This window comes from Mercurialis annua, linkage group LG3, assembly GCF_937616625.2.
Source record: "Mercurialis annua linkage group LG3, ddMerAnnu1.2, whole genome shotgun sequence".
In the NCBI taxonomy this organism is placed as follows: Eukaryota; Viridiplantae; Streptophyta; class Magnoliopsida; order Malpighiales; family Euphorbiaceae; genus Mercurialis; species Mercurialis annua.
The window spans coordinates 66392805-66532525 of record NC_065572.1 but is presented as its reverse complement, the minus strand read 5'-3'; the positions used below and the strand labels follow the sequence as shown (position 1 = coordinate 66532525).

The 139721-nt window shown below is 33.7% G+C and overlaps 18 protein-coding genes across 31 annotated transcripts in view; 6 read left to right on the top strand and 12 right to left on the bottom strand.

Annotated features, from left to right (window-relative positions):
* LOC126672102 (ABC transporter A family member 7-like) overlaps positions 1-7166 on the top strand; it is a 7911-nt gene extending 745 nt beyond the window's left edge. The window contains exons 2-18 of one of the 2 annotated variants that reach the window (XM_050366020.2): positions 225-606; positions 788-858; positions 959-1100; positions 1386-1505; positions 1598-1722; positions 2265-2423; positions 2970-3132; positions 3209-3334; positions 3434-3517; positions 3933-4210; positions 4644-4844; positions 5296-5405; positions 5507-5591; positions 6037-6165; positions 6249-6354; positions 6435-6523; positions 6694-7166. In XM_050366020.2, coding sequence (XP_050221977.1) covers positions 225-606; positions 788-858; positions 959-1100; positions 1386-1505; positions 1598-1722; positions 2265-2423; positions 2970-3132; positions 3209-3334; positions 3434-3517; positions 3933-4210; positions 4644-4844; positions 5296-5405; positions 5507-5591; positions 6037-6165; positions 6249-6354; positions 6435-6523; positions 6694-6993 — 2670 coding nt within the window. In that variant the 3' untranslated portion in view covers positions 6994-7166. Of the gene's footprint in view, positions 1-224; positions 607-787; positions 859-958; positions 1101-1385; positions 1506-1597; positions 1723-2264; positions 2424-2969; positions 3133-3208; positions 3335-3433; positions 3518-3848; positions 4211-4643; positions 4845-5295; positions 5406-5506; positions 5592-6036; positions 6166-6248; positions 6355-6434; positions 6524-6693 lie in introns of both variants that reach the window. The other variant, XM_050366019.1, reaches the window with a different exon arrangement.
* Positions 7167-7235: 69 nt separating this feature from the next.
* LOC126672103 (uncharacterized) lies at positions 7236-9977 on the top strand. The gene is made up of 5 exons (XM_050366021.2): positions 7236-7645; positions 8330-8379; positions 8500-8626; positions 8717-8815; positions 9190-9977. Exons 1-5 carry the CDS (start codon positions 7465-7467, stop codon positions 9807-9809), a joined length of 1077 nt encoding a protein of 358 aa, XP_050221978.1. The 5' UTR covers positions 7236-7464; the 3' UTR covers positions 9810-9977.
* Positions 9978-10847: 870 nt separating this feature from the next.
* Positions 10848-11667, bottom strand: LOC126674451 (uncharacterized). Its single transcript, XM_050368894.2, has one exon. The coding sequence runs from the start codon at positions 11552-11554 to the stop codon at positions 10919-10921; it is 636 nt and encodes a 211-aa protein (XP_050224851.1). The 5' UTR covers positions 11555-11667; the 3' UTR covers positions 10848-10918.
* Positions 11668-13005: 1338 nt separating this feature from the next.
* On the bottom strand, positions 13006-16039 carry LOC126674987 (vacuolar protein sorting-associated protein 29). The gene is made up of 4 exons (XM_050369552.2): positions 15924-16039; positions 15631-15805; positions 14778-14915; positions 13006-13615 (listed from the first exon to the last, which is right to left on the bottom strand). Exons 2-4 carry the CDS (start codon positions 15760-15762, stop codon positions 13307-13309), a joined length of 579 nt encoding a protein of 192 aa, XP_050225509.1. The 5' UTR covers positions 15763-15805; positions 15924-16039; the 3' UTR covers positions 13006-13306.
* A 1586-nt stretch (positions 16040-17625) lies between these two features.
* On the top strand, positions 17626-20236 carry LOC126672028 (putative F-box/LRR-repeat protein At5g02930). Of its 2 annotated transcripts, none has more exons than XM_050365915.2 (3): positions 17626-18606; positions 19363-19523; positions 20010-20236. In XM_050365915.2, exons 1-3 carry the CDS (start codon positions 17677-17679, stop codon positions 20119-20121), a joined length of 1203 nt encoding a protein of 400 aa, XP_050221872.1. In that variant the 5' UTR covers positions 17626-17676; the 3' UTR covers positions 20122-20236. The 2 variants fall into 2 exon arrangements, with proteins under 2 accessions (XP_050221872.1, XP_050221873.1); XM_050365916.2 differs by having other exon boundaries at positions 17627-18606; positions 19363-19532.
* A 211-nt stretch (positions 20237-20447) lies between these two features.
* LOC126672027 (probable serine/threonine-protein kinase PBL3) lies at positions 20448-23330 on the bottom strand. The gene is made up of 6 exons (XM_050365913.2): positions 23055-23330; positions 22493-22824; positions 22276-22411; positions 22029-22165; positions 21637-21760; positions 20448-21318 (listed from the first exon to the last, which is right to left on the bottom strand). Exons 1-6 carry the CDS (start codon positions 23134-23136, stop codon positions 20756-20758), a joined length of 1374 nt encoding a protein of 457 aa, XP_050221870.1. The 5' UTR covers positions 23137-23330; the 3' UTR covers positions 20448-20755.
* Positions 23331-27715: 4385 nt separating this feature from the next.
* Positions 27716-32110, bottom strand: LOC126672026 (F-box/kelch-repeat protein At1g74510-like). 3 transcript variants are annotated; one of them, XR_007639218.2, is made up of 4 exons: positions 31935-32110; positions 29483-31143; positions 28704-28893; positions 27716-28210 (listed from the first exon to the last, which is right to left on the bottom strand). XR_007639218.2 is itself a non-coding variant. In XM_050365912.2 (2 exons), exon 2 carries the CDS (start codon positions 31137-31139, stop codon positions 29559-29561), a length of 1581 nt encoding a protein of 526 aa, XP_050221869.1. In that variant the 5' UTR covers positions 31140-31143; positions 31935-32110; the 3' UTR covers positions 29251-29558. The 3 variants fall into 3 exon arrangements, 1 of the variants encoding a protein (XP_050221869.1); XR_007639219.2 differs by having other exon boundaries at positions 28704-28885; XM_050365912.2 differs by lacking the exons at positions 27716-28210; positions 28704-28893 and having other exon boundaries at positions 29251-31143.
* Positions 32111-73866: 41756 nt separating this feature from the next.
* Positions 73867-75317, top strand: LOC126674260 (transcription factor PRE3). Its single transcript, XM_050368682.2, has 2 exons — positions 73867-74318; positions 74933-75317. Exons 1-2 carry the CDS (start codon positions 74190-74192, stop codon positions 75080-75082), a joined length of 279 nt encoding a protein of 92 aa, XP_050224639.1. The 5' UTR covers positions 73867-74189; the 3' UTR covers positions 75083-75317.
* Positions 75318-84400: 9083 nt separating this feature from the next.
* On the bottom strand, positions 84401-85594 carry LOC126671933 (uncharacterized). Its single transcript, XM_050365765.2, has 2 exons — positions 85088-85594; positions 84401-85007 (listed from the first exon to the last, which is right to left on the bottom strand). The coding sequence occupies exons 1-2, from the start codon at positions 85592-85594 to the stop codon at positions 84513-84515; spliced, it is 1002 nt and encodes a 333-aa protein (XP_050221722.1). The 3' UTR covers positions 84401-84512.
* Positions 85595-90431: 4837 nt separating this feature from the next.
* LOC126671932 (RINT1-like protein MAG2) lies at positions 90432-96792 on the top strand. Of its 6 annotated transcripts, none has more exons than XR_007639183.2 (6): positions 90433-90916; positions 91000-91095; positions 91384-91487; positions 91565-93517; positions 94096-94155; positions 96436-96792. XR_007639183.2 is itself a non-coding variant. In XM_050365764.2 (4 exons), the coding sequence occupies exons 1-4, from the start codon at positions 90613-90615 to the stop codon at positions 93443-93445; spliced, it is 2382 nt and encodes a 793-aa protein (XP_050221721.1). In that variant the 5' UTR covers positions 90432-90612; the 3' UTR covers positions 93446-93651. The 6 variants fall into 6 exon arrangements, 2 of the variants coding, with proteins under 2 accessions (XP_050221721.1, XP_050221719.1); XR_007639184.2 differs by having other exon boundaries at positions 94079-94155; XR_007639186.2 differs by lacking the exon at positions 96436-96792 and adding an exon at positions 94562-95117.
* Positions 96793-98553: 1761 nt separating this feature from the next.
* LOC126671228 (pectinesterase 3) lies at positions 98554-99541 on the bottom strand. Its single transcript, XM_050364978.2, has one exon. It carries the CDS (start codon positions 99376-99378, stop codon positions 98683-98685), a length of 696 nt encoding a protein of 231 aa, XP_050220935.1. The 5' UTR covers positions 99379-99541; the 3' UTR covers positions 98554-98682.
* Positions 99542-100290: 749 nt separating this feature from the next.
* LOC126673936 (40S ribosomal protein S9-2) lies at positions 100291-102123 on the bottom strand. The gene is made up of 3 exons (XM_050368265.2): positions 101976-102123; positions 101360-101741; positions 100291-100674 (listed from the first exon to the last, which is right to left on the bottom strand). Exons 1-3 carry the CDS (start codon positions 102001-102003, stop codon positions 100491-100493), a joined length of 594 nt encoding a protein of 197 aa, XP_050224222.1. The 5' UTR covers positions 102004-102123; the 3' UTR covers positions 100291-100490.
* A 2887-nt stretch (positions 102124-105010) lies between these two features.
* LOC126671008 (microtubule-associated protein RP/EB family member 1B) lies at positions 105011-109209 on the top strand. 2 transcript variants are annotated; one of them, XM_050364699.2, is made up of 7 exons: positions 105011-105415; positions 107235-107303; positions 107394-107480; positions 108113-108219; positions 108345-108481; positions 108583-108773; positions 108896-109209. In XM_050364699.2, exons 1-7 carry the CDS (start codon positions 105308-105310, stop codon positions 109034-109036), a joined length of 840 nt encoding a protein of 279 aa, XP_050220656.1. In that variant the 5' UTR covers positions 105011-105307; the 3' UTR covers positions 109037-109209. The 2 variants fall into 2 exon arrangements, with proteins under 2 accessions (XP_050220656.1, XP_050220655.1); XM_050364698.2 differs by having other exon boundaries at positions 105012-105415; positions 108577-108773.
* Positions 109210-110058: 849 nt separating this feature from the next.
* Positions 110059-114087, bottom strand: LOC126674532 (disease resistance protein TAO1-like). Of its 2 annotated transcripts, none has more exons than XM_050368992.2 (5): positions 113795-114087; positions 112567-113697; positions 112199-112477; positions 110976-112112; positions 110059-110878 (listed from the first exon to the last, which is right to left on the bottom strand). In XM_050368992.2, the coding sequence occupies exons 2-5, from the start codon at positions 112687-112689 to the stop codon at positions 110744-110746; spliced, it is 1674 nt and encodes a 557-aa protein (XP_050224949.1). In that variant the 5' UTR covers positions 112690-113697; positions 113795-114087; the 3' UTR covers positions 110059-110743. The 2 variants fall into 2 exon arrangements, with proteins under 2 accessions (XP_050224949.1, XP_050224950.1); XM_050368993.2 differs by having other exon boundaries at positions 112567-113616.
* A 971-nt stretch (positions 114088-115058) lies between these two features.
* Positions 115059-122984, bottom strand: LOC126674097 (PH, RCC1 and FYVE domains-containing protein 1). 2 transcript variants are annotated; one of them, XM_050368473.2, is made up of 10 exons: positions 122735-122984; positions 122345-122436; positions 122059-122145; positions 121251-121340; positions 120708-120788; positions 119779-119949; positions 117586-119694; positions 117223-117369; positions 116383-116654; positions 115059-115648 (listed from the first exon to the last, which is right to left on the bottom strand). In XM_050368473.2, exons 2-10 carry the CDS (start codon positions 122381-122383, stop codon positions 115636-115638), a joined length of 3009 nt encoding a protein of 1002 aa, XP_050224430.1. In that variant the 5' UTR covers positions 122384-122436; positions 122735-122984; the 3' UTR covers positions 115059-115635. The 2 variants fall into 2 exon arrangements, with proteins under 2 accessions (XP_050224430.1, XP_050224431.1); XM_050368474.1 differs by lacking the exons at positions 122059-122145; positions 122345-122436; positions 122735-122984 and having other exon boundaries at positions 121027-121334.
* A 1363-nt stretch (positions 122985-124347) lies between these two features.
* Positions 124348-126474, bottom strand: LOC126674139 (HVA22-like protein a). Its single transcript, XM_050368529.2, has 5 exons — positions 126287-126474; positions 125997-126023; positions 125699-125821; positions 125071-125317; positions 124348-124742 (listed from the first exon to the last, which is right to left on the bottom strand). Exons 1-5 carry the CDS (start codon positions 126346-126348, stop codon positions 124680-124682), a joined length of 522 nt encoding a protein of 173 aa, XP_050224486.1. The 5' UTR covers positions 126349-126474; the 3' UTR covers positions 124348-124679.
* A 476-nt stretch (positions 126475-126950) lies between these two features.
* LOC126674138 (transcription factor bHLH47) lies at positions 126951-129498 on the bottom strand. The gene is made up of 4 exons (XM_050368528.2): positions 129097-129498; positions 128600-128712; positions 128321-128448; positions 126951-127428 (listed from the first exon to the last, which is right to left on the bottom strand). Exons 1-4 carry the CDS (start codon positions 129162-129164, stop codon positions 127069-127071), a joined length of 669 nt encoding a protein of 222 aa, XP_050224485.1. The 5' UTR covers positions 129165-129498; the 3' UTR covers positions 126951-127068.
* Positions 129499-131938: 2440 nt separating this feature from the next.
* Positions 131939-136132, bottom strand: LOC126675225 (uncharacterized). Of its 2 annotated transcripts, XM_050369832.2 has the most exons (10): positions 135816-136127; positions 135589-135740; positions 135433-135497; positions 134156-134196; positions 133945-134033; positions 133743-133856; positions 133359-133436; positions 132788-132853; positions 132369-132440; positions 131939-132289 (listed from the first exon to the last, which is right to left on the bottom strand). In XM_050369832.2, exons 1-10 carry the CDS (start codon positions 135958-135960, stop codon positions 132182-132184), a joined length of 930 nt encoding a protein of 309 aa, XP_050225789.1. In that variant the 5' UTR covers positions 135961-136127; the 3' UTR covers positions 131939-132181. The 2 variants fall into 2 exon arrangements, with proteins under 2 accessions (XP_050225789.1, XP_050225790.1); XM_050369833.2 differs by lacking the exon at positions 133359-133436 and having other exon boundaries at positions 135816-136132.
* Between the last annotated feature and the right edge of the window lie 3589 nt (positions 136133-139721).

Below are 139721 nucleotides of genomic sequence, written 5' to 3'. Positions count from 1 at the left end.
CGATTTACAATGCAGAATTCTCTTTTTAATTTTATAGGCTATAGCGGTTTTTTGTATTGTCTTTGAATGGGATGTGGCTTATGTCTCCTTACCTCTAGGTTATTTTGTCTACACCATGTAAAATCAATTAGTTAATTTTGATGTGCTTAAAGTTTGATTTATCCTAAATTTCGTTGAAATGAAGATGATGATCGACATGACTTTATCTTTTATCTGTTTTTCAGAAACGAAATGTCAAGGCGAATTGCCGGCTCATATTCTTTCCGTTTATCTTCTGCATCATACTAGCCCTTACTCAAGAGTTGCTTGACAAAGAATTGAACAAGGCTAGTAATAAGTGTGGTTGTGTTGATATTGATACGGATGGGGATGGAAGATTGGAGAAAGTTTGTGGTTTGCAATACTCGACACTTGATCAAGTAGCCACTTGTGCTATTCCGAGCCCTCCGCAGTGGCCTCCTCTGTTACAAGTTCCAGCTCCTGAATACCGTGCAGTCAGATCCGATGTTTTTCCATCTGCAGACTTGCCAAATGATTCATGCAGGCGTACAGGGTCATGCCCTGCAATTATACTCGTCACTGGGAATAATCAATCACTTGGAGAAGGTATCTCTCTTGCTCTGTATGTTTGTTGTATGTCTTTGTGGTTGCATGTTTCCCAATTCATGTGTTTATCTCCATCTCCATTTGTACGTGTTTTATTTTCAATTCATGTTTTGCTCACCTATTGGGAGATTGCAAAGGAATAGTTTAATAACTTCAGTCTGTATATTTGTTGTCTATGCAGCTTTGGCTGTGAATATGTTTCCAAGCTCCTTTAATCTAAATTCTTCCAGTGCTATGGACAATGTAGTGCTGGTGAGTTTTCCCTTTCCTTTGCATTTTCTTCCATTATTTATCAGTTTGGAATCTTCCACAACTAGGTTTTCTACTAACGTGACTTTTCAAATGGTTTCAGGGTTCAGATTCAGAACCAGAAAATAATAATTTTCTTGATTCAGCTTTCCTTGAGAATTCTCCTATTTATAATGTTCAGCGTCAATGCACACCAAACTCCACGTTCTCTGTTTCTGTGCAGTCAGTCATTGAATTTCAAAAAGGTATAAACTAATCACACAACTAATTACAATTCCTGTGATATTTATAGTTTATAATCAGCTTATGCTGTTTGATGTAAATTGTGCCATATCGACTCATGCCACAAGACACAACAAATCCTTTTTACCTTTGTCTTCTATGCTTACATACTTCACTTTTCCAGAAACCCAAAAATATGACCTGTTTCTGGATCAACAAATTTGCATGTGCTGCATATTGGATTTGTGTGTATAAGATCGTTTTATGTAATATTTCCCTTGGCTGTTTTATTTCTTTCTTAAATATAGAGGTAGCATGCGTTCAAGGTGTAAACTTGTGGCGCAATAGTTCTTCTGAGGTGAATGAAGAACTATACAAAGGATATCGTAGAGGGAACTCAGAAGAGAAGATCAATGAGATACTTGCAGGTTTCCTTTTTGTCTCCAGTTATAGTTTTTGTTTTGTCAAATAATATAGTGATATTCAATTTTTGTAGTCCTAACAAAGCCATTTTCTGCAGCCTATGATTTGTTAAACTCGGACAGGATAAAATTTAATGTGAGTGTATGGTATAATTCAACCTACAAGGAAAATGATTTTGGTGGCATATTCAACATTATACGGGTTCCAAGAGCAGTGAATTTGGTATGCTTTATGAACTTGTATACATAGGAATTGGTCATCTAGGTCTCATTTCTTTGGCCTTTTGTTTATTCTTGAGAGCTACAGTACTTGGGAATTCTTGTATGTTCAAAATTCTGGCACCCTTACTTGGATTAACATTTCTTTTCAACTGCCATTTGTTTAACTAGTCCAAGGAACATAATTATCAGCTTTTTGGGATAGAACATCCCAACGTTCTATATGGGAACATCTTTTTAGCATGGCTGCTTTACTACTAGTTATGAGTTATGACTTATGAAGCTCACAACATTCTGGTTCAGGTTCCACAACACCCCCGTCCCTCAACATCTAAAAAATAATAGAAAAATGAAGGCTGCTATTATGGCTATAACATGTAAAACAATTTCAATTCTCATATAATTTATTTGTCTGCTTTGCAGGTATTGGACTATTCTAGTTAATGATTTTAAATTTTATTCATCCTTTCCTTCTTTGTTTTAGCTTATATGCTTTTTAGCAAAATTAATGACAAACTCACTCACATATTTACTCCTTGCTCACAGGTGTCAAATGCCTATCTACAGTTTTTCCAAGGGACTGGTACAAAAATGTTATTTGAGTTTGTCAAAGAAATGCCTAAAGCTGCCAGCAAGATTAATGTGGATCTTGCATCTCTTCTTGGAACTCTCTTTTTCACATGGGTTGTTCTACAACTGTTCCCTGTAAGCATGTGAACCATTGTTAATTAAAATTTAGTGCAAATTTTGTTGGAAATGACCACTATCTTGGTCAATTGTAATTTCTGTGAAAGTTGTATACTGAGTTTCAACTATGTGTTCATAACATGTCTTTCGCCACTGAATTAAAACAACTCAACTTCCTTTTTTGGTAGTCATTTAAATATAATCTCGAGTTCACTTTAACTGAAACCTGAAAAGCAACATCTCAAGTTTGAATTATTGCATGACAAGTCACAAACCTTATTAAGTTAGAGTCATTCAACATTAGGACACTTCTTTTTGGTAATCGTGCAAAATTTATTTATTAATTCCCTGTGCACTCAAGTTGCCTTGTAGATTGTAACAAAGACTTCACAGAAAGTAAATTTAATTTGGAGTTGCTTTTCATAAATCATCTAAAGATTAGTGGTTTTTCATAATTCCTAGCTTCTTGATCCTGCCCTGAATGCTAATTTACACCAACCTTGCTATGTAATATGATCATATTTTTGAAGTTATTTAACCTTTAATATTTTATAATTCTTGTAGGTGGTGCTGACATCATTGGTATATGAGAAACAGCAAAAGCTGAGAATCATGATGAAAATGCATGGACTTGGCGATGGACCTTACTGGATTATTTCTTATGCATATTTTCTTTCCATATCTTTGATGTACATGCTGGTTTTTGTGATTTTTGGCTCACTACTAGGTAATATTTTGATCAGTTCTTCTACTGCTTTATTCTTTTGCCTCTGCATCAAATTACTCAACCAGTTTACTTGCAGGGTTGAAATTCTTCACGCTGAATGACTACTCTATACAATTTGTCTTTTATTTCCTATACATAAACCTGCAAATTTCTGTCGCCTTTCTTGTTGCTGCTTTGTTTTCAAATGTCAAGACTGCTACAGGTACATTATTAGCTTTTCAATATTTCTCATTCAGTACTGTTTTTTAAAAGTTAGCCAGTATTCTTATTTTTCCTATGGTTGAAACTTTGATGACGACAGTTGTGTCATACATATGTATATTTGGAACTGGGCTCTTGGGCGGATTTCTTTTCGAAAATTTTGTTGAAGATTCATCATTCCCAAGTAAGACATTTCGCAATGTATAGTTTAACTGGTAAACCAGTATTTCTGAAATCAATATGCTGTCTTAGTTCTTTTTCCATATTTAGAACTTAGAAGCATGGAATAGGAGTATAAGTATTGATTTTGTCTGGCTACCCCACTGCTGTGGAACTTGTGTAATTATCATTCTATTGAATTTAGGAAATTTGTAGCAGCTTCCCTTTATGCAATCTGCTATGACTGGTTCACAGCGCCTATTATTCAAAAGTTGTTGGCTTAGTGCGTCCATTTACATGTTTGTATATAAGCTGCCATAATTACTGATATATGAGAACTGTACTGTTTTTGGTAGGAGGCTGGATAGTTGTATTGGAGTTGTATCCTGGTTTCTCTCTATATCGCGGGTTATATGAGTTCTCAGAGTATGCTTTCTCAGGGAATGCAATGGGGAAAGATGGGATGCGGTGGGGAGATCTGAGTGATAGCAAAAATGGAATGAAAGAGGTCATCATTATCATGTTTCTTGAGTGGTTACTGGGAATTTTTGTTGCATATTATGTAGATCAGGTTTCATCATCTGGAAGTGGAAAAAGTCCTCTATTTTTCTTGCAAAGCTTTCGGAAGAAACACACAACATCCTTTAGAAGGCCAAGTTTGAAAAGGCAGGGATCTAAAGTTTTGGCTGATATAGATAAACCTGACGTCATTCAGGAGGTAACTATTTTATTAGTCTTACTTTCATAACGAGTTTTACCGGTGATAAAATGTTTCAGTTAATATACTTGCAACGGTAGTGCATGCCATTATAATTTTTGTAATTGTACAGTAGGTTGAATAAGAAAATTCACAGTAGCCTGGCTATAAAGATCAACTCTCCGGTTATTGTTCCATCTCTGTTTTACTTGGCAGTATTGGAGGCTCATCTTCTTTCCAGTTCTTTTTGTGGCAGCCTGTTAATTATCTATAGAACAATACACTTTTGGTGTTTATGCTCTTAGCATTTATAAGCTAGATGGATTTTTTCTTTCATCAAATTTAGTTTTGACATTTTTTTAAGAAATTTATTATTAACTGTGAATATCAGTATGAACAAATGCTAACCTTTTGTATTTTAAAGTTTTTAAGTTTTGAAAATTCAATAATGCAGAGGGAGAGGGTTGAACAGCTACTGCTTGAGCCCAGCACAACTCATGCTATAGTCTGTGACAACCTAAGAAAGGTGTACCCAGGAAGGGATGGAAACCCTGAGAAACTAGCAGTAAGAGGATTGTCTCTTGCTTTGCCTCCAGGAGAGTGCTTTGGTATGCTTGGTCCTAATGGTGCAGGGAAGACCTCTTTTATCAGTATGGTAAGTGTAAAGTTTTCTGGTTGTCTAATATGCCTAATTGTAGAGATTGAGGAGAAAGATGAGGAAGGTCAGAGTGTAATATGATTAGAATCTTTTCCTGCGGTTATTTACTTTTGCCAAAAAAAATTTCCTGGAGCTGTCAAATTCTGGAAGGATGATAGCTATCTAAGTTTGTCTTCCTGAATTGCTGATTCTATTAAAAGAGGATTAATGGAGAATTATCATCTGTTCCATTAGTTTCACATAAAGTGGATGCTGTGAACTCCTCGAAATGGTGCAATAATAATTTGCTTTTCCTTTTCTACTTCATAGTTGCTAGTGCAACCCACGTTTATCATGACAAGTTCTCTGTGATGCAGATATAGTGTCAGGCTTGATAATTTTCTTTCAAAACAAAATTTATATTGAGTAGGTTGGTTCTCTAACATTTACTACTTTATTCTGCTGATAGATGATTGGCCTCACAAAGCCAACCTCTGGAGCAGCATATGTTCAGGGTTTGGACATAGGGACTCATATGAATTGGATATATACTAGTATGGGTGTATGCCCTCAACACGAGTAAGATCAATTTTGTGTTTTCCTTCCAAAATGTATCATCTCCAACAACAGAGTTAGAAAATTTCTAATGTTAATTGCTGGTTTTCATGGGCAAACATCAGCCTGCTATGGGAGACTTTAACAGGAAGGGAGCACTTACTATTTTATGGAAGACTTAAGAACTTAAAAGGCACTGCCTTGACTCAAGTATGCTGTCTTCATCTTTTCTCTAGATTTAGCGGTGATTTTCTTTTCTAGGAAATTGCTTGCTGTATCTGTATCTGGACTGTTGCATGCTTACAGTCCCTGTGGTTTTCTGTTATATGAAAAGAGTAAAATTTCCTGTGTTACATTATGATACTAGTACAACATTTAACAAGAATATTGAAGTGGTGAGATTGGAATTTCAAGTCAATGTGGAGAAGGAGAGAGAACACAAGGCCATAACAATTAGCTTGAGGGTAACATGTATAAAAAATCTGGTGTTACGTGAACTTATATATATCATATTAATGTAGTGCATAGTGGTGGCTCATATTTGTGCTGAAGTGGAAGTGGGCATTCTGGTAAAGAAGCAGTGACATTGATATACAGTTCTCTGGTCCTGCCTAATTGTAGTTTCACTTTTTTGTTTACCTTTGTGCTACCGTAGGCTGTGGAAGAATCTCTCAGGAGTGTCAACCTGTTTAATGGTGGGGTTGCAGATAAACATGCTGGGAAATATAGCGGAGGTATGAAGAGGAGGCTTAGTGTTGCAATATCTTTGATTGGGGATCCCAAGGTAAGTCTTTTCCTGAAAGTACTCGACTTCATGAACTTTCAAATATGAAAAAATTAATAAATTAATCATTCGAAACTCGGAAGGTTGTTTATATGGACGAACCCAGTACTGGACTAGATCCTGCTTCAAGAAGCAATTTGTGGAACGTAGTGAAGCGTGCAAAACAAGACCGTGCAATCATTCTCACAAGTACTCTCTCTCCCCCCTCTCTTACACACATTCTGTATTATGGACTAATGTCAATCACATGCTTTGTTTCATGTTATCAGCACATTCAATGGAAGAAGCAGATGCCTTGTGTGATCGATTAGGAGTTTTTGTTGATGGCAGCTTGCAGTGCATAGGAAATCCAAAGGAGGTAACTTATGTCAAAATTATGTCTGTACCCTAAGCTTTTGCATGATTGATTTTTTTTTTATGGTATTTATTGAAAAGGCGAACTAAAATTCCTTTCCAAGCTCCAATTGAATGTTCATTATTTTTGAATTTGCTGTTGTTTACAATTTTCTGCTTGTGTTACATTTGCAGCTGAAGGCTAGATATGGAGGCTCTTACGTGTTCACAATGACAACATCTTCGGATTACGAGCAAGAGGTGGTAAACATGGTGCAAAAACTCTCCCCTAATGCTGAAAGGATATATCACACTTCAGGAACCCAGAAATTTGAAATGCCAAAACACGAGGTCAAAATTGCAGATGTATTCCATGCAGTTGAGACGGCAAAAAGCAGATTCTCAGTTTTCGCTTGGGGTCTATCCGATACCACCTTGGAAGATGTTTTCATTAAGGTGGCCAATACCGCCCAGCCATTTTCACTACTTACATGAATCTTGGTAACAGCAATCTTGGAATCCAGCTTTTTATCTTGAGGTAGGCATGCAGTTGACCATTTTCGCCTAGTAGCAGCTGCATTAATTACTGTAAATTCCGATTTGTATGTATCCATAAACTTTAATGTATATATTTAATGTAATAATTTAAATTTTGATTGGTCTGCTCATCTAATTCATGTCAAAAAAATTTACTAACGTTTTACTTTAAGTCATTATTAATATTGTTGAATGTAGTGCTGGTGGTTTTTTTTAGTTTGGATTAACTTTGTAAGATATTAATCTTTTTGTTTAGGACTGACATATAGATAAGTCCAATCGGCAAATCTTAACTGATATTCCTGATATCTACCTTTTTTTATCTTTTACTTTCCCTTTTTTGTCTCCATCCTTATCTTGAACAGGATGATCTGTCTCTTATTATTTATATAAAGCATAGTTCAGAGTCTTTGATCAAAGAAGGTGACAATGGCCAGTAAGATCTCTTATATTAGTTGTGCTCTTTTAGTGGCTCTGTTTGTTGCTAATTACAGTGGCTGTCAAGCAGCAAAAGAGGTTGGAATTTATGAATTGAAGGAGGGTGATTTCTCGATCAAATTCACTAACTTTGGTGCTTCTATGATTTCTCTTATTTATCCCGACAAACATGGTACGCTTCTTACTCTTGATTATTCTTCAGCTCTATGTTACTTTTTTATTACTTCTATGCTGGATAATGTTGATTTTTTAATTTCCTCTCTTCATTTCTACTAATATTTTTATTACTATTGCATACCCACTGTGATCAAAATGACTAATTTTACACTTTTGTGTTGTTGGTTGGTATGATATGTTGAGATTGATACTTAATATGTGAGATTTATTTAAGCAAAGGGTCAACGCGACCTCAAACTTGTGTTCCCGATCAAATAAGCTAATTTTACCTTTTTAAGATCCAAAACTTGTATTTTCAGTATCAAATAAGTTCATTTTAACTTTTGGGTCAATTATATACAAGACTCTCAGCTTAGGTCAAGTAAACTCAAAATTATACACTTCAAAACATGTACTTATTTGATCCCGAAGCGCGAATTTGGGAGCCTAGTTGACCCAAAAGTTAAAATGGACTTATTTGATCCCGAAAATACAAGTGTTATGTCTAATCGACCCAAAAAATTAAAATGGACTTATTTATCCTGAGACACAAGTTTGAGGGCCGCGTTGACCCTTTGTTCGTATTTATTTAGGTTTGAATTGCCTTTATCACTAGATTAATTTTTGTAGAGTTATAGATCAAATCTGATGCTAATTACTTTCTAACTCTTTTCAATGTTTCTTGTTTGTTTTATTTCAGGGAAGTTAGCTGATATTGTTCTTGGGTTTGACTCGGTTGATACTTATCAGGTGTGTCTCCATGTGGATGCAATAACACTCACTCGCCCCAATAAATTTATATATTTCAACTGCCATATTCTTTGATTATTTTATACGCCTAAATCGTTTTAAATTTGTTATCTATTGTAGAACGATACAACCTACTTTGGGAATATTGTTGGACGTGTTGCCAACAGAATTGGGAAAGCTCAATTCACTTTAGATGGAAAACTTTACAAATTGGTCCCTAATGATCATAAAGTCAACATTTTACATGGTAATTCATTCTATTTATTGTTAAAAAATTATCTATAACTGTTTTTTCCTCAGATAAATTAATCTGTTAATTTTCTTGTTGTTGTCACAGGTGGTCCTAAGGGCTTTAGTGAAGTTGTATGGACTGTCTACAGTTACAAAAAAGATAGCCATGTCACTTTCACTTATGACAGTTTTGATGGCGAGCAAGGTACCTATAATTTGCTAAAATGAATTTTGCTATATTGGTTCTGATATCATTTATGAAGAAAATACTTAAAATTTAATAAAATCATAAACTATGGAAACACGATTTTTTAATATTTACAATTCGAAATACGAACTTTTTTTTTGCAATTGATGTGGAATGTCGGAATCTAAAAATGAAAGGCGTGGTAACATGAATTTTGATGTCCGCGCCAACATTAATTGATTAGATTGTCAATTGGTGTAAAAATATGACGTTCGTGTTTCCAATTATAAAATTAAAAATTCAAGTTGTCGTTCATGATTTTACTTGCATTTAACCCTAAAGAAAACGACAATGAATGAATGTCTAAGTTAATTGAAATGAATTCCGTACAGGTTTTCCTGGTGATCTTTCAGTATCAGTTACATACTTCATAATTGGCACTAACAAATTAAGTGTGAAAATGATAGCCAAACCCAAAAACAAACCTACCCCAGTAAACTTAGCACTCCACACTTACTGGAACCTTGCTGGGCACGATAGTGGCACCATCTTCAACCACACAATCCAAATCTTTGGTTCAAAAATCACACCAGTCGATGAAAACCTCATCCCAACCGGCGAAATTAAAGATATCAAAGGCACGCCCTACGATTTCCTGAATCCACGCACGATAGGAAGCAGGTTCAAAGAGTTACCTGATGGATATGACATCAACTATGTTGTAGAGGATTTAAACCCGGGGCGCTTGAAGAAAGCTGCCGTTGTCGAAGAAAGTGTATCCGGAAGGAAACTGGAGCTGTGGACTAATAAACCTGGAGTGCAGTTTTATACAAGTAATATGATGGATAATGTTGAAGGTGGTAAACATGGTGCTGTTTATCAGAGATATGGTGGTCTTGCTTTGGAAACTCAAGGTTTTCCTGATTCTGTTAATCATCCTAATTTTCCTTCTCAGATTGTTAGGCCAGGGGAGATTTATGAGCATATTATGGTTTATAGGTTCACTTCTTAATACTGAGGTTTCTTCATGTTTCAGAAAATTTTGGACTTATGACCAAAATGGTTATTCCCATAACTCCTTTCTATCTATTTAGACTAAAATCGAGTAGAGTACTTTCTTTTAGTTTACTTTGTAATTTTGTTAGGAAAAGGATTAATTTTTACTGATCAGTTGGTCCAAGTAATATTGCCATTATAATGCCTTTTTATACGTTCAACTAACGAAAGGGTTACACAATAAGAAATAGTTTCATTTTTTCAGCGAAACATCGGAGCTCAGAAATCAAAACAGGCATCAGAGTAGCTCAATTAGGTTGATATTTTCTTAGCATTTTCATCACACTTTTGTTTGAAAGAATAAATTGAAACAAAATGTTCTAAGTTTGACAAAGAACTAACCGAAAGCGAACCCACTTGTAATATTGAATTATTCTATGTTTCGCAAGTCAGCAACTGAAATACCTTCCCTATAAATGTGAGAGTCCCTGAACTGCATTCCCTTATTAATAATAGTTCATTCATACTTTCAGCATAAAGATGAATTAAATTTCAAATTCAAAAATTCTATAAATTCTCATAAAATGAAAATACTAATCAAACTACTTTCCGGTTAATTTGTCGATTTTACTGTTGAACTTTATTGGGGAATTCTTACCATACTAGCTGATACCAACTGATATAATAAATAATACATTAATACCAGCTGATAAAATAAGCATATAAGCAATACATTAGCTGATACTAACTGATTTAACAAGCAATAGATAATGATGTGAACTAATAATGAATTGCACCAAACTGATAAATATATATGCACCAAACTGAACAATACATATGCACCCACCGCATTAAAGCAGGTACCAATATAATAAACAAATTAATGGTGCCTGAGAATTTCTATTTTTCTATTACAGCAAGTAATCGAACCTTAAACAAAGAGTTTCTTGAATTTCATTACACTAAATTGATTGTTCTATACATGTATTAATCATAAATTGATTGTTTTTAATTATAACTAGCTGATTGCAAATAGGTAATGCAAATTCCAGAGTTGAGTCTTAAACATAATTCTAAAAAATTTAAAAACATTTTTCTATAATTAGAAGATCTAACCAGACTCGATCAAATAGGAGGAACTTGAGATCTACAAAGTGGGCAACAATTACTATTCTCTAACCAATTTGATATGCAATTCTGATGATAAATATGCTTACAAGGCATGCACGTAGCTTCACTTCCAATCGGAAAATCCTCGAAGCAAATCACACATAATTTCGTCAATTTCTTTTCAATCTTAACCTTCTCCAATGCTTCAATCGCGGACTTGCTTGCACCAACAAACATCAATCTCTGCGAATTAAAAGACTCCGAAAAAGCATCATAATCTTCATCATATAAAGTACAAAGCCCCACATTTATTTGAGTTAACTTGTGGTTCAAGTCTTGACATTCTTTGGCACTCTCGTTAATTTTTTGCAATAACGAGGCATGAAAATAGAAGGGTATTTTCATCTCATTAAAAAAATATACGATCGTAGACCAAGAACTTGAGTTATTCAAAACATAATCTCTTGTCAAAATAAAAATTTTCCAGATTGAATCATCATCGTTTGGTGTGGTTTGGGAATGTATTTGGATGAAGACTTGCGGTTCATCTGGTAAAAAAGATGGGTCTACGTCTCGGTCAGCATCTTCGACGAGCCATGCCTCGCATTCGTAATTCATGATTATCTGGTTGTAAAGAAGATTCATCGCCATGATGATCTCAAAGTTGGCTAGAATATTAAGGGTTTAGATCGATTGAGAGAATTTGGTTTTAGTTTCAGTTTTTTTTTTGTGTTGTGTAAGCTAACTTATGGCGTGGGTTTAGGGTTGTTATATTTATATATGTATGTTAGTTAGGAATTTATGACCCTATTTCAATTTGGATTTGTATTTTACAATAACTCTTTTTCTAGAGTTACTTTGTGTCAAAATTAATAAGAAAAATAAAGAGCAAAAATCATCAACTTCCGCGTGTTTTTACTATTTATCATAATTTTTTAATTTTGATATATTTAACATGAACTTTCAATTTTTTTGCAATTAAGACCATGAGGCCATTTTGGATGTAAAACAATATCGTTTGGGTGTAAAACGACACCATTTTTCAAAGGAAATACAATCGTGGTCTTAATTATAAAAAATTTAAAAGTTCATGTTAAATATGAAAAAATTAAAAAATTATGTTATATACCAAAAACACGCGAAAGTTGGTAATTTTTGGTGCATATCTGCCTTTAATTTTTTAATAATTATTTCTAGTGACAAATTGTAAAATTTGTCGCTAAGATGTTGCAAATTAGCAATGAACACTACAATCCGTCGCTAAGTAGCGACAGACACTACAATCCGTCCCTTTTTCCAGTTAAAAAAATTGGCGTTTAATGTGCGAAATCCGTCGGTAATTGTTTAACCACTAATCTGCCGTAATTGTTGGCGTCAACTTCACGCTTTCCTTGCTAACGGATTATGTCGCTAGTCCATCAGTAATTTAGCAAAGGATTTATCCGTCGTCAATCTGTCGGTAATGCTTCATTTAGCGACGAAGTTTCCATCCGTTGCTAAATTATGTCGCTAAAATGCTGTTTCTAGTAGTTTCTGATATACTCATCGGTTGCAAAATTATTTATTTAAAAGTTGAGATTGAGGTTTGGTCAGATATTGTTGACGAGGAAGACGGCGATGGCGATCTTGAAGATTTTGAAAATTACAGTCTTGATGATGATTATGATTCAGGATAAATCCTTTGATGATGATTATGATTCAGGATTAAATGTAAAGCCAACTACAGAGTCGTCTATCAAGGCTCTAGAGAAAGTGGAAGTTGGTAGCAGCAGCAATGTGTACTTATTACCCAACGAAATATATAATGTACTTATTTATGACTCAAGATCTAATCTACGTACTTTGTTTTGTTTTATGAATTTTATAGTTTAAATTCTGCTATATTTACCTCAATTAATACAGCTCTTAAACTGCAAATGCAACATATATTGACTGCAAATGCAACAGTTACATTAATTTTGTGATGGCAATTAAAAAAAATAACGGCTAGCAACTGAAAAAAGATAGTGCCATATTATGTAATAGTGTGAGCAGAAGTGGTTTCGGACTTTCAGCCCGGAATCTCAATGAACGAAATAGAAAGTCGCATTTTACAAAACAACTCAGTCAAAACCGTATCTCTCCCGTTAAATTCAATGTAATACATTCATCATATAGACAGCAAATGCTTTAACAACTAAGAGACGAGAAAAGAAGAACACTGTATCATCTTTTATGTATCAGCCTGACCAAATTCTTTGAGAATCAAGAAAAAGAAATGCTAGAAACTACTAATCCTATGGCTAATTTTTCTAATCACAAGTTAAGAAAAAGTTCCATTGGTGCAACACACACTTCGAGTTACACAGATTACAAACTGATTATATCAAGGATATCCAAACAAGCAGCGAATCTGCTCAATTTTTAGTGAGTAGAAGAATGAGTTGCGGTACTTGTCTTCTTAAAATCGATCTTGTCGACTTTAACCTCTCCATCAATGAGCTCATACACATACACCACAACACGTAAGCCATCGATATCCATAAGGACAAAGCTAGGATTCACATCATAGGTGATGCTACTGTAGGCACCAGTTGCGGATCCTGGGTTTATAACAACTCCTCCCTCATGTTTGTAAGCTGTGAACTGATGACTATGACCTGTCACAAGGATGTCTACATCCAATTGCCTCTGGAGCATTGCTAGCGAGTCCAAGTCTCCCCATGGAATGACCTTTAGAGTATATTAAGCCAAATAAAAAATGATCAGTAATCAATACAAAACTCTGTTGCATGGAAATGGAAAGTGCTTCTGGAAAGAGATATGAAACACTTGATAAGTTTTTGTTCAACATGTATACAAAGTAACGCACTCAGAAAAAATAGCATATCATTGACAATAATCGTATTATTATTGTTTTCCTTCATATAGGAAGTGAACTGTTTATTTCTTTGTCTGTAAATTGGGGAAGAAAAACGATGTAAACACCAAACCAGTAAAAGAACTACACAAGCCAGGGTCATGGAGGCAGCAGACTCTCTTATCCCTTTTCTTAATATGTCCCCATGGAAGAGTAATTAATTAAGGCAATGGAGATAGCAAAGTTCCAGTACTGCATTGGCTAACCAGAGCAGAAGATGCATAGCCCCTTCAAAAAGGTGAGCCGTTAACCATGGAAATCTATGAAGGGGGAGAGCTCATGAGGCATCACAGACCATACAGTAGAAAAACAAATTCATTTCAATCAAAATATGCATGTATTGGTCCACAAATTCAGGCATTAATAATCCAAAGAAGTTGAAACATGGAACCTCTAGTTTCATCTGAACCCTCAAGTGGCTTCTCTAACATGGTTAATTGTAGAAGTTTCATTTAACAATAAAATATATAAATCAACAAGAAACAGTAACTATGGTTCAAATGTAGGATCAATAGCCATGGACTAGTGAACAAATAGATAGTGGCAACTCAGTAAATGATAGTATGCCTGCAATCAATCTGTGTAGAAGGGAAAAAAATAAACACGGAAAAGGACAGGATAAATGCAAGAGAACCTCTTTCAAAACAAATGAATTTACAGATTTTACAGAAGGGAAATTGCTAGATGGGGGAAGTCCCGTCTGAAAAAGAAAAGAAGGTGATTAAATAGTAGTTTTTTTCTAGAAGACCAAAGATACAAACTAGAATGAAGAATCGGCCTAACATCATAGGTATCCCAAAGTCCAGGCTCACCGAATGGTGAAATGTAGGAAGATTTGTCACGATAATAGAGACAAAGGAAGCATAATGAACTTGACTAAATGTTAGAGATGACGATGAAGCAAGATGTAGAGTAAAATAAACTAAGTGTAAAAGATGAAAGACGGAGCGAGAAAAAGAACGAAAAGAATCAGACCTGATGGCCATGGCATAGTCCCAACTTGAATTGACCAATAGTAAGTGTTTTAGTTTCTGGATATCGTGTATCCTCATCATATTCACCTCGAACAATATGCAAATCAGGACAAAGGGTCTTCAAGTAGTCATGAACTTCCTGGATGCATTAGAAGATTCTGAGTCAGCAATACAGTAAGTATCAACACAGAAGTCCTTATTCAACATCTATTATGAATCTAAATTGTCACAAATGATAGTTACTACATTCAAATGCACATACAATATGAGCAGGTAAGCTTCTAAATTGAATTTACATCCAATGCTCAGATAAACTTTATGCTAAGTACAAAAGCAAAGACAGGCCTATACAGCATCTCTTTTATCTCAAGGATACATATAATTCATGCCTTAAACATCAAATATGAAAATGGATAGGAAAAAAGTAAAGAGTGAGCAAGCAATGTCACACCAAAGGAAAAAGTCGCAAAATTTCATATCACAAAATTCAAACCAGTAGGAACAGCTCACCATCTCCAAGTGTCAAACATAGTAAAGTCATGTTATATAAGTTTGACTGAACGTGAGTGACTGCAAAGATCACACAACCGATCTCCTTTAAACAGGGAAAGACACCATTTTAACACCGGCAAATCCATACTAGTGAACTGAAAAATTAAGTAGCCAGTTAGGGACACTAAACTAGTTTAACTGGCCTGCATCATATCTAGGATTCTTTGGACATTTGGAATTAGCCGGCTTAATCTAGGTCAATTAACCTACTTCTGGTAACATTTCTAAATTTCACAAAATCTCACCTTAATTTCACAATAACTAAACAATCAATAATGAGATTAGAAAAGAAAAATGGTTACTTTGATGGAAAGATTGCCGGTACAAATGATGTGTTGGATCTTGCCGGGAACGAGCATTGACTTAAACTTTGCAGGCAGATCAGATGCTCTGTGGGGGATGTGTAAATCCCCTAGAGCTAACACTAACACCATTTCTTCACCCTTTTCAAGATTCCAGTTTCCTCAATTTTTCAATCTGATCAGCAAACAAACATAAAATCGAAAAAACTGATCAAATCTAGCAGATCACTTGAAATTTGTTCAAAGATTAATATTAAATACTAAAATGATAATTAGGAGATCAATTAATTTACCTGTGAGATTCATATATTAATGCTATCAGAGATTTTAGATATACAAGAGGAGTTGTTTCCCCTTTCTGTCGAAGGAGGTTTTTGGGAAGCTAGAACTCTTAACGGCGTCGTTCTAATAAATTTCGAGTTTTGGTTATAATTGCGAACAAGTTTTCAAATGGGATAAAATTGTAAAAGTGAAAAATATTTGCCGTAATTTTTTTCTCAGAAGTCAAATAAACTTCATTGACAATCCAAAGCGGTTAGATTTGTGAGTAATTCAGAAAAGTGATAAAACTATTTCCAATGATCTGAAATAAAAGGGACTTTCTAAGCTAATATATACGCTGCCTGATTCGCAGATCGTCTTACAAAAATATAAGTAATATTATTATACTGTTTTGCTAAGTCTAAACAATCACCAACTAACACATCTAAATCAATCAAACTCAGATTTTTTAACTCCAACACTACTTCCATCTCATCCAATTCTATGATTAAATACAAAATTCCATTGATAAATTTGAAATTTTTAAAATTTGATGCTAAAGTGCTAAGCTGCGGGTTAGTTTGACTTTTTTCTTTCAAAATGACTCATTTGATATTTCGTATTAAGTTGAGGGGTGAATTGATATTGCATTTCGTTTTTATTCGATAGTAAAATTAATAAAATAGAGTTAATATAAGAGGTAATGTTAAATAAATTCATTAAGTATGCATATTTTTTCAATTTAATCATGAATTTTATAACGTCTCAATTGTGTGTATGAAATTTCATTTTTTTTTCTCAATTCGGCATAATACGCTAACGTGGAACCCATTAATTGATGTGATTTTGATAAGGTGGATATCTTTTGTGGTAGTCAAATCATTATTCATTGGTAGTGTGAATGACAGAAAACCTTCGCTCATCGGAAGTCGTTTTTTAATATTTTTTAATTAAGAAAAAAAATATCAATTGGGTTCCTAATTTAAATTGTTTATCAAAAAATTATTTGAAAAAATTAACATGAGATATATTGTAAATGTTAAGGACATTTTTGAACTTTTTTCTTAATCAATTTGACACTATTAACTGCATATTTAACGGAATGGTTTATTGTCCGATTTTAAAAATTTAGAAGGTTGAATTGTTCAATTTAAAACAACGAGAATTTAATTATACCTAAAAAGTTCAAAAGTTTATGCATACTTTTAAGGAAACTACCAACTTTTTATAACTTTTATCTAAAAGAATAAGAATAAGGGAAAAGGTACAAAAATGACCTTCATGTATACCTCATGTATCTTATTGGCACTTCATGTATTTCGGATCTCAAATATGACCCTAACGTTGCGAAAAAGTATCAAAAAAACACAAAACATGGACGACGTTAAACATCAATGTGTACGGCCTTAAACGGAAATGTTAACGGAAGGGTCATTTTTGACACTTTTTCAAGACGTTAGGGTCCTTTTTGAGATCCGAAATACATGAGGTGCCAACATGAGACACGGGCTATACATTAGGGTCATTTTTGCACCTTTTCCCTAAGAATAATAATGCCTACATAAGCACTAAAAATTCACTTTTCCCCAATGATAAAAAAAATGGTTTACTAGATAATATTTAAAATCAAATTTCAATTTTTAAACAAAAAGTACGGAAGCGTTAATTTTCTAAAATTGAGTGGGTAAAAGTTAATTTTCTAAAATTGAGGGGGTAAAAGTCAATTTTCCTCACATTGTAGGCTTAATAGGAGTCGTCTTTTCCACTGCTCCGATTAGAGAAAAAATGGCGCTCAAGGGAAAGAGGAACAGAAGAATAGAAACCGGCGACATGAAAGAAGACCGAATCAGTGAGTTACCGGATTGCCTTCTCCACCACATCTTCTCATTCGCGGACACAACTGACGCTGTTAAAACTTGTACTTTATCCAAACGATGGAGGTACTTATGGACTTCACTTCCCTTTCTTAAACTCAGTTACAAAAGCTTCTCTAAAATTAACGTTAATTTTATCAATCAAGTTCTTATGCGTCGAAATTCCGTACCCATCACTAGTTTTTACTTTAGCTCACCTTTTCAAGTTAAAGCTAGTGCGGTCGAGCCTTGGATATGTTATGCGATTAATCATCAGGTTCAACACCTTACAATTGAACTCAATTGTCCTGCATCTCCCGTTGAGTTTCCCAACTGTTTTTATAGCTGTACTTCATTAACAACTCTCAAACTGGATGCCTATGATTTTGGCTTAATGTTGCCTAAAACTTTGGGGTTGTCCTCTTTGAAAAATTTGCACCTTGTTAGTTTTAGAATTGAGGATTTTGATGGGAGTATCTTCTCGAGTTGTCCGAATCTCAAGACTCTAAAACTTGAAGACGTATGGTTCGAAGGTATGGAAGGTTTCTGTGTTTGTGCTCTAAATTTGAAAAGTTTTGAGTTTGTACAACCTGAGGAACCAGATATTTATGGTCCTTGTGAATTTGTTATTGTGGCTCCAAAGCTTAGGAAATTCAAGTTTTATGGTTATCCTCCTTTTGTCTGCTCTAGCGAAAATCTTTCCTCTCTTGACCAACTCGAAATTGATCTGCCGAGCAGCGTAGAACTGGATTGTACCTATTATACGGATGAGCTAAAGCAGGAGCTTGCTCTCGAAGTGCTCCAAATGCTTGATGCATTTCATATGGCGAAATCCATCACATTGTCTATGAATGTCCTTCAGGTGAGTGCTTAATTCTAGGATGCAATCTAAGGCGTCTATATATGTGGTTTTACAATAGAATTCATCTCAACTTATAGTTGCATTTAATGCTTGTTAAGGTCTATTTTTGTTAATAACTTGTTTTCTTTTTGATAAAAATCAAGAGCGTACTTGCATATTGTCCTATTGAAGTAAAAATACATTCGTTGTCTTAGTCTGCATACGTCTTTGTACTGCATAATCTCTGTGGAATTTGCTTTTCACTATTAGCCATTCGATATTTAAATCAATTGATCAAATATGTTACTGAATCCGCTAGTAGTTCTATTTATTAAAGATTTCAACTAAAGCGGAACGTCTTACATGTATGAACAACTACAGTGTTCCGTCCTCTTTATTAGAATGAATTTCTCTTCTTCTGTTTTTAGCTCCCATGTTCTGGTATGTCATTAAAACTTCATCAGGTGGATTTTCACTTTTCTGATTGCTACTTTTAGACAGTGATAAGTGCTTTCGTTTATACGTTATAAATGAATGCTTGCAGTAGTTCATTTCGTAAACGCCGAATTCTCAGTTTATATTATCAAAAAATCATTCTCCATTTTTGATATAAGTAATCATATAAATCATAAATCCGAAGGAATTATTATGTACCTATAGAGTTTATATTCTTTGTTTGATTAAATATATATGTTTTTGTTATATTTTTCAATTCACATTTTACCAGTTATCATCTCCTTTTCTTTTAGCTTAATAGCTGATGGTTCATGTTTCGAGGTTCTATCCTACATTTCGTCTTCACTGAATCAGCACCCTTCAGAGTTTTTAAATCTCGAGTATCTGAAGTTTGAGAGCAGAGAGTCATCTGGGAAAGTCAAGATACCCGGCTTTATCTTAAATTACTTTCTTAAGAGCTCTCCATTGCTGGAAATATGCTGGTAACATGGGTAATTAAAGAATTTCTTGTTCTTATAAGTCTTTTTATCGATGTTAATATTCGTAACTGGATTATGCACTTTTCTAATAGAAACTGTGGTGAATATTATTTTGATCCAATTGTTATTTTGGCCAATTACTATAACTTATATGCAACTTATCTTACTATAAACTGAAAGTCATTATTGTTTTGAATTCAATAGTTTTTCTCCTTGAACTGTTATGGGTGAAATTGATCAAGTGCATGATTGTGAGGGAAGTGCAGGGATTAAATTTATAGTCTGCTTAATCTTATTGATTGAACACCCTCAGAGGGAAGCATTTCAACTTTTGATAGACATGCTTCCATTTTTAGTCACTTGTTGTCCGTGAGCAGAATTTTTGTCAGGGGATCGGTTTTCGATTATTGTTTGCTTCCTTTACACATACATTGCGATTGCGTTAGATAATTTTGTTTTAGTTTTCTAACTGACGTATTTTGTGTGTAGTACGTTCATATTATCCCCCCCAAGTCGGAGAATGTTAGCAGCAAGACATGCCTGTATCTCGACTTTACTTCCGCAAGAGCTTTTCTTCTTTTTGGAATGCACAAGTGACTAGAAGCTAGGTAGCAAGAACACTTCATTCAATTAATGTTTTCTGTTTCGGAAACGTATGGACAATACTTCATTTTTAACATAGAAAATCTTAAAATAACACCCTGTCGTTGTGTCCATATTCAAGTGTTTTGATTTTCCATGTCTATGTCCGTGCTATCTAGACTAGAAGTTATGACAAACAGCTGTTCAAACAAAATATGATGGATAAGGTATTATCTTATCCATCATATTTGCATACTTAATTCTCCTTTATTAACTAATTAAACAAAGCTGATTAAAGTACAGATAACACAAGTACTACCAAGCATCATCCACAATAGAAACAAATATAATAAAATATACTTCAAAGTGCTGCTATATTTACATGATCATAAGCTCAAATTATACACAACCAAAAGAAGAAGAAAAAATCTAACAGAGGAGAATGCCTAAAGAGAAGCCAGTTTTATGTACATGAATAATAGCTTGAATGACAAATCTTGCGAGACTAACTATGGCAAAATGTTCATATACAAGAAAACAGAATCCATGCTGATATGATAATACCTTTCTCAAACTACCAAGTGGAAGAAAGAAACTGAAAAATGGAGAAAGCTATGTACATTGATATAGCCAAAAAGGCGGAATTCTACTTTTCATCCTAATATCATACGTGACAGCGATGGAGATGCCATGGGGCTCAATTTTACCGGATAATTCATTTGCAGTGGCGATGGAGATCCAACGAGGTTCACATTTGCAGGCGAATACGAATGAGATTTTAGTGGTCGTGGAGACCCTCTAGCAGTCCGATACGGAGACAGAGATTCATTGAGGGGTGAAGGAGACCATGATCCAGGCACAGGACTAGAAATAGTAACATGTTGGTCTGAAGGAGAGGGGGTTGCTCCATATTTCAAACAAGGAAGATCTTCTAATATAGTTAAAACCTCAGACATTGATGGCCTGAGTTTAGCTTCACCTAAGCACTGTGAAGCGAGAAGTCCTACCATGAATGCTCCTCTCTGAGAGTACTGTCCCTGCAATTTAGTATCCATAATTCGAAAAAGCTTACGCCTATCGCTGAGAAAGGGCTTCACCCAATCCACTAGATACTGCTCTACTCCAACTTTTGTTTTGTCTAGTGCGCGGCGTCCTGTTAGCAACTCTAGCAACACTACCCCAAAGCTATATACGTCGCACCTTGTGGTTAGCCAACCTGCTCACCGCCAGAGGTGCTTGATCAATCAGTGAACAGCAGAAAATTTGTTCACATTCCAAAAAATTCTTAATTAAGAAAGACAAAATCAATGCTGAAAAACTATGTTGTATGGAAACTTGTTGAATCCTACATTTTCCTATTATGTTTCCATTTTTAAAAACACTTCTGAAATTACAAAACTCTAAATTTGTAACCTATTTCTGTAAAAAGAAATGCTGTTTTGCCATTTTTTTTCTATTTCCTGTTGCAGAGTTTCTATTTTCATGCTGCATAGCTGAAAAGAATTGAACTTGAAAAGAAAGCAGAGAAGCAAACCTGTAGCGATGTATTCAGGAGCGGCATACCCTTGAGTACCCAGAACTTGAGTGGAGACATGAGTGCAATCGCCAGAGGGGCCTGCTTTTGCCAAGCCAAAGTCGGAAAGTTTGGCACTGAATTCCTGAAAAGGACAGGAAATGTTACAAAACACTATGCTATAAAGAACAAGAAAATTGGATTCTTATTAATGCAGTAATGATAAATGGTTTTGCTATGTTGCACAAAGACGAAAACGTTGAGATAGGGAGCATTGAAACTGCATTTCCTATAAGAACGGATTATAAATATAAACTTTTGGAGTTCCATAAGTGTTTTTCCGAGAACGGAAATGAAACACTGAAACGTTGGACTCATAAGTTTCCATATAATCTCGGGTTTTGCCAACATACTGAATCTAAAAGGATATTGGATGTCTTCAAATCACGATAAATAATTTGTTCCTCGGAATCATGCAGGAATGAAACTCCTCGAGCTGCATCTGTTGCAACTTTGATCCTCAAATCCCAGGACAGTGGCTGAGCCTCTCCTGCAAATAACAAATGTTTGTATTGAGGCATAACTGCATACTTTTTTTGCAGGGCTAATTAGAAGTCAGAACATCTTCTAATGAATGCATAAGGATATAAAATGAATTACTTTTAAAGAGATGATTCTCCAGGCTGCCTTTCCACATATACTCATACACCAAAAGCCGGTTTTCGCCATCCAGACAGTATCCAACAAGTTTCACCAGATTGGGATGATGAAGCTTTCCAAGATAATTGACCTCAGACTGCATCCAAGAACAAACAATAATAAACAAATTTAACCGAAATAAACGAAGACACAAACGATAACAAAATGTAAAACCCACCAGCCACTCCTTATGACCCTGAAGACCATCTGTTCTAAGTTTCTTGACAGCAACAAACATTCCATGTCCAGACATTGCAGAACCAAGTATTTGCTCATCAATCCATCCCTTGTAAACATTACCAAAACCGCCTTCTCCAATAAGATTATCTTCGCGGAAATTTCTGGTAGCATTCTTCAGGTCATTCAGCCTGAAGGCTTTCAAATGTGGAGAAGATATTACAATGTCCTCTTCAATTTGGGGAGATGAGGGGATACTAACAACTTTCTTTTCAAATTTCAGAATTTTCGGAGTCGAAAGAGAAGTATAATGCATGTTTTTGTCATAAACACCTGCAGTCCATTTGAAGCATGATTTTAAATGTACAAAGAAAATCAATAAGAATCAGCAATTCATTGGTAAACTTAAATCAATTTAAGTAATCATCATCAAATCCTCCAAACTAGTTAAACATAGCTTCCAAACATGATTGACAATTCTGTAAGCAGAACCGGACACAACCAAACCAAGATCAGATTCTAAAATTTCCATCAAAAAGAACAAGGAATCAAAGAAACGTTACCAGAAGTACTGGGGCATTGATAGGCCAGGGCGCCCTCCATTTTGTTCCTACCATTATTAGCAGCAGAACAACAATTTCCCATTATATATGCAAGCTGAAGAATCAAAAGTTTATAGAAACTATTGAAGCTGGTTACTATTCGCAGTGAAGCAATTAGAAGAAGACGAAGACATAGAAAATGATGAAATGATGTTTGGTTTGTTAAGGTTTAGTATTTTTAAAACAATATTTTGATACAAATGAGGAAGTAGAGAGACGGTTTTGGATTGGAGAACAACTTAGAACATATGGCAACAACCAAAAATAACAAACTCTTGGATTACTTATACTTTACTACACTATGATATAGATATACTAAAAAATATTATTTTATAATTAATACTTGCATATATTTTATTTAAACTAATTATACATAGCTTTTAATTTCTTTTAGTAACATTTGATATAAATTTAAATTTGGCCAAATGTCTTAAAAAGTCCAAACCTTTTATAAAAGTTTCACAAAAGTCCTGACCTTTCAATTTTGTCGATTTTGGCCAAAAACAAATTATTTAGTTTCAATTGTGGCCAACTCTCAATTTGATTTCAATTTGCCTATGTGGAGCCTATGTGACGCCTATGTGGCATGCCAAATATTGAAAGTTCAGGATTTTTGTGAAACCAAATAATCCATTTTTGGCCAAAATCGACAAAATTGAAAGGTCATGACTTTTGTGAAACCAAATAATCAATTTTTGGCCAAAATCGACAAAATTGAAAGGTCGGGACTTTTATGAAACTTTTATAAAAGGTTTGGCCTTTTTACAACATTTGGCCTAAATTTAAATAAATCTAATATTTGATTCTGAAAAAAATCTGATATTTGATAGTAATCTTTCATTGTTTAGTTAATATTTTCTCCGATCCAAAATATTTGTTGCATTTGACTTTATCGTAAAAATATTTCAAAAAAAAAAACTATTATATGTTAAGTTATAAACACTTTTACAAAATTATCCCCTTATTGACATTAAGGATTACTTTTTTTTTATTTGTGTTATTATATCGTTTCAATAAATTAATAAGGGTAAACTTTGAAAGAAAGCAATAAATGCTAATATTTTAAAGTAACAAATATTATGAACCAAAAATATTTCTTACTTTACTAAAAAATAGTCAATTAGCGATGGAATTTAGCGAGGGATTTCATATCTTTCGCTAAATCTGTAATTTCTACCGACGGATTAGCGACGGAGTCTGCGGCAAGCAAGACATGAAGTTGAGGTCAACAACAATTACCGGCAGATTTCTACAACGGATTTGTCGCTAAATTGGCATACAACTAGTATTCTCTGAATATTCAAACTCGGATAGGTCACATCAACAAAATTAAACCGATTTTTTTTCAAATAAAATTTAAAATTTAGTAATTAAAAAAAAGTAAATTGAAATTAAAGATTTTTTTTTGAAATAATTTAAAAATTAAAAGTGATCCACCATGTATTTAACCCTAGTTTAGGAATTGGTTTTCTATACAATACAAGCTCAACTTCCGACTGAAACAAGAAAATCTGTTTCATCTCTATAAATCTGCATCATCAAAATTAACCAAATCATAATGATCATCAACCATGAAACCTAAATCCAATTCTCTTCTTCCTCATCATTTAGCATTAGTATTTCTGATATTCCTTCAAGCTTTAATTGCCATCTTCACAACTTGAGTATATACCATTACAGCCGCGAGCCGATGTTCTTGACGAAAACAATCGCGTTCAATTCAGGCCGATCCGCGAAAAACATTACGATAACGTTGTCAAAATAAACATGGACAAGATCACGAAAGCCATGAACGAGTCAGGCTACAAAAGCTTGTCAATAAGGGTCGAGAAGCATATACCTTATACAGTACCGTACGGATACAATGAATTGAATGGTTACGATCTGTTCTTGTTCAACAACACAGTTAAGATATATATTCCTGTTCGGGGTCCGAGAGAAGTGAAGCATGAGGTGGTGTTGTCGAGGGCTGACTCGGGAGTTCTGACAGACGGGTGGACTACTTGTCGCAGTGATGATGTTTGTGTTACACAGGTACCTAACTATGATTATCCACCGATTCATCATATTAAGATTGCAGAGTGGGAGATGTGTAATGATGATGAGTATACGATTGGGATGCAGGAGTATTTCTATATTAATATTCCTTAGGGGCTCGTCGATTTTACTTTTTATTCTCTCTATTTTTTAGTTTGCCTCAAGTGCTCAATAACTAGTCCAGAAATAAAAATTCCATTGGGATGACTGATGAGCATACAATTGGATAAATTCCATTCAAAATGCTTAGAAATTTTTATCTGTATATTGTTTTTTCTTGAACTAACGAGGAGATCAAGAAACCCTAAGGCGTAGATGAGTTGGTAAGACGCTCTTCTAGTTTAAGTGAGGTTGTGGGTTCGAATTTTTCGTTGTTTCCGGTCGTTAAACCGTTCGTATCTTCCATTCGCGCTATGGATTTCTCGACCCATTTTTAGATTTGTGTAATTTATTAGATTTTTTGTAATAATTTAAATATTTTGTAAATAAATTATTGTAGATCTATAATTTTTTGTTTATAAAATTGTTCTATTATTCATATAATTATTTATTTTGTCTGTCTCTTATTCATAGATTTGTTTAATGCTACTGATTTTGTAAACAACAATTTGATTTTATGGTGCATTTGTAGTAATTTTATAATATCTTTACGTTTTAGTGTATTTTTAGTATATTTATATTATATTTCTGCCGTTTTTTAATATATCTATGGTGCAGTTACAGTGTTTATGGTGTATTTGCAATGTTTCATGGTATAGACCACAAAAATACTATAAAATGTCATAAATACACCATAAATACACTATATATACACTATATATATACTAATCTTACACTATATATACACTATTGTTACACTATAAAAAAATTCTAAGAAAAAAAATCTATAAAAAAAATAAATTATTAAAAACTGAAAAATATGGTTGTGCAATCGGTCGGTTCGGTCGATCGAACTAAAAGAATCAAAAACCAAAATTGGAAACCGAAAAAGATATTTGTGAAATTAAAAAAAAGATATTTTTTGTAAATAAAAAAGTTAGAAAAAAAAATCAATACTTGACAAGTAAAAGTGTAAATAAGTTAACAAAACATGTATTTTAGAAAAGGCCTAATCACTCAAAAAACCCTCACCTTTACACTTTTCTTCAATTCCACCCCGACGTTGAAAATTTGTCAATTGTACCCACTTTTGAATTTTTCGTTTTCAATTGTACCCTAATATTTTAATTTTTGTTAATTTTTTTACTTAAATGATGAAATCATTCAATTAATTAAGTCTAAACATGAAATTAAATTCTTTTTTATTCAAAAAAGTACAAATAAGTCCTTTATTTTTAAAAACTAACTAAAAACCATAATCAAATTAACACTAATTTAAATTCTTAATTAATTTAACTAAATTTAAATAAATTTTAAAAATATACAATTAATATATGCGAGACATGAAGAATGTTTTAAACAAATTTCCAAACGCAAAAAACGTTAATTTAATTTTTCAGGGTACAATTGAAACACAAAAATGCAAAATAGGGTAAAATTGACAAATTTTCAACGTCAGGGTATGATTGAGAAGGGGCTAAAATGTCGGGGGTTTTTAAAATATTAGGCCTTTAGAAAATTACCACCTTTTAAATTGTATCAGTTGACCAATAATAAATAAAAAATTTCCTAACTTTATTTTTGTAAAATAGATTTAACAATAACTCATATTTTGAAACGTGTAGTAAAATTGTTATCTTGGGAAGTAAATTGTTACTCATAAGATGGGGCCAACAAAAAGAAAAGAAAAGTGAAAGCAGCAGAGGGTAAGAAGTACAAATTAAAGAGTGTTTCATGCTTGGTGGCATCATAGTACTCTATAAAACTATTTCATCTCCTAACCATATTATTATTATTATTATTATTTTTTCTTCTAAATATAGATGTACATTTTTGGATAGAGAACGAGACAAGTCTCCTATAATACTACCACATGCTAAGTTTTTAAAACAATCATATCTCTATTGATTTTCATGTAAAATAAACTGAAACATGTTGAATATATATATATATATATATATATATATATATATATATATATATATATATATATATATATATATACCTTCTAAAATGAGACAGTAAATATTGTTTTATAATGTTGGTCAAAATTTGAAACTGTTAAAAAAAATGGTCAATTCGGTTTTTGAACTTGTGTCTTGTAATCAAATAAGTCTGACATTTTTTAGCTAATTAGATCCTTAAATTTGTATTTCGAAGTCAAATAAATCGCTTTAGTCAATTAGATCCCAAACTTGTGTCTCGGAGTCAAATAGTCATGTGTTTGAAGTATACATGTTAGAATTACTTGACCTGAATTAAGAGAATTTGGGATGTAATTGACTAAAAAAAGTTTAAAATGATCTATTTTATCCTAAATCATAAGTTTGAGAGTCTAATTGACTAAACAAATCTGAAGCGACTTATATGACGCCAAGACAAGTTTGAGGGTCGGGTTGACCATTTCTCTAAAAAAAAGGTAGTGATAGTAGAGTACATTGCAAGAAATTATATACATATATAAGAAATTTGTGAAAGCAGAACACTAAGAAAATGCAGAAAATTCACTAAATAAAAGTGTTCTTTTACATAACCAAGTACAAAACACAACAAGAAACAGTAATTGAAATAACAGGAACAAGCAAACTGAGAACCTTTTCTGGCCTACCATAACCATAAGCCAATCGGCTGATGTCATAAATCAAGTACACAAATCAAACATTCATAAATGTTCATGACAGTCAATAAAACAACAAGACTTGCTATTTTCAGACATTTTGACCTCCTTTTATGTTATAGAACAAAATCATAACCGAAAACTGTTCACGTTTCACTGTCCAGAGGTCAAATTAAAGTTCACAATCTGAATATTGTCAATATCGAACCCTCAGCTTCTTCTGGTTGCTCCTCGATAGTCATTTCTCACTGCTGTTAGAATCGGAGCCCATTTTGACTCGACATATATAGTACATCATGAATGCAGAGCTGCCCCGATAGCTTAATTCTTTGGCTGAATATGGTCCACTATAACATGGATACACCTGTTTATAAGGGAGAATATTATTAAGCAAATAGGCTTGGATTTGAATGAGGGCACTATTTCTCAATTATAGCAGGAAGTTATGCCTTCCAATACGGTATAAACTCAATGGCAGACAACAAAAGAGCCAGAAACTAACATAGTAGTAATTTGAATAAGTTATGACGTAAATGCAAAATAGCGAAAAACATTGGACTAGTTGAGTTTCTTCTATCTAGCTAGCTGTCTATAGGAAACCACGGAAAATATGGAATATATCTATTTATGCCTGCACATGCAATAAATAGCTCGTAACGTCAAACCCCAAACACATAAAGAGTTAACAAACACTCCAATGAATACAGAAGGCCCGGGTTATGCAACACATCATATTTATATAGATGCAAAAGGGAAATAATTCATTTTAAAGCTCAGGTTTTTGCGGGCAAGGCCAAGTTGAAGCATAAGAACAGATCATTAAATGATACACGTAAAATTGAAAGTCCCGGGCTTACTCTTCAGCGGCAACCAAAGATTTTGAGGCTTTCCCCGTTTCAGGAAAATCGTGAGCACCTTGAAGCTTTTCGTCCAGAGTATATGGATGTAAACAAGCTGGCTCAGACATGGTCGAGGGACCTCCCTGCAATCAAAGTTCTTGAGGTGAACAGGCAGGTAGATGGAACCTTAGCACCATTACCTGAAAAACTAAAAATAGACAATTTATGACTATTGAAAGCCGATCCATTCCATCAGATCCAAAAGCATTAGAAAAAACAAACTAAAACTAAGAAGCCTGCTCTCAGTAATTTGTTTAAATCACCGGAATAGTATCAGTTCAACCATTAAAAGCATGCCATAGCTCATGCAACATTAAGTAGCCACAACAACACGTAATTGACAACATTCATGATGTTGTAAATTAGTTAGCAACTTTGTGTATTACAATGTTCATTCATATGGATACTTAGAATTAGCATTTCTATCGAAAACCAACGTAGGGTGATGACTTACCATACTTACATAATATATGATAAGCATTTCACAAAATTTCAAGAGAGCATAAAACTGTAACTGTAATTTTATTGATCTGTGCAACTTCTACAATATGCAACTTCATAAGAGCTTTCATGGTGACTGAGCAGAAGCTCTCTAACTGTATAAGGTAAGAGAAAGTACATGAAATGAACCAAATAAATTGTAAAAGGCGAAGTTATCTCCAGACCTCCTTGTAAAACTGTGTCTATAGTTCTAAATTAAAACCTGAAATAATCCTAAAAAGGAAAACAGTTATTACCAAATGTCCACATCCCATCTCCTCGGAAACCTACTGAAGGTCACGCTTTACACTTGGTGTGGCTAAATTGCACACCTCAGCATCCCATCACAGCACAATTGTAGACGAAGCTGCCCGATTGTTTCTTTGCAAGCAGATTCCATTTTGGGGGCCCTTCGCTTGGAACCCAAGAATTAAGCTCAATCATGCCCCCACCTAAAGCCCTAGGACCGCCTATAACAATTAGCCGGTCACCACATGCTCTAAAAGCCAGCCCCCAACCGTTCATCGAAACTGCATCCTCCGGCAAACCACCCAGTGTGTTCCACGCATTTTTCTCTTTGTCATATTTTCTCACCTCCTTTTGTGCATAGTCAGCAGCATAAAGCTCATTATTTACAACAGCGACTAAAGGAGGTGCCTCAGCTGCAGCAGGTGTTTCATTTCCTCTGGTCCCTCCATTTCGTGCAGGGAGCATATCAGGTATCACGCGCCACGTTTTTGTTGCTAAATCATACACCTCCGCACAGGTAAGCATATTTGTATTACCTATCCCGCGACCGCCGATAACATAAAATTTTCCATCCATAAATACCCCAGAACACATTTTCCTAGCTTTATGCATGCTTGGTATGGTACTCCATGTGCCAGTTTCCGAATTATAAAGTTCTGCTGAGCTCAAAATTTTCCCAGCTGGGTCACAACCGCCAGCTAGAATTGCAATTTCGCCCAAACTGGCAGACCCAAACAAGCATCGAGGTGCATTCATCTTCATGCCAGATGTCCACATGTTTGATAAAATGCTATATTTGTAAATAACATGAGACTCTATCTCCTTTCCAAAAACAAGAAGTTGTGTCCCTACAGCCAGTGATTCCTTGTCCGAACACATAAAGCATTCATTTGCATTCATTCTTGGCAAATGCATCCATCGGCAGCGAATAGGATCGAAGGCCTCCCATTCTAGAAGGTTGCAAGAGAAGTAAACCCAATCTTCGACAAAACCCATACTCCTCCTCAGCTTATACAGCAGACCACTCCGAATCAAGGACAGGAAACTTTTGTTTAGTGAAGCAATGTTTCCATAGTCAGACCTAGAACAATGGAGGAGACAGCTTATTGACAGTTCTCGACCTAGTGGATTAATAAGTGAACTTGAATCTGCCTTTTCGTCCTCTTGATCCTGACAATCTGCCTGATTAGCTTGCATAATAGAGAACTCCTGTGGACCATTTTCTTGCTGCTGCGTATAGGGCTGATCAGTTTGCACAACAGAAAGGTCACTGAAACCTGCCACTTGCTGCTGCACCGGGTGATCAGATTGCAAAACCAAACGAACAAGCAGACGTTCTGTTTGATCAGTTTGCAATGCTGAAAGGCCACTCTGACCTGGATGATCAGATTGCATAACAGAAATATCAGTCAGAGCCTCTGCTTGGTTCTCCTTATCTGATTGATCAATTTGCAATGAAGGGAGAACCTCTAGAAGACCCTCCATCTCTTGTTGACTGTCGTTTGCGTCGAGTAGCCTAGCAGCTTTTCTTGATTCGACATCTTCATCTTCAATCCGGCGCTTGCCAGACAACTCAACAACATAGGAAGTGCTGAAAGTCCGCTGGCTCTCTTGCTCACATGATGCTGGTGATTCCTTTGAGGCGATACAAGATCCCTCTAACATGATACTGGAATTATAGAAATAATGAAACAAAAACTGTTTCTTTAATCCTTAGAATATGAAATGCAGCATCAATCAATCAGCAAAGGAGTTCATTCATATCCTTCAATTGTTTCATATGTTTTAAAAGTTTAAACATCAAGCTAAAAAATCATATGAAGTATGAACTCTAAAGGAAATGACTTAAACATCATCAACGTTTAATCACTGATAAAGAATACCCAGATCCTTAAATCACCTAAATTATGCAAAATCCACATGCACACACAGAAAGAACACTCAATGAAACAATTTACATAACATATGAGATCAAAATTAGCCTTATTTTATCAGCATTGAACTATAGAATAACAAGAATAATTTCTTAATCATAAAGAAAACATTGGAATCAATTAAACAAAGCTGCAACTTCCACAAATGACTATGACAGTGAAAACAGCTATGCATAAGAACCAGAATCAGATCCCTATAAGCCCACAAAAAAGAATAAAACCAACAAAAAACAGTCACAACACACACTCCACCTTTAATCAAACTCACAAAAAAAAAAAGTTAAACCATAATTCAATTCATCAAAAATTAACCAAAACAAAAACAAAAACCAGAAGCTATAGCTAAAAGAAAGATCTTACTTTCAACAATTCTCATCTATTTCACAAGAAATCAAAAACCCAGAAACTCAAAACTAAATTCAACATAAAAAAACAATGACAAGTCCCAACACTTGAAAAAAAAAACATTTTTTCTTGTATCAAACTAAAGAATGAGTTCAAGAAATGAAAAACGAGGCTGACTTACAAACAGAGCAAAGAAAGACAGGGACTTTCAGTAACAGTAGAGTAGAATTCAGTAGCGGAATCAAAACCCAGTTGGTTTTATAGACTGAGTCGACTCGGCTCGACGCAGACACTGAGTAGTTTTTCTGGTTATATTGGGTAGAGAGAGAAATGAAATGGGTTACAATATTGTTAATGGTAATGGTGCTGTGTGTGGGGGTTTTATATCGTGGGACCTTTATATTAATAAAAATAATTTAGGGAAATAAAAAAAAGAATTAAATTATTTGTTAACAGTGTGAAAAAGGAAAGAGTGGGGTCCACAACAAAAGAGACGGGGTTAGAGTGTAGTCGGCGTCTGGGATTGCGGCGCCGGCGAGAAGAGAGAAAAAATGAAACTGAAACCGCTAACGGCCGTTTTCTTGCTGCACGTGTTTTTTTATTATTCTTTCTTTCCTAAAGCAATCTGGTCTAGTCACTAATGTTTTCGTGTGTGTTTTTTTGTCTTTAAATTTTGCTTTTTAAAATTTTGTGAAAATTAAGAAATTTTTTATTGTACACATTACAGATATTTTAATTATCATTATGAAGAGAAGCGAATAGTTTGAAATTATTGGATACAAAAGTCTTTTAGTATCCATTAGAATTGTCACTTCTAATCATTATATTGTACCATTATTGTATTTCGTTTTTTAGAATAAAAATATGTAATTTTATGAATATTATGTTAAATAAAGCCAGGATTATTTTTACAAAATATGATATTAGATTATTTTGAATTGACATATATGAATATATGGAGAAGTTGACAAATAAAGTGTTAATAATAAAATTCATTAAAAGATTAGAGTTAGGCTTATTTTTATTATTGGTTGTTAATAAAAAAATTAAATTGGAAAAAGTATAAAGACTAAAATAATTGTATTTTATTTAAAATATAAATTATTAATAGTCACATATTAATTAATGAATAGTGTATCAAAAATATAACATCCATATGCAATAATGTTTTTTGTTAGTATAATACTAAATAAATTCAAAAGGATGATATAAAGTGATTTATTTTTTTTGTTTAAGCACAAAGAATGTCTTTATATTTCCAATTTTATGCAGTATTAATTTTTTGTATGAAATCATGTCAACATTTTCTAATAGTATTTATGAATGTATAAAAAATAGAGAATATATAAAAAAATTATTTAAATTTAATTATACTTTTAAACTTTGTATGAATTAAATGTTGTATCCGTGCGTAATAAAATTTAGCACGTGCCACATAAGATTGTGATTTATTATAAATAGAAAATCACATTATACGACCTCTTCATTATTCAATCACGAGAATATATTGCTGAAAAAAATTACTTAAGGCGTCTAACAACGGCGAGTCAATATCGAAAAACTCAGTTAGGTATGTATTTGATCACTACAATAATTTCTTATCTTCAATTGTATACATCACAATATATAGAAGAAGATATATCTTCTCGAGTATTATACATTTTGAAATTAGTGATTTATATTTTGAATTTGAATAATTAACACATATATCATTTGGATTATATATATTTCAAGAAAGATAAAATGTTTTCTAAAAACTTTAAAATTTCATATATAATTATTAAATAACATATCTTGATATGAAAAAAAAAATGAAACATGCATGATTTAAGTTTATCACTCGTTAAAAAAAAACACTTAACCATTCCGCTTCTACTAGTTGGGGTTTTGAGTTTTATAAATCTAAAACTGCAATTTTTATTTTTTATGTAAAGGAAAAATGAAAAATAATATACCGGGATTTTTGAATTTTTGCAAATTTATTTTCATATAAAATTAAATTAGCCAAAATTTTGCATTTTTCAACATATTAGTTATAATTCATTAAATCAATATATTGTTTTCATCCACTAGTGTAAAAATACAAGACAATTACATACCCTTAAATATTTAGAAATAGAAACTCGTCTATAATATCAAATACATTTAAATTTCAAATTAATCTAACATTTTTTGAAGTTAACTATTTTGCCAAATTAGTTGATTTGATTTTAAAAATATTCTTTTAGTTTTATTCTCATAAAATTCTTTGGTTTGTATTATCTAACATGAAATTCCTTGTTGGGAAAAAATCCAAATATGGCATTAACAAATTAGAAATTGTTCATTTTTATTTATTTTTAATTGAATATAAACTATAACTGAAATTTTGTTATTATTTTAAATTTTTTTTTCCTATAGACTTTAGATTTTCCATATTTAACTTTTTAATTACTTTAATTGTCTTCTTTTTACCAAATAATTTGTATTCTTTTGTAATTACAAAATCCAATGAAACCGTCAGATTGACCTTTTCTTGAAAACCACATGTGTGTGATGCTACTAATTTTGGATTTTTATTCTGAAATTGCTTTGTTTTCATATCCAATTTGCTTTGTTTCTTCCTTTTATTTTGATTTTTTGCCTTATTAGGTTAGCATTGAATTCATTTAGCTTCACCTGGATTCTCTATTTCCCTAAAATAGTACTCAATCTCACTGCCTTATTCTTTACCTATTTTTCCCTCTCAACTTATGGTAGGTGCTGATCCTGTGTAATCTACTTGGATTTTCTATTAATTCTTAGATTTGCAATTTCCTTCTATGGATTTTGATAAATAATGATTTTCTTTTAACCATAGGCATGAGGTATGAATGATGATGTAATAGAGTCTGAGTTAAATTGAAAAATTATTAAATTTGAATTTGACTAAATTTAAAATTAAAATTTTAAACATGACTTAGAATTGACTAAAGTTTAATTTTAGAACTCGAAATTGAACGTCAAATGATTGAAAACAGAGGACGATGCACGTTGAAAGACCCACCTTTTTATTTTTATAGTAAATATATATATTTATTGGAACTCGTTTTTTGATGCTATAAACTTTTTAGATTTTTAATAAAAAAAAACTAAATCAAATTTTAAAAATATTTTATAGTTCTGATTTTTAGCGACTTTTTTCTTAATTTGTGGTGATAGATACAATTTATTTTAACTGTCAGATCTAAATAAATTACTCTTGATTTTTTTAAATTTAATCTAAAAATCTGCATAAAAAACGATGTTATGATAAAAAAAAACGATTTTCTGCAAAAAAAAAAGATTTTCTGCAAAAAAAACTGCATCTGATTTTTATATAATTATCACTGCATTATCATAAAACTGAAGAAAAAAATATATTTTTTTATAAAAAACAACGTTTGATTATCATGTGAGTATCACTACATTATCATGTAGTTATCACAACACTGCAGAAAAAAATATTTTGTACAGAAAATAATGTTTGATTATCATATCGTTATCATAGCATTACCATGTCGTTATCATAACATTATCATATGATACCGAGATGATAATATTTATGGTACCTATATGATAATATTTATGATAATGTATGATAAAATAGTGTCTGATTATCATGTTAATATCACTACATTATCATGTCGTTATCACAACACTGCAGTATGATAACTAGATGATAATGAAGTGTGATAAGGTTATGATAATTGGATGATAACGTACGTGAAAAATATAATTATAAAAAGATTCATGATATCAGTAATAACCAGATGATAATCAAATAATCAAGTTATGATAATATGATACCTATATGGAAAGACATTTCATAAAGATTATGATAACGAGATGATAATGTGAAGATAATAGTATGATAATGTTAATAATAAAATGATAATAGTATGATAATATGATATCTGCATGAAAAAAATTACAGAAAATTTATGATAACGAGATGATAATGTGAAGATAATAATATAATAAGGTTTTATGATAATAAAATGATAATAGTATGATAATATGACACCTGCATGAAAAAAAAATTACGAAAAAATTATGATAACGAGATGATAATGTGAAGATAATAGTATGATATGTTAATAATAATATGATAATATGATATCTGCATGAAAACAAATTACAGAAAAATTATGATAACGAGATAATAATGTGAAGATAATAATATGATAAGGTTTTATGATAATAAAATGATAATAGTATGATAATATGATACTTGCATGAAAAAAAATTACAAAAAAATTATGGTAACGAGATAATAATGTGAAAATAATAGTATGATAAGCTTTTATGATAATAGTATGATAATATGATACATGCATGAAAAACAAATTACATATATAATTATTAAATAAAAAAAATTAAATATTTTTTATACTAAATATATTCAAATATTTTATAAAAAAATATTTTTTATTATTAACAGCCTTTTTAAGTAATTTGAAAATTAAAAAATAAACTATATTAATTTTGTGAAAATATTATGATAATATTGTTTTAAAAAATATTTATAATTAGTTTGAAGAATGAAGGAAGATAAAGAAATGATAAAATTAAACAAATAAAAAGAAAATGTCAACAAGTAATTTAAAGAATAAAAAAAAGTACCAACAGGTAAATAATATAAAGATGAGTAAAAAAATTGCTAATTAAGAAGAACAAAATAAACATGACATACATGTGTAAAGGATTAAAGGCTGACGCACAGAGAAAAAAAGAGAGTGTGAGAGAGATGATTACATATAGAGAGGATAGTTATAAATATTTCAAACACGGGGAGTAAAATTCAAATAAAGTTAAAACTCTGATGTATTTGCATTGACTTTTCCATATTGAGGTTCTATTATTTTTTTATTTTAAGTAAATTCCTAAATCTCTCAAAAAAAATATGGGCCCAACTCATTCATACATAACTTAATGATTACATAAATTATTAATAGATAGAATATTTTTAAATATCTCTTTCTAAAATATAATTATTTTAGTATTTTTTAAAATTTATTTACATATCATATTTTCTGTTACCTGAGATATCTGTTTAGAGTTTTAATTTCAAAAATGTATATTTTTTTACATTTTATGTCTTTCTTTTTACATTTTTTTTATTTTACACTGGTGTTTTTTAGTGTTTTATGATGTTTTCCCTATAATATTTTTATAGTTATTCATATGTTTTTTTTTTGTATAAATACACCATAAAAATACTATACAAACATACATCAATTTGTTGTATACAAAATCAGTAGAATAAACACCACAAAAATATAAATTAATTTGTTGTGTACGAAATCAGTAGCAAAGACACCATAAAAATATAAATCAATTCATTGTACGAAATCAGTAACATCAAAATAAGAGAATGAATAAGAGAAAAATTATATAAATAATAGAACAATTATATTAACAAGAGATTAATAAATTTATAATAATTTGTGTATAAAAAATCTAAAATATCACAAAAAAACTAAAAAAAAAACTAAAAATGTATTCGTACAACCTAAGTAACTGATGGAGTCTGCCTTCTGATCTGGTGGATTAACATGCAAAACAGAGTAGATAGCTAACCGGACGGTGGTTGTCTGATTAACTATCCGATGCTAAAGTCAGTATTGAGCTTTGAGCAGCATTTTGAGTACGTGAATGTAATTGTGTGTCTAGGCATACCTCATGCTCCTTTTATAGTAGATGATTGCATACCTAACAGAGTTATAGTAGGAAAGTGAATCCTACTTTGCAGGTTTGACCCTGATTAGGAGTGTCCTTCCTTATTCAGCCATGAGTCCTATTTAAGAATGTTTTCCTAAATAGTCTCGTCTTCCTGATTTGGAATTATCTTCATAAGTTGAAGTTTGTATCCAAGTAGGAAAGATTCTTCGAGATCATTTAGTAGACCTGGTCTGCTATCCGAATCCCGGGATTGGCGGGTTTTGCCCGAGTCCTCAGGAATTCGGTCTTCACCTTGCTATAGTCAAGTAGAGGCGGATCCTAGGGATTCGGCCGTTGGTCTATCTTGATTCGGCCCTATGGGCGCGAGCCTGAGGTCGTCTGAAAATAAATCTCTTGCGACTCAGTTGCATTGTAAGTAGAATAGGATTTGGTATCCATCAGTACTTATATAAGGAAGAGAAATATAAAAAAATAAAAACGCTCTTCTTTATTTTATTTTTAGAATTCCTAGCCGCATCAAAAGGGAGGTGATTTTGACCAATTTTTACTCATCGGGAGTTGGAGAATAAAATAAAAAAAGAGACTTTTTCAAAAGGCTTTTTTCTTTCAATAGCCGGCCAAATGACTACAGGATTATCGGTCTACTCTACCTCAATTCACCATTTCAAACTTTATACAAAAGGTTTTTATTTTTGGTTCAACATCACATCCCAACTTCCTAATTTTCTCCTCAAGTTTTGTATTAGTTTATTTTGTTGTCAATAATTACAGATCGGAAATCTGTTGGTATTTTTCTTTCTTTCTTTATGGATGTTTTGTCTTTTGTTGGTAAAAATACGCAAATGTACGTATGCCAACTTGTAATACAAACTGCAAAGTCCGGATATTATACCACAAAGAAAGCTTTGAATACAACCAGTTATGATACTCAATTTGGATAGTCGAAAAGATAAGTTTGATTGAAAGAAGTAATTTAAATGACATAATTAAACTATTATAAATTAAAGTAAACTAAATCTGTAATTAAAATAAGTAGATTTTAACAATAATGATAAAAGCAGGGATTATTAACTTTCATTATGTTGTTCAATCAGTTTGAAATATGGATTTGGTTGTGCTACTAAGGTTCAGGCTAATCGTAAGCACCAAAAATTCTCTCTCGAGCAATTGCTGGCAAAAACATACAACGAACTAAAACCAGGCTAATTACTCACTCTCGCACAATGATTAACCTCATTACAATTCAATTGATGTTTATGAAGCAAACCTTAAAAACACGTACTCGTCAATTCACTCTCGCGCAATTAACTCATTCGTTCTTAATTATATTGGTCTGATTCAGTTTTACTCTCTCAAGCTAAAACCAAAACACAGGGCAATGAATAAATTGAGCAAATAAATACAAACGTTAAGAACAATAATTAAAATATAGTAACAACAACGATCCACAAATCCAATCAACCTAAACAGACATAAATCCAATTAATAATCCTCAAGATGGTTTAGCTACACATATTCTTAGAAAAATCAATAACATTGTATATAAAATTCATAGTTACAAAAAAAACAACAATAATAAACCTCTCAACAATCGTCGTACCTTGTTTTCTAGAATCCAATCCAAAATAAATGAATAATCCAGAATATAGTCACAATCGGTGAACAAAACTAAAAATTATGCCAATACTAGGGTTTAAACTATTACAAAATTACGCGAACTCAGCGAACCCTTTTTTCAATGTCTAATGTGGTATTTATGTCTTTTGTCTCAGAGAATGACTTTAGGTCGAGTCATAAGAAAATCCAGAAGTGCCCCTTAAGTTTCGTGAAGTTTGACACTGAACACGGACATTTTTATCTTTTTAAATTGCAGTCTCAGCAAGGTGCACAGCCGTGCACAAAAGTGCGCGAACATGCACTCTCAGACTTGACCAAATTTTCACTTTTTTCAGCTTTCACAAAAACAGCTTTTCTTTCGGCAAAATTGCACGAACATGCACTTTGCTCTTTTTGGGAGTGCACGAACGTGCACTCCTATACTTGATCATTTTTCTTCATCTTTTTTCACTCAAAACCCTCCATTTTCTTCGGCAATTTTGCACATTCGTGCAACCCTGAAAATAGTCTGAAATCGCCCTTTTTGCTTCTCGATGGATTTATAGTTTAACAAGAAATTAGATATAATTTTCTATGATTTTACTCATATTTTATTAATGTACCTCTTAATTTATTTAATATTCGATCAAGTTATATTTTTTTCTCTATTAATGTAATTTTTATTATTTTCAAAAAAAAACATATAAACTCAGACTTCATCGAATTATTTTACCACAAATTAACCAAAAACCGGCAAAAGTGATTGATGAGTTAAATAATATAAACATATATAAGAATCTAAAATCGGAATCGGATCAGTGTGTGCATCAGATGCCCTTATAATTTACACTGACTTTCTGGAACTTCTAATGTCATTGCCTGAACAACACAATTCTCTAGATTCTCTACCTTTTCTTTATTTTTTAGGTTTGATTATTTAAAAATATTATATTTTATAGCTTTTCTATTTGTGATTTAAAACTGTTATTTTTTTAATATTTTTAATTTTAATAGTGCTTTTCTTTTTTTAAAATGATATGATTTTTATACTTAAAAAAGGGTCCAAATATGTCATTCATATCTCACAAACACATATACTCTCAATTTAATAATTTTTAAAATATTAAAAGATTTAGTTCAAATACGTGTTAAATATATAAGATATGTTTAAATTTTTCAGAATAAAATAAATTTAATTTAAAAATAAAATATAATTAAAACTGAAAATTAGAATTTGAAATATAAACATAAAAAATTGAAAAAATCGAATATTTTTTAATGAAAATACCTTTTCTTTATAACATCTATAAACAATGGAAAAAAAATCATCCTACCGGTATAAAATCCCGAGAATGCCGTTATTTTCTTGGAAAAATACATACATGACCAACTTGAGAATACAAAGTGTTGACAATTATTCGAAATTAGTTTCAAAAATACTTAAAATCGATAAATTGAATTAAACTTGAATACGAGCTAAATTCGAACATTGAAATTATTTAGATCAATTGCAGAGTCCAATTTAAATATAAAAATAACAAACTCGACAAGTTCTATCAAATTTTTATTTTTATTTTATTATTTGCAATTTTTTATATAATATATTCATTTTTATATTAAAATTTAATTTTTAAATATTTATACAATAAAAAAATTGTATTAGGTGGAGTTGAACCCAAATCTACATTTAAAAAATTCGGTATTAGAGACGGCGATGGATTTGGTTGGTTGATTGACTAGTGCATTTAGGTTGGTTTGATTTTTTCCCCCTGATTTTAGAGGTATTTTGGTCATTTTTTGGGTAAGGGCGGTTTTTTGGGCGGTTTTGGGACAAAAGGGGTTTATTGGCCCATTAGATAAAACTTAAAAAATTTAGTGATGTTTTTTTTTTAGAAGATTTTGTGATAGGGGGGTTAAATTTAGGTGTCATAGTTGATTAATAACCGAGAATTTCATATTAAATAATTAAGAGAATATTAAATAACAAAAAAAATATCAAATGACATATAAGTGAAAACTAATAGAATTTAAATAATTGATTCTCAGAATAGTCAAAATATAAAAATTGATAAATATTTGACCATTATATGGTCAATCGATTCATCTTATTTTTAGTGATAAAATTTAGTTTTGATGAAAGATTTTTCAGTCAAAAATACATATATAATAATAAATATTTATTTATTTAATGTGACAATTAATTTTTATCTGAAAATTTGTCATATTACACATAATTTAATTTTAGCACACATGGCACATTTTTAGATAACAATAAACAAAAATTAGTCATTATGATGATAGTTTAATAATCCAAAGAATCAACTACTCATGAAATCTGGTACAAGTTAATTAATTTTATGCAAAACAAACTTCAACCTCATTATCTATCAATCAACTCATAAAGACTCTACAATCTCAATCAGTTTATAAACTAGAATTCAAACTCCTAAAATAAATTTACATTAAGTTTTAAATTTGAAATTTTGACAGTATTTTGACTCATTTCAGTTACGTACGTCTTTATTTTTATTTAGAGGGGAAACAAATTGGCATTTTATATAGTCAATTGAGAGCAATTACATCAGTGAAAAAATAAACATGAAAATTTTAGTAATTTCCGCTAATCTGACATAAAACAGTATTACTTATAAGCTAACATGCATGCACATTATTTAAACAGTATTAGGTTTAATAAAAAAAAAACCCCGACCTTTTAGCCCATTTTCACTTGCACTCTGACGTTGTAATTTTGTCTATATCACCCTAATTCGCACCTTTCATTTCCAATTACACCCTAAAAACTGAATTGACCTTTTTTCACTAGAAAAAAACCAATTTGATCCTTCACCTTTTATGTAAAATGTCACTTTGATCCTTCACTTTTAGTATATTAAATACATTTCGGAAAATAAATTAAAAATGAAGGATCAAATTGACATTTTTTCTATTAAAAAAAGGTTAATTTAGTTTTTTAGGGTATAATTGAAAATAAAATGTGCGAATTAGGGTGATATAGATAAAATTACAACGTCAGGGTGCAAGTGAAAAGGGGTTAAAAGGTCCGGGTTTTTTTGGTGATTAAGCCACAGTATCATGATATGATATAAACTCATAGTTTTAGATGATTATTTTTCATCTATAGATATGGTTGGAGTGCAACATCAAATAAATGTATGTGCTGTGGTTGAGATGTAGGTGAGGTACGATTAAAAAGGATGGATGTTGGGAAAGTGATGATGGAACATATAGCCTTTTAAGGTGTAAATTGTGGTGCCAATTTCATCTCATAATTCACGTTTTGTTTCTACCCAAAATGGCAACTATTTTACTTAATTGCTTCATTACCTCGTTGAGGGGGTGAGTTCGGTTCGATTTGGTGTACAAAATACTAAAATCAAATCAAATCGTCCCAATTAAATTAAAAATCAAATTCTATAATTTTAATTTGAAGATATTTTGATTCGATTAGACAAATTTTCCGTTTTTCTATTTGGTTCGGTCGGTTAAAATAAAAAACAACCTACCTATAAATATATATATATATATATATACACACACAAACACACTCATATATATATAATTTTTTTAGTATTTAATCTGATGGTGTGTCAGGTGATGTGGAGCTGATTGTGTGTATAATTTTTTTTAATGCCACGACACTTTTTTTACGGTGCTAGTGAAAAATTGACGAAATTTACAAGTCAGACACACAAATTTTAGGAAGTTTAATGACAGTTTCAAATTTTAAGAGTTTTTTTTTATAATTGGGAAGGCAGAGCGCTTGTAAGATAAATCAAACTCACGATCTAATAGTTTACTGTCCATTATTTATATCATTTGAGATATAGCTCATTGGTAAATTTTAATAGTTTGTTGTAAGAGGGGGTCTAAAGTCAGTAGGCATGGGTAATTATTAGCCTGTCTAATTGTATACATTAAATATAATAGGCCTAATCACTCAAAAAACCCTCACCTTTAATTTTTTTTTCAATTCCACCCCGACGTTGAAAATTTGTCAATTTTACCTATTTTTGAATTTTCCGTTTTCAATTGTACCCTAATATTTTAATTTTTGTTAATTTTTTTACTTAAATGATGAAATCATTCAATTAATTAAGTCTAAATATGAAATTAAATTCTTTTTTATTCAAAAAAGTACAAATAAGTCATTTATTTTTAAAAACTAACTAAAAACCATAATCAAATTAACACTAATTTAAATTCTTAATTAATTTAACTAAATTTAAATAAATTTTAAAAATATACAATTAATATATGCTAGACATGGAGAATGTTTTAAACAAATTTCCAAACGCAAAAGACGTTAATTTAATTTTTCAGGGTACAATTGAAACACAAAAATGCAAAATAGGGTAAAATTGACAAATTTTCAACGTCAGGGTATGATTGAAAAGGGGCTAAAAGGTCGGGGTTTTTTAAGACATTAGGCCAATATAATAAGTTTATTTTTTCAAATCATTAACCCATATAATGATTCATTTAAAAAATATATTTCAAAACATGATATTAATTTAATTTTAGTGCATGAGGTCAGGGATTCAAACCCAGACTCTCTCAAACGGTAGTTTACCTATTTCAAAAAATATAACAATACTATTTAATTTTTGTTAATCTCGACTAACAATTAATATAGAATAAATTTATTTTTGGTGGAAAAATTATTATATTAACTTTGATAAAAGTATTATCTTTTTTATTTTTTCTGGACATAGAGAGTACAAATTAAATCACTTTATTTTATGCATGCATATTAGTTTCCGCAATTTTTTTTAGACCTAATTACTTAAAACACCTCAACTTGAACTTTTTTTCCGTTTATATTCCGATCTAGGAAAAATTTCATTTATATCCTATTTTGGGTTTTCGTTTTCACCTCTACCCCTAAGTACTAAATTGATCTTTAATTTTTCATTTGAAAAAAAGTTAAAATAGTCCTTTATTTTTAGCATATATTCTAATTAGATGTTAATATTATTAATTACACAAAAAGACCTTTCTTAATAATACTTATTTAATTTATATTAATTTTTTTTAAATCAAAAACCGTAAAATAAATAAAATTTACATAAAATAAAATATATTAGTTTTTTTCCGGCTTTCTTCACTGAAGAGTACGAACTCCTTCTCCTTCATAGAAGGAGGAGGAGCAGCAGCTGCTACTCCTTGAAAGGAGGAGCAGCAGCTGCTAAGGAAGGAAGGAGCGTGGTCCTTCCTTCCATAAGGAAAGAGCAGTTCCTTTCTTCTATGGAAAGAGCAGCTCGTGCTCCTTCTTCCATGGAAGAAGGAGGAGCACGAAAATCGGAAAAAAAATTAATTTTTGAAAAAAAAATTAGTGACGGGTTTGTAATTGGAGGAGTACGATGTTATGTTGGAAATATTTTTTAGAATAATTTAATTCTTTAATAAAATTTATAAAAACAATTAAATAGGCTTTATTTGAATATTTTTAAAGATTAAGGACTTTTCTGTAATGTTCCAAATAAGAAAAGATATGGTATAATCCTTTTATTTAATTGTTATTAACGTTTTTATCCTTAAAATATTTAAATTAGCAATTGTACCTTTAGTTGGGGTAGAGGTGAAAACAAAAAACCCAAAATATAATACAATTAAATTTTTTTTTACGTACGGTGGGGTGTTTTTAAGTAATTAGACCTTTTTTTATTACTTTACTTTATTTGATTTTTATTTTTGTGAGAGAATAAATGCCACCGTATGAAGGTCTAAAATAGTAAAATCAATAGAAACATGATTGATGACAAGTTTCTAACAAATAGGAATAACAGAATAAGCACATATATGTACCATCGAATCACTCTTTTTTATGATTTCAGACCACTATCCCCAATAGTAACTATAACCTTTATGGTGTTGGGATTCAATTTTTCAAAAATGAAAGATGACGCTATTATTCAACAACTTTTAAATGTAAAACTTCAATAGATTAAATTTCAGCTTTTTAATGCAAATAACTTTTTTTTTAAACTAAAATAAAGTCTAATCACATTATTCAACAACTTTTAAATGTAAAACTTCAATAATTAAATTTCAGCTTTTTAATGCAAATAATTTTGTCATATTACGATAGTATCATTATTTACACTTTTAAATAGTAATATTACGATATTGTCATTATTTTAATGGCGTGTCATAATATGATAGGTTTAGTTTACGGATGACGTAGTGGAAGTCTATCTAAGAATTTCTCTATTCAATAAGTGATCCTATTAAGGCTTCAGGTATGTGTAGGAGAGTTCTAGCCACTTGAGCTAGGCGTTACTGGCGCAAATGATCCTTATTAATAAATATAACTTTAACAAATTATGTATCAATTTATAATTAAAATAATCCAATCTAGACGAGTCAGTAAGTCCCTATAATTTAGGTAATTTTTCATGTTCTTTGTTTGTGTACCCACTCATTATTATCAAATGCTATTGGACCCAAATCCTATCCAACTATTCATCAATTCGCTATCAATCTTGAAAAGTCAAAATTGATAATAATAATTGCACAAAGGCATAAATTCCTACTTATTTCTTGAAATGTCATTGTCCCCAATAGAGTTACTAATCTTAATTCAAATGACATTACACATTATACTAATATGCGTGCACGTTTAAATGGACGGCTCACGTTAATTTCAAATGAATAAAGTAACCAATGATGTGATTATTTCTTTGCAAATGTGATTAGGGCATAGAGCTACATACATAGCATTGTATTTATAGAGAAGTTCTACAATAATATTTAGGGTTAATGTCATAAAAATTCACCAACTTTATATATTTTTTCATTTTAATCACGTAGTTTAAATGTTCTCATTTTCATGCACGAACTACCACTTTTTCTCAGATTCATGCACGGTGCTGAGGTGTCACGACTCTATTGGTGTAATTCGCTGAGGTGGAGTTCATTTTAACTCAATGAATGAGTGTCACCTCAGCGCCGTGCATGAATTTGGGAAAAAGTGGTAGTTCGTGCATGAAAATGAGAAAATTTAAACTGCGTGATTAAAAAGAGAAAACGTGTAAAGTTCGTGATTTTTTTTGACATTAATCCTAATATTTACTTACTGGGATTTTATAATTATTTTTATTATTAAAATAGAAAAAACCTCCTTCCGACAACATGAAAATACCAGTGAGGTCTAGTTCAGATGGCTACATTCTCTGAACATGTTTTTTTTTTTATTATTTTGAACCTCAGGGCGGCTGGTGATTCGGCTTACGCTAACACTAACAACTGACGTAATTAGATTATAGCTTTGATAAAAGCAAATGTGTATCATTTAAAAGTAAATGATGGTTAAAGTAATATTCCCATGATTATATATTTTGAAGCTGCCTGCTTGCTTAAGCCCCTTTAGAATTTTGGATCTATGCAATTAATCTACTTTTCTAATCATTTTTAGAAAATTCCCTAAAACATACAAAATCAGATCCCACATTTAACATTTATCAATAAAATCCCTTTACTTATTTGATATACTAGCTTTTGTGTGTATATTGCAACTTAGTCTTATCTCAATCATTATTTAGTGTCTAGTCTTAAGCACACTTAGTTGTAATTAATCACTTTCTAAACTATATGCATGCCTTGGCTTTCTTTATTGTCTCATACCCACTTTCATGGTGTGTGTTCAAGGGACTAAATTAAGGATGCATATCATAAAGTGATCAAAAATTAAACCCAACCAATAAATCCGATTTAATTTGGAATAATAAAATTGTAAAATTTTAACTCGGTTCAAGTTTTATTTTAGTATAAATAAAACATATAAACAAATCAAATAGAATGGTTTAGTTCAATTTGATAAAATCTTATAAAATCTGTTATGTTTTAAAATATCATAATTCTATTGTGATTCATTTTAGTTTGAACCGACCGAATGCACATCCTACTTTATATAAAGTAGCAAGTCGATATATTAGACATAAGAATTTTCAATTATGAAACTTGAAATTTGTCTGTCTAAATCCGACTCATATGAATCAACTTTAGATAAATTAATTTTGGTGTAGGTAAATATTTAAATAGAGGCACCGGTATTTCATACATTAATATTTAAATATTATTATTTTTTAGTCTTTAAAAGAAATTGACAAATTTTTAAAAATGTAGTAATAAATTTATCATTTACTGATAAGATGTTGGGGTGATATTTATTCGTATCCTATTTTTTTAGTTATTTTTTCTTAACGTATATAGATTATTGGATATGTCATTTTATGGCTAAAAAACCTTTATAAATGACCTTTTGTAGCAATTAACATTTAATTTTGCAATGATCGTATAAATTATTCATCTTTGTAAAACTTTTTGATCACTGAAGTTTAACCTGTGAAGAACGGAAATAACATTTTTTTGAAAGCGGTGGAAGCTTATCTTTCTAGAGAGAAAAGAAATTACTATAGAGAGAGAACGTTTATTTTTTTTTTAATTTCAAACGCAGGAGACAGTGATTTTCGGCTTTCAGTCGGATATGATTATTCTTTAGCTCGTTCATTTCTATATTTTCTTTATTTTTTGAATAAATTGCTTTGTTTTTTTTTGGAGTTTTATGAGTGATTATTATGTGCTTTGCCTTTTGTTAATTTCGAATCATTTGTGTTAATCCTCGCTTCGATCAAGATTTTTTTAGCATTCGTTTAAACGTCACATTAAGTTTTTGATGAATTAAAATTCTGCTTAAATTGTTGAAATATATTTGCAGCGGGACAAGCTGAAAATAAAAATTCTGAAGCTAAAAATAATGACATAAAATTGTTAACACTTGAATTTTTTTTATTTATTGTCATTTATAGCATTTATCTTTAAATTTTATTGTTGTTCATTTTTTGTTGTAGATCGGTTGTTAGGTTTTACTGTGGTTTTTTTAAACTAATTTTGTCTACAATATACTACGATGTTAGATTGTAATATTGTTTTGATATCTTAATATCATAACTTTTTGATAAAAAAAAACCTATCATAAAAAAAAAGAACATAAACAAAAATTGCATAAAGTTATCTTCAATCTGGGCCTACTATAATGGATAACGGAAGAAAGCCCTGCCATTACTTTTGGATCTCGAATTGGCCCAATTTATAAAGGCCTCTCTATTTTATGTGCTCTTCAAAGAACCAAAAGCTTTCTTGATTACCAGCGATGGACCACAAAACAGCCCAAACTACAGAGATAAACTTAATATAAACTTTTGCAAAATAATGGATTAAAACTTAACATTCATCATTAGGCAGGATTGTTTGAATTGGACGGAACTAAATTAAATTGATTTTAAAAAAATGAATGAAAAAAAAATTAAAATTATAAAAATGGAAAAAAAAATTAAGCTAATCAGAGCTAGCCGGTTAAGTTTGTATCAAAATATAACAAGCAATTTTTATTTTTTAAACCAAATCGAAATAAAAAAAAAAGTATATCAAACCGAATCAAATCAAATTTTGGCAATTTAATTAGGGTTTTGCCCATCTAGATAGAGGTTTGATGTCAAATATTTTTCTTTTGATTTCCCACTTGATGTTAGTTTATATTGTTAATATACTAGGGGGATAGACTGTTTCCAAAAAAGAGTCATTCCAATTGTTTGTTATGATTCTGAAGTCTGAACTACAAATGCTCTGATTTGCAACATTTTAACTAATCCAACTTGCAATTACATTCTAATCACTTCAAATTATTGAAAAATAATTCAACTTGGGCTTAATCTTTTGCAATCTTTTTTTAATTATCCAAATATTCTGCTACAGTTATGTGTTTATTATTATGATATGACTATGAGTCGTCTACCTAGATGCACTGTTGAAAGGGTAATGGGCATTAGTTAATTAGTTCGTTTAGAACAACTATAGGGGCAAAGTGAATGCAAATGCAAAAACAACTATATAATCAATAAGTGTACGATTGATATTAAAAACGGTACAATATTTATCTTATTATATAGTTTCAATACATCCAAAAGTTGCATGAGAAAATAAATGTTTTTCACCGGTAGAAAATATATGAACAATATCCTTTTTAGTATGTGTAAAAATAAAAAAGAATAAACAAAATGAAACGGAATGAATATTTTAATGGGATCGGAAATATTAATTAATTTATTTAAGAAGAAATAAATGTAAAAAAAATATTACTATGAATTTGCATTCAAGAATTTTTAATTAAAGATTATAGTATGAGAAGGGGAAAAAGAGTGTGGCTCCAGTGACACCTAGAAACTTGTCAAGTTTAATTTGATCTAAGAAAATCTTAATTTAATGCATTTGATTAATCTTGATCTATGTGAGGAATAAGGTCAATGCAATTTATTTCCTCTATAGTTATTTAATTCGATCTCTTAAATTTTTAATTTAATTAGATCTCTTCCCTCTATGCATGAAAGAAAAATTAAGATGCTGCTACTATGTACTACACGTGCACTGCTTTTTCAACTCTTGCTTTTTGTAGTCCTTCTTTTTCCAAGAGTATAAAAAGAATCCTCAAATTAATTAGAAAAAATACATAAGTTATTTTGATTTTCTTAATCATTTGAATCCTTAATATTTTTAAGTATTACAAAAAAAAAATTATTTTTTAGAAAGAGCACTAAGTCATTTTCAGTTAGTTTTTGAACACTTGACCTCTCATGTTTTTAATTTTTTATGTGATTTATTTTAAATATAAAGATTCATTTGTACTATTTAAAAATATTGAAAGTTTAGATAGGCAGCAAAAAAGTGGAAAAGACTTATGTGCTCTATTTGATTTTTTGTGTATTTTTTCTGTGACTTATTTTGGTGGTCAGATCATATTCTTCAGTATATAAATTAATCTGTCGATTATATCTAATTATAAATGATAACGTAGCACATCTAGTAGGGGCGAAGCAACCTCGCCAGGAACGAACATCGCTAAGTCAAGCATTTCACCGACCTGGTAACAATTTCCGACCTTCTTGAAACCATAGAACGCATGACTTGGGGGGTCACCGGATCGATGAGAATTCAAACATCATCCGAGACAATCATGCCTGATAAGGTCGGACCAAGAATCTTACCCGAGCTCTGAAGTATGTTCGACTTAGACCTAAGCCGAGCTCCGAGCTCCTGAGCCCGAAACACTGGACCACCCAGTCCGAGATCTGAGCTACTCCCAGGTAGGGGAACCATGATAACTTGACTCCCAAGTTATCCGGGCTCCGAGGTCCCGCCCAAAGAGCGCTCACTCGTGTATCAGATCCTGGGACCACAGAAGATCTTCTGACAGGTACGTGAGGAATGTTCCCTCTGACACACCTAACAACCCGTGCCTCCCGCAGGGATATTCTACCACGTCAGCATAACTGATTTCTGGGACCACTGGGCTCACAGCCTGCCAGCGAGGCAGGTTTGTCCTTAAACCCTAACTATAAATAGAGGGTTTAAGGACAAACCCTAGGTAATTTTCTCTTTTTCTCAACTAAAAACTCACTCTTTTCTCTTCTTCTTCTTCCTCTACCTAAAATCTTACTTGAGCGTCGGAGTGAACGTCCGGTGACCCCCACCGGAGTTCTTTCTGACCTCTGTCTGTTTGTGGTGTGCAGGTCGCTACAGCTCGGATTCAGTTTGGTGATTCATCACTTGGCGCCGTCTGTGGGAATCCGTTTTGTATTCCCTTGTTCTACTCTGGTTCTCTTGACGTTGCTGATCAGATCTTGACAAGAAACAATGGCTGATGATCCTGTTTTGGATAGGGTAGACCCTCTGGGTACTACGGCTACGGACACCAACTTGGTTGGTGGAGTTTCTGCTAGTGGTCGGACCTCTGTGATCACTGGCTTGACTCCTCCGGCGAATTCTCAGGTGGGGGGATCCAGGGCCTCCGGCAGTGGAGCTGGATTTGTGCCTCTATATGGTTTGGAAAACTATCCAAGGGCAAACCCTTTTGCTTCAGATCCAAGTCACACCCACTTGTCAACCCCAGGAACCACCGTGCCTCAGAATTTCCTCCACAATACCTTGTCTCCCACTCAACTAAACTTCCCGGTAGACGCTACACTGGTGGCTACGGGAACGGGAACAACTTCTGGGCAGGATATACCTCCGGCGGTCTTACAAGCTCAAGAATATTTAGAATACATGGCTCGCCAGCTACACCAGGCTCAGCAGATGCACTTTGCAGTCATGTCTCAGTATTACCCAAGTTACAATCCCTCGGCCACCCCTGTGGCCCCGCCGCCCCGAGCTGCTGAGTTTCAGGATGGTCGTCTTCCGAGAGAAGAAGGTCGGAGCGATCACCCACGACCCAGACCTAGGGGTCCCACAGAGCATCAGGCACCAAGAGGCGAAGATCATCGTGACACTAATCTGCCGAGAGACGAAGGTCGGCACGATCGCCCTTTTCCGAGAGACGAAGGTCGGAATGATCCTCCTCCTCCTCGAAGGGAGGGGGTGCAAGACGAGAATCTACCACCGGGGACACAGCGCGGAGACGCTGGTTTGGGGAGGGGAGACCCAGACCCGGAGGCAGATCCTCTGCGGACCGCGAGAGCAGGAGCTCCACCGGTCAGGAGAAACGGGGCCGAGAGTGTTCACAGCTCGGGGGCAGCATCTCAGCATCAGAAAACTTTGCATGACGAAGTTACTCGTCTAGTCCAGGCCGAGCTGGATAGGCATAAAGGGCACAAGGCAGAATCTCGACCTTTTACTACCTGTGGCATTGCTAGCCCTTTGTCAAAGGCTATATGGGATGACCCATTCCCAGATAAGTTTAAATATCCGCCCATTGACAGATATAACGGTAAATCCGACCCGATGACTCATTTAAGTTGCTTTCAGGTTGCCATGGGAGTTCAAAGTGTCTCGGACGCCACGGTGTGCAAAGTTTTCCCTTCAACATTGAGTGATGCAGCGCAAAAATGGTACCAGAACCTCAAGGAGGGCTCTATTACCAGTTTCAGGGAGCTCGCCATGGCTTTCAAAACTCATTTTGCCCCGAGTATCGAACGAAAGAAAAGATCCAGTGATTTGAAGAAATGCTTTCAAAAGCAGGGAGAAAGTTTGAAAGCTTACATTGCTCGGTTCAATGCCGAGGCGATCATGATAGAAGATTTGAACGATGATACCGCCATCGATGCTATGAAAGATAACACCAGCATGCAAGTCTTCCGAGACAGCCTGATCACCAACCCGGTTGACACTTACACCGAGTTGATGGACAGGGCTTGGAATTATATCAATCTCGACGAGGAAAGGCAGAGGAAGTCTTACGAGACGGCTAGCCCGGTTCCCAGTAAAACGCAGAATACTCAGGGATCTAACCGTAGCCAAGATCGGTACCGACCTCTGAACGAGACTTCGGGGTACAGAGGTAACAAGCCATTCAATGCACAGACCAGTCCGCCAAGTACGGGGCCTGGTGCTAAGCCAAGTTTCAGTATTGGAGGAGGAACGGAAGGATATGTGGATCGAGCAGGAGTACCGAGACAATATGTGCCACTTAACACACCAAGGGAGCAGATTCTATCCTGGATCAAGCACAACAACGAAGAGATTCGCTATCCACCAAGGCTAGTGAAAGATGGAGACCGATCCAAGTTCTGTGATTTTCATGATGGTTATGGCCACGAAACGGAGGAATGTGGACGTTTGCGAAGCGAAATAGACAAATTAGTCTGCCAGGGACGATTACAACATTTTGTTGTGGCCAAGGAGGGCCAAGACCGAGGAAATACGAGGGTCAACTCGGTCAGGTCGGAGCCCGGGGGGAGCAGGGAAGCCCAATCCCCATCAAAGAAAACACAAGTCACGGGAGTAATCAACACTATCTCAGGAGGAACCTCAGAATCCGAGTATGGTCGCAAACGCAGAAAGAAAAAGCAAAAGATGGTCATGTCGGTATCTACTGGGTCGCCATGGCCTAACATTGTTTTCGGGCCAGAGGATGCGAAAGGAGTAGATTTTCCTCATGAAGACGCTCTGATTGTATCGGCCATCATCGGATCAAAATGGGTAAAACGATTGCTGGTGGACGATGGCAGCTCGGTTAACTTGTTGACTCTATCAGTCTTTTTGACAATGGGAGGATCCAAGACTGACCTCAAGCCTGTGAACATTCCTCTCCTGGGGCTGGGGGGAGCTCCGGTCACCCCAGAGGGCATGGTCGAGCTAGACTTAGAGCTCGGCATCGAAATACCTCAGGAGGACGGAACAGAGGGAATCCTGGCGGAACCAACACGGAAGGTACGTTCACTGTTCATGATAGTTGACATGCCTCTTGCTTATAATGGTATTCTTGGTAGACCTATGTTGTATAGCACAGGTGCAGTGACTAGTATTCGTTACTTGATGATGAAAATCCCAGTGAAAAACGAGGTCATAACTATCAGGGGAAACCAAACCCTATCTAGGCAATGTTACATGGCCACCATGGGCAGCACGGTGGAAACGATGAACATCGATACACCCGAGCTGCTCATCAGAGAGAAAAAAGCTCAGAAACCCCGGGAAAACTTAGAAACGATCGAACTTACAGAGGGATCCGAGATGTATGTAAAGCTGGGGGTAGACTGGCCAGACGAGCACCGGGAAGCTATCATAGCTCGGATAAAACAGTATGTGGAAGAGTTTACCAACAAGCCAGAGGATATTGGGGGGGTAGACCCTAAGATCATCTCGCACAAGTTAAACGTGGATGCGAAATGCAAGCCTGTCAAGCAAAAGAAAAGAACTTTCTCTCTAGAGAAACAGATTGCTATCCGAGACGAAGTGGAGAAGCTCTTGAAAGCTGGGTTCATCAGGAAAGTAGACTACCCTGAATGGCTGGCTAATGTAGTCTTGATCAAGAAATCCAACGGTAGATGGAGGCTTTGTACAGATTTCACTGATCTAAACAATGCCTGCCCAAAGGACAGTTTTCCTCTGCCCAATATTGACCAACTGGTGGACGCGACGTGCGGATTTGCGGTCTATGCATTCTTAGATGCTTCTCAGGGATATCACCAGATCCCGATGAGTAAAGATGACGAAGAAAAAACAGCTTCCACAACGGATCTGGGGACCTATTGCTACAAGAAGATGCCTTTTGGTTTGAAAAACGCTGGGGCAACCTATCAAAGACTCATGAATCATGTTTTTAAAGATCAACTGGGCAAAAATGTCGAGGTTTATGTGGATGACATAGTCGTGAAATCTAAGGGGATCGAGGATCACGCACAGGATTTGGCAGAAACTTTTGAAAAGCTGAAAGGTTTTAACCTCAAGCTGAATCCAGAAAAGTGTGTTTTCGCAGTCCGCTCGGGGAAGTTTCTAGGGCACCTCATCTCGGAGAAAGGCATCGAGGCCAACCCGGAGAAAATCGAGGCAGTAATGAGCATGAGAGCACCTAGCTCGGTGAAGGAAGTGCAAAAGTTGAACGGGAGAGTAACGGCGTTGGGCAGATTCATGAGTTGCTCGGCCAAACGATGTTTGCCCTTTTTCAAAATCCTGAAGAATACAAAGAATTTCAAGTGGACAGAGGAGTGTAACGCAGCTTTTGAAGAGTTGAAGGTTTACCTCAGCACACCTCCGGTGCTGGGTAGACCTGAGCCTGGGGAAATCTTATACTTGTATCTCTCGGTGAATGACGAGACAGCAGCAGCAGTCCTGGTGAAGGAGGATAAGGGTCTGCAAACCCCGGTTTACTATCTCAGCAGGGTCTTGAAAGGCCCAGAGGTCAGATACCCAAAAATTGAGAAATTTGCTTTGGCATTAAAAGTGGCGGCGGAAAAACTAAGGAGATATTTCGAGGCTCACATCATTGTAGTACGTACGAACCAACCTCTGAGAAAGGCGCTGCAGAGGCCAGAGATGTCCGGACGGCTGGTCAGCTGGTCGGTCCAGCTGGGAGGATATGACATCCGGTACGAACCAAGACCGGCTCTGAAAGCACAAGTATTGGCAGATTTTATAGCTGAGACCACTGCAAGTGACCAACCTGAAGAACCTGATGAACAACTTCTACGGTGGGTATTAGAAGTCGACGGGGCATCAAATCTGGATGGATCTGGGGCAGGCGTAGTCTTGAAAGGCCCTCACGGAGTCATACTCCGAAGCTCGGTAAAATTCGATTTCCCGGCATCCAACAATGCCGCGGAGTATGAGGCTCTGTTGATCGGATTGAGAATGGTAAACGTGGTCAAGGCCGAGCACGTAACGATAAGGAGTGATTCTCAGTTAGTCGTTTGCCAAATCTTGGGTACTTTTGAAGCTCGGGATTCGGAAATGAGGAGATACGTGGACAGAGTCAAGTTCTTCTTGAACAAAATTCAGGAGCTCGGAGGAAAATGGGTGATAGAGCAAGTGCCTCGTTTGGAAAACCAAGAGGCCGACGTACTAGCCAAAGCAGCAACAGTGAATGAAAAGATACCGGGGGCCCATTTCTCTGTTCAAAAGCATTCCAGTATCGACAACCATGAAACCATTTTTCTAACTCAGCCTTTGGAAAACTGGATGCAAGGTATAGCCCACTACCTGATGGATGGAACTCTGCCAGAAAACAGAGATAAAGCCTACAAAATCTTGCGACAAGCTCCGTACTACGCGTTTCTCGACGGAGTCATGTACAGAAAGTCATTCACCCACCCGTGGTCGAGATGCTTGACAGCCGAGGAAGGAGAGTATGTGTTGAGGGAGATACATGAGGGTATTTGCGGGGCACACATAGCTCCTCGTATGTTGGCCAAGAAAGCAGTGTTGCAGGGTTACTACTGGCCCCTAATGGTCAGGCAAGCAGAGGAGATAGTAAAGAAATGCGAAAACTGTCAGAGGCATCAGAACATCCGACATGCTCCCACCACAGAGCAGTGTCCAATTACCAGTCCTTGGCCATTTGCAACGTGGGGAATTGACATCCTGGGGCCTTTCACGCCAACCACGGGGCAGAAAAAGTTCTTGATAGTGGCAGTAGATCACTTTACTAAGTGGCTCGAGGTGGAGGCAGTGAGCACCATCACAGAAGCTCGGATCCGGGATTTCTTCTGGAGGCAAATTGTGTGTCGTTTCGGTATACCCAGAGCGTTGGTAACTGATAACGGAAAGCAGTTCAACTGCCGAGCCTTCAAAGAATTTTGCAACGATTTGCACATTGACCTGCGTTTCACTTCAGTAGTTCACCCGCAGAGCAATGGGATGACCGAAGTAACCAACCGGACGATCCTAAAAGGGCTCAAGGCCAGGCTAGGAGAGTTCGATAGACAGTGGCTGGAAGAGCTACCGAAGGTCATATGGGCTTACAGGACCACGCCAAGGGCAGGCACAGGAGACACCCCGTTTTCTCTAACATATGGGTGCGAGGCAATGATACCAGTGGAAATCGGGATGCCGACTCTAAGGGTCCAGTTCTTCGATGAGGCTAAGAACGAGGAAGAACAGAAGTTATGCTTAGACCTGCTGGAAGAGCGAAGAGAGCAGGCAGCGCTAAGAATCGAAGCATACAAGCAAAGAATGGCTAAGTATCATAACAAGAGAGTTAAACCCTTGAGTTTCCAAGTCGGCGATCTGGTCCTACGACGGGCAGACATTACCAAGGGAAATGCTGGAGTGGGAAAGCTCGAACCTAATTGGGAAGGCCCCTATCGAGTCACTGAGGTCGGACGAGCAGGAGCTTATAAAATAGCACACATGTCGGGCAGAGTGCTCCCGAGAACTTGGAACTCCCAGGTTCTTCGGAAATACTATCAGTAGTTACTTGTTTTCATTTTCGAGGTACCTAGGGGTTTTTTCACTTATGGTTGAGTTAGGCTTTTGTAAAACTCAAACATAAGTTTTTCCCCTCAATGAATAAAAAAGATTAAAAAGAGTACATGACTTTTCCAAAACCCGAGCACTCTACTCGGTAAAAAATCCACGGGCTATGTGCCATCCACGGGCTATGTGCCATCCACGGGCTATGTGCCATCCACGGGCTATGTGCCATCCACGGGCTATGTGCCATCCACGGGCTATGTGCCACCAGCGGGCTATGAGCCATCTACGGGCTATGTGCCATCCACGGGGCTATGTGCCATCTACGGGCTATGCGCCACCAGCGGGCTATGAGCCATTTGGTGGCGATGAGCCATCTACAGGCTATACGCCACCAGCGGGCTAGATGACACCTGCGTACTACGAGCAATTCTCGACCCCGAGCAACAACAACTCCGGGTTGTCCCAAGACAATAGGCTGTCCACGCCGAGCAACTTGCTTAAACTTGGTCTATGAATAACTAAGAACCTATCCTAGCATGTTTTATCCCAAGTCTAAGTCAAGAGCCCATGTATAAAAACAACATAGAAACTAGAAAATCTATACTACTAGAAGGAACTCGGAAGTTAAGCTACGTTAGCCATGAAAAACTTCATTCAGAAAGATAACAGGCAAACCAGCAGGTAAAAAACAAGATATATATACTAAGGCCAAAGTGACCAAACTTTGCGAAAATATTCAAAGTATAACAAAGGAGCTCGGAGCTCAACATTACAAAATAATGGAAAACTTCACTCAGAAAAAACAACACCAATGTTCACAGAAAACATTCATTCAAAGCACATATAAAGAAGATGTCCAAATCTTATAAAACGAGCTCGAGGCTCAATATTCAAAAAATATATACAAAGAAGAAAACACTGTTCCAAAAATATATACAAGGCAAGAAAAACGACGAAGACTATCTAAGAAGGGTTGGTGCCCGGATCTTGGCCATCAACCAAATAATCTTCAACCTCGGCAACACCATCATAATCCTTGGGAAGCTCTTTTGCTCGACGTCCCAACTCCTCGACATCCAGCACAAAGTCGGATACGTCGAGGTCGGCTCCGAAACGACCACGGACATACTCGCCCACCTGCACTTCGCTCACATATAGAATTCGGCGAAAGTCTTCGTAGATCTTTTCTTCCCGGCCCATGACGTCTTTAACTTGGGCCTCAGCCTCTTCCGCCCGCTTCGTGGCCTCGGTGATCTTTTTCTTCTGATCAGACACAGTCTCCCGAAGACCCTTCGAAGCCAGCTCATTCCGAGTAGTCATGTCTGCTAGCTGCTTCGAAAAGTCCTCATGAGCCGAGGTTTTTTCATTTTCAAGTTGGGCCACCTCGGCTCGGAGCTTCTCCAACACACCGAGGTCCTCAGCCCGGCGATCCTCAGAGCTCTTCAGCTGAGACTCCAAGGTCGCAACCAAAGCAGCCCCCTCAGAGGCCTTCTTTTCCGCCTCGGTCGCTCGTCTTCCGGCCTCCCGGGCTTTCCTCTGCTCAGTCAGTAGAAGATTTTTGGCCAAGGTAAGATCAACCTCCATCCGGCTCTGGTTTTGATCTGCCATATACGACATCTGGGAAGCCTGAGAAAAGAGAGGGAAAAGCATAACAAATCAGAAAAGAACACATATAACAAAAAACATGATAAACACAAATGAAAAACCCAAGGCATTTACCTGGAGGCAGAAGGACGAAATCACCGCCCATAAATTCTCAGGCTTGAACGTCTTGTAATGCTCCTTGTCGGCGGGCATTGTTGTGACCCGAGCAACATCTCCAGCGATGGCCAGCTCATTCAAGGTTGCAGGCAAACCATCATTGTGCCTGCTAACCCACTCGGCGAAGCTCGCGCGAGTAATGGTCTGAGGACCGGGAGCAGTAGTGCTCGAACCCGAAGAAATCTCGGGATGGTCCGGTGCTCGGTTTGCAGGAGCCCGAGAACTCTGGCCAGCAGCCGCAGGAGCTGCTCCTTCTGGACCAGCCTTCTCCCGACCTGGGCCATCCACCGTCTCGGTGGAGTCTAAGTTGACGAACGGAATGTCCCCAACTGGTTGAGCACCCGCCGGCACCTCGATTCCCTCCGGCAAACGAACCCGGAGAGGAACAGCGTCCATACCCTGCAAGGGTTCTTCAGGAGCGCCCTTAGCAGCATGCACCTCGGCAGGAGGAGACTTAGGAACCTCGGCAGCCTTGGGGAGAGGAGGAGGTGCCGGTGTAACATTTCGGCTCGCCGGCCTCTTGCGCTTCTTCCCAGCAAGCTTTCCTAAATCAAGGCTCTCCACTGCAAAAACACAAAAATCCCAAATTTAAAACAGGAACAAAAACAAACAACACACAAACAACGAAAAATAACAAACACGACATGACAAGGACAAAAACAAACCCCCAGCACCGGGCACTGAATTCTTCCAGTAGTCGAAAACAAGCTTCGGACACAAGTCATCAGCTTGTGCTTTCTTCCCCGGAGGGGCATCATCCCGAAGGATCGCAATGTCGTTATCTTCAAGAGGTCCCGGGATGTGGAACCACTTCTCCGGCTTGTAGCATTTGATCACCCACGAGGTGCTCATCCCATCAAACGCCGAAGGGTGGGTAATTTGGAAATAATCCTCTTTGAAATCCCGGAGTGAATCAATCACTCCGGAGATCAACCCCCCGGGAACCGCTTTTCTTTCACTCCGGAACCGCAGGTACGCGAAGTGGTTCCGGTCCTTCAGAGACATGAGGTATAAACAGCAGAATAACCTCATGCTGGGAACCACCCCGGTCTTCTCGCAGAGCTTCAAGAAGCAAGAGAAGTGTCGAACCCCATTAGGGTGAATCTGAGACAGGGGAACCTCGAAGTACCGGCTCAGCTGTTTGTAGTCCTCGCGCATGGGAAACCGGATCCCGGACTGCAAATGCTCCAGGGTCAGCATGATGGTGTTCGCAGGAGGCACGTCGTTCAGCTTTTGCCCCTCGGGCACCAAAGACAGCTCGTATTCGACAGGAATACTGAACGTTTCCCGTACTGCTCTCAGAAAACCCTGGGTGCACCGAGAGGCCTTGATATCACGGTCTTCATTTTTCTCGCTGGCCTCGGGAGCTTTTCTTTTCTTTTTCCCCTTCTCGACCGGTAAAGGTTGAGTGGTCCCAGTCTCTTCCACATCCGGGGTGTTACCTCGGAGAGGGCGAACGACTACGAACTCCGTAGACGGCTCGTCTGTGCCCACACCGTGATCGTCATATCCCATCCCCTCTTCACGATCTAAGGTTTCACCCGACATACCTAAAGACACAGAAACTAGCTCGGATGAGACGAGTTCCAAATGGAAAAACTAGACAAACGCGTAGCAAAGTCAAAATTACAGATCAAGACTAAATTCCTAAGGGGTGAAACCATAAGAACGTGAAGAACATCGAAATGAATTCCCAGAAATTCTGGAAACTCAGTTCTCAAACAAAAAACATAAAATTCAAAGCACACAAAAGTAAATCAAGTTCTGGAAATCAAGAACAACGCATTTAGCAACGTATGTCATCACTCACAGACACTAGAACAAACAAAAAGAGTTAATCCAAAACTCTAGAAGATCAAAAACGCCAAACACGAAGAACACAGAAGAATTTCCAGATTTCTGGAAATTCCTCTCCCAAACAAAGAACAGAGGAAATCACAAAGAAAACTAAATCAAACACAGCCAAAATATCTAATCCAGAATCAAATACAGTAACGCAGAGAAATTCACAAGGAAAACAGAATCCAAAACATCATGCAATGGAATATCACCAAGAACACATACATCTAAGCCAGAAATTACAACACAGAAACTACAACAAAGTCAGAAATGCTTACTTGTATATAGCACAGTAAATCCTTCGCAAGACGAAACGAACACAGCAGCAAACAACTTCAATTAATAGAACCAGCAAAATCTCCCCAACGATGCGAAGAACAAACAAAAAGGTCTTCAAACTCAGAGAAACAAAGAAATTCAGAAGGCGATGAACTGAGAAATTATAAGTTTAATTGTCTAACTCAGAGAAACAGAGAAATGAAAAAGTCTCTAAATGTTTGAAAAATGAAATTTATACCTGAAAAGAGAGGGAAACTGAAAGGACACGCCTTTATTTTTTCTCTCTCTTTCCACTCATAACGTCTCCTAGAAAATTGCACTAGCAATAACTGCTCAACACGTGGCTGAGACGTGCGCTGAAGCACAACCGCCATTTAAGATACCCACCCAAACAGCTGTCATGCACGACAACTCGAAAGGACAGGTCTTTTCACATAGCCGTTTCAGCTCACCCATCTTCCTGACAAGCGGCTCGGTGTCAGAGATCACCCAAAAACAAAGTAAGCACGCCCAGAATCACGTGACCTAATAACCCGGATAAAATCACCATCTCGGACATAAATATCCGACGCACTGGGGGGGACTAGTGATAACGTAGCACATCTAGTAGGGGCGAAGCAACCTCGCCAGGAACGAACATCGCTAAGTCAAGCATTTCACCGACCTGGTAACAATTTCCGACCTTCTTGAAACCATAGAACGCATGACTTGGGGGGTCACCGGATCGATGGGAATTCAAACATCATCCGAGACAATCATGCCTGATAAGGTCGGACCAAGAATCTTACCCGAGCTCTGAAGTATGTTCGACTTAGACCTAAGCCGAGCTCCGAGCTCCTGAGCCCGAAACACTGGACCACCCAGTCCGAGATCTGAGCTACTCCCAGGTAGGGGAACCATGATAACTTGACTCCCAAGTTATCCGGGCTCCGAGGTCCCGCCCAAAGAGCGCTCACTCGTGTATCAGATCCTGGGACCACAGAAGATCTTCTGACAGGTACGTGAGGAATGTTCCCTCTGACACACCTAACAACCCGTGCCTCCCGCAGGGATATTCTACCACGTCAGCATAACTGATTTCTGGGACCACTGGGCTCACAGCCTGCCAGCGAGGCAGGTTTGTCCTTAAACCCTAACTATAAATAGAGGGTTTAAGGACAAACCCTAGGTAATTTTCTCTTTTTCTCAACTAAAAACTCACTCTTTTCTCTTCTTCTTCTTCCTCTACCTAAAATCTTACTTGAGCGTCGGAGTGAACGTCCGGTGACCCCCACCGGAGTTCTTTCTGACCTCTGTCTGTTTGTGGTGTGCAGGTCGCTACAGCTCGGATTCAGTTTGGTGATTTATCAATAAAGATCAATACTTATTATATAAAAAAATATTAATTAATTAAATTATTGATCATGACCTCTCTCTTTTTTCTAATTAATGATCATGTGAAAATAATAGTGTGCCGATGTCATATCTTTTTGCAAATTAAAAGTATGATAATCTGATCATGTGATATTGTCATTAGATCAAATGATTACGTGCTGTCCACACTCTCTAATAAATTTTTATTTTTAAGATTATAGAAAAAGCTCAAATAATTTTATTGATTATGAATCTTATTTCCGTAAGAATAATAATAAGTCTTCAAGTGTATATCTATCTGAAATATGAATCTTGCTGAAGTTATTGAAGCAGAAGAAGCTTAATATATGTAAAAGAAAAATACATTTGACAGTTCTTAAAGGTAGACTAGAGCATTCGTTAGGCTCAGTTGGTTTATCGAATCAAACCGAATAATCCAGACACCAAAATATACTAATCAATCAAAAAATTTAGGTTCAAAGCATATCAAACCGAAATAAAAAATGTCAGTTTGGTTCAGTTCGGTTAAAATTCATTTTTTATTTTTTTATTCAAAAAATTAATAATTCATGGACTAATAATGTTTTATTTATGCTTATTAGTATACTTTATCTATTATAAAAAAATTATTAACCTAAATTATAGGTATCATTAAGAAAAAGACTAAAAAATATAACTAACTATAATTATTAGCAAAACAATTGATATTTTATTTTTTATTTTTGTAAGTAAGATTTTCGAATCAGACAGCATGTTATCTGTTTCATTTCAGATCATCGGGTTTAGTTTCAAATTATGTCGAATTTCTTACAAATGTAATTATTTCATATTTGATTTAATGAGATTTGATAAATTCAAAATTATTCAATTTTTCGGTTAAATCAGTTTTCAAAAAGCTAAAACTGAATCAAAAATCGGATATCAGATATTTTTGTGATAAAAACTGAACTAAACCATATCAACCAAAATAACTGAACCAACAGCATCCTCTCCCAACAAAAAAAACAAACCCTAAGCTTGGCTTTCTTCAAGGCCACCGCCGATCAATATTTGGATCGGTGGTGGTCTCGTTCTCCTTTAGTTAGTTTTTATTTATATATTTTATATATGATCGTTGTTTTTTGTTATTTTATGTTTTTATTCATGGTTATTTTTATCTCTCCTTTTATGTAGTTTATATTTTCCTCTGTGAAAATTTTATATTGCCCTTTATGGGATTTGATGTTCCCTTTGTGGATCTTCTATTGCGGTGCAGATTTGAATCGTTTATGATGGGATTTTTGTTTTTAGGTTTTCAATTGAATTCATTCAACTATATAATCCAGTTGAACAATTCAGATTGAAACTGTCAGAGCTATAGATTATATTTTGATAAAGTGCACTTTGAATATAATGCCCAATTGACGAAATCCAGATCAGTTGCGTCCAGAAGACATTGTGATGCTTTATCAACAATTTGTAATTTTCGATTTCATATTGCTATCATCGGGAATTTTTATTTTATAGATTTGCGCAAGAGGATTGCAGCTTTTGTTATTTATTTGTCTTTTAATGTATTCGCAAGAAGCTATATGCTTGAATTGTAATACTTTTTCTAGTGCTGCAATAAAATCCTACATTTTTTTTCAAAAAAAAAATAACTGAGCCACTAGTAAAAATTTAATTCGGTTTGGTTGGTTTGATTCGATCGGTTCAATTTTTGTGCATGCCAGCTTAAGGGTTAGAACTGCAACAAAAGTTAGGCCTACTAAAGTACATATCCATTTCCATCTTGCTTCAAACCAAAGCTGGGAGTACTAGTATTGATCAAGACTAAAGCCTAATTTTAACCTAAATTGAGAAAAATCCTTATAATTTTTCCATGTTATTGATAAATCACCAAGAAATAAGTAGGTGTGTGGTGTTCAGTCCAATAAAAAACAGTAAACATTATAAAAAATGTTAAATGACGGTTTAATCGTATTGATAGAAAAAGTTAAAAAATATAAAAATACAAAAAGTTTAATCGTAAAAATGTCCTATCTTTCTAACTTTTTCCATTTATGACTTTATCTTTTAAAATCTTCAGTCATTTTTTCAATTGTAGCTATATGTTTAAATTGGAGTAGAAAAAAGTTTAAATATATCATTAATATCGCTTCATATTATTCTAATTATTATTTAATCATAAACAATCTCAAAGTAGAAGTGATATAAAGGGTATATTTAAATTTTTTTACACTCCAATTTAAACAAATGATTATAATTAAAATTGGAAATTGGTAAATTGAAAGGTTTTAAAAGTGAGACCATAAACGAAATAAGTCAAAAAAAATGGAGTGTGTTGTGAGATTAGCCGCAGCGGAATAGCAGAAAATAAATTAGGAAATCAAGCTTATGGCAAAATATAGAATCGAACTAAAAACAAACACAAAATTTACGTGGTTCGTCAATGACAACTCCACGGGCAAAGGAATGAGTTTTATTCACTAAAAGATGAAGAATACAAAAGAACGGTAGAGATTTTTCTAATGCCCAAACCCAACAATTAACCCAAATAATGCTTTGGTCGTATTAATCTGCCTCACACTCTTTAAATTATACAAGCCATGAGCTTGTCTATTTATAGTGTTCTAAATAGGTCAAAGGAATAAGAAGTTCAAATCCAAAAAGGATTTAGACTTCCTTTTCCTACACAAACCTAATAATGACATAATCAACATCCAACACATATTAGGATAAATTAAAGTCCTAAACTAATTAGAATTTTAGGAATAATCCTAACAATCTCCCCCTTGACTAGAATTCTCTTGCATCTTCAATAAATTAGAATGACAACCAAACTCCACCTTCTCCACTTCACCATAACAGGTTACTACAATTGAGAAATTCCAAACAACCCCAAGAACGTCTTGAACTTGCAAAATGACACAATAGATAAATCAAATAACTTATCAACCAATTGGCACGCAGCTGCGAATTTGTTGGCCTTGATCTTGGCTATGTCATCAGTAGAATCTGGCGAAAGAGACGAAGTCGTAACTAATCCATCAATCTCATACAAACGACCAACTCTATGAGCTTTCAATAACACCACAACATCTTTCACAATATCCAAAACCCCATTCCTGCCATAAAACTCATATCCACAAATTTCTAAAGTAGATAGAGAGATAAGATTCTTACGCATTTCAGGAACATGTCGAACGTCGGTGAATGTTCTAACTTTTCCATCATGCATCTTGATCTTGACTGAACCAATGTCCAAAATTCTGCAAGTTCCACCATTGCCCATAACTACAACTCCACTATCAACTCTGTTGTAGTCGGAAAACCAATTGAAATTGGCACAAATGTGATATGAACAACCCGAATATGCATAAAATTTTGAACTTATAGATTTATGCTGCACTTTTGGACCAAGCCGGTTCTCTGGGCTAAACCGGTTGTAGAACCGGCTCCCCCTAAAACCTGAATCTCTACTCCAAACTGCTAACACATCTTCATGGTCCTCATCTGATTCATCTTCAACAATATTGGCTTGAACGTCAGGCTTTCGGTAGTTTTTGCTTAATCAATCTTTAGATGCCCCTTCTTCTTGCAATAATTACAAGTAGAGTTTTTGTGTTTCGGACACTTGTTATCGTAATCTGTCTTCATACTAGTACTGATTGTAAAGGCGGTATCAGACATCTGACTAGCATTCCCCATTAGCTCCTTATCCATTAACTCCTTTGAAAATAGGACAGATTTAACTCCCTCAACAGAAAGCGTATCATGATTAAATATTAAATTTTCACGAAATTGCTTATAATCAGAAGGTAATGAACGAAGTAACATAAGAGACAGATCTTCTTCATCATATTTAATATCCAGACTCTCCAAATCCATTATAATGGAATTGAATTCCCCATGGTGTGTTTTCAAAGACGTACCTTAAGCCATATGGAGCATATGTAGACGGTTTTTGACAACAAGTTTACTGGTGAGATTTTTCTTCAAGAACTGCGTTTCAAGTTTCTTCCACAAATCCAAAGCGGATTTTTCGCGTAGAACTTCACGCAAAATATCATCAGATAAACATAGTCGGATGGTAGATAGAGCTCTCTCATCCAAATCTTCAATCTCGTCTTCAGTCATCTTCTCTAATAGCTTCTCCTTCTCCAGTAATGCTTTTCGCAATCCAGCTTGTGTTAAACAGTCACGCATCTTGATTTGCCATAAGACAAAACTCTTTGTGCGATCAAACTTCTCAATTTCAAATTTTGTCATAGCCATATCAGAAAATTTCCCAAATAAATCCCAAATCAGAACTGTCGCTCTGATACCACTCGTTGTGAGATTAGCCGCAGCGGAATAGCAGAAAATAAATTAGGAAATCAAGCTTATGGCAAAATATAGAATCGAACTAAAAACAAACACAAGATTTACGTGGTTCGTCAATGACAACTCCACGAGCAAAGTAATGAGTTTTATTCACTAAAATATGAAGAATACAAAAGAACGGTAGAAATTTTTCTAATGTCCAAACCCAACAATTAACCCAAATAATGCTTTGGTCGTATTAATCTGCCTCACACTCTTTAAATTATACAAGCCATGAGCTTGTCTATTTATAGTGTTCTAAATAGGTTAAAGGAATAAGAAGTTCAAATCCAAAAAAGATTTAGACTTCTTTTTTCTATACAAACCTAATAATGACATAATCAACATCCAACACATATTAGGATAAATTAAAGTCCTAAACTAATTAGAATTTTAGGAATAATCCTAACAGAGTGTTTTTGGACAATTAAGCCAATGTAAAATATAAACCAGAATAGATCATGAAAAATGCATGATTACCTAGTATTTGTCCATAAATATAAATTTATATATGAAATCATGTTATCAATGACACTTTTTTTTACCAATTCTTATATTGATGTTGACCTCTATTTTTCAACTATGTCCAGCAGCATGTTAACTTATGATTGAATTTAAGATAATTTTTCTTTATTGTGTTGCATGTATAACGTATGGTTGAATTTCTTGTGTATGCTACATTACACATGGGCCAAGATTTCATGAGGTGTAACTAAATATTTGAGTAACAGCATATTTTTGGTCTTAGCTGATGTCTGTAACTTTTGCATGGACATATACGGCTCACTTTATCTTTTACATTCCATACTTTTGTTTCCCATACAAATTTTGTCTAACTACTACTTAATTTCTCTACATATATTTCAGACTAAAAATTTTAGCTGTTAGTCACAGTGTAGCTCTTCGCTAAAAAAAATACTATATTTGATAACAATAATTTTACTATATTGTTATCAATTATTTAAGACAACGTCTTATTAGCATCATTATGCTACAATTTTTTTTGTTATTATATGTTAATAGCAACAATTTTAGTACTAAGCATTACGGTTTAATTGTGACTTGATTCAGTTTGACCTCTGCTACGAGACATTGATGCCACTTACATGTTCCAACAATCGCTCTCGCTGAAAATTGAACACGTGACTTGAACTCTGATATAAATTGACAGAAAGTTATAACTATTACTCAGAGCAAAATTCTTAAGAAAAAATAGCCCAAGCCTAATAGTTCGAATTGACTTGAACTGATGGTTTATGTCAAATTACAATTAATATCACTTCCCTTACTCAACAATACATGTTATATTATGTGTGAAACTGGCCAAATTACTAGATTTATATATGCGATTGTTGCAAGTTGGTCGATGGTTTTGTACATACATTGAACCGTGCATGGTTCTTGTTTTTGTTTGATATAATCATATATCATGCATTTTTATTATATATGTTAGTATTTTGTTTGAAAGCTTAGTATTATTATTTTAGATATGAGAAGTGAATAAATTACCCATACTTGGTGACCAATATACAAGATTTTATGATCATAATACATACATAAAATGAAGATCCTACCAATACTTTATATCAAATCCAAGATATTGGATGACATGTTTTTCATTTATCCTTTAGCTATCTACCTACCTAGCTAACTCTTTTAGTCCTGTGTCGGCATAATTTTACGGTAATTTGTTTTTTCAAGATAAGATTTTTTTATTTTTTATATATTTGATTTCAAATATGAAATTGAAAAAATAAAAAATATAGTATTTTAAAGAGAAAGGTGTAGTATGCCGATTGAAATTGATTTTTGTGCCAGTGAGGCCTTGCCCAAGTGGTTAAGGCGCTCCAGTGCATTCATGAGATCTCGGTTTCGAGTATTAGTAGGGCTAGTGTTTAAGGTCGAATTAAAAATGAAAGTTTAACTACTAACCATTAACTACTAACGTAATTAGATTCTATCACAGTTAAAAAAAATTGATTTTTGTGATAGTATAGTTGACATCATCTTGAATTGCTAAATTTGTCGTGGTGTTGACCAATGTATATATAAATATTGAAGCTCTTATCTTTGCATACACAGATATATATAAAGTTGTCCGCAACCCGCATTACTAAGACGCACGTCGATTCATTAATTAACCCAAATACTCCCACTTTAATTTGGTCGGTTGTCCGCAAATCCTAAGCTACACTCTTTTTGTCCTATGGATATAGTAACATATAAATCTACAGAGAAGGTTAAAATAAATCTAAAATTTATATTTAAAATGTAGGACTAATGGTACTAAAAAAAAATATATTCGTCTATCTATCTATAACTATCTTATATGTGAAAGGGGGAGAACATGAAAAATTACGGTATTAGGTTTCATTAAGGGTATAGTGACTAAAAGCAAAATTATTGTTGTAATTAATATGGTATAAACATTGGACATAAAGTGTTAAGGTTGTGGAGTAGTATTTTTTAATATATATATGTGAAATAACTAAAAGCGATAAATATTATATACCGAAGAGAGTAAATAATAATTTAGAATGAGTAGTTTCACAGTAATTAATGTAAATTATCTTCACCGACTAATTAGAAGATCGAGAAAGGTACAAGATGAAGATATATAGATCTTTCTTGGAGTCTCAAAAATTAAGATAGACTATCTTTTGTTGTTTAAGCATTTAGAATAATCACATAAAATTAATTATTAATCATTTTCTAAGCTACTTCCTTGTACATACACACACAGCCCACAGGATTTGAAATAGAAAATAAAGAAATTAAATTGCCTGCCTCGTGACAGTATTCGCTGGCCATTAGATCCTATGATCATGTGCTCCGAGATGTACGCTGATCGATCAATCTCTCCTCATTTTAATTGTTCTGATTATCAGCTGATTAAGCATCAATCAAGTACTGTCATTATATTTGTTTTTGTTTGTATTTATATTTTGTGAATCTCATTAATTAATTGTTTCATGCAGTACTTTTGAATCACCTCCAATCTTGCCTCATCATCATACATTAATGATCCATATTTTCGATCAGATTTTGTAAGATGCAAACGTTCTTAATTCCCTAGAATCAAGTTTTTTTTTTTTTTTTACTTTTTCTTATTGCATGTAATGAATCAAAGGTTTTTCATAATCTTTCATGCATGGCTAAGTTTCAAAATGAGTGTATATAAATATAATGAATCAAAGGCAGGCATCGTTATGAAAAATGGAGTTGTAAAGCCATTCCTGACCCATAATTATACATTTGGAGAACTAAACGAGCAAATAGCATATACTCCCTCCGTCCATTTTTAATTGTCGCTTTAGGCAAATATTTTTGTCTATCAATAGTTGTCACTTTAGGATTTTTATGTGACTTTTACAATAATATTTCAAATTTGACCTTCTTATTAAATCACTTCATTAAATGATAGTTCAATTTTCAAAACTAAATCATCCAATAGTGGGTTAATAACTCTATTTTCAAAACTAAATCTTTTAATAGTGGGATTTATAAATAGGGTTAGTAATAGTCTTTATGTTTATAATTTAAGACAAAAAAAAGCACTTTCTTAATCTTATCAATCTAGCCTAAAGCGACAACTAAAAATGGACGGAGGGAGTAGCTTATATATATATATATATATATATATATATAATTATAGAAAAATATTAGATATATAATTTTAACTTATTTAAATGTTAAGATAATTTCACGTTGTTAAAATAACACAAATATAAAAAGTTTATAAGGATGAAGGGTTCATTCAACCACCTATTTACTAGTAATATTAGTTATTAAGGTCATAATTGTCAACATCACTAATTACTTATTCTGAATCCATTTCTCTCTTATTTATAAAAGAATGATGATTTTGACGTAATAAAATAATTTGTTCTATCCCTACCAATTTTTTATTTCTGTTATTAAATGAATATGAAAAAGAAAATTCTTTTTATATAATAGATAAATGAGTAATTTGTAAATTAAGAAAATAAAAGATTAATTTAGAGTGATGAATGTTAAAATTGCAAGTTTTTTCGAGCTAGTTCAAGTCTTTTTTTCATTAATAATGTTTTTATCCTGCTAATGACGCAACTTCTGCTTCCTCGGGCGGATTGTCCAGATATCAGTATCTTTGATTTCATATTCACGAATATATCTAATTTGGTCAATATCCTTTTTGTATTACTAAAAAGTGAGATTCTTGAACTAGAATTGAATTAACTTAAATTTTACACCAAATTATACTAGTGTTTACTCTATTTTAAAATTTGGTTGGAAGGTCCAAGCAATCTACTCTCTTCAATAGTTTTTCATCCTTGAACTTGTCCCAAGCTAGCTAGCTTTGTCTTCATGGAAAATTTAATGAACTTGGATTTCAGTACAGCATTAAAATAAAAATATTACTACTCCATGATTAATTGCCAACTTGTGTTTTCAATTTTTCTTATGCTAGAAGGAATATGTATAGTACTAATTTGACTCAAATATAAGTACCAAGGCAAGTGGCCATACAGCAAAAATAAATAAAAAACTTATTAAAATCAACTGTTGATAGATTAAAGTACATATAAAATATAATTAAAGAAGAATATTCGAGATCAAGCACTACATAGACTAATAACTTAACTAAAGTCATCAGCATGTCTATTTTTGTTTTCAAAAAGGAGTGATGAAATTCTTTCATGGCCACATTTTGGTTTATTATTGCATGAAAAAGGGTTGAATTGGGGCTTACTTTAACTGCCGGTGACCTCAGAATGTCCACTGCATATGTGTATGCGCGCGCATATATATATTGATATATTGGAACTTGAAAGTAAACTACTTTGAAACATTTCATATATCTTATAATTCACAGTTTGGTATTTATTTTTTAAAATTCAAATAATTTAATATTTTATTTTTAATTTTATAAACAATTACAGACTTCTGTTAAATCTGGATATCAAATCGATAACATAATTAAAAATGAGATACCGAATCATTTAAAAATGAGATATCAAACTGTTAATATAATTGAAAGTGAGGTATCAAATCGTTAGCATAATTAAAAGTGAGGTGTCAAATCATTTGAAAGTGAATACTAAATTATTAACAGAACTAACATAAGCCCCTAATTGTTAACAAAATTGAAACTGAAGTACCAAATCGTTTGATTTTCAAATAAGAGGTATCAAACTGTTAATTATAACATATATGGGGAGTCTTAGAGTAATTTACTCTAAAAAATAATATAATTTTAATATTTATATAAGGTTATTGATATAAAATATTCTTTTATTTTGTGATTTTTTTTCGATTTAAATATATTTTACCAAACGTGGCACTACGTACATGTTCTAACTTTTAATGTTTAGCATAAAAAATGCAACCTTTCAATTTAGAGGAATTCACAGTCTAAATGCTTCTACAATGTCATTTTGGTCATTCAAAACGACCGAAACAATATCATTTATATAAAAAAAAACTCTTAAAACAACACTGGATTATATGAAGAAACGTTACAAAAAATGGAATATAAGGATGTTTGGATTATACTTTAAATGTTTTTTTATATTTGGATTTTTTAAGATATTCTTATTTTTTTTATGAGTATTGATATAATTGATAATTCAAATGGATGTCTAATTCGGACTATTTGATTTTAGTAACTATAATAAATTTTGAGGTTAAAAAAAATATGTAGCATTAATGATACTTTTTAATCTATATGCACCTTGAAAAGTGTCAAAACTTTCTATATTTATGAGATAAAAGAAGTTTCATATTTAAAAATTAATATATTGTCAAAACATAGTTTTAATTTATAAAATTAATGGATCAAATTATAAATTTTTTTAATATATATTTGTTTAAATGGTGAGAAACAAGGATATGTATAATTATTTTACTAAAATAACAATTTAATGATTGGCATGTGAAAAAAAAAATTTGATTCAATTGAACGAACTTATTTATAATTAAACTTGGACACTGTGTGGATTGAATTTTTTTTAAAATCAATGAATTTTACCAAAACTGTGGATTTTATTAAATTTATGAATTTAAAATCAATGTAATGTAAAATTCATGAATTTGTAAATTCCACCATTTATAATGTATATAAAGTCCATGAATTTATAGAAATATATTTGGAATAATTAAATATTAGCACAATTCATCATTGGTAAAAAAGACAATGGATTTTAACTTTTTCATCTCCTAGATGGGAATTTAAATGAGAAATTTTAGAGTATGAAGAAATTCGAAAAATCCAATCACTTTTTCGTACTAAACAATGAACTTCGATAAAATTTATAAATTGAGCAAAATCCGTGGATTTTATTCCTTCAAAACTCATCAATTCAAACGGCGCCTTAATATTTTTGGTCAAATTATAATTAAAAGATTTAAAAAATTTAGTTAAACTTAGTAAAAATGACAAATTGTTAATAATTTTTTTTGGATCATTACCCCTGAAGAGTAAAAAAAAAAAAAAAAAAGAATACAATAAATTGTAGTTTTTGAAATAGATGGGTTTTGATGCGGAGGAACCGGGTGGGTGTAACGCTTGGGCCTCCAAGATATAAACCACGTGCGGTGGTGTGCACTGCATATGCTTCGGACAAAGAACATGGCGTGTGTTTTTCTTAGCCTTTGACCAGTCAATCTCTAAAATCCTTCTCTCTATATTCATTTCTACACATCCTACCACTAATTCAACAAAACATGGATACAATTGATTTGCTCAGAAAAACAAATTTATAAAAACTTGTTTATCATGCTTCAAATTAAGCTTACAATATACTTTAAATTTTTTTATGAAAATTTTCAAAACCACACCTCTTTATATTCCATTAATGCTGATTTGATCAATAGATTAACTTGTTAAGCTCATTAAAATACTATTTGGAGCTAAAAATAATCATTGGAGTTACAAATAATCATTTCTTATAAAATTGTATTATATTATAATTTATTAAGTTGATTAATTTTTCATTTCAGCTAAAAATATTTAAAATTAATAATGCAAAAAAGCAAAACTAAAGTGAATAATCAAATCAAACTAATAAATTTAATTAATTTGATTTAATATTTAAATATTATTTTACTGATTTGGTTTGATTTTATTTTAGATTATATAATTTTTAGTACAAAACAAGCTAAAAATTGAAAATCAATCTTGATTCGTTTTAAATTTTAAAATAATCAATATAATTTAATTTTAAAATAATAAAATCTTAATTTGATCTATTTCAATTCAAATTGTAATCAACTCTAAAATTATAAAGTTTTGGGTTTCAGATTAACTAAGATTAAAAAAATATCATAATTTATCGGGGTTGAAACGGAGCGATAAAAGCTTATTAAATTAGATATTTTATATCAAAAATTTAAATATAAAATGCATCTTAAAAAAATTGTTGATAACGCTATTTTAAATTAATCGAGATAGTGGCTCCGAATATAAGACGACATTTATATTAAAAAGAAAATATGGTATTGCGTGCACTGACACAAACACTTGTTAGCTCAAAACGAAGCACACAAACACATTCACTTTGTCTGTCAAAGCTCATAGAGATCAAAGCTTGAAAACAATCAAACCACAGTATGGCGTATCTCTAAAAATCTCTTACTTATTTTCTCTCTCTCTCCTTCAAAAAAACCCTATTTAAATACCACCCCACTTCTTTCTCCCATGCAACTTCCCATAATTATCTCTCCATATTTTGTTCACTTCTCTCTAGGTTTTTCTCTCTTTTCCAAGTTTGTTTTGCTTTTTCTTGCAAACAATATTAATTAACTAGGGTTAATATTTTATATATTTTGCTAGGTAATAGCTATAGAATCAAATCTTGATCAGAGTTATATATCACATAGTATAATAATATTAGAGATGTCTAGCAGAAGATCCCGATCAAGAACATCATCTGGAACTTCAAGAATCTCCGATGATCAGATCCTTGATCTTGTTTCTAAGTTACAACAGCTTCTTCCTGAGATTCGGAATCGCCGCTCCGATAAGGTACTTCATATTTACTTATCTCTTCTTGATTTTCTTAGCTAGGGTCCTCATTTTAATGTTTGATATAATTAAACTTACTAATTAATATTGTATTTTAATTCTTTTAGTTGTACTCATTAAGTTGATCATGAAAAAAAAGCTTTAGCTTTATACTCAGTTGAATAACTTCTTACTCAATCTTGTAAGAATCTTTCTGTATTTATCCATTAAAGAGCAAAAGAAGAACTGAACTGAGAAAGGTAAAAGGTAGTATGAATATGAGCAGAAATTAAAGCATGAGGTGCAATTTTTTGTTACATTCAAGTTTTCAAGATTTAGCTACTTTATTTTATTTTTGGGTCAACATTGTATCACTAAGGATCTAACAAAATGATTTTTTTTTTCATTATAAAACCTATCATGTTTACATTTATAAACTTATTTTGATTAGTTTAGTTCAAATTATTTATAAGCTAAGTGTAGCTAGAAACCATATTTCTTTCAAGAATAATATATAAATATAGAGTTTCGGAGTTTCAAAAACATTTTCGAAGTCGGAAATGAAGCATAGGATCAGTTTTCATTAGTGATATTTATTTGATTAGTTTACTTAATTAAATGTTGAATTACTACAGGTTTCAGCAGCAAAGGTTTTACAGGAGACTTGCAACTACATAAAAAGCTTACACAGAGAGGTTGATGATCTTAGTGAGCGGTTGTCGGAGCTTCTCGCAACAACTGATACTGCACAAGCTGCTCTAATTAGAAATTTACTTATGCAATAATTAATTAAGACTACATTAATTACTATATTAAAAGCATGCAGTTTGTATTAATTTCTCTTGAATTTGTAGCTAGGTTTTTATCATCACTTACTATAGTAGTAAGTGATGATCAATATGTAGCGCTTGCTTAATGATTAGAGAGAGTTTTCTTATTTTTTGCAAGCTTTAATTTTATATTTTCAGGTTGAGGAATTAATATAATAAAAAAGGGCTTATGGCTTCCATTTTGGTGACATATATGAACTTACCATTTTTGCACTCTTGGATTGGATCAATTAACTAAATTATTAAAAGCTTAATTTGGATTGGATGTGGATCAGACTATCATAAGTAAATTATATGTTGCAGTTGCTTTAAAGTTATAGAGAGACTGGATAGAAGAATTTGAGGGCCAGTCAATCCTATGTGTTTATTTTAGACTTAATTCATCAAAAGGCCTTTGTACTTTCAATTTTGTATTTATCTAGTTCCTCTTGAAAGTTTGTTATTCATTAGGCTTCTATACTATTTGCTTTTTTTGTTTAATAGGTCCTTTTATAGATGTAAATTCTGAGCGTGCAGCTCAACCGCCATTAAATGGTTAATAAATTTTACGTCAAAAATGATAAAAAGTCTATATACTTTTAATTTTGTGTTTTTATAGTCCCGTCTTCATATCTTTTTATTCAATAAAAACATATATTTATATTTTATTTTATTTAACTCTTTTAAATTCAATCTCACGCACTAATCACAACGAGTGTGATGCATATTTCTTTCCGTCCAAAAATGATCTAATAAGTGAAAATAAATTAAGTACATGGACGAGATAACGGTAAAAGTTTGAAAAAGAATCATGTAAATAAAATTTTGAAAGTATAAGGGCATAAAGACGGATTTAGCCTATGTTTTGAGATATTGAATATGGATTTTAACTTTTTCATAACAGTAAATTAGTATTAATTAATTAAGATCTGAGGTGGAATATTCTTAAAAATATTCGCAAGGCAGTGCCATATATTACCCTATTAAAATTACTTGGGTGGTGTTTAAATATTCACAAGTAAATTAATGCATTAGTTAGTACTATACAAAAGATGCTCTTACTCCTATAATATTATCACATAATAAAAAGACTTAAAAATTAATATATAAACTAATTTATGGCTTCATATATCAGGAATCATCAATTTCATAACTATGCAAATTTCACATACTAATAAAACAATAGCAATCTAAAGAAATGAGATTAAAGTATCATATTTCATAAAAAAAAAAAAAATCGTCTAATTTTCAGTCATTTTCTGCTGCAGTTACAACAGCACTTCTGAAATAGTATTATGAACAAGATTTTTATAATGGGTCTCAACCTCCCTAGCTAGCTAGAATTTATCAAAATATGAAACACTTTATAAATGTGTGTATACTTGGCAAATATTTGCATTTAGAGAATCTAATGAGCATTGTGATGTAGATTTGTGGAGCATCCTGTCCATTAATTATGAGTGGGAAGTGATCTGATCAAATGCAAAAACCACTAACTATACTAACCACTTTCCACTGATGAGTTCCCAAAAACAAAAGTCCATTTGCTATAAATAGAAACCCTAAAAACATAAAGAAAAGTACAAAGAGGTACTCGTCTCCATCTTTTATGGGAGTATGGGTTCTGTATATTCTATGTATATATTTCTTCTTCTTTGTTGGAGGGTATGGGTACTTCTGCCTCTTGCACTCATAAACTACCACAAAAGCTGCGAGCAGATAAGTACCATTCACTTTGTCCTCCACTATATATGCAAACATCTATTTAACATTATAATTATCTCAAATAATACATTCATTTGCCCTACATAGTACGGAGATGTTTTGAGTTTTACATTTTGAAGTTTCATTTTTGCTAAAACACATCTCGAACTTTAAAACTTTATATTCCGATATGTATACTTGATAAATTATTGAATGACAAAAGCCACTTACATGTCGATCTAGAGCCTAAAACAGATGAACATACAGTAGAAGAACACTGAAAAATAATTATGATATGTGTTCTGACGTTCAAGTTGATATAGGTAAGAGAAAGCAAAAAAGATAAAGAGATAATAATGTGAAAAAATATTACCTTTAAATGAGTATATTTAGGAATTCGTGTGACCTATAAAATTATTTTCACCAATTTCTATGCTAATGTTGAACTATATTTTTCTATTATATTTTTGATAATATAAATCAGATGTTTGTGATACACACGACGCCCGTCCTTCCTTATAATTTTTATATACGGTCCCTAGCCTCATTTGTTATGCATGATTCGAGCCACTCCTAGTTCGAGTTTCTGTATCATTTTCACTCACGCTTTACTTAGTTATATAATGCACTGTATTTTTAAAGTATTTATCTTAATAGTATTTAAATAAAAATAATGTTATAGATAAGTTAGTAAAGGAACAAAGACAATATAAAGCTAAATATAATTATTATTTTAAAACGGATGAAATAGACAAGCATCATTTTTTATGCATGATTCGAGCTACTCCTAGTTCGAGTTCTTGTATCATTTCCACTCACGCTTTAATTAGGTATTTAATGCACTGTATTTTCTAAATATTTATCTTGACAATATTTAAATAAAGAGTTAATTTCATAAAAAATCATAATTTTTACACGAATTTTTATTTTAATCATGACTTTTAAAAGTTGTCATATAAAACCATAATCTTTCATATTTTTTTTAAATCTATCACCAAATCAATTTTTAGTGTATTTTTGATGACGTGACCATCATAATCCGGCAGATTTGAAGAAAAAAAAAGTAAAATTCACCGAAAAAATAGTCGGTGATAGATTTCAAAAAAAGTGAAAGGTCATGCTTTTATATAGCAATTTTTAAAAGTTGTGATTAAAATGAAAATTTATGTAAAAGTCGTGACTTTTTATAAAATTAATCCTTAAATAAAAATAATGTTATAGATAAGGTAGTATAGGAACAAAGACAATATAAAGCTAAACATAATTATTATTTTAAAACGGATAAACTAGACAAATGAAACTTTTATTTTAGGAGGGAGGGAGCATCATTTTTCCGTTCCTAATTTTATCATTTTTCATCTATCTATATCTATCTATACTATATATAAAAGCACGGATGGGGGGGGGGGGGGGACAGGCACTTTTACCTAATAGCCCTTCTTAATTTATTATAATGTATTACTAAATTAGAGGTTTTATGGTAATTACTCAATTAGTTATATCTATCTATATAATAGGCTAATAGCTAAATATGTGGGAAGGAAGGGATAAGTAAAATTAAGTCAATAATATTTAGTACAATTCTAATTTTAATAATAATCATCACAATCCTAATGCAATTATGATTCTGAAAAACTAAATGAATTATCATGTGTGCATTAGTATCATATATTATTAGAACTGTATGTTGTAGTCACGTTAATATTTTAATTTTATGATAAAAAACCTTGGAAAATAAAACCTTTCCTAGCCACCAATTTCTTAATTTTTCTTTATGTTGCAAGTTTGATTTGTGAGGGAACAATAGAGGCTTTCAGTGAGAATAAAAGCATTTTTTCACGGAAAATAAAATTTAAAACTAATTTCAATTAAAATAAAATTTAATTTATTATTATTTACAATAGTGTATTTAAAACTAAATTTTGTATTTGATAGTTTAATTAATAATTAATATAAATATAACGGGTCATATAACTCAAATGCTATAATTTCAATTTAAATAAAAAATAATTTATTGTTAAATTATTTTTAAATTTTTATAATAAATAATTAATGAGTAATAAAATAAAATTTGACAAATCACATTACGAGCCACGTGTGAAACACGTAAAGCGACACTAGTTTAAACAAAAGTGCTTATAAGAGGATTAGGAACAAATATAGAAGAGCCCTTAAATACTACATATTCAAATAAAATATTAACAAAAAAGCATCACTTTCATTCACTTTATATTTTTTTTTTATCAAAGCTCTTATTTTCTCATTTGTTTCATTTTAGATGCTCTGTCCTGCTTTTCCAGCTTTATAATTTTTTAATCTGTTAACTTAATGTTTCCGCTCAAAGTCAATAAAGGAACCAAACTAATATTTTAACAAATAAAAAATAAAGTCAAATTAATTTTTTTATTTAATTAAAATAGGATCAAATAATATTTTTAACTAATAAATTTTTTACAGTTTCAAATCCATGTGAAACCATTACGAGACTGCTACAAAATCATATGAAACTCAATTGAAACTAATCTGAACTTTCAAAAAATATAATGAAACTCATTTTTAACTGGTTGAAATTTTACAAAACTTATTTTCAGTTTTAAAATAATTATTTTAGCTTTACAAATCTTATTTGAACTCTTATAGAACTATTATGAAACTTGATAAACCTGTATGAAACTTATTAGAAAGTTGAAACTAATTTGACATTTTATAAAACTTTTGTAACTATTGTGAAAATTTTACGGAACGCATATGGAATTCATTTTAAACTGATTTGAATTTTACTGAAACTACTATGACACTTGTGAAATAACTGGCACCTTTATGAAACTACTATGAAATTTAAAATTGATTTTGAACTTTATGAAAGTCTATATATGAAACTAAAAATCTTACGACACTTAATTATCAAAGTGAACTTCTACAACCGGTATGAGACCCGCATTGCATGATACTTGATGGATACCGAATCCTACTGTAAGTATAATGGAGCCGAGTTGCAGGAGATCCACTCTCAGGCGACACCGGACTCCCCCTGAAGACCGAAAGATACGAAGGAGATGCCGAATCTCTAAGATTCGGTAACACGCTAATAAAGACCGAATCCCGCGTGATCCGCCGAAAGCGCTTCGAGTCCAGGATTCGGGTAAACGACTAAATATGGAAATCTTGTCCTATTTGGACGCAAACACTACATATGGAAGGATAAGCTCTACTTTAGGAAGATAAGACTATTTAGGAAGACGTTCCTAAATAGGACTCTTATCAGATTAAGGTAGATCCCGACAAATCAGGAGAATCTTTACGATACGGCCGAATCCCTACAAAGTAGGATTCACCTGCCTAATACAACTCTACTAGGTATATTCGACTACTATAAAAGGAGCACGAGGTATGCCTAGAATCACAATTACATTCATATACTCAAAACGCTGCTCAAAGCTCTAAACTGACTTTAGCATCGGAGAGTTAATCGGACAACCACCGTCCGGTTAGCTTCTACCCTGTTTTGCAGGTTCACTCACCGGTTCAGAAGGCAGACTCCATCAATTGGCGCCGTCTGTGGGAAAAGCTTAACTAAACTTCAAAAGAAGGAGCTTTTCTGAACTCAAATACAAATCTCATTGAAGAAGATGACTTCTGAAAGAGTAAACCTGAAGGATCAAACGACACAGAGAAAACGAAAAGCAACAGAACTCTCAACTCCTCCTCCAGTGACTTTTGACGGAGAGGACTTCGGGAGAATAGCTGAAGAGCACAACGAAGCTCTGGTGGTGGCCATGATCATCGAACACTGGAACGTTAAGAGAATCCTGATCGATGAAGGAAGCGCAATAAACCTAATAACAAAAAAGGCCTACGAAAGCCTAGGAGGAGACCTAGCGGAACTAAAACGAAATGCCACGCCTGTGGTAGGATTTGGGGGCTTGCCAATTAAGCCCAACGGAACAATTACACTCGATGTCAAGCCATGAAGATACCGACGAAACAAGGAATTATCACGATACAAGGAAACCGAGCCGAGGCGAAAAAGTGCTACGAGCAAGCAATAAAAGAATCAGGCGAAGCAATGGCAATAGAAGAAATCCTTAATCACGACATCGAAGAAAAAGAAACAGCACCCGAAGGCGAAACAAAGAAACTCCAACTCGACAAAGAGAAAAGAGTAAATCTCGGCGCAAACATGAACCCAAAGATCGAAAGCGAAATCACGGCCATGCTGAAAAACAACGTCAAAACCTTCGCTGCAAACGCATCAGAAATAGTCGGAATAGACCCCCAAGTCATTACTCATGATCTAAATGTAGCAGAAGCGGCGAACCCAGTGAAGCAAAAGAAAAGGAAGTTCTCGGAAGAAAAACAGAAAATAATCGCTGAAGAAGTAGAAAAACTGGAGAAAGCAGGATTCATACGAGAAGTCCACTACCCCGAATGGGTAGCTAACGTAGTTATCGTAAAGAAAGCCAACGGGAAAAACAGAATGTGTGTGGATTACACCGATCTAAACAAAGCGTGTCCTAAAGATAGCTACCCTCTCCCAGATATCGATCAACTCGTGGACTCTACTGCTGGACACGCGATGTATAGCCTAGCCGACGCAGCTCAAGGCTACCACCAAATCCAGATGAAGGAGCAAGACCAGGAAAAAACTTCATTCATCACGGAGGGAGGAACCTACTGCTACACGGCAATGCCTTTTGGCTTGAAAAATGCTGGAGCAACATACCAAAGACTTATGAATTTCATGTTCAAAGACGAGATAGGAAGGCGAGTCCAGGTGTATGTAGACGACCTAATCATCAAGAGCGAGAAGGAAGAAACCCATGCAAAAGATCTTGAAGAAACATTCAACATACTGAATAAGTTTGGAATGAAGCTGAACCCCGACAAATGCACGTTCGGTGTACAAGGCGGGAAATTCTTGGGATTCATGATATCTCAAAGAGGAATAGAGGCGAACCCCGAGAAGATCAAAGCAATTATGGACATGAAGGCACCAAGAAGCATAAATGAAGTTCAAAAACTCAACGGGCGAATCACAGCACTCGGTAGATTCATGTCTTGCTCAGCAAAAAGATGCTTGCCTTTCTTCAAAGCCCTCAAAGGAACACAAAAATTTGAATGGAATGAAGACTGCGAGAACGCCTTTGAAGAAATAAAGAAGTTCCTCGTCACCCCTCCATTGCTAAGCAGACCGCTGAAAGGGGAGACGCTATACCTATACATCAGCACCACGCACGAGACCATCGGGACAGTGCTGGTAAGGGAAGAAGATAACGAGATGAAGCCAATCTACTACATTAGTCGAGTCCTGAAGGGCGCGGAGACACGATACCCCGAGATCGAAAAAATGGCACTTGCCGTACTGACCACAGCTAAAAAGCTGAGATACTACTTCCAAAGTCACAACGTTGTGGTAAGGACAAATCAACCATTGCGAAAGGCGATCCAACGACCAGAAACCTCCGGAAGATTAGTCCACTGGTCCATCCAACTCAGCGAACACGACATAAGATACGAACCTCGCCCAACTCTGAAAGCACAAGCTCTGGCGGACTTCGTAGCAGAAATAACTCCAACCGAGACTGGCCAACCCAAACCAGCCTTGGTATGGGAACTCCACGTAGATGGAGCATCGAATGAAAAAGGAGCTGGAGCAGGAGCCATCCTCAAAGGACCCGAAAAAATCAAGATCGAATATGGAGTAAACATCCAATTCGCCGCCAGCAACAATGTAGCTGAGTATGAAGCCCTAATTGCAGGCCTCGGCCTCGCATTAGAAATAAGAACGGAAATCCTAAAAATCTATAGCGACTCCCAGCTGGTGGTAAATCAGGTCAAGGGAGAATATCAAGCCAAAGAAACAGGGATGATCGAATACCTGAGTCAAGTCAAAATACAGCTTCAACAGCTGGAAGCACAAGGAGGACAATGGGAAATCATTCAAATCCCGAGAGAGGAAAACACCGAAGCCGACGCCATCGCCAAATCAGCGTCAGAACTCGGAGATCTATTCACTAAAATGCAGCTAAAGGAAATTCTCGAATCACCAAGCACCAGAAAAACAGAAGTCATGGCAATCGAGGAGGTCGACTCCTGGATGACTCCACTGATCAAATATCTAGACCGCGGCGAATTACCAACAGACAAAGTCGAAGCCATTCGCACCATCAGAAAATCTGCCAACTACTCTTTTCACAATGGAGTTCTTTACCGAACCTCATTAACTCATCCATGGTCTAGGTGTGTCTCGCCTCAGACAGGAGAATCCATCTTAAAGGAAATCCACGAAGGAATATGCGGCGCGCACGAAGGAGCAGTTACCATAGCAAGAAAAACAATACTCCAGGGATACTACTGGCCGACCATCAAAGAAGACGCAAAAGCATTAGTCAAGAAATGCGATAAATGCCAAAGACACGACAACATCAGTCGTGTACCGGCAGTGCCTCAAGGATCAATGGAAAGCCCATGGCCGTTCGCCACTTGGGGGATTGACATAGTTGGACCGTTCGAAACGGGAAAACATCAAGCGAAATTCCTAATCGTCGCAATAGAGCACTTCACAAAATGGGTAGAGGTAGCACCTGTCGCAACCATCACCGCAGCCAAAGTAGAGGAATTCTTCAAGAACGAAGTAATATGCCGATTCGGCATACCCCACACTGTAATAGCAGACAACGGCAAACAATTCAATTGCAAGCGGTTCAAGGCATTTTGCAAAGGACTAATGATCAATTTGAAATTTACTTCGGTGGCGCACCCCCAGACAAACGGAATGACAGAAGTCACCAACCGAACCATAGCACAAGGAATAAAAAAGAGACTTTCTCAGTACAAGGAGAACTGGGTAGAAGAATTATACAGCGTTCTATGGGCATACAGAACAACTCCTAGAAAAGGAACTGGCGAAACACCTTTCAGGCTCGCCTACGGCACCGAAGCAGTAATTCCAGTAGAAATTGGCATACCCAGTATCAGAGTAAACTATCTAGAAGAAGAAACCAATGAGGCTAGAACAAGACTATGTCTAGACCTACTAGAGGAGAGAAGGGATGAAGCGGTAGCCCGAGCCGCTACATACAAGAAGCAAGCCGCAAAATACCATAACAAAAGAATGAATTTTAGAGAATTTCAAAGAGGCGATCTGGTCTTACGAAACGCGGAAGTTGGCAGAGGAAACGCAGGAGTAAAGAAAATGCAAGCTAATTGGGAAGGCCCCTTCATCATAGAAGAAGCTACTGGCAAAGGCGCATATAGACTAAAGACAATAACTGGGTCCATGGTACCCAGATATTGGAATGTAGAACACCTGAGAAAGTATTATCAATAAATTCATGGCTTGTACTTATTTCCATTTTTGAAATAAAAGGCGATTTGGCGAAACAAACCTTATAGGCTCGCTCGAGACCTAATACATACAATTTAACAAGAGTCGTTTGAATCTTAGTTAAAAATAATTTAGACTCGTCCGAGTCAAATAAATAAAAGGATCCATTCGGACCTACAAATAAATCACACCAGCAGAAGTTTAGATTAACTTCTCAAAATAACAAACGAGTTTAGATTAACTCTACAACTAAAGAAAAGCAATGGTCAAAAGATCATTATATTAACAGAAGCAAAATTACAAAGGATCCGCCCACGATCCAATACAAAAAATAAAAAGGCGAAAGCAAAAAATACAAAAAGGAGAAAATAAAAACTAAGCCTTATTCAAAGCGTCTTGCTTCTGCTTATCAAGCTTCGCCTTCACCTCCTTCGCCAAAGAAGCAGGATCCAACTGATTGACTCCAGAAAGATCGACGCCAGGATTCTGCTCCCGCAGCTTTGCCCCGATCGCCAACCGGTATTGAGTCATGACTTGGGAATAAAAGCTCCCAGAGTCACCCAATCGCCGGCGGAGACGCCCCTCTTCTTTCTTCAGATCATCCCTCTCCTTAGTGAGAGCACCTGAAGAAGACTGTAGAGACTCGACTTCCTCGGACAAAGTTCGAACCCGAGCCTCTAAAGCGGAAATCTCCCGAGTCTTGGTAGATACGGAGGACCTCAGCTGTTGGATCAGACCAGTCGCCTCGCCAGCCTCCTCCTCCATCTTTTGTTTCTCGGAGAGCCAGGATTCGGAATCTCTCTGGAGCTTCTTCAATTGATCCACCGCATCCCTTCGGCGGCGCTCCAAAACAGCGATGGACTGGACCACCTGCGAAAGAAAACAACAAATAAGAAAAACAAAAGAAAAAAGAAGAAGCAAATCATAATATAAAAAAGAAAGAAGCATACCGAAAAACCGCCGAGACAGGCGAACTCAGCCAAATTATCGCCATGCTCGCGATCAATGGACTCAATGTCCTCCTTTATCATAATATTCTCCATGCAAGCATGAAGAATGGCGACGTTTGAAAGACGAGGCGGATTTTGCGCGTCCGCCCAAGCAGCAAACCGAGGTGCCTCCTCGAAAGACACCCCAGAAGATTTCTTCTTCTTGGGACGCTTGGCAGAAGCCCCAGCCTGGTCCTCAGCAGGACGCTTCTGACCGCCAGTAGGCAACCCCTTCAGAGAAGGAGCTGATTCCTTCGAAGGAAGCAAAGGCGACTCAGAAGTCGCAGCAGGAACTTGATCGCCGGAAGCAAGACCAAGATCCACCGGATTAGGCGTTGGATCCGGTACGGCGACCGAAGACGGATTAGGAACGCCACTGGTGACCTCGCCCATATCTACAGTCATATCGACATGAAAATTGTCAAGCAAATGTTCAAGAGAAGTCGACATCCTACAAAACAAAAACATAACAACAAAAGATTAGAAAAATACCTTCTAAAGGAAGACCCGCCAAAAGTATCTCACGGCGACTCAAATACTGTTCTAAAAGAACGCTGTACTTGGGCTTGTCAAAACGACAATCCGACAGCAAAGACAGGGCGAAATCCTTCTCCCCATCATCCAGATCAGGTACATTAGTAAGCGAAACCTTACTAGAAGTAAAACTCCGCGAAAAAGAAGAGAAAGAAGAGTGCTGAACCAAGAAAAACTTAGGGGTCCAACCCTTCAAAGAAGAAGGAAGACTAAAAAGAGACCGATTCGGTCGACCACCAGCAAAAATAAATTCCTCACCCTTTCGGCGGGAGAAAACATAAAAATAATTAAAAAGAGCAAGCGAAGGCTCCTGCATCCGAACCCTACACGATTCCATAAAAGAACAAAGAAGGCGAATCGCGTTCGGATGCAGTTGACCCAAAGGAACACCTAAATTATGACAGACCTCTACGATTAAAGACTCTAAGGGAAACCTAAGACCCGCTAAAAGCTGTTCATGAAAAATTACTATCTTGGAAGGCGAATCGGTGCTACGATTCGCCCGATACGATTTTGCCGGTCTCAGAATAACATACGACTCGGGAAAGCTAAATTCCTCGGAATAACCGAGTATCTGCTCTCTTGACAAGGAGCTCCGGGTATATTCTAGCTCGTCACGAGCACCCTTCGCCCCCTCAGTTACTTCTGACATTTTAAAATTTTTAAAATGGGGGGGAAACACGGAATGATAATGAAATTAAAACTCTAAAAGATCAAAAGAAAGGAAAAGAAGAAGAACAAGACGAAGAACAAGAAGAACAGAAGGAATAAAATGAAAACTGAAAAACTACCAAGAAATTAAATTAGAGAAAAGGTAAAATACCTCGCAAGCAAATACGCAGGATCAAAAGAAAGATAAGGAGCAACTTGAAAACGAGGAATCTTGACAGCAGAAGAAGAAAACCCACAGAAAGCTTGAAGAAATCGAAGGTTTAAGCAGTTGCAGAGAAAGCAAAGGTTAAAGAAGAAAGAAAATTGAAGAAAATGAACAATTATATAGCCTAAACCAAAGAAACCGAAAAGACGAGATCCCATAATTACAAATAAGGATCAACTAATAGCGCACGAAGACACTTGTCCTTCATCCAGTCATAACCCTCTACTGATGGACAACACGTGGCAACGCAGAATCTTACTAAAGATAAAACGTCGCCCACAAACATATGAAACGACTCGCCCGGAATACAAAACGACTCGCCCGTATAAAAGAACTCAGCTCCAAAAGAGCCAAAATCCACTAAGGCATAAATGCCAAACTACTTCAGCTCACTTGCGGGGGGGCTAATGATGGATACCGAATCCTACTGTAAGTATAATGGAGCCGAGTTGCAGGAGATCCACTCTCAGGCGACACCGGACTCCCCCTGAAGACCGAAAGATACGAAGGAGATGCCGAATCTCTAAGATTCGGTAACACGCTAATAAAGACCGAATCCCGCGTGATCCGCCGAAAGCGCTTCGAGTCCAGGATTCGGGTAAACGACTAAATATGGAAATCTTGTCCTATTTGGACGCAAACACTACATATGGAAGGATAAGCTCTACTTTAGGAAGATAAGACTATTTAGGAAGACGTTCCTAAATAGGACTCTTATCAGATTAAGGTAGATCCCGACAAATCAGGAGAATCTTTACGATACGGCCGAATCCCTACAAAGTAGGATTCACCTGCCTAATACAACTCTACTAGGTATATTCGACTACTATAAAAGGAGCACGAGGTATGCCTAGAATCACAATTACATTCATATACTCAAAACGCTGCTCAAAGCTCTAAACTGACTTTAGCATCGGAGAGTTAATCGGACAACCACCGTCCGGTTAGCTTCTACCCTGTTTTGCAGGTTCACTCACCGGTTCAGAAGGCAGACTCCATCAATACTCACTTGAACTATATTAAACTACTATATATAAAAATAACTCTTATAGTCATACGATATCATCTAAAACATATTTTGAAGTTATTAAACTAATTAACGGAGTATTATAAAGCTGTCATGAAACATTTATAAAATTATTATGAAACAAATTCTTTTGAAAAATAATAAACTACTAACTAAATATGTAATTAATACTAATCACATAAAACATTTTTATATAATTATCATAAATGATAAATTCATTAACGAAGCATCAAGCATGATAAAACTGAAACTACATATCCAATTGTGAACAAATACATATTAACAAGAGTTATATATACTTATCTTTCGCGTTTTTTTTCGATTTAAGCACATTTTATAAAATGACTTACCTTTTCAAACTTTTCATCATATAGTCCAGTTTGCGTTATGTGCTATTCTCCGTAAAATTAATGTTGTCTTTGGCTGTGTGAATGACCAAAATGATGTCGTATATGACAATTACATTTTATATCCACAAAATGAAAGGTTGATATTGATGGTAACACGTTTTTTAAATTGTGCTTAAATCGAATGCAAAACGTGAGAACATACAATAACAATGACCTTATTAACTACTATGTGTGTAGTGTATGCTAACACTAATTTTAACTAACAATCAATCGACAGATTACAATCTAAATAAAAATGGCATAATGAAGTGATCATATACTTTTTTTTGGATAAATGATGATTTATTAAGCTCAACCACAAGAAGTGGAAGGCAAAAAGACCCAAACCGGGACACTTAAAAAGGAATTACAAATGTATCCAAACATCTAAAAACATCATTACCACCATACGGAAATTGCGGGTGAAAAGAGCTAAAATAATGAACCGCCTTACAAACACAATTGTAGGCCAAATCATCCGGAGAACGCTCAACACCATTGAAAACTCTATTATTCCGAGACTTCCAAAGCTCCCATATCCCAAAAAACCAAATAAGACGCCATAACTCTTTGAACCGAGTACGAGTAAACGAAGTCCATAGGTTGAAAAAGTGAAAAATTGTAGGAGGAGTAACCCACAAGATATCACATTTTGCTAATATCAATGACCAAAATCTCCACGCAAAGCGGCAATGGCAAACAATATGAATACTCGTTTCCTCAAGACTACAAACCGAGCAACCAACCAAATCCGGGTTCAAAATACCTCTACTCACCAAAGACACATTTGATAAAATTCTATCTCTTATAATAAGCCAAGTGAAGAATTGAATTTTAGGAGGAATGTGCCATTTCCAAAAAGCTGGAAATAAGTGATCATATACTTACACCAACTTTCGTTAACAATCAAATAACTAATTATAATTCCATCTAATTGGATCGAAAGAAATGCATGATTTATAAGATAAATGTAATCCTCGATACATATAAACGTGAAATCAGCAATGTAAAGGCTTGCAAAATAGCAATAATAACGAGGTAAAAATAACTACCATTAATCATTTGAAAAGTATCTCATATTTTTATTTTTTTATTTTATGGATAAACTTTTAAAATCTTCAACTTTAGCTTATTTTTTAATTTTTCTATTTTAATTATAGTCGTAGAAAATATTCAAATATATCATTCATATTGCTCCATATTTGAAATTATTGATGGTGAAATGAAAAATTGGAGCAATATAATTATATGAAGTAATATAAAGAGCATATTTGAATTTTTCATCTTAAATCTATACTATATATAAAAGCACGGATGGGTGGGACAAGCAAATTTACTGAATAATCCTTTCCAGTTTACTACTAAATAAAGGTTTTATAGTCATTGACTAATTAATTATTTAATTAATCACTATTTTAGTTAAAGTCCTAATTAGAATAGGTAGCTAAATTATCTCCAATTTAATTTATAGTATGTCAAAATAACTAAATTGTCTCCAAATTAGTAGGAATACTTATCTTTTAGTTTGATTGAACTACAAAATTAAAATATTGTATTTGGTCAATATATTATTATTTAAATTTCTATCTTATTATTTGTAAAAATATTATTATTAAAAGTAAGTTAATTATTTAATTATGCTTATTATAAAATCAAAAAAAGAATAAATTTAGTATGGAAAAAAATTTAATAACCGAGTATATTATATTTACTTTTATAAAAAGTCTTAGCTAATTTAATATTAATTATAAATAAAAAAATTGATATAATTATAATAAATTTATTAATATATTCATTGAGAAATTACGTTACGAGCCACGTGCATAGCACGTAATGCGAAACTAGTTTAAATAAATGGGTACAATTGGAAAATGAACTAAGATTAAAAAAAATTAAAGTTTGGATCATAAAGAAAGAGATATCATTGAATGAATAGGCCAAAAAAACTATTACTAAATTTATATAGAGAACAAAATAATTTAATCATACATCTAGATTAAAATTATAAATATCATAATTTGGAGTGTAAAAATATAAAAGTCTAAAATTAGAGTATTTCTCATAAATATAATTAAAAAACAAAGCATTTAATACTCCTCCGGTCCATAATATTTGTCGCATTTGAGAAATTTTCTTGGTCCATAATATTAGTCATGTTATAATATCAAGAGAGCATTAATTGCTATTTTTCCAAGTTTGCCCCTCATTAATTTATTGAAAGAATACAATAATCAAATGAAAATGATAGTCATAAATCAAAACAAATTTCAATGTAGGGTTAATTTAGTAAAAGTGTTTACAAATTAAAACATATTAATTGTTTTCTTAGTTCTTGTGCTAAAGCCAAATGCGACAAATATTATGTACCGGAGGGAGTATAAAATTTCTCCTTTGTTTTGATTTTTAGACTTTTGGGCTTAATGGGCCCAATTCCAAGCTACAGCTTAACCCGAACATTGTAAAATACCCGAATTTGACTGAAACGAGTCTGGGTCCGAGTTAGATACAGACATAGTAATTCCTCTCTGCAAGCAAATATGAACAAGACAGCCAGACTATTCATCATCTTCTTCGCCTGATCATTCAAATTCCGAAATTACCCTCACTGAATGATCAAATTTGCCAAATCTAACACTAGTAATGGCATGAAAACAAAATAATGGACTCCAAAAATCCCCAAACAGTCCCTCATTTCTCAACTCTATCAACATCAGCAGTCTCATTCCTCAATGAAAGAGTCTACACTTCACAAGATCTCCAAACGGCGTCGAATCTCGCGTCGGAGCTACAATCACAGTGTTCGGAGTTGGAAAATACATTACTCGGTCTCAATTCGAGACTCGAGTTAAGTCTTGTTGCGTACACTTCATTTTCAAATCAATTTCAAGGTCTAATAGGTGAAGCCAATCGAAAATTGACCGATCTCGGGTCTGTCAAGCGATCGTCTACCTCTCTATTATCAGGTTTAATTGTGTTTCCTGTTTGTAGTTAATTTTTATGTTTTTTTTTTAAATTGTCAAATTTTATGAGTAACTGTGTGTTGTAGAAGATGAAGAATGGAGGAAAGGACAGATGTCAGGGGAGGAGCTGCGTGCACTTGCCAAGGAGGTTGCTAGAGTGGAAACCGTTCGAGCTTATGCCGGTAAGGTTTTCTTTTACTGTATTTTTCCCACAATGCTTGTATTGAGACATGAGAATGTTTATGCTCGAATTTACTGAAATCGCTGTATGCTCGAATTTATCTCCTGCGAGATCAGACATTATTGAATAGACTTTGTATATAGGTTTGCTATCAAAATGTTGGTGGATTCAGTTATCCATTAAATTGGATAACTGGATTACAAGAACCGGTTGGCAAGATTATTAGGCTTTATTTATTCTTTTCTTTTAGAGGCTATATAATTCATACTGTTTCTCTTGCACCTTCCAGAGACAGCTTTGAAGCTTGACACTTTAGTTGGTGATATTGAAGATGCAGTGTCCTCTGCTATTAACAAAAACCTAAGGAAGCATTCCTCTAAACAGAGCTCAGAAGTGCGTACTGTTATTGGAAAATCAATGTCAAAAGCTGTATAGCATATATTTCTTCAATTAATCGTTTCTATCTGCAGGAAATGCGACTGCTTGCTATTGAAGCACTTGGAAAAACAGAAACTGTTTTAACTTCAATCACAAAGACACGCCATCAGTGGACACATCTTGTATCGGCTGTTGATCACAGAGTAGATAGAGCTTTGGCTATTTTAAGACCGCAGGAAATTGCAGATCATCGGGCCCTTCTTTCTTCACTTGGATGGCCACCACCTCTTTCAACCTCAACTGAAGCCCCCAACCCTCTATTCACAATGCAAGGGGACCTCAAAAACAAGTATTGTGAAAATTTTCTTGCTTTGTGCCGCTTGCAGGGGCTGCAAAGACGAAGAAAATCTCGGCAACTTGAAGGCCATAACAGGGAAGTTGCTCTGCATCAGCCACTTTGGGCAATTGAAGAACTTGTGAATCCTTTATCAATTGCATGCCAACAACATTTTTCAAAGTGGAATGATAAATTGGACTTCATTTTTGCACTTGTTTATAAGATTACAAGAGATTATGTTGACACTATGGATGAATTATTGCAACCGCTGGTTGATGAAGCAAGGCTAGTGGGTTATAGTTGCAGAGAAGAATGGATTTCAGCAATGGTAACATCTTTATTGACATACTTAGCGAAAGAGGTTTTCCCTAAATATATTTCTCAACTGGATGAAGAGAGTGTCATTGGCATTCAATTGCAAGCTAAAATATCATTCCTCCATCTCCTTGACTTGATGATTTCATTTGATAAACGTATTATGTCCCTGATATCACATTCTGGGAGTATGCTTTCCCTCCTGGAAGATGAGAACTTGCAGAAGATTTCTTCTCTCTCTGTCTTTAATGACAGACCTGACTGGCTTGATCTATGGGCAGAAATAGAGCTCAGTGAAACTCTTGAGAAGCTAAAACCCGAGGTAGATGATGAGAGAAATTGGACAATAAAAATTCAAGGGGCAGCTCTTTTATCTGGTCCTGAAAATTATAAATCTCCTGTGGTTTCCAGTGCCTTCCTTCGCCACATATCTTTGGTGGTTGATCGATGTCGATCATTGCCTAGTACTTCTCTAAGGTCAAGGTTTCTCAGATTGGCCGGTCTACCTCTTCTACAACGATTTCTGGATTGTGTTCTTCTGAGGTGCCAAGAAGCTGAAGGACTGACTGCATTAACAGATGACAATGCCTTAATCAAAGTTGCAAATTCCTTAAATGCTGCTCACTACGTTGAGTCCATAATAAAGGAATGGTGTGAAGATATTCTGTTTCTTGAAATGGGATTTGATAATGGTGATCCAATAGGATCATCAAATAACATTGATCACAGGGAGGCATCGGCTGATGGACCTGTTAGTGGCATTTTTGACGAGGAAATAAGGAAGTTGGAGGATTTCCGAAAAGAGTGGGTTGAAAAGATATCGGTTGTTGTTTTGCGGGGATTTGATGCTAGGAGTAGAGATTATATGAAAAACAAGAGGCAGTGGCAGGATAAGGGAGAAGAAGGCTGGACAGTTTCCAAGAGTTTTGTTGGTGCTTTAGACTATTTACAAGGAAAGATGGTAATTGTGGAAGAGAATTTAAATGGAATAGATTTTGTTGGTGTATGGAGAAGTTTGGCTGCTGGGGTCGATCGCTTGCTTTTCAATGGTATCCTTATGGGCAATGTGAAGTTTCATGATTGTGGTGTTGAAAGGCTTGATCATGATTTGGAAGTTTTGTTTGGGGTTTTTGGAGCTTGGTGCTTGAGGCCTCAAGGCTTTTTTCCCAAAATAAGTGACAGTTTGAAGCTGCTGAAAATGGGGAAGAAGCAGTTTCAGGATAATTTGGCAAGACCAGAAAAGTGGATGAAGGAGCACGGAATCAGGCATTTAGGCGTAGCTGAGGTTGAAAAGATACTAAACAGTAGAGTCATGAGTTAAGGGTTTGCAAATAGAACTCTTTTTTCCTAAATATCAACACAGTTAATACCAAACATGGAAGCGAACAGAGAGGTTAGTTGAGGCTATTCACACAATTGTAGATTTTTTTTGTTGTACATGACTGGGGTTAAGTAATAGACTGCATCATTTGTTTCTGAAAACTACAATAAAATCATTTTGTTTAGTGAAGAAATCGTCTGTTTCAATACCTTCTCCAATTGTATACTTCGTTTTATCAAATTCAGAGTTTAATTCTTATGGCTGTAAATTGAGTTTTGGTTTAATTTTTATGTTTGTTAGGATATAGTGAGTTGTTACTGTTTGTCTGTTATGCCGCTCAAGCTTAATTTCTTCTAATTTGCTGTGCATTTTTTGTGAACTCAAACTATTTAGTAAATAATTTATAAGGCTATGGAGTATTTAGTTTATGGGTACTGCCTGTAATATGTAGGCCGTCCTTCGTTAACAGTATCATCTGTCTCGACTTTTCGAGAATGATTACTTAGTTATGCATGCGTGAACGATTTAGGAATCAACGCTCTGAGTACGTATCAATATGTTGAATTTGTGGCATAAAAGAACAAAGTCATTTGATGATTGATGTTATAATACAGCCAATAAATGTGTTTATAGCTTGTTTGAGACTGCAGGGTTCCATCTTATTCCAACAGTGAAGGAAGGAAACAGATCAAAGAGAAGCTACTCAAAAGGTGAATATTTCTAAAAGTTTGATATATTCTACAGTCCTCCTAGGGAAACTATAATTGCTAAAGCTGTCCATTAACCAAAATACATACATCAAATAGGATTGTGTTCGGCTCGGTTCCAAAATTTTAATTTTTAACGAAATGGAACCAAATTGATTTATTTATAAGTTAAAAGTTTCCAACCAAACTGAACTTATCCTGTCAGTTCAGTTTATTTTGTAGTTTGGTTTGATTTTTCAGTTCAGTTTGTATTAAAAGTAAACTAAAAAAGATTTACTTTCAAAACCAAACCGGACTGAAATTGTAGTTTCACTGGACTGAATATATTGGTTTGATTCAATTATTCGGTGTGATTCAGTGTTTGCACACTCCTTGAAGAGATGCACATTTTTTTATAATTTCTGAATAGGATCTAAAAGAGAAGATGAAGGTTGAGGGGTCCAAAGATAAAGAGAGTATATGAAAAAGAACTATTTGAGGAGACCATATATGAAGAAACAGTAGCATAAGCCTGCCAATTGTAGTCCACAACATCCTCTGATTGAAACAACATATTGCAGTCTGTTACCGGAAATTTAGGGGCTAGATTTGAGAGTTTGGTAAATGATGCCAAATACCCAATTATTGGTTTTGTCTTTTTTCAACCATTCCTCAATGTTGAAAAAAATATCATAAACTTTTTGCTTTCTCATTTAATCTCATAATTTAAAAGTACAAAGTTCGTCATGCAAACTAATATCTACTCATTAGTGGGTACGGGTGATTTAGAAGGAAAATATGACTATTTATTGTAAGGTAGGTACATTATATGGGTGTAATCGAGTAGAATCAAGCAAATTATTTGTGATTAGCTCGAAATATATTCAAATCAATTCGATTTTAGTTGAATTGATGTCGAGTTGGAGGTCAAACTTGAACTATTTGAATAAATTACCGAGTCAAGTTTGAACATTAAAATACGCGGCAAGACAGGATCACGATGCTAATCAAATTTTAAACTTTTGATTCTTTATAATTATGTATATTTATAGCAATACTTCTACTCTTATATTAAATTTTATTATTAGATATTTATACAAATAATCAGGTCAAACTCAAATCTCAACTATTTTACCGAACTTGAACTTGAAATCGAGCTCGAACGTGAACTCCTAAAATAAAATTCGATTAGATGTTAAAATTTTAGAATGAAATTGAACTGGAATTTGATAGTGTTTGGACGATGTACTGACGGTAAAACTTCTTTGGTGGTAGTAGCATTTTCCTTTTAATTTTGTCACCACTTCAAATGGGAAATGAATATATGCATGTGTAGTGTAGTTTAGTCACTCATCATCTTGTGCATGCATTGTCACATCAGACATTTGAGCCTCTTCTTATGGATTGGAGAAATGCTTTTGGTTTTGATAATAGAGTTTATAGTAATGGACAAATGCCCACTTGACATTACACTACCACTGTTAAATCTAAGCATTCCTCTGTGCTTGTTTTGGTATTATATGATTTTTGGTATTACCTATGTAGATTCTGTAAGATTTTCTTTTTACTGGCTGTAATCTAGCTAACCAACATAACTGCTGCTTTGCTACGAAACTAAAAGGCACTACTGTCTTGTTATTTCACTCTGTTTTTGGACCTTATGCTAACCTTGGTCCTACTTGTCTTCTTCTTCTGCCATTTTCATGCATGGTGTAGCTCTTTTACTACTCTTCTTCAACGTAGCTGAACTTGAATAGATTAGCATTGATAATTAGACTTTAAACATTAAGAAAAAAGTGGAAATCGTGAAAGTTAAGATAGAAAAGTAGAAAAGAACTAAACATAAGAAACACTAAATGATGTTAAATAGCTGCTTTGTTTGTTCTGGAGGGTCCTTTTTTTCTCTATACGGTGATCTGTTCTTTGTGTAGTTTAGGACCTTAGGTTTAGGTTTTCTACTTTTTAAGTTTTTTTGGTAAAATAGTGTTTAACCGAGCGTGAATGATTGCATAATAGGTTATGAAATATGATGGAGATCAGATTTTTGTTTAAATTCAAAATTGCTCCTCTCGCCGGAGAAGCATTAAAGGCTGCATGCCTTTAGAAACTCGCCCGCCTTTTAGCGGTTGAGGCGCCCAAGTTGGCGTGTCGGACGCACTTTATGCTAAAGGTCATGTTTATCTTGTTGTTAGCCTAGACTTTTTGATAAGTTAATAACGATATTTACGTGACGAAGTAGTGTGTATTCTTAGAGTTTGTTTATGTTGCTGCATTTTTGGTTCTTAATTATGTCTCTAAAAGCAGGTTGATATTGATGGTTCAACTTAGAAACGGGTCAAGGCTGAAATTACTACTGTTGAAGAAGAGTGAATCCACTACAAGATTTTGTATGAGACAAGGCAAATGCAATAGACAAACTAGAAAGGGACTTAACCCAAAATAGCACTCTTTAAAAGACAAGGCAAAGGCAAGTGATAAAAGAAAATATGTCTTTAAAGAAGATTCATTAAGCTAGCTAGAGACAAAAGTGCCATTTAGGTGCTAAATTGACGTCTATAATTAATTAGAATGAACAAATGCAACTTATGTCGACACGTGTTTGATTAGGGTAGGTGTTTGGTTTAATTTCAAGATTAATTCAGAGTTAAATTTGGTTGGTTATGGACCCATGTAGTGTGGAAATGTGAGACAAATGAGACATATTTATGTTTATCTATAATCACTAATGTCTCTCCAACCAACAATTATGGCATAACTTACTTTAAGAGAATCCAGTTTATCATATAAGATTATGAACTATGAAGCACGAGCATGGATATAAAAACAAATACAGACACATCGAACAATTTTTTTTAAAGAAATGACATACGGACATAATAAAAACACGGAGAAGTAATTATACATCTAAATATATCTATATTTTTCATGATTGATCAAAACAAAATGTTCAAAATGAGATTAATTCATGAAAAGTAACTCCAACAATAAGTCTTAAATACTTAAAACACTCCCGATGTGTTTTTTTAGAGTGTTCTAATGTGTTATTGTTGTGTCCTCGTGTATTGCATAGAAGTGTCGGTGTTTCATAGATGAACTTTTTATTGACAATATGACTCGTGATATAATTAATTAATATCTCCAATTAATAAATGAATACCTAATTTTAATTTTAAATTATGACCGATAATTGATTAGAATTGGCGTCACGTATCACACTATTGATACAAAATTTATAACTCTACGTGGTGTACCGGTTTTATATTAAGATTTTTTCCTTTTTAAAGGCACTTCTTCCCTTCCTTTGAAACTTCCCCCACTAGCTATTGATAGTAGCAACTACCAAGAAACTCAAAATATAGAGATTGAACTATGTCTAGCAGAAGATCAGTAGCAGCCTCCAAAATTTCTCATGATGAGCTTAATGAGCTCATCTTGAAACTACAAGCATTGCTACCACAACTTAACCAAAGGAAGGCTTCAAGGGTACCAATTTCTTCTTTCTTTCTCCACTTCTTTGATACTAATTTAAAGCTTGCTTGATGTAAGTTATAATGCTGAGCAGGGGTTTTATGGTAATTATTGCAGGTACCAGCATCAAAAATATTGGAAGAAACATGTAGCTATATCAGGACTTTACAAAAAGAAGTGGATGATTTAAGTGGAAAACTATCTAATCTGTTGGATTCAATGGACTTGACTGATATTGATATACAAACTATTACAAGTATTTTGCAGCAGTAATTGAATTTTGCTTTTCATATATTCGAAATAATGAATGTATTTACCTCTATTTCTCTAGTGAAATTAATATGATCATAATCCAAATTTCCTAGTGCATGCCTGTCTCATTTTGCTGACTGCTGCTTCATTTGTTCTTAGTTTGGTAACTTACTATAGCATACAATTACATGTTTAATTACATTTACATTCTAACATAAGATAAATAGGATTTAGATGTGATTAAAATATTCATCCAGTGATGAGTTTAGTCTAAAATTTGTTTTCCATTTATGATCTTTACATTGATGAAGTTTGTCTGCATAATCAAGGCTAATAAAACCACACGATGGAAAATAACTTTGGCAACTAAGTAGCAATCAAAAATTTCAAATTCATTTCATCCAATCAAAACATTTATGTTGCACGGAAATTTACAGAATTCTTGTTTCAAAATTTCGCTTTTATTTTCAAAAATACTTCTAAAACTACAGAATTTTATATTTATAGCCTATTTTCATACGGAAAAAATACCGTTATACCAGTTTCGGTTTAGGCATTTCATTTTCAAGCTTAAAAAAACGATGATTTTCAATATCATACAACTCAACTCTATGGTTTCAATTATACATGGCAAAATTATGCAGCACAAAAAGCTTCTAAAATTTGTAACTTGCTGCAAAAGGATCGATTGCGTTGGACGAATTTGCTTTAAAATGTACATATTTTATTATAAATGCATAACAACATAGAACAAAGTAATCATAATCGATAAAACATTACAAATTTTCAACACCAACATATGCAAAATATGAATAAGATAATACAAGAAACTCAATGCAATTTGAGATCAAACTTTTCAAGAAGGTTCTGCATATTAGCAATAATAGCCAAATTATTACTCAAGAACTCCTTACACCTCACCAACGCAGCCTTAACTTGACCAACAACACCTGATCCCATCTCCTCTAACCCATCAACGCACGTCTCCTGATCGGTCATAGCAGCACTAATCCATGTCTGAATATCATTAATCTTGTCCGAAGTCAACCCCTTCTCCATAGCCAATAAAGAGTCGTTGACTTTACTCAACGCGTCATCAAACAAACTCAAACAGTCATTAATGGAACCTTGCGAGTTATCATCCTTGAGAGTCTTGAAAATGGTGGAAATGTTTGAGATTTCTTGAACTGACAGATGAAGAGAAATCTTGAAAATGGATTCCGGGTCGTTCTTGATTGGGATGTTGAGTGATGATATGGAGGTGAAACATGCGGTTGGATACTGAGTTATGTTGCAGACGGCTTTGAGTGACTCAGTTGGGGAATCGAACTCGGGTGGCTCGGTGTTGGACTCGTGGATTAAGGCGGCCAGAAAGGCCGCGATGATAAGGGTTAGTATTAGGATTGATGAGATTATTATGATGAGTGGTTTTCTGGTGGTTGTGGAGTGGTGAAGATGTGGTTTTTGGTTTTCAAGATTGGAATCTACTACTTTGTCGTAGCCTTTAAGGATGTTAATGGACTCCATGGTTAGGGTTTTGATGAGTTGATGATGTTTATATGTTGAAGAGGATTATGTTGAAGAGGATGTTTTTTGTGTAATGGAGAAGAAATGGATTTTGGCCAACTGTGTTGTTTCGATCAAGTAAGTCTTTAAGATTTGATTAAAAAATTGAAAGTAAATTAAGGAACTATGCAAGAAAAAGAAACTATTATTAAAGAAAGCTACTTGAAGGCCAGCCCATGATTTTTTGACATGTTCTTCTAGTCATGAATATTCAATATTTTACAGCATGGGAAATTAGTGAAATGTCCAAACTGAAGCAAATTGGTGTACCAGTTCAAACCGGCACCAAATCAAAACAAAACTTTTTTATTACTTCCGAGCCAATTAAAATCCTTTTAACAAATTCTTTTTATAATTAATTTAAGTATATTAAATTATCAATGGCCAAAACTAGGGCTGATAATTTCTTACGCAACCCGTTTACATGATACGACACGAAATTAAACAAATTCGGATTGAGTTTATATGTGTTTGGATTATAAAGAGGTACCTAACACATTTACAACACAATGACACAAATTGCCAACCCTAGGCAAAATTTCAACATATATACATATGAAATGTAATTGGCATTTATTTTTAAATATTTAACAAGGAATATACATTTAAGTATTATTAATTAATTGCCTAAAATTTATAACTTATAATTATTTCAACAATTTTTTTAAATTATAATGAAATTTAAATAATTGAAACCAAATAAAAATACAATCCAAGTCAAACCATATTTCCTCAATGACAGAACAGTAGTTACAACTTCGGTTAGCTAAATTTGGTTTTACAAACCAGTTCAATTTTAACACCATCGGATCTAAGAGGTTAGAGAGGATCAAAGCATACATGTGTGCTAATTATTTTTAGGAAATATTATACTAGTAGAAAGTTGTGTTGCCCTTTGAAGCAAAAATAAATCCTCAGCAAAAAGTTATAGGTACACAAATGCATTCATAAAACAAACACAAATGAAAACAAAACATCCCTGCAGTAATATCTTTTAAGAAACCTAGTGACAACAAAACTAGCTGAGATGACAGCAAGTGTTCTACTAGAAATGTCTTTTTTAAATTTATAGCTTACTCTTCATCTTCTTCATCTCCATCGCCACCAGACGCCTTCTTGCTAGCTGCCCTCTGGTTCCTTCTCTTCACTCTTCCAGGACCACCACCTCCGAATGGACTTGTCAATGAGAAGTCGATGTGCTTCTGTGAATCAACCCTCACCATAAAAGATGGTACGTTAACCACCTGCCTTCCAACCCTGCAATCCCCATATCATAACATATTAGCACGCCACAGGAACAAGGCAGCAGATTGATTAAAAGAACATGTCACTTGAAAATAACCAGCAATATTGGAGCGCACCACAAGAAAATAGAATGTATTATGATAAACTTTGTAATGCAATGCAAACAATTTTGCTTTCATTTTTCACAGCAGGGATTGGAGCCCAACATAATCATCAACAGGAGTCTTCTACGATTCAATACTAGTTTACATTCACACCAGAGTAAAAATTTCTGCAGATCAACATATTGAATAGATAAAGAGTTCGTTTCCTACCAAGCTCGAGCAAATTATCAAATCTAAGGAAATTAATATCAAATTGCTTACATCTAAACATAGCATGACTTGTAGCTCAAACCAAAGACATACTATCCAAGTTGTAACTACAACATAGAATCATAATATCTCAGTTTAGAATCAGTGTAATAATGCTATCACCATTTAATCTATCATACCTAAAACGTGTTCTTCATACCCAGCTAGTTTCAAAATAATTGCGGCACACAAAAATATTTGCATCATAAATACTCATACTTCAGAGCTTACAATTTGTAGCTTAACCATAACTTGGTCAATTAAGATAACCCTAAACATCAATCATAAATAAATAGCTAACATTTATTTCTATCTTGTCTTAGCATCAAAGCATATAGGCTCACCTGATGTGCTTCTGTCTGATAAGAACACGAGCATGATGAATGGACTTAGCCATACCAGATTTGAACACAAGTGTCTGCAGACGACGCTCAAGGAAGTTTTCCACAGTCAAAGCCAACACATAATCAAGCTTGTTCTGGCTCTCGTCTAGCAAACCATAACGGTTCATCCTTCTAAGAAGAGCCTCACCCTCAAAGATTCGGCGTGGGTTCTTCTCATCAAGAGTCAAAAGCATTCTAGCGGCCTTACGGATACGACTCAAAGCTGATTGAACCCTCCACAGCTCTCTCTTGCAACGCAGACCATACTCTCCCACCAACTTCAGCTCCGCATCCAAACGCTCCTTCTCGTATGGACGACGCGGCTTCTTAAAAGTCTTTCCATCTAAAATCATATATACAAATCAATTTTCATCCCACAATTTTCTTATCAACCAAACACATTTTAAATCAGCCAAAGAAAACAATCTACTAGCGGATCAACCAAACTTTAACATCAAACATATACATAAACAAAACATTTACTGCAAATGTTCAGTAAAAATGTATAAAAACTGCTAAAAAAATTAAATTAAATGGGCGAAAAAGAAATTTAAAGAGAGAGTGGAAGATGAATTACAGTTGCGGTAAAAGGAAACGTGCACCATGGCTCTTCAGCTACTACGATGCCGTTCACAGTACAGAGAGGATCTCTTGGGTATTCTTCTGTCTCTGTGTGGTGCTAGGTTTTTTTTCGCAGCCCTAAAAATGGGAGTTTATAAAGGAAGGTATCAGCTAAAACCCTAATTTCAGTCCCACTTTTGTAAATTTACATTCTTTTCGTTTTAGTCTCGGCCCATAGATAAATGTTATGGATTTTCAATCCTTTTTACAAATGGGCCGCCCATTAGAAATGGTACTTTACGTTGCTGATAACTGGGGTAATCTAAGTCCAAATTTGAAAGACCCGTGATTTCTTCGTTCTTTAAAAAAAAATATACATGTTTTTTTTCTAACAAATACAATTATGTTAACTTTACAAACAGATTCAAAATTTTAAAATTAACTTTTTCTATTACATTATTATTAATGTTTTTTGTTGCAAGAAGGATATGTATAACGAACCCGAGATCTCAAGCTTGAAAAATACATCCCTGTCCCTAAAGTAAATTTACAAATTTATAGAATGAAAAAAGAAAAATATAGAATCGAATTATAAAAAATTGAAAATATGTACTAACCATTCTTATGCGATGTTAAAAATAAAAATATATATGGAAGAGAAATTTTATTTTCATATTGTTTTATTTTTAGCATTGGATTAAATTTTTAATTAATCATTAAATCGTGATAATGGACAAATTAATGTTAGTTTTTCCAAATAATTATGTAATGCAATAGCATGTTTATGAGTTTAAAAAATTTGGCACCAAGAGTTGAATTATTTGAGTATTGATGAAGGACATAAAGTTAAGTAAAATTTAGAGGTTGATAACATATCCTTTTTTTAGTTGCTATGATTGACAAGAAAGGAAATGCAACTGAAGTAATAAAGTGAATGCTTTGATATATGTACGGACTATATATTATTAGTATATATTAAATGATTGAAGGGTAAGATTTCAACATAAAAAATGAGTATTTTCAGAGTAAAAATTAATAAAAGTAGATAAGAAAGTTAGTTTAACAAATCCACTCTTGTTTAACCTGCTTTTTTTTCTCTTAAAGAAAATTTTATCAAAGTAAAAAAAAAATTGATTTAGTCTTTATTAATTTTTGGTGAAGTTTGAAATCCAGTATTATAATTTGTTACATAAATATAATATTTATTTTTACGATGAACAAATATTTTTAAATTTTTAAATTTTTTTTATTTTAGATGATAGATAAATAATTTTTTGATGATGCTTTAAACTGGTTTTAGAAAAAAAACTATCAAATCAAACCAAACCAATTTTGCTGTTTATAATGTGTGTGGTTTGATTTTGATTTAAAAATTTGCCAAACCAATATAATTGGTTTAGACTAAAATATTAATGTTAAACCAATCAAACCAAACCATGTACACCCTTACTTGTCCCCATTGGACATCTTATAGTGGCATGTTGTCCAAAAAAAGCCTATATTACATATCATAAATGGGAATGTTAATTTGAGATTGCACTCAATGCTTTTATGAATGAAGATATATGTATCAATATGTGCAGTGGTGCTGTGTTGATATCTGCAATAATCAATTTTTAATCCCCATATCTATATCAGATATCATATTATAATAGTAACAATTTTCGATAAAAACAGTACTTATAAATTTAACTATTTTTTTAATTGTATTTAAATATTAAACATTAATTTTCATATAAAGTAAATAGTAACATTCTACTAATACATATAAAACTAGATACGGATATTTAATTAAAATTAAAATTAGATATATAATGTATAATCAAATTTGAGTATATATATACATACACACTTATATAAAAAGAGTCTAATTTAATTTTAAGGTGGAATCAAAGTTTAAAAATGTGAATTTGGATGCAATTGACAAAATTATAATTTCAGAGTAAAATAAAAAATGGGCTAAAAGGTGAGTGATTTTTTATAACATAAATAGATCTAGTCAAATACTAAGTTATTAGGCTTAACCCATCTAGAAGTTATTGTATTTTACACTTTTTTTCATAGGTCTTTATACTTCATTTTTATATTATCTGGTCCTTCTACTTACCTATTTTTGATTTTAAGGTTCTTTTTGAGTTTTTTTCAGTGCATGTACTTACAATCATTTTTTCCTCCAGCCCCTCTACTTATAATTGTTTTCTCCAGTCACACAAAAGGACTGAAAAAAATTCAAAAAGGATCTGAAAATAAAAAATAGGTAAGTAGAAGAACCAGATAATATAAAAATACAGTATAAAGATTTACGGAAAAAAAAATATAAAGTACAGGGCCTCTAAATAGGTTTGGCTAAATTATTATAGTACAAAAATATGCCATATGCAATCCTCTTTAGTCTAGAGAAAGTATTGTATAGCAAATAGATTTTTGGCAGAAGGTGTAGAAAAACCTTTCAAGTTTTTTTAAAAAAAAAGCCACATTAAGCCCTTTCATTATTTTAGATCATTGTTAATGATACTCAACTCCCACAATGTTTTTATCTTATATTATTTGTTATTTTTAATTTTCATATATTTTCATACATTAATATATTGCATTCGATGCCATTTATTGTCTTGGAAATATAATATATATAGATAAATATATTAGTATTTAACTATTAATGGTATTTGTTAATTTATATACCATGTTCATTTCATAAAAAAAAATAAACATATGTTAATAATACAAAAGCGATATTTTTGAAATATTAAAAAGTGTAAAAAATGATAAATAAAAAGGAACTGGATTTTTTTTTGATAAAACTGGATTAGTTATTCATTAAATTATAAATCATACTCATATTTTTTTATGCACTGAAATTTGTTATTTTGGACCAAATAAGTTGAAAAAAAATCTTAAAAGGGCAAGAAAGGAAATTACATATTTTGTTCTTAAAAAGGGTTTAAAGCTGGATTAGTTAAAAATAGAACGTTAATTAAAGAGAGGGAAAAAATTAAATCAAATTAAATTAGAAAAATAGTAAAGGAGAGCGCAGAATATAAGGGACGGTTGTTGCCAGCAAAAACACAAAACCACTCTACATTTCCTCCAAATGTCCATCCCGTTGCTTTCATTTTCATCTGATTGTCCTTCTCTGTAATTTTTTTAAAATTCAATTTCAAATTTTTTAACCAATAAAATCCCTAATTTCAAGCACTCATCTTTAATAACAATTTTTCAGAATACCCATTACTCTAATCTCTCTCCTTCTGTTCAAAGTTTTGTCCTTTTGAGTTCAGTATTCTCAGAAGAGACAGAATTTGAGTTTTTTCTTTTCTGGGTTATTTTAGAGAGGGAGAGAGAAATAAAATGGCGTCTAATATAGGAATGATGGACAGTGCTTATTTTGTTGGGAGAAATGAGTTATTAACATGGATTAATAAGAGGCTTCAGCTTAATCTTTCTCGTATTGAAGAGGTGATTTCTTGTTTCTTTTATTGATAGTTTTAGAGAATTTTGTTTGTGATTATTATTGTGTGATCATGGTTTGAACATGTATTTGTTTACATATGGTTAATTTGTTCATTCATGCAATGGCTTAATTGAGATTTGTTTTGAATTATGGTATTTGAATTTTGTATATTTGCATGCAATGTACCATTATCTTTATGTGTATCTTTGGTATGGAAGAGTAGTTTGTCTTTGAAATGTAAAGATAAAAAATTTAACAGTAAAATTGTAGAAAGAAATAATCTATTTTTGATTTCTGCTTAAATTGATGTTAAAAAATTTCAGGTGCATTTTAGGCTCGGATAGCACATGGTATTGACTTGTCAATTTATTTGTTGATAGATTTTTTTTTTTTTTAGAATTTTTAAAATCAATCATCACAGGATAGATGCTTTGGCACCTTTACCAAATCTTTACCGTGATTATTGAAATATCTCACTGGGTTCTCCAGGATTTCTTCTGTGTAATTCCATTAAAAGAGGGATTTTCTTTGGGTTCTTGTATAGTCCCGTTGCGAGTTTTTTGTTTATCTCTGCGAATATCAGTATTTCCAGGAACATAAGCACAACGACTGCATGTTTATGCTCAGAGTGTCATGGGGTTAGGAACGAGGATGATCAATGCTCATTTAGATGAGCTTTGGTGGTCTGATTATCTTGATGTCCTGCTGAAATTGGGAATGGGAACCAATGAACGTAATTTTTATGCTTCTGCATTGCTTGATATGTTAGTCATTATCCCATTACTGAAGCTTGTTAGGTAGAAATTTTAACCAACATTTCTGCCTGTCCTTTTGTTGCTATTGATATTTTTAAGCTTCCTCTTATTCTTGAACTTGAAAGAAATTGATAATAGGTTGAGGTGTATTTCTGCTCAGATTAAGCTAGCTTCTAGCAGCAAATGGTATAGGCTATTTACTAATGTTTGCATCTTAGCGAAATCACCAACCGCGTTCCTGGCATAGCCCTCACTGGGCATACCACCATATTTTTGTAGTGAAATCTCATTAAAGTTTCATCACTGGTTTTACCTTAATTCAGAAATGAAATATTTGCATGACACAACACAGAAGTACTGTAGTATTTAGTAGTTCTCTCGAGGAACATAAAAAGTGTTAGGATTGCAAAATTGAGATCCAGAGTTTCAGATTCTATTTCCCTCCTTATATCTGATAGATAGAGGGTTCCATTTGTGATTTCAAAGCAGCATAGAGGATTAGGAGATCGAACTTATGTTTGTGGAACTTAACAAGCTATGGTGGTTTACTTAATTTGATATTTGGCAACTATATTTTGGGGGCAAGTGAGTTTTTTTCTCTTGGTTTATCTAGACGTGTTAATCCATTTCTGAAACCGGTGATTTAGCATGTAACGTGACCAAACTTTCTGCAGTCCTTGTTTTGCAGTTCCAATTTGATGCCCTGATTTATGGAGATTGACGTTTCATCAACCCCCCCCCCCCCCCCCCCCCATCATGTTGAATTTTTTTATCAGCTTTAACTTCATGTTTGCTGATGATCACTTTGTAAGTGTTCTGCTGATTTTTATTCAGTTGATGAAATGCTCTCGAACCTAAAGATTTTGGGGTTATAGGCATAATCAAGTTGAGTTGTTGATAAGCTTCTCTGGAAATTCTTACAACAAATTAACTCAGGCTTTATTTGTAGCTCTTTAAAAATTTGTTTGAAAAAGATACTTGTGTGGTCGTATTTTTTTTGTTACACAGCTCTAGACTCTATTATATTGATTAACTATTTTAACTTTTTTTATATCAATTACTTGGTTAGGCTGCATCTGGTGCCGTGCAGTGTCAAATGATGGATATGACATATCCAGGAGTTGTTCCCATGCATAAGGTGACAAGATGTCCGCTAGTCCTTGCGTTTTTCGTCAACTATTTTAATCTGGCAATAGCTCTTCTTTAATATCATTATGATTTCTCGTAGGTGAATTTTGATGCAAAAACAGAATATGATATGATCCAAAACTACAAGGTTCTGCAAGACGTATTCAACAAGTTGAAAATTGATAAGGTAATTTCATATTCAAACAGGAGAAAAATCAGCTGTTTGCGATCTTATATGCTCATACCTAAGTTTCATCTCTCAATCCAAAGCCTCAAATTTTTAGGTGATTGCGCAACAGGAAATTTGTAATTGGTCAAAGATTAGTATGTTATTTTCAATTTTTAGATACTGTTTGGACTTCTTTGGCTTTTCTTTTCCATGATTTTATTATATCTCTGGTGCTACACTTTTTCATCCCAGCATAGTTGTTGGGCCCTTGGTCTTTGGTGGATCACCTCACCCATTGAGGTAGTTGCCTTTAACCTTTAAGAGAAAAACACTCAGTTGGAAGCTTTGATCTTTAGCTGTTTAAAGGCAAGCGAAAGATCATTCAGCTAATTTTATTTACATTTATAAAATTGAAAACTTTGCAAGGAATTCTTGTTTTGTGGTATAATAAATGCTGATTGTTGTTGTTTCTCCAGGTGCTTGTATAATGGCACTGTGTTTGTTTTATTATGTTAATCGACTGTTTTTATTAGCTACAGTGTAAGCATTCTTTGATGATTTGGTGAATATGAATAATGAGGCATATCTTTACTTTTAAAGCAAACATTACAATTGCATTGACACCCCTTTTATTTTTGGTTGAATGGTAGCATGTTGAAGTTAACAGGCTTGTTAAAGGCCGGCCTTTGGACAACTTAGAGTTCTTACAATGGTTGAAACGATACTGTGATTCCGTTAATGGTGGCATCATGAATGAGTGTGTTGATTCTCTTCATTATTCTTGTACTTTTTTTACCAGTTTGGCATTTTCTTTCAGAACCTCTTTCTTTTATGTTAACTTAAGCTTGGATATATTTTCTTGCACATTTTATGTTTTCTTAGGAATTACAATCCTTTGGATCGAAGAGTTAAAGGTGGAAAGGACCGTAACTCCAAGGGTTGTCAGAAGTCCTCAAAATCACTGCAATCAAACAACATGCATAACTCTGGTGACTCAGTTGTCCTGAGTAAAACATCTGGTTAGCATTAGCGGCACCTTTGCCCTTATGTATGTTGCCCTACATTCTTGTTTTCCTCCTAATCTGTTCTGTTTATTGTTGTTTGATGCACATAGCTACAGGGCCAAAGCCAATAAAAGGAAGCGCCGTGGCAGGCGGGACTAATTCTTTATTGGAGATCCAGTCTTTGTCCAAAGAGATAACTGATCTCAAGCTCTCCGTGGACCATTTGGAAAAGGAAAGAGATTTTTACTTTGCAAAACTACGGGATATAGAACTGCTTTGTCAAGCAACTGAATTGGAGGGGATCCCGGTAAGATTTACAGAGATTAATTTTTACATTTACTGATATAAATCAGCCAAGAAATGGTAAGTATTACTAAATTGGTGGCCTTTTTTCTCTTCTTTTGTATGACTTTGTTGAAATGCTTGCAGATGGCCATTGCCGTAAAAAAGATACTGTATGCTGCCGATGCCAAGGAATCCGCACTTGAAGAAGCTCAGGAATATTTGTATCAAGCTATGAATGAAGAAGGCGAAACAGAACCTGAAAATGAGGAGGCTGAATCTCAATGATTAGTTATCGATAACATTGCGTAGAAGCGGAAAATCTTGCCAGGGTCTTGTTAAACAAGCTCCTTTCGGTTTGATTACGAGGGTACTGGTGATCTTTCACCATCCTCTAGTAGCTTGTTAAAAAGTTAAATTAATTAAAACTAATTTAAATTTTACATTTTTTTCGTTGGGAATTTCTCACTCTTTGCATTCTGTCCCTCAAATTAGGCTGTTATCTTTTCAACAGTCTCAAATTAAATTAATTTTATGGGACTGTGTTATAAATAAATAGAAGAATATATTTATAAATTGCCCAGTAAAAAAATAATCTACACAATTAATGGAAGGTGTTCTTCAAAATTCAAATGATATCTGTAGATATTAAATGTGTGAATCATGATAAGAACTGGGAATATTAAACTTATGAGGTTATCTAATTATTCTTTTTTTTTTTGCCAAAGGAGGTTATCTAATTATTCACACAACATATTAGAGTTTGATTACTTTTTTCTATTATTATTAAAAAAAATTATCAAACGTGACATTCGGATTTGTCAATTTTTCTAATAAGCGGAGGGAGAATTGAACCCGAGACTCTTGTCGAATTACATTGTCCATCACTAAACTATGTTGAGACAGATCTTTCCTCTTACTAAATCCAACTATATCACACCAGTCTGCCTCATCAATTCAGAAAAAAAAATAATTTTTTTATAATTTCTTATAATTTTCTCTAAAAATATTAAAAGCTGTAAGAAAAATTATTAAAAAATATAATAGTTATTAAATAAAAATATATTTTAACTTCTAATATAAAGTTGAATAATTTTCTCAAAAGATTAGAATATAATTTATTATTTTAAATAAAATTAGTTCAAGAAAATTAATTTAGAGAAACAAATTAAAAATTAGTTTTTAGCTGACAGATGTGGTTGGACTTGATGGTAAATGGCTCAAAAGTGGATGAAATACACATGGCTGCATGTAGAATAATTCAGTAATGAAATTATAGAGTATACTTCTCAGTAAAGAAATTGCCTGTATTGTAAACTTCTCAGCAAAGAAATTGGATTAAATTGAACATTATGAAATAACAGTAATATGTTATTATACACAATGCCACAATACAAATAAAAACAGACAGAAGATCTACTTGTTTCATTCTTCTCGGCCATCTTCATTCCTTTACACGATTGCAATATATTTCACTGGTAGTATGGAATTAAATCGCGTTTATAATGGAAACGTATCAGTAACGGTTGTAACTAGATGTTAGTGTTCCCGGCCTCAGTCTGATGTAGCTTTTCTTTTCCGTTTGCTCCCATGAGTCGAAGATGATGGCTTGTCCTTGACCGAGTGTTGCGAACAGAAGCATATGCAGCAGAGTTTCCATTAATTCTACCGAAAAGCAGCTGTGATTGAATCAACTCCTCTACATCTTCATTTACTACCAGCCTGATCCTGAACCTCTCGATTCCATTTCCCTCCAAAAATAACTTTATGCCATGCAGCATGCATACCGTAGATGCATCTAATATCTCGTTGGCAACAAAAAAGAAACTGAGGTGTTTCAATATAAGCACTGAAGCTCCAGGAATTGGGACCGTACCTTCCCACTGGCCGACGGGATGTGGCAATGGTATCCCCTCAGATTGGCCAGAAATTCTCCAGTGTAGTTTATTACCACCTCTTTTGTCGAGAATGACACAAACAAAAAAGCCCAGTATATTATTCCAAGAGCTTGTCGTGAAGATGCCAGGAAGTCAAGTGTTTTCTGCCCTTATGATTGAACCAATCAGGAATTTTACTTCCAGGTAAGAAAAAATAGAAATCAGGACGCTGAAACCGGCGCTTAATCAATTTCTGCAAGAAAGGTGTACCAAAATTTATTATATTAGATGCATACATGCACACATTCTTATATATAAAGAGAGAGAAATGAGCCTGTGAGGAGACATACCACACCCAACACTCTTCCTAACTCGTCCTGAAAGTAGTTTTTCTGTCTCTCGCATAGTTGCCGAACTTCTTGTATCCAAAGCAAGTAGCTTTTCAGCCATGTCAATGCCATACTGAACTTGCCTTCACAACCATTCAGTCCAGAGCAATTCAAAAACCCTATATAAAATCTCTTATCCAGATTCTGTTTCTCAAACAGATTAGGAAGAGTCTGCAATAAAGTGCAATTTTCTACATCGATATGTTCAATGCTAGATGAAAGATCTGGCAACAACTTGAGATTTGTACAGTTCAAAAACTCGAGATATTTAAGTGCAGAAAGTTGAACAAGATTTGGAAGAGTTTGCAATGAAGTGCAATTTCTCATGTCTAAATGTTCAATCCTTAATGGAAGATCGGGCAATGACTGAAGACTCTTGCAATTTTCAAAATAGAGATATGTAACTCCAGATAGTTGAGATAGATTTGGAAGTGCTTTTAGTGAAATGCACCTTTCCAGGCTTAGATGTTCAATACTCGATGGAAGATCTGGCAAATACTGTAGCCTCTTGCACTTAGAAATGCTAAGATATGTCAGCCGAGAAAGTTGGCAGATGCTTGACGGTATGCTCAAAAAGTCATTCCCACTTAAATCTAGACTTTTCAACAGCGGAAAGCTGGTCAGATCATTTGGAATCGCGCCTTCTGGAAGATTGCAACCACTCAAATTCAGTTTCCTTAAAAATGGTAAAGTTGTCAGACAAGGCAGCATAGAAGCCAGCTGATACCTGTGCATACAATCCCCTGTTTCAACTAATGGCAGTTCTTCTGTACCAACTCCAGCTGCATCAAATACCTCCAAACTCGTCATATCTCCTAACCTTTCCGGAAGTTTAGTGAGTTTCAAGCAGCCACTCAAAATCAAAATTTTCAGAGACTTCAGATTACATGTGGTACTTGGGAGACACATAAGGGTTTTACAGTCTTTCAGGTTCAACGAAACCAATCTTTTCAAAACTCCTATGGAATGATGCACTTCACATAGTTTTGTACAACCTTGGAGATTCAACTCCTCGAGATTTGGAACCTCTGTGAAATCAAGGGTCTTGATTAGATTTCTGGAGTAACTAAGATCAATGTTCTTCAGCGATTTCACTGGCTGTTGAAACATAGACAAAATCAGAAAGCTGTTTCATATCTCTTTTCATACTAATCAGACAGATGTATAAGTACTTAGATTTCTACCTTTACTGCCTTCCACAACCGTTCAATTCTGCTACAGCGCATGTGCAGCTCAACAAGTTTGTTTGGTTGAAAAGTTGACGGCGGGGATTTGAAAGGATATTCGTACCATTCTAAATACTTTAATTCATTAGAAAGATACTCAAGGTCATGAAGAAATTGAACATACCGGAGTATGAGCACTCTCACATATTTCATCTTCACGAAACCTTTAACGCTGCTCAAGTATCCCTCTCCTCGATCAACTAAATCCAGAACTACGCCTTCAATTTGTTCTGATCCCTAAAACATCAAAAGCTAACAGTAGTAAGAGAACAAAACATTCAATCTGGTAGCATGATAAAAGGAGACAGCAGCAGCTATATACTCACAGTATCATTCATCAGAATGTGATTGAAATCCTCATAAAGCCATATCCTGCTACGCTGTCCTGCCTCTTTACGAGATTCTCGATTTACGATATCTTGTCCCAATTCTTGAAGCAAATCATGCATCCAGACTTGGCCATTTGAAATAGTTATAAGAGCTTTTTCTACCAATTCTTTTAGTCCAATATCAGGATAATCCACAACTTCCTAACACTTTGATCACATAATCTTTCTTTTTACCTACAATGAAACATGCAATATCTAAGAAAATCTTCTTCTGTATTTCCTCCAATCCAACAAAGCTAATTTGAAGCTTGCACATAATTTTCTCATTGGGAATTGCTTTTAATCTCTCCAATGCACTTTCCCACTCCTTCACAGATCTTCCATACAAGGAAGAAGCCAAAACATTTATCCCCAAGGGCAGGCCACTGGCATAGTTTACAACTTCATATGACAACTTCATAACATCTTGATCTTGATCTTTCTGAGAGTTTCTCTTAAAAGCTTTCAAACAAAAGAGTTGAAAAGCTTCATCAAGATTCAACAAATCAACTCTATAAATTTGATCAGCTCCATGTTGAGTTACCAAACGTTCATCTCTAGTTGTTATAACAATTCTACTCACGATCTCCAACTAAACATTCTAGCTGCTCAACATCATCTACATCATCAAGAACAACTAGAACCCTTTTGCGACATAGCCTATTTCTTATCTCGCCGATTCCTCTATGAACATTGTATATACGCTGCAGATAAAAATCTATTTTGTAAAGAGAGCAAACCATGTTTTCTAGATTCTGTTCTAACATCTGAAAGAAAGACGCCGCCTTCAAATTCAGGATACATTTTCCCGTAGAGCACGCTAGCTAGCGTAGTTTTCCTTATTCCGCCCATTCCACAAATGCCTAAAATTTTGACATTGTTCAGCTCCCATATGCTTAAATATGAGGTTAACTTCTCCAATCGTCGATCGATTCCCACACAATCCATGGTTCAATAGACACTTCCTTTGCAATATTCAGGCTTTATTTGGAAAATAGTTCTTGAGAACTGCAAGTATTAACATTTTCTATGATCAATCAAAAGGGATATCTAGAGAACTTATAAGAACTCCATAATCAACCAGATAAACTGAGAACAAAAAGGAAATAAATTTCTATCATCAATCACAGAATCAACTAAGAAACTATTCGACAAGAACGAAAAGAAAATAAATCGGAGAACTTACAGCTTATTAATATAGATCAACCACTTAGCTTCTGTATAAACTTAAGAATAAGATTTACCAAAATCTTGAAAAATCATAAATAGCCCACATCTTGAATTACCTCACAACACAAAACCCAGAATCATAAGATATGCAATAATGACACAAAAAATTAAAAGTTTGACAGAAGGACTTAAAGTAGATGTTCAGGATGAAAATTAGACATCTTTTAGTATAGTGACTCAATCTTAACAAAAAGTAATTGTACAGGGATCTAAATTTGCATTCTGCCAAAACTTTTCTCCCTTAAGGAAAAAATTACCATTTTCCTTTTATTTTTATATACCCTTATAAAAAAGTTTTAATTAAAGGAGAAAAATAGTACTCCCTCCGTCCCACTTTAGAAGTCCCATTTGACTTTACACACAGATTAAGAAAACATTAATTATTCTTGTCTTTTCATGTTTTTTCATGTTTTGCCCCTATTAATGATAGTGGAATTTTCTATAGAGCTCTTTTAAGATAACTAAAATAAGGGTAAAATGGGGTATTCAATGGAAAAGTATTCTAAAAATAGTAATGGGACTTTTTAAATGGGACATCCCAAAATAGAATATGGGACTTCTTAAACGGGACGGAGGGAGTAGTAGTATTTTCTTCAAACTCATGGGAGTAATAATATTTTAGACATAAACTAACTTGATAAAAGAACTAGCTTTTAATCAATTAATTGATCAATTTATACATATTATTACCAATTTATTCAAAAAGATTTTATCAATTAGTCTCTTATAATTAAATTAAATTTTAAGCAAATTACTTTGAAACCCCCACAAATATTATAATCCATACTTTAATCCATCATGTTTGAAAATTAAACGATATGATGTCTCATTTTATTTCCGTCAACAATTTAGTTCTATCCGTCCATTTTTGGTGTTAGTCAACTCAGTCAAAAGATTTAGGGGTAAATTAGTTTTCAAATATGAGAAACGAAATCGCTAACAGAAACAAAAGTGAGGAACCACATCGTTTTTTTGAATTTTTTTATTTAGTCATTTGGCTGAGTTAATTAACACCACAAACGGACAAAATGACTAAATCGTTGATGAAAACAAAAGTGAGGTACTATAGTGTTTGATTTTCAAACAACAGCCTCATAGTAATTTGCTCTTAATTGTTTCACATTTGATCTAATTAATAAAAAATTGAAAAATCTAAGATATTAATTGACAAAAAAATAATCTTGGTATAAATTGACGAAAAAACGAATGACAATAGCGTGTAAATTCAGGAACGAATAGATTTTATAAGTTATATCAATGAAATTTTTATACATTTTAGAGCTCATATTGGATATTGCAGCAACTAGACTTAATTGCTTGTAGTGTAAACTTCTCAGCAGAGAAATTGGATTAAATTGAACATCATGTTCATGTAATAACATTAGAATATGTACAATGCCTGAAGACAAATAAAAACAGATAGAAGAAGATCTGCTCGTTTCAATCTTCTAGGCCATCTTCATTCCTTTACCGATTACAGTATTTTTCACCGGTAGTTGTGTAGCGAGTGCTCCTGGCTCTAGAGACAGTCTTGCTTCACATTAAAGTCACGAAATAAGCCGAAAGAGCATCCATAACTAGATGTTCAAGGAATGAGGAGACCTTACGTTTGGAGGAAATGTACTATTCCCCGTTCAGTATGGTGAAATTTGTCATTTCTCAATTTCTAAGGCGCTTCCTTGCTCAAACATTTTTAGCTCTGGATAAGCAAATGATACTCATGGTAGAATAGGTCTAGCAGCAGCAACCGAAGATTGAATTGTTGACAATCGAGAAGAGGCAACAGATCTTTTTTGTCTATCGATAATGTCTGTAACAGAATGAAAGCAACAGTGAATGTCAACCCAAGCCAAAGACAGAATCAGAAAAGTCATGTTTTGATTTTCTTAAAACGATGATGGGTGATATATAGTAATGAACTAATCGCCTAACACTAGAGTCAAGGACTGAACCTTCACAAATATCAGCCTTTTCTAAACTTTATTTCACTATAAAGATATTACTAAATGCGTATATTCAGGATATGCCATAGTCGTGTTGATCTCGGTGAGCAAGGTATTCAAATGGAGACACAAGGCATTGGAACTTCAACGTGTTACATATTCAAAATTTATTATTGTAGTTTCACCTAACAATTTAAACGTTCAGGTTCGATGATTCTTTGATACCATATTTGCATCAAATTACCATTCCATATTTTAATAAAAAGGTTTTCAAGACTTTAAAGAGTACATTCCATTCTTTTTTACTTCTTTTGAAACTTAAGCTGTTATTTCTATGATGTATAGGTTATTTTTATCAAAGGGGTAGTAGTAGAGATAAGATTCCGAGGAAAGTACACTAAAAAAGAATGCGATGAGCATTTGTGAGAGAAACAAATATAATTTATCCCTTCGGACTCATGTTGAACTTCATACTTGTTGAAAAGTTCTCATAAATTGCCGGCTACAAAACAATGATGATTCTCTTATCATATCATTAATCCACCGTTATACCATTTTAGTATGTAAAATTTCTTGACAGACAATGCAAGTAAATTTGTACCTGAATTTAATCTGTGGCAGCAGGGACGGAGTAATATACATGCTGGGCTTTTCTTTCGTTATCCTCTCCAGTACTTCAGATCTTTTTCCACTTTTATTTGTTAAAATTGGAACTGTTAGCTTGCCATTAAACTCATACTCCAAATAGGTCAGGCCGGGTGAATGATTCTCTGAAGAGATCTGCGTCACGAGAATGGATGTCATCTCAGCAAGTGAACCTGTTTTAGTGCTTGCAATACACTGTTCAGGCATGCTTTTGGCCATGTTCTTAACCTGTTGGAGAAGGGACCAAAATGGGTTGTGAATTATTTGCTGCACTCTGAGAAATAATATAGAAATACTGGAGAACAGAGAATACATTCCCAACATTCACATTTATTCTGCATTGCATGGAGCAAGTTTACCTCCATTTCTCAATCCATCTGTAGAATCTTACATTTTACTTTTTTTTTTGACCCAGATAACACTATACACCCACTATCTTAAGCTTTTGAGTTCGATTCCCCGGCAAAACAGCATTTTTCGAAGTCAAATTTATATGAGGACTGTAGTTCATATTCTAGCTCACGTCTCATATAATACGTGTGCATTAAATGCATTGGGTTTTTGTAATGATTCTACAAGTTCATGTTATGGAAGTCTACACGAGCTCTTGAATTTGGGTTTTCATATCATCTGTTTCTCACCCGGGTTGTGATATGCTCCTTTAGTTCTTTAGTTTATTGAGACCAAACAAAATAGCTATAAAATAATTCTTAGATCGACACTTTTAATTAAGCTCATTTTCTACAAGCTTATAGATTTCATAATATGACGCAAAACAGCAAAGAGAAAACATTACCTCTGCAGTTAGAGATCTAATTGTTTCCTCTGCAACCTTGTTTTTCTCTTTTTCCTTCTTTACTGTTTCAGTTGCCTCTTTCAATTGCCATGATATTCTAGCAACATCTGCTTCAAGGATCTGGGATTTGCGAGTAAGTTCTGCTACCTACGTTTCACAATGTTATTTGAACTTGAGCATAGACATAGTTAATTAAACTGATGTTCCTTTATAATCTAAGCAGATCATAGTCCAACAGAGATTATCAACTAAATCCTGAATGATAGCAGTATTTATAATAGTAAATTTTCCATGATATTCCACATTATATAAAATTCATAATTTAAAGAAAAATACTTACTGAGTAATTATGATTTAGCATACCTGTCGTCTTAGTAGTATTACTTCTTGGCTAGATCTCTCCTTTCTTTGTTCTGAGTTATCAGATAAGGATTCTGCATTTTCAAGATTATCAGAAGCTGAAGATGTTCTCTGATAACGAGGTGGAGTCGACCTCCTTGAGACAGGTGAGGCTGCTCGAGAAAGCATCCGTGAACCAGGGACGGAGGCAGACATCATTCTTAAACCTTCACATCCATTTGTTGGTTCCCATCGTACATTCTCAAATTGGGTTGGAGAGGCCTGGGACTTGCAAGTATCTGCTTTCTTACCGTACTGGGAATGTTGTCTTAGTGATTGCTTAAATGAATCAAGAGAGGAAAGCCTGGAGAGTCGCAGAGCATCAGAAGTCGGGCTTTCAGTCTCCGTTTTCTCATTAGAGGAGTGTCGTGTACTTCCTTTACAGCTCTTCGGTATTAGCAATATCGGCACATGATGCTTCATGGTTGTTTTTAACTTATTAAAACATTCATCACAAACTCGAGAAGGCTTGTTCACATCAAGTGCCAGAGCAGCCCTCAAAGACCTCTTACGGCTGCATGCCTTACAAAAGAGTAGCCCACAATTGTAACAGTTATGCCGCTTTCTTTTGAAATTAAACGCACTGCGGCAACCAGAACATATGGATTGATCAGAACTAGATATACATTTGTGAGTACATATTATAGTAGTAAAGTTGGAGCCACACACAACACTCGTCACTTGTTTATGTTTCAAAGCTTTGACCAGTGTAGGAGTATGCCTGTCCTTAATGTCTCCATGTCCTAATTGACCATTTGTACCCTTTCCCCAAGTATAAACTTCACCACTTGAACTCAGAGCTGCAACATGATGAGAACCACATGCTATCTGTTCCACGTGAGAGTTTTTAATATCACCATCGGCATGAACGGGAATCTTACTACTAATACTGCAAGGATTTCCAGCCTGTCCATAAACAGCACATCCCGTTGTATATACTTGACCCGAGACTGTTAGAGCAACAGTCATGCTATGTGCACAAGCAACTTGACATATGTTTGTGCCATCTGGCATTGCTACAAAAGATGGAACTAGCTTAGGCTGTTCGTCACCGTGCCCTAATTTCCCTTTCTTCCCATCCCCCCAAGTAACAAGTTTCCCATAAAAACAACCACCAGATCTGTCACTTTTGGGGGTAGAATCCACGACTGCTGCTGTGTGCCATATGCCACATGATACCTTAACAGTTCTTAGGTCTTTCAAACTTTCAACTCTCCTAGGCTTGCTTGTGCTACTGCGATCACCATGGCCCAGGGCGCCAAAAGTTCCATCTCCAAATGTGAATAATCCACCTTCTGATGAAATAGCTGCGGTGTGCCAAGGTCCACAAGAGACAAATTCTATGTGCACACTCTCCATTTGACCAATTATTTTTTTAGGGATCCAGTAACTGACTACTCTACCATGGCCAAGAAGACCAGTATTATGGGTATCATGACCCCAAGTATAAAGATCTCCTGAAAGTGTTACAGCACAAGTGTGAAATTCGCCACATGCTGCTAGTACAATAGTTGATTCACTTAGAGAATCAATAACTTTTGGCTGAGACACGTCATCTTCCATTCCATGCCCGAGTTTACCACCAGAACCTTCTCCCCAACTAAAGATCTGGCCCTGTTTTGTGACAGCAACAGCATGCTTATTACCACATGCAATAATTTGGGCATCAAGAGATAATATTGTATCCAGTGCCTTCGGCAGAAGAGCATCCATTCTCGTCATTGAAGAGCTTTTGGCATCATGTGTATTGGCACCCAGCGGCACATTACTAATTCCTTCTCCCCAGAATAATATATCACATGAACTTTCAACATCTTCATGAGAAGATCCATAGCCAGATGAACTCACAGCACTTGATGAACTGTTTCGAAATGCATTAACTGTAGAACTGGGCCTATCTGATTCATCTATGATTCCAGATGACAAATAGCCGAGAGACCTGGAAACTGATTCAGCTTGAGTGTAAGCCTTTGCTGCTGCAGTGTATGATAATACCTCAGAAAAAGCTTTCCCCAGCCTATTCTGAGGAGACGTTTCATAAGGAACTAGGACTGGGTGGGTGTCCCTTGGATCCTGTGATAAGTAGAACATGTCAGAGAAACTCAAAATGGGAAAGTAGGGAACTACTCAACCCATAAAAAATCGAAGCAAGAAGACCTTATAGATTATATCACTGCTAGCACATGAGACATTTGATTGTCGTGTATGGCTTCTTGTGTTACTACCATCACTCGGTGCATCACTTGCTAATTTGTAGCAGCTACCCTTTGAGATTAAAGTTCTAAGGGCAACAATCCAGACCTCAGCTTCAATCTTGTCCTTACATATCTGCCCATGGTGCTCAATTATTGGAGATTGTTATGGCTTAATACTGCCAAAGAATGTTAAGCAGTAAAATAAAGAAATTAAGGAGCAGCTATAATTCTTGTCAATCAGAATTCCTATCCATAAATTCTCCAATTTCCAAAAAGGGATGTAATGTGATTAAAATGGAATGTAATGGTCTGCAAGGTCAAAAGACTTTACGGAATAATAAACAGTACTCATAATCCAAAAGATGGAAAATAATTTGAATTATTACTATCCTGAACGAACATTAAAACTTAAGTAACAATATGATGAAGCATGAGTTCTTTTTTCCTTCTTTCTCTAGCAACTAAATATTGTATTGAAAACTTAGAACTGAGAACTAGAATTTTTAGTGAAACCAAAACATTAACAAAAGCTCACTTGAGATATTAACCATCCCAGCTGCTCATTCTTTTGCTGATTTTATTTTTAGTTATTTTTTATGGGGTGTTGGTAAGAGATTGTATATCTATAAACATATTATACACTTTGATTGTATAATCTCTGGTTGATGTGTACTATAGCATTATAAAATATATGCACACAGCACACCATAAAGAGAAGGATACAGCTGGATTCTATGTATATTATAGGCTTTTGATATTTTTATGAGTTACAATATAATTCATGTATGTATTTTGAATCTTTTTTTCTAAGGAATAATCACACAATAGAGCTCGTTTCTATTTCATAAGAAAAACTTTCTGCCTGAAAGCTAGGGAGTTCAAAATACTAACCAAATCCAAGGATCTATGACTGTATATAAGAGAAAATGACTGATATTCCTTAGCAGGCTGAGGGTAACGCTGAAAAATTGCCTGCAAAACAGCAGATAGCAACGAATAACACTAGTCATTATATTGTAGCAGAAACTTTTGTGTCAAATTTCTACAAACACACACCTCGGCCGGTGCTATGCTCTTTTCTTGCTTGTACAGCCATATAATAAGGCGAACTACTTAATTACGAAATAGTTCCTACCTCTATGAATTATGAAGATGAAAAGAATATACTATTTCTGCATATTAGAAAATACTAAGACAGAGTAAACCTTACTTGATCAATTTGCATGAGTAACATAACTTTATATAGTGGGCAGTAACCATGGGTATGAAATTAAGTATCCATGCACTGGATATTGCTTCACTGTGACACTTATTTATTAATGCCAGAATCTAACTCTTAGCTGTACCATAAATGAAGTGGCAAAATCTTTTGAATGAATTCTTGCGGATTGCATTAAGGAAAAAAAAGAACTCTTACAGATTGCAAAACCTTACAGTATGTTGTCCCGGCACAATTCTTGTAACATGGCTTAGTTTAAGTTGTTTCTCCACTTTGCCAGCATACCATATCAAATATCTCTCATCCTGAAGCAAAATAAGTGGACTTCAGCATACAAAAATATGACCCTCAACCCAGCTCCTCTTATTGTTTTATGCATTTTGTACTTACGGCAAATGAAAAAGAGATGGAAAAATAGAGAGATAATAAGAACGATTTTTCACTGTGGATCCATGTGTCTCTGGACACATAAAACATAGAAACCAAAGAAGGCAAAATTTCTCAACTTTATCCCAAATCAAAAGCATTTTTAACAGCTAAAAAGAAACAAAAAAGCAACCTAAAATCTATTAACCTACTAATTCACCATGAAATTGTCAATGCTCTAAAGCACACATCCATATTATATGATCTTTTATCTGCAGTCTTATTTATGACTGATCTTACCACGGTTTCAATCCCCTTATTTTTATCAACTATGTTTGTTTCATCTTCATACTAAGAGAGCATACTCTATAATACTAACAACAAAAGCACTACGACAATGAATTAGTCCTCATATTCAGTCATGTATGATGTGGCACTGAATTTATATCCTCTTAGATATCAAATAATTATCACTAGCAGATACAAGATGCAGGTTCACATGATCACAACCAGCTTAATCTGACCAAAATTTACGATAAGTTTATCTCATTTTCCGATTGTAGTAAAAGATAAAAAGAACAACCAATCGGTGAACGGACTGCAACTAATTCAAATAACTACTAATATGTATATTCAATAACTAAAGAAGCAACTTACATTAGAAAGACGAAATGGACAGAATTTTGGTTTCCCCCAGCGACCATACTTGAGCAAATACGCACCCTTTTTAAGAGCTGTAATTGCCTGCACAAGTCGAAATTTACATTAAAAGTTTACACATACGGAATTCATAACCTACAGGCTACCAAATAAGCAGCTTCTCCGTTGCATATCATATCGACTCTCCCTCTCATTCGTGAAGGTACTCCTAATGGGTTGAAGGATTACACAATTGTATACAGAAGATACAAATTACATGACCTAAAACAATAAAAATCATTACCTGCGCGGCGTCCATACTGGGAGAGCTATTATCAGCCATTTTTTTATGTCACATTACAAAACTGCGACATAATCAAGTAGAAAAACCCTAGCCTGCCCATAAGAGAGAAGACCAGGTCAGGTCAGTAATTACGTGTTATGTTAATCACTGTAATTGAACAGTAATAACATAAAAAACACAAATAATAATAATTAAAAACATTCAAATCAGCAATTCAACATTGAAATTCACTAGTTTAGGTCCGCCATTATCAATATAACCAGCCATTTTTAACAAAGACACAACTAACTTTGCCCTAGAGCCATAAAACGTAACTAAATTACAACTCTTAATAGAATTAAACAATAATAATAACAATTAAAACAGAAATTAAATGAAATTAAAGCGAACCTTAATTGTGATTTCAACATTTTGCTATGGGTCTTAGGATTAATGGTTATTAAACAGATTTAAGAGCTGCGTTCGTTGTTTTTGTTTTATTTGTTTTGTAATTGATGATCACATTTTTTTCTTCTATTGAATATCTTTCCCGCCACGTCGATAAAAGAAGTAGATTCGTCGTTTAAGATAACAGGATTTGTCGCTAGAAATTAAAAAACGGTTAGGCTTAGTAGGACAGGGGAATCTTTTTCACTCGTCTTCTAAACGTAAGGAAAAATTTCCTTTGGGTGTCGTTTAGAGATATTCTTATCTAAAATCTTTGATGAACTAAAAATATTAAGAAAATAAATAAAATTTATAATTTTTCTTTTTTCTTTTTGATAATTAGGGAGGGGAAGCATTTGTGAGAGAATTTGAATCCATAATTTAGCAGTTTTGCTGATCAAATGCTTATATCATTTGAGTTTTAGCTCATTAATATTTGTAATATTTGATGAACTAAATTTAAAAATTTGATAAATTTAAAATATTTTGTTATTTTTTTGTACGAATTGGAGGAATAGTGTTATTGATCAAGATAATAATTATACAACGCAACGGTTGCGTCACGTCATTCGTATAATAAACCAATGAGGCGTTAGTCATGTGTAAATGTTTAATAATAAAAAAATAAAAAATAAATAAAGATTCCTTATCGCAAATGTTTATTGGCTTGTTGTAAAAATGACGTGGCACATCCGTTGTGTGGGATAAACACTCTGATCAAGAATTCATTTGGTCTTTTCAAAGCTCAGTAATTTCACATTCAAATCTCCTCCCTCTTTTCTGTGCATTATGAAAAGGTAAATTATTTTTGTATAATTCTGTTTACCGAAATTAAATTTACATTTTATTCATAAAACAGCTAATTAAATCATAAAATTATTTAGTATTTTTTACTTTTTCATTAACATCTTAACGGAAAACATGAATAGACTATAATCCAATCAAAACCAAAAAAAAAATCATCTCTCATCCTTTTCTTATTTCTTCATCAAATATTTTAATTTAAGTGCTGATTATCTATTAATCCATGGTGGTTCATTTCTTTTTCCATTGCAGCTTCAAAAACTGCTTTATCTTAATATTTGATGGTGATGCAATTTTAAGCAAGTCAATATATATATATATATATATATATATATATATATATATATATATATATATATATATATATATATATATATTTGTCAAAAAAAATAATATATATATATATATATATATAATAAATAATTTAGTAATTTATTTATTTTTATTTATAAAGCGACTTGCAAATTATGTTCTCGTTCTATAATTTTTTTGAAGATCGTGGTTGATAGACTTCATAATATTTCTGATGATAAATAACGTTGATAAACTTGTTACTATATTTAGCAGGCTAGAAACTCATGAAGCAGCTCAAATTTTCAGCAGACTACATCAATGATTTTGATGCAATTAGGTATAGGACATTAATAGGAGCTACACAAACACGGATTAGTTGAGATGAATGCGGAAATGTAATTGACAGAAAATAGTAGGATATATAATCATCATAGATTTAAATCCCGATAAGTCACGATAATATGACAGAAACAACAACGGAAACACAACAATATGCAATATATAATTTCATACAAGTGATAAGGCAGTGAGCCTCGTCATTTTCCCTGACTTAAGATAACCAGTGTTACTATAACTACATTAGAAATTTATCTTCCACTATAAAGTTATGTCATATGTGCATGACTAAGAAAAAAAACACGAGAAACATCATCGAAGAACATGGTAATTACACTCTATAACATTAAAACTCATTATCCGTCGGTACCATAACAGACGAAGGAGAAAAACTCTAGCTTCAGCCACAAAAGTAGAGAACACTAGTCACTTGCCATCCATGATAAACCGGCTGCAGAGCGGAAAGTTGCAAGCTTTAATATCTATGATCCTCATCGAAGATGGTGTTTGCATAACCGCTGCTCCTGGACTTATCACCCTGTGAACAAGTCAAGCAATAATATGCATATTTGCATACATAGAATAGATAGTTAGAAAACACTTGCATGCCACAATATGTTACGTAAAGTATGTTATTTTTCTAATCATTTACCCTCTAATAAGTCCCAAGTCATAAGTTACTGATTTTCTGTAACTTAAAACTCATAGCTTATGCTGTCCGAAAATAGAAACATTGAAACAATTATTTTACAAGAATACATTATAAATATAAAGTTCTGGAATTTCAAAATCATTTTCGAAAACGAAAAACAGAAAGTCAACACATAAAACTCGACAAAACCATTATAAATTGTTTGAATCCATACCCTGTGAATGAGCTTCTCAAAAGCTTCAGTACCATTCTCATCAATGTATTTTTCTGCAGCGGTTAGAATATCATCTTTCTTACTGAAGGCATCCTTCTTCCTTGGGACATACCAGATGTTAATGGTTTGTTGTGGATTAACGAAGAAAGGCCTTACGAAGTGCTCATAAACATATGCAGCACCACTGAAGTACGGGATAACTAACCAGCACGTCATAATGAGCTTTAGGTATGACCAGATTGGTATCCTGCGAGTTACATTAGAAATTTCAGCAGAATTTACGAAGTTGAAAAGGAATTAACATATCCACACATGAAACTTTCACTTAAGATCACTTGTCAAATTCTCAAAATAACAACAAAACCTACAGCTGTTGCATATGCGCAAGAATTACATTGCTGCTCATGGTATAAACTATGAATAAATCAACAGGGTAAAATTTGATATTCATTGGTTTTAAATGATGAAAAATTCAAAAAATCAGCGAAAAAAGGGAAAAGATTCAAGCTTTACTCGTAACAATGCAGCCTAATTCTTATTTGACATTTAATACAAAGGCAAACAAAAGAACAAGAAAACAAGCAAGCATGTTGTATGACAGACAGTAATGCAAACAAAATCCTCTTACCATTCGATGACTCTAGCGAATGTGAGTTCGAAGAGTGTAATCATAGAATAAAGGACCCAATAAGTGAGCCACTGCTGATCATCAATGGGAGACTTGGTCTCAATTGCTCTAATTGAGGCATATCTGCAGAAATCATCCAAATTAAATAACTGTGATGATCAATCAAACATCTTTATTGTAACCAACTACTTAATTCTAAACTAACTTTAAAACATAAAAACAAAGAGATACTCAAAAATCAAGCCAGAATTTAAAAGAAAAAAGGAAAACAAAGAAGCAGAATAAGAATTGCACTTACAGAGGATAAACAAGACTAACCACAGGCCTGCAAATTGAAGAAACCAACTAAATTAGACATAATAAAATTACTAGAAAAAATCCAAGGATTCTACTGACCTTAAATTCACTAGGTAAAAAAGTTCAAAACTTTACCCCTTAAAGTATTGTTTTTTAAGTAAATTAACAGTGAAAACCCAAACAAAGTAACAATTTTTGAAGTAAAAGTAATCAGGAGAAATAGTTAAACTAAAATTGGTACAATGAGAAATAAAAATTGAAATTTCAAGAATTAAGGGAAGAGAAACAAACCCAGCAAGAACATCAAAGTTCTTAAGAAGAACCTTAAGGAAGCTTCCAGCCCCAGATCCCATCTTCTTTACTTTGTCTTGTGGTTTCTTTAAAAATCTCTTATTACAGCAAGTGTTGATTTTTATTTTTATTTTAAGTATGAACTGTTTACTGTTGTTCCAGAATCTTGTTTCTCAATGAGAAGTGTAACCTGTGTCTGTGTGTTCAGTGTAAATGTCTGACAGCTGTGTATTGTTAAATACTAAAATTACAAGCTTACACACTACAGTGCCCTAAAGTAATAAAGGAAAATTACCTAGGAAAGTATTTGGTGCAACGCCGTATTAGTGCATCGCCGTATTAGCCGTTGATTTAATATTTGGCCGACTTCAATATGTGGTTGATTCAGTATTTTACTAAACGGTGTCGAATTGTTGAAAGGGACCATTTTGTTCTGTTCGGATAAAGAAGAAAGTGCAGAAGAAAAAGTACATGAATGGCACTTCATTTTACTGCTATAGCAACATTTACCCATAAAATGCAATTTCTGATTTGTCCCCAAATTCTTTGGAAATTTTAACTGTTATCATCCTAACAGCTAAACTTTACAAAATGGTACTCAAATTAACCTTGAGAGTGCTAAGTTGTGAGTTTTAAGTTGGTTACTAGATTTAGAAAACAAAACTGTACAAAATTGGTGATAAAAATAAATGAACAGCAAGGCTGCTACGATAAATTACAAGGCATGAAAATGTTTACATAGTGAGGAGGAAGGGTTAAAGCAAAAACTGTTGCAGTTATTGTCATTGAACTTCATTTCTAGTTGTCAGCTGTTCACCGAGAAGTTGGGATGGCCATGAGTCTGCAGGAGTTGGATACCTAGCATGTGGTTTGCTTATACTTGTGGCACTCGCCGAATAAGCTTGGAGATTAGAATGAACCGGGAGAACAAAGACAGATGCTGGTTGCTGCAACGGACCATCAGCATCAGGCAAGCCGAGAGAATATGGCGGTGGAAATTGAGGATGATGAAATTCAGGAGGAGGCATATTCAGGTCAGGTTTTGATTGGGCTGTTCTTGCATCCAGCTCGCTTTGTAGACTCGATATCTGACCATCCAGAGCAGAGTTTTCTTCTTTCAGCTCATGGTTCTCCACAGTTACCTGAGCAACCGTTTGAACAAGTTCTATTGTTATTGAAAATAAAAAAGCATCAGAATGCAGGCACATTATTTTGGTTCTCACTTAGTCCTGTTTTTCATAGGTGTACTAATTTAAAATGTAAATAGAGAAGAAGAAGATTAATTAAATAAAGGGCAAAGCATATACTCCCTCCATTATGAAATAGTTGTTGCTTTAGGGAGATTTTTTTGTTCCATAATACTTGTCACTTTAGAATACCAAAAAAGCATTTATTACTATTTTTCACATATATCCCTCATCAATTCATTAAAAGAATACAAAAATATAAATAAAGAATCGTACTAATTAATGTTAACAAGTTTCAAGAAGGGCTAATTTAGTAAAGATACTTATAATTTTAGACATATTTATTGATTTCTTAATTTGTGTGAAAATGACTAAAGCGACAACTATTTCAGAATGGAGGGAGTATAACAAATCAGAAATTCTGAAACAAATAACAGCGAAATGACATTTTTACGAAAAAAAACGTATGAGGTGAAAATGTCACGTATCGTTCTCTAGAGTGGCAGTAGAGGTACTCCAAAAAAATCAAACCCTGCCTTACGTAAAGTCATAGATTTGATCCGAAACCACAACCAAAATGTTTAAAACAAGAGTTATTAGGACATAGGCCTGCTCCTTTTTTAAAAAAAACTTAGATTAACCCAAGTTAGATGAAATCTCCATTGCTCCTCTTCCATTGAAAGAAGATGGCATGAAATTTCACACCTTAAAGTTCATAAAATAGGACGAAAAAGGAATATTTCTAGGTCCTTATACTCATTATGCATAGCCTCGAGTAGGTTAAAAACATTGAGTTTCGGTGTTTAATTTTTTTTTGTACAACATAAGGCAAAGCAAATAGTCTTACATAGCGAGATTCAGACAATAGAGATTCATTCTCCTTCCTGAGGCACTCGATCTGTCCAAATAACTCCTTCAACAGTCTACCAGTTTCGCACAATATGGAGGCCTTCCCATTATTTGGCTCAGTCAGATCTGTGAAACAAAATTCTTCAGGTAAGACTCATTACAACATTGTCCAAAATGATGAACTGAAGTCCGCCAAAACGAAAAAACAATGACCATAACAATCTACCAGGTTCCGAAATAAATCTAAATTAACAAAAATTACACAAGTATAAATTACCAAGAGCATTGGCTAGGTTAAGGAAGAGGTCATTCAATTGCTCACGCTTCAGTTTTTCTCTTGCAGCCTTGTGACTTCTTTTAGGAACCTTCCCTTTATTCTTACCAGAACAACTGCATCAGGCACAAACTTCAGTCACAAGAAATAAAATCAAATCACCACTTCAGCCACAACAGCTTGATATAACATGAAGAAACAAGCCTATTTCAAAATAAATAAAAAAAGGTCATCAAACTAGTGAATAATTTACTACCATTTGAAATTCTCAAGCAATGCATTCAAATTCAGGCAATACAATTGCTTATCCAATATAATATTGAAACACATAACATTTTCGCATTAAATGGCCGTATAATTATTAATATTAATTGATCAGTCAATCAAATTCTAATCATTAAAATACACATACAAGAGCAAGAAGCAGCAAATAGTTTAAGCAAATTCAAAATGCTGAGAAGAAAACAGATGGAAACTCAAAAACTTGAGCAACCACTCACCTCCTCCGCCTTGGTTCCACTGTTACATTGACATCACCTGAAGTTGATGGAGAAACCTCAGAACCCATAATTCTTCGAACCCAAACTAAACCTATACAAACCCAGAAAACTCCCAACTGTGGGAAAAGGAAAGATTGAATCTTTTGAAAAATAATACCTCTAAAATCAAACCCAATTAGGACTGAAAAGAAAGATTAATTGTTTGAAGTAATAAAGAATTGAACAAAAAGGCAGAAACAAACTGAAACTTTTGAGACGAGAAATGGATGGGATTTATAAATAAACCGAAATTAGTAAAAAAAGATGGATTGGGATTAGGGTTAAATTAAGACAGGAAATGGGGGTTGCGGATTGAATGAGGTAATTGATTTGAAATGATAGTGAGCGGGTGTGCGTGGCGTGACAGGGGATTAGCGCAAGCGTAAGGGAGCGTGGCTAAAGCGTGCCAACAAGGCGCATTGAATGTAGAAGCGTGAGGTTGGCACGTGGTCTCTTGTTTTATTTGTCTTTCTTTGTCTGTTATATAGTCTGCGTGAACGTCATATAGTTTGCACACTCCTTCAGCCAGGTCAGCTGTTACTGTTAGCATGCTATCCAATCACAATTTTTTTTTCTTCATTGATGGTAGAGTTGAAGTGACAATTAGTTTCAATTTAATTTTTCAACTGTCGTCTTTTTAATAATTAATATACATAAAAGATCAAAATTTATTAATTATTAAAATTATTAAATTTATATAAAAAATATAAAATATATTTTTAATTATTTTAATTTACAAATCGCATAATTATATTATTTTACAAATACATCAACTAAATACACTTCACAATTATTTTAAAAATATTATTTCTGTTTTCACTTTGAAAAAAATAATGCTATATTTAGTTTAAAAGTATCAATTTGATTTTTAATAAAAAAATATTATCAAGATACAATATTCACAATAAATAGCTTAACTTATATATAGTACATAATAAAATAAGTGTTGGATAAACTCATTTTAATTATATCTAACATATAAATTAATTTATTCCCTGTATATATATATAAATTTTTTAAGAAAAATCTCTCTAATAATTTATATTTATATAAAATGTATTTTTAATTTTTAAAATTATTAAATAATAGAATTATTAATTATCCGAAATAGAACGAAGTTGTTTCCTTTAAAATTTTATTAATTATTAAAATTCTTAATTTATTGATATTAAATATTAAAAAGTCTACTGTGTATATATATATATATATATATATATATATATATATATATATATATATATATATATATATATATATATATATATATATATATATATATATATATTTGGGTGGCTCAATTGGTAGTCAAAAAGTCCGATTGGATGACTGTTTTACAGTATCATCATTTGATTTTGATATCACTCACTCATTGTGATGAGGAGTTGTTATCTTTATATTTAGTAAGGGTGGGCAAAAAAACCGATCAAACCGCAAAACCGAACCGGAAAATATGGTTAACCGGTCTAAGAGTTTAGGTTTAAGTTTTGATTTTTAATTTTTATGGTTAATGGTTTAGGTTTAGGTTTTTAATTTTAAAAACCGAACTACTATGGACCGGTTTACATATTACCCTCGTGGACCGATTAACCGGTCCATGCGCACCCCTAATATTTAGGCCAAATTTTCAAAAAATTCTAAATTTTTGCGATTTATGTTAGTTATGATCAAACCTTTTAAAAATTGCAAATATAACCCGTTTTGGCAAATTATGTTTTTTTATAGTCAATTCGCATCAAATTGATTTTCTTGCCAACATGACAACCATGTATATAAAATTTAATCATAATAAAATATCAAATATTTTTGTGTCATAATAAAAAGTTTAATCACAATAAAAAAACCAAACCGATTCAAAAATGGCTATAAAAGGAACATAATTTACCAAAATAGATTATATTTGTAAATTTTAAAAGATTTGGTCATAGATGATATAAATTGCAAAGGTTTAAAAATTTGGCCTATATTATAAATATTTTCATTTCATTTATTGAAGTTTAGCCTACGATAAAAAAAAAAAGCTGACAGACTATGTAATTGTATTGTATCTGTTTTATACTTCTCTGATCTCTCCAATTTCATACAGTAAACATTATTTTATATTTATTATCTCATGTTACAAATATTTTATTATTTAAATAATTAAATATCACATACTTCCTCCATCTCAAATTGAAAATCCATTTTAAAAAAATTAAGTTAGTTAATTTTTTTATTATCTTTTCTTAACAATCTTTTAAATACATAATAATATATTAATAATTAATTTTTTTATTCCCGTATTTTAAATTGATCTTAAATTGACTTATTATATATTAAATATAAAGCAATTAATTCATTAAAAAATTACTATGCATATTCATTAAGAATAAGTAAAATTTTTGATTTTAATATTTTTTAAAATATAAAAAATGATCAATAAGACGCCAAAAAAAGGTGAGGCGGCCTATTTTTTTCCGAAAAAATATGTATTAAAAATAATCAAAATTATTAAAAGAGATGATTATTATATAATTGGCTAGAAATAATTATGGTATATTTTTTTTATAAATTAAGTTATTTTATTTGAATAAACTAATATTATTAGTAGTATTTAATACAAGGTATGCAATATTAATATTGATAACTAAATATTGAATATTTTAAAAATTAATTATTTCAATTATATATATATTTTTTAATTATTTTCGAAGCAAGGTGTAGAATTCATGTAATTGTTGCCCGTGGTCGATGTAATTATCTATAGCCATAGGTGAAGCACAGGTAGGAGTAGGAGGCGTGTGGCCTCCACAAAGAGACATGATGCTAAAATGAAGAGGCAAACATTGAGAAATAGTTGACTTGATGACACGACATAGCCTGTGCCACAAGCGCCATGCCTATTATTCTCTCCAACAAAATTACTACAACATTTTCAATCAACGTGTAATGATCATCTATGATTCAATGTACTCCCAACAACCTAATCATACGCTTGACGTTTACTTTTATAATGTAATACTAATATGCAAGAAAGTAGGAGACATGAACTCAAACTATTTGAATCTGATCAGGTTGGTTTGCAACCCAGTTGAAACCTTCGAACCTTCATTCTTCCGTCCAATGCAAGTGCTAACACATCGTATTCCTCCACGTACCACAGTTCCGAAACTATTGCCTGAATGAATTATACTTCAAAACTTCAATGCCGTCGTTTTTACAGGAAAATAAAGCACAAGTGACATGATAGCACGAACCTTGGATCCACGAATTTGATCGTTTAAACGCTCGACTAGCTCATGGAAAAATCGGAGTTCTTCTGAAGGCTCCTGTGTGACAACGATAGTAAATAGATAAGGACATGACTGTAGTTAATAAAACCAATGTATAGGTACAGTTAGGGGTGGGTGTGCATTCGATTTGAATCAAATCAAACCAGATCCGTTCGGTTGAATTACCAGTTTGGTTCATTTTTTGGTTTCGCACAATTTATACTGAACTGAAATTTTGTTATAGCGTCAAACTGAACTGAACCGAATTCGTTGGTTTGGTTTGATTCTTGTACGTAAATTAAATACAACTCCTATATCAGTCTGAGACCGAAACTATGGGACTAAAAATCTGGTGCATGCTTCTTCAAGTATGTTGTTTTTCTACAGGACCATCAGATGCTTACCATGGGTGAATCTTTGGGGCGACCCAGAAGCCTTGCGAATGACGTGTGTAGAATAGCAGCATCATACTGCAGCATAAAATGAGCAAAATTAATAGATTCCACGGGTGCTTTGAATAGCAGTTTGTAGCAAATTGCATGCACCTACATATTGTTGCTGACGTAGAGGATTTGAAGCTATTTATAGTATTATGTATGCAATTCAATGAACTCGTGATAAGAATGTCTCACCATCTTGAATAATCTTAATCCAATAGGATCACAATGTTAGTTACCAGAGTCGTATATAATCTCAGGAGAAAAAAGAAAACCCTAGACTGCAGAAGACGCGACACCCAAGTTTTTACTCTTCTCAACATTTCAACAAGAATTCAATAAGCCAAAGCAATGGACTACAAGAGCTAGGGAAGAAAAAATGAGGTTAAACAACATTTTGATGTATCTATGCTTTTTTGCGTTGATTTTGACCACATAATATCCAGAAGGATTCTTAATTTGCACATAAAGCTTTTGGAACTCCCAAAAGATTGCATATTTAACTTCCAACAGATATCGAAAGTAGCATAGTTCTTACGAGTTGCTTTTCTGGGGCGTGCGGGAGTGCAATTTTTAACTTAGCACGAATGGCTACAGGATCTGGCCCAGAAAGCACCTATAACAAGAAAGTGTAGTACATAAGTAATTCTCATTTCTATACAAATCGAAGAGATTTCAATTTAATAGTAGCTAGACTGACAATTTGATGAACTTTGATGAACTTTAATAGGAAGAAAAGTTCGGCATCTTTGATGAACTTTGATTAAAAAGGGGAATAGTTAGACTGACAATTTTCAGAAGATCGAGATAACGTTAGTTTTAACAACAAAAATTGCAACAACATATTCAACATCTTTATACATGGTAGGGAGAAAGGAAGATTATAAAATGAAAACAAAAAAGAGAATTCATTGAGAAAAACCTGCCAACACCCAAGAAGCACACCGGTTGAAGTCAATACCACTCTATCCAATGCAATTTTTAACGGACAGAGCCCCTCTGCAACAGCTCCAACAGCAGTTGCTTCAGCTTCAATCTGACAAAATAAAAGAGGAGCCAACATCTTGCTAACACACCAACAAGGAACCAGAAGATACATCAGATGAGACCAATGAACAAGTTACCTCTTCTTCAGTTGCAGGCACAGGCACAATATGATGCGAGGCATGAAACATGCTAAAATGGTATACACTGGAGTTCTGAAACCAAATTGCTAACCAAATACAGTTAAGCACAACAAGTAAGGAACTTAAAATTGTAATTTTCTTTTTAACCTACTTACTGCGTCAATAAAAGCAACAGTAAAATCAATACATAGGCCAAACAATCATCTACCTTTATCAAAGTGTGGGCTAAATATACGTTTTACAGTCTCCCTGCAGCCAGCAAAGAAAACATCATGATTTACTTAGCCAAAGAAAATAAAATGTTAAATTAATATATCGAAGACAGCTGTACTGGCCTAGGGATGCAATTCAGGAACAAACAGACACTGGGATACTGCAATGAAAAACATGCACAACAATATGAGCATGCACTCTAATCAATTAAACCTGCGGAAATCTCTTGAAAGGTTTCTTATACAATCTATTTTTTCTGAACTCCATTTCATGACCTCCGACAACTCCCTCTCCCTCTCTTCTAAAAGAGAAACCAGCAATCAACTTTTTCAGATCTAGACAAAGCATTAAAACATATAAGAGATGTCGAGAGGTATTCTCCATCCAAAAAACAAGCATGTCTGAATGGAATACATCAACAGAATAATTTTAAAATTTGCTAACTTATTACAACAGACAACAGAGCTGAATTAAACTGTGCTTAATTATGTGAACACATTCTACCAAATAAATGGTATAATAAACAGTTTCTAGTGTTTGAAAAAGTAGTCCAATTATCTTGTTAAGCTCGTTAAATCATGAGCTTTATGCTTCTTCATAAATATATAGCACCAAGTAACCAACTTAGGAGACCAAATATACAAGGTGGTAAATGCCATAGAAGAGCAATTTCAATGCTAATTCAAACAAACTTTTTGTCAAATAGGAATGCCTCAGAAAAGCAAGAGAAGACATTATCATAATTACTCAAATCTCTGCTGCATCCCGAGTTTAAACAAGGATTGTAGATAAAAAGTAATTTTTTTACAAGTAAAAAAGTCCAGTTGTATCAGTTCAGTCACTTGAGTAGCAATAGTAAGAGTAAAAGTAAGCTCGAGTCATTCTCATGGTACTTTTTGCGGAATTATAAAGAGTAATTCTAAGCTATTCCGCGACTCTATAAGTTCTTAACATTACCAACTTATTGTTTAAACAAAATATACAACAATTAACACCTACAGAGATACTTTAGAATGCCTATAGCAAGCCATGCGTCGTGCCATGTCACTCACCTGTTCTCCTTTCATCTATCCCTCTTTCATTTCTATATTTGTATCCTTTGTTTTAAGAAGTTCCATTGATAACTCTTGTTCAATTATGGAATGAACCGAATGGCTAAAACATAGCAGCATGTCTAGTCTTTACAATATGGCTAAATCATACACACTCTAGATTACAATTCACTAATCAACCGAAACAAAAGCAAGACATAACCAAAAACAAAATGCTTACGAAATAGGCATCGAGTATTTAGGGCTTAAATACAACACATTAGCCCGAACAGGAGGATTTGCTGCCTGTTAACACAGAAAACAAACCATCAATTACTCATCAAAATAACATTACAACTCACATCAATCAAACCTCAAAAACCCAATACAGTGTTACCTTAAGCACGGGTGTTACCGACCCATTTTGCAGGGTAAAAATATCTGAAAGAGACAATGACTGAGATGTTTCACCCTGTTTAAGAAATGTTGGGCCTTTCTCATCCAAATCCCTCGCCATTTTATCATAAAGCTCTGATCTTTTTTCCATATCTGATATACAAATTCCCATATTATCTAGTATTAGCAAATTATAAAAGATAAATTTGGTATTTTTTAGGCGAATACCTGAAGTAGAAGAAGGGTAATTGTGGGAAGATGAATTGTTGACAGCAAGCCGGATCAAAGAGAAGGAGGTGATGATGCAAATAGACCAGATTAAAGCTACGGTCTTTGAATGGCTCCACCAGTTTTTAGTAGCCATTCTCGCCATTTCTTAGTAATTTGGTATAAATATGAGACTCATGTCTCCAAAACCAGAATCCACCATGAAAACAGAACACCGCCTTGTTCATGTCACAGTGAGGGACAGTAACAGAGTTGAACTGACAAATTGAAGGTCAAACCTTGGGCTAGGCCTATAATAAAACATTGTTACAACTTACTACAACTGTATCCTTAACTAAGGGGTTTTTTACACAAATCCCCCAAAAATGCTATAGTGTTGTATTTTTCCCTCAACATTTTGATTTTGACAAAAATCTCTCAAAAAACAAGAAAAGTTTTCAAAAATCTCCCATACCCTAAAATGGACTACTTAATATAGGAAGTTGGACAATAATGTCCTTCTCTGTTAAAACACGTGACCCAGAAATAAAGGTAAGAACAAAAAAGTGGCGTTGTTGATGTTATGGTGTACGATCGGCAAGATCCTGCAATTTAAGTCAATAAGCTTTGCTTCATCAAAATAATATTAAGAATAAAAGTAGGGATTTAAACTTTGAACAATCAGGATGGGAGGAGGAGCCGTCACGAGATCAGCGACAAAAGCCGTTGGATTGGGAGGAATAGTGAAATCAGAGGTGGTCGCCGGAGTGGGAGTGATAAACGGTGGAATCCGAGATGGATTCTCATCGTCAATTTCATTTGAACAATCTGTTCGCAACATAATATAATTGCTTGTAGTGTTGAAATTGAGTGATTTCAAAGGCCAGCTTTTGAGATTGATGATTGGGAATTTGCTGGAATTTGAATAAGAGAGAATTTTATTTTACCTCCATTGCCATGTCTTGTGGTTGGAGGTCCATCTGCTAATGAAGAAGGCAGAGCTACTATAAGAGAAGTTAATGATACATTAGAGAAGTAAAGGCTTTTTTTAGAGAGACAAAAATACTTACTTCATAATTATGAAAGTTTTAATCTTTTTACTGCTTAGTTATAATCAAATGTTCTTTATCCTCTTATTTAGTATGTTCATACTTGTGAAAGTGTTCTAAATGCAAGTAATACAGATTTCTCGTGTCATTAAGCTTGTTTCAGTTTTATTTTCCTTTATACTTTCTATAACTTCCCATTTATTTTTATTTTCTATTATTTCCCAATTAAATTAAATTTATTTTTTTTATTTAAAATAAAAATATTATTTATTTTAATGTGTAGTAATAGTTTTATATATTATGTTAAATAAATACTTTATTAAATTAGTTTATTTTAAATTTATATTGAATTGATTGTATATTACATTAACTTTCAAAATTCTCTCAATATAAAATGTTAGTTGAGATTGTAAAGAGTAGCAAGACAAATTTAATTAAAAAATGAATTAAGATAGTTCGGTTGATATAGGTTCACATAAGGTTCACATCAGATTGATTTTTGGTTTTATAAACTGTTAAATACATTTCACTTAAAAGATATATTTAATTTCTTTATTACACTAAATCTCAAAATTCTCTCGATACAAAATGTCAGTTAAGATTGTAAAAACATCTAGACACATTTTATTAAAAATTGAATTAAGATAGTTCAGTTGATATAGATTCACATAAGGTTCACATCCGGTTGATTTTCGGTTTTATAAACTGTCGAATACATTCCACTTAAAAGATATATTTAATTTGTATATTACACTACATCTCAAAATTATCTCGATATAAAATATCAGTTAAAATTGTAAAAAGCAGCTAGACAAATTTTATTAAAAATTGAATTAAAATAGTTCAATTCATGTAGGTTCACATCAGGTTCACATCATGTTGATTTTTGGTTTTATAGACTGTCAGATACATTTCACTAAAAAGAGATATTCAATTTATGTATATAAAATTTTAGTTAAAACTGTAAAGAGCAGTAAGACAAATTTTATTAAAAAATGAATTAAGATAGTTCAGTTGATATAGGTTCACATCAGGTTCACATAAAGTTCACATCAGGTTGATATTTGATTTTATAAACTGTCAGATACATTTCACTTAAAAGATATATTTAATTTGTATATTACATTAAATCTCAAAAATCTCTCGATATAAAATGTCAGTTAAGATTGTAAAAACCAGCTAGACAAATTTTATTAAAAATTGAATTAATGTAGTTCAGTTGATATAGGTTCACATCAGGTTCAAATCAGGTTGATTTTCGGTTTTATAAATTGTCGAATACATTTCACTTAAAAGATATATTTAATATGTATATTACACCAAAATTCTCTCAATATAAAATGTCAGTTAAAATTGTAAAAAGCAGCTAGATACATTATATTAAAAATTAAATTAAAGTAGTTCATATAGGTTCACATCAGGTTCACATCAGGTTGATTTTCGGTTTTATAGATTATCAGATATATTTCACTTAAAAAAATATTCAATTTGTATATATAAAATGTCATTTAATAGACAATTCAATCCCAGTAAATAACAACAAAATATCAAGAATTATAATTCACAATTGATTCAAAATTCTTACAAATGATTCCTTAAAAACCCACTCAATTATTAATTTCTCTATTTCAAAAAAAAAAAACAATACTCCAGTTCTTGCGCGCTGCATTGCCCAGTCAATCCACATACTCCATGGCAAACCAACAACCCACTAAATCGATGCAGCAACATCCTAAATCAACAACTCGATTTAACACATGAATTATATCAGTATTTGCAGAGCAATCTACAAAAGCCAAACATATCATATGATAGAAACAAAATAAAGACATCTCATAATAAAAAAAATATGGAATTAATTCTCCATTAAATTTCATTTACTAGTCATCTTCTAAATTTGGCCAAACAAAGCCAGTAATGACACTCAAAACCAATTGTCTTTGTCTATAATGGAATCTCATTTACAGGAAAAGAGAAAAAAATGAAACTTATAATCAAACCATAGCAGCATGAGAAAAACTTCTTATAAAAAGTACATACCTGTTGAGTTTTTAATTAAAAATAGTAAGATCTATAATTTTTCTTTTTAACTCCGACTACCGGCGGTTCAACCTCCGACCACCATTAATCCTACCTCCGACCACCTTCGGTCTCGCTTAAGACCACCAAGCAATTGATTTTCACGATTACTAACACTCACAGTGTTAATAGAAATGAGATGAAGGTTGAAGAAGACAGACAGAGACGTGAGCTATTCAATCGTTGTTTCAGCTGCCATGGCTGCTATAGATTCTAATAATTTATTTTGAGAAATGGTAACTGATATGTTGCCATTACTGATTGTTATGTTAAGAAGAAGAAGGGGGGTATATTATAAGGATAAAATAGGAAATCCAAAAATTAAAAGGTATGTGTGGAAAGATATTTTGAAAAATGAGAGATTTTTGCAAAAAATAAAAAGCTGGGTTATAAACACAAAGATTTGAATATTTGGGTGATTTGGTGTAATTTTCTCTTAACTAAGCTAATACTATTAGTTAGGCCATTTACACTCTACTGGGCTTTCAAGTTTCAACTACTCAAACCCTTCCCTTTGCAATACTTTACATGTCTTTCACTTTTATCACTCACTTTTATGAGATTTATTACTACTTCTTTAAATATAAAATGTTTTTCTAGGTAGAAGTTATAAAAAAGCCCTCAATTTTTTTTCAAAATATAGATAAATCCTTTTACTCTTTAGGCACAATTAAGCCCTCATGTTTTAAAAGTTGAACAATTAAACCTTTATTATTTTAAAATTGAACAAATAAAACCTTTTAGTTTACTTTTGGGACACACCCTTATTGTTTTTAAATTGAACAAATAAAACCTTTTA

What these genes read in the sequence shown, in the direction of transcription:
- LOC126672026 (XM_050365912.2), bottom strand. Translation starts at nt 31,139, where the DNA reads ATGTTAGAGGGATCTTGTATCGCCTCAAAGGAATCACCAGCATCATGT.
- LOC126671228 (XM_050364978.2), bottom strand. Translation starts at nt 99,378, where the DNA reads ATGGAGTCCATTAACATCCTTAAAGGCTACGACAAAGTAGTAGATTCC.
- LOC126674139 (XM_050368529.2), bottom strand. Translation starts at nt 126,348, where the DNA reads ATGGGATCTGGGGCTGGAAGCTTCCTTAAGGTTCTTCTTAAGAACTTT. An exon ending in AACTTTGATGTTCTTGCTGG is followed by an intron (nt 126,024 to 126,286) that starts GTTTGTTTCTCT and finishes TTCAATTTGCAG; the next exon opens with GCCTGTGGTTAGTCTTGTTT. An exon ending in TTCGCTAGAGTCATCGAATG is followed by an intron (nt 125,318 to 125,698) that starts GTAAGAGGATTT and finishes TGTAACTCGCAG; the next exon opens with GATACCAATCTGGTCATACC.
- LOC126674260 (XM_050368682.2), top strand. Translation starts at nt 74,190, where the DNA reads ATGTCTAGCAGAAGATCCCGATCAAGAACATCATCTGGAACTTCAAGA. An exon ending in GGAATCGCCGCTCCGATAAG is followed by an intron (nt 74,319 to 74,932) that starts GTACTTCATATT and finishes GAATTACTACAG; the next exon opens with GTTTCAGCAGCAAAGGTTTT.
- LOC126674987 (XM_050369552.2), bottom strand. Translation starts at nt 15,762, where the DNA reads ATGGTGTTAGTGTTAGCTCTAGGGGATTTACACATCCCCCACAGAGCA. An exon ending in CCGGCAATCTTTCCATCAAA is followed by an intron (nt 14,916 to 15,630) that starts GTAACCATTTTT and finishes TAATGCATCCAG; the next exon opens with GAAGTTCATGACTACTTGAA. An exon ending in GACTATGCCATGGCCATCAG is followed by an intron (nt 13,616 to 14,777) that starts GTCTGATTCTTT and finishes TATACTCTAAAG; the next exon opens with GTCATTCCATGGGGAGACTT.
- LOC126674532 (XM_050368992.2), bottom strand. Translation starts at nt 112,689, where the DNA reads ATGCATGATTTGCTTCAAGAATTGGGACAAGATATCGTAAATCGAGAA. An exon ending in GGTTGTGGAAGGCAGTAAAG is followed by an intron (nt 112,113 to 112,198) that starts GTAGAAATCTAA and finishes ATGTTTCAACAG; the next exon opens with CCAGTGAAATCGCTGAAGAA. An exon ending in TAGGAAGAGTGTTGGGTGTG is followed by an intron (nt 110,879 to 110,975) that starts GTATGTCTCCTC and finishes CCTTTCTTGCAG; the next exon opens with AAATTGATTAAGCGCCGGTT.
- LOC126672103 (XM_050366021.2), top strand. Translation starts at nt 7,465, where the DNA reads ATGGCCAGTAAGATCTCTTATATTAGTTGTGCTCTTTTAGTGGCTCTG. An exon ending in ACTCGGTTGATACTTATCAG is followed by an intron (nt 8,380 to 8,499) that starts GTGTGTCTCCAT and finishes TATCTATTGTAG; the next exon opens with AACGATACAACCTACTTTGG. An exon ending in TAAAGTCAACATTTTACATG is followed by an intron (nt 8,627 to 8,716) that starts GTAATTCATTCT and finishes TTGTTGTCACAG; the next exon opens with GTGGTCCTAAGGGCTTTAGT.
- LOC126671008 (XM_050364698.2), top strand. Translation starts at nt 105,308, where the DNA reads ATGGCGTCTAATATAGGAATGATGGACAGTGCTTATTTTGTTGGGAGA. An exon ending in ACAAGTTGAAAATTGATAAG is followed by an intron (nt 107,481 to 108,112) that starts GTAATTTCATAT and finishes GTTGAATGGTAG; the next exon opens with CATGTTGAAGTTAACAGGCT. An exon ending in AATGGTGGCATCATGAATGA is followed by an intron (nt 108,220 to 108,344) that starts GTGTGTTGATTC and finishes ATGTTTTCTTAG; the next exon opens with GAATTACAATCCTTTGGATC.
- LOC126671933 (XM_050365765.2), bottom strand. Translation starts at nt 85,594, where the DNA reads ATGTTTTTGTTTTGTAGGATGTCGACTTCTCTTGAACATTTGCTTGAC. An exon ending in CCTGTCTCGGCGGTTTTTCG is followed by an intron (nt 85,008 to 85,087) that starts GTATGCTTCTTT and finishes TTTCTTTCGCAG; the next exon opens with GTGGTCCAGTCCATCGCTGT.
- LOC126673936 (XM_050368265.2), bottom strand. Translation starts at nt 102,003, where the DNA reads ATGGTGCACGTTTCCTTTTACCGCAACT. An exon ending in CGTTTCCTTTTACCGCAACT is followed by an intron (nt 101,742 to 101,975) that starts GTAATTCATCTT and finishes ATATGATTTTAG; the next exon opens with ATGGAAAGACTTTTAAGAAG. An exon ending in ATCAGACAGAAGCACATCAG is followed by an intron (nt 100,675 to 101,359) that starts GTGAGCCTATAT and finishes TGGGGATTGCAG; the next exon opens with GGTTGGAAGGCAGGTGGTTA.
- LOC126671932 (XM_050365762.2), top strand. Translation starts at nt 90,613, where the DNA reads ATGGACTCCAAAAATCCCCAAACAGTCCCTCATTTCTCAACTCTATCA. An exon ending in GTCTACCTCTCTATTATCAG is followed by an intron (nt 90,917 to 90,999) that starts GTTTAATTGTGT and finishes TGTGTGTTGTAG; the next exon opens with AAGATGAAGAATGGAGGAAA. An exon ending in CCTCTAAACAGAGCTCAGAA is followed by an intron (nt 91,488 to 91,564) that starts GTGCGTACTGTT and finishes TTCTATCTGCAG; the next exon opens with GAAATGCGACTGCTTGCTAT.
- LOC126672028 (XM_050365915.2), top strand. Translation starts at nt 17,677, where the DNA reads ATGGCGCTCAAGGGAAAGAGGAACAGAAGAATAGAAACCGGCGACATG. An exon ending in TGTCTATGAATGTCCTTCAG is followed by an intron (nt 18,607 to 19,362) that starts GTGAGTGCTTAA and finishes TCATGTTTCGAG; the next exon opens with GTTCTATCCTACATTTCGTC. An exon ending in CCATTGCTGGAAATATGCTG is followed by an intron (nt 19,524 to 20,009) that starts GTAACATGGGTA and finishes TTTTGTGTGTAG; the next exon opens with TACGTTCATATTATCCCCCC.
- LOC126675225 (XM_050369832.2), bottom strand. Translation starts at nt 135,960, where the DNA reads ATGGCGAGAATGGCTACTAAAAACTGGTGGAGCCATTCAAAGACCGTA. An exon ending in TTACCCTTCTTCTACTTCAG is followed by an intron (nt 135,741 to 135,815) that starts GTATTCGCCTAA and finishes TTTGTATATCAG; the next exon opens with ATATGGAAAAAAGATCAGAG. An exon ending in TAGCCCACACTTTGATAAAG is followed by an intron (nt 134,034 to 134,155) that starts GTAGATGATTGT and finishes GTATTTGGTTAG; the next exon opens with CAATTTGGTTTCAGAACTCC.
- LOC126674138 (XM_050368528.2), bottom strand. Translation starts at nt 129,164, where the DNA reads ATGGGTTCTGAGGTTTCTCCATCAACTTCAGGTGATGTCAATGTAACA. An exon ending in GTGGAACCAAGGCGGAGGAG is followed by an intron (nt 128,713 to 129,096) that starts GTGAGTGGTTGC and finishes TGCCTGATGCAG; the next exon opens with TTGTTCTGGTAAGAATAAAG. An exon ending in TAACCTAGCCAATGCTCTTG is followed by an intron (nt 128,449 to 128,599) that starts GTAATTTATACT and finishes TTTGTTTCACAG; the next exon opens with ATCTGACTGAGCCAAATAAT.
- LOC126672027 (XM_050365913.2), bottom strand. Translation starts at nt 23,136, where the DNA reads ATGGGAAATTGTTGTTCTGCTGCTAATAATGGTAGGAACAAAATGGAG. An exon ending in AGGGTCATAAGGAGTGGCTG is followed by an intron (nt 22,412 to 22,492) that starts GTGGGTTTTACA and finishes TCTTGGATGCAG; the next exon opens with TCTGAGGTCAATTATCTTGG. An exon ending in TCCTGAATACATCGCTACAG is followed by an intron (nt 21,319 to 21,636) that starts GTTTGCTTCTCT and finishes GGCGGTGAGCAG; the next exon opens with GTTGGCTAACCACAAGGTGC.
- LOC126674097 (XM_050368473.2), bottom strand. Translation starts at nt 122,383, where the DNA reads ATGGCTGATAATAGCTCTCCCAGTATGGACGCCGCGCAG. An exon ending in TTGTGCCGGGACAACATACT is followed by an intron (nt 120,789 to 121,250) that starts GTAAGGTTTTGC and finishes GCTGTTTTGCAG; the next exon opens with GCAATTTTTCAGCGTTACCC. An exon ending in TTAGATCTCTAACTGCAGAG is followed by an intron (nt 116,655 to 117,222) that starts GTAATGTTTTCT and finishes CTTCTCCAACAG; the next exon opens with GTTAAGAACATGGCCAAAAG.
- LOC126674451 (XM_050368894.2), bottom strand. Translation starts at nt 11,554, where the DNA reads ATGGCGATGAATCTTCTTTACAACCAGATAATCATGAATTACGAATGC.